At 38.8% G+C, this 106,085-nt stretch overlaps 1 protein-coding gene and 1 long non-coding RNA gene across 5 annotated transcripts; both read left to right on the forward strand.

Annotated features, from left to right (window-relative positions):
• Nucleotides 1-28,504: 28,504 nt before the first annotated feature.
• On the forward strand, nt 28,505-32,933 carry LOC119792099. The gene is made up of 3 exons (XR_005281938.1): nt 28,505-28,659; nt 28,767-28,848; nt 32,552-32,933. It is a non-coding gene; the product is annotated as an uncharacterized LOC119792099 (long non-coding RNA).
• Nucleotides 32,934-35,179: 2,246 nt separating this feature from the next.
• npas1 (neuronal PAS domain protein 1) lies at nt 35,180-103,973 on the forward strand. 4 transcript variants are annotated; one of them, XM_038298589.1, is made up of 12 exons: nt 35,180-35,884; nt 49,476-49,645; nt 54,072-54,310; nt 78,521-78,588; nt 80,744-80,833; nt 93,774-93,948; nt 94,082-94,194; nt 95,884-96,080; nt 96,312-96,418; nt 96,581-96,728; nt 100,009-100,121; nt 101,661-103,973. In XM_038298589.1, exons 2-12 carry the CDS (start codon nt 49,551-49,553, stop codon nt 102,752-102,754), a joined length of 2,439 nt encoding a protein of 812 aa, XP_038154517.1. In that variant the 5' UTR covers nt 35,180-35,884; nt 49,476-49,550; the 3' UTR covers nt 102,755-103,973. The 4 variants fall into 4 exon arrangements, with proteins under 4 accessions (XP_038154517.1, XP_038154519.1, XP_038154516.1 ...); XM_038298591.1 differs by having other exon boundaries at nt 93,774-93,933; XM_038298588.1 differs by having other exon boundaries at nt 35,181-35,884; nt 94,079-94,194.
• Nucleotides 103,974-106,085: the final 2,112 nt, after the last annotated feature.

A 106,085-nucleotide genomic window follows, 5' to 3' on the forward strand; every position in this document is an offset into this window, starting at 1 on the left:
TTATGGTCAATAATGATAATAATTGAGCCAGGTCACCTGCAACCAAGTATACTCTAGTTACCGAATGGCACTTGTTAAATGTTCAAAAGTCCTTTGGTTCGTTTGTAAATTATATTCACAATGAGAATAATAGTAAAAAATATTTGGCAAATAAACAACAAAAGTGCACCGTGAATGGACGTACTAAGTTGGCCAAAATTGTCGACTAAATGTTTTACAGACCAAACCTCTTTTCCATCTAGTTCTTATTAAATAAGCCAAAGGCTATTATATTTTAGATTTTAACTTATTTATTTTAAGAGTACCATTCACAACATCAAAATATATTATTTGAACTTCAGCACCAGCATGTATTTGTTTATATCTGTTTTCTTAATCAGCGATGGACTGGGGATCTGTCCAGGGTCAGCAGCCTTCATGACCCCACTTGAGGATAATTCATAAAAATTAATGGATGGATAAATGTGCTCTTAATGTAATGTACATTTGTCTCCAAAATATTGATTTTATTTCTCCATAATGATTCCTTATTGTTGCTTATTTTAGATTGTTTGTTACTAATATAATTTTAAATAAAGATTTCAAAATAAAAAAGGGACATACCACGTGACAGACATACCACGTGACATATCACGTTTTGTAGCCATTTCTTTACTGTTTAATTAGTATTTTTAATGTTGAAAGTGTTCTTGGGTGTTTTGAAAGGCGTTGTCAAATAAAAAACGTTTTTATTATTATAATTATTATGAAACGGTCGGTACAGGAAATAGTGTCACTAGCGCCCCGTCAGTTCCGGAATGAAATGGTCCCATTTCCATATAAGGTATGAGACTGACAGTGGTCCGTCCCCACCCCTTTCTGTTTGCTGCAGCGAAGTGTACTTCGCACGGGTTGCAAATTGTCGGAAACTGACGAAAATCAGGCAGATCTGCGGGAGTTTACGGGGGTTTACGGGGACGAAAATCTCACTTTTCATGCAGTGCCTGCCTGTGAAACACCATTGAAGCAGTCTGATACTTTTCCTTTGGTCTGCTGAGAAACCCTTGGTATACATGCCATCTATGCTTATGTTATCTTAATACCAACCATCTAACTACACACCATTTAAGAATATCTACATCCTTCCTTGGAAACAATATTTGCAAAAAATACCCTGAAAGGCTCTGGGAAGCACAACAATGACAGGTATTTATCTGGCCTCAAATTTCTACAGATATATGTCTAATCTAGCATCTATGGCAGAGGTCTGCAACTTTTAACAACCAAATAGCCATTTTGTCCTGAGTCAGGCTAAGTGAAAGTTGTTTAGAGCAGCAAAATACTACAACACAACCTATTATTTTTATTAAATATCTACGATAGGAAATCTGTTGCCATCTTAAAAACAAGTGTTGTTCATTTGTATTAGGTTTTAAGATAAGGAAACATAAAACAGTTAATAAAACTGAAACCTGGATGGTCTTGCATGGATGTTATTTGATGTGAAAAACAATGTGGATAATAAAAAAAAAAAATCCAAGCTAATAAAAAGAAAAATAGCTCTGAAAACATTAGTTCTTGTGCTTTTAATGTAAATCTGTTAGAATTATTTATACTTAAATATTATGTAAATATTCTTAATAAAAACCACTAAAGCTTCTAAGACTAATATTTGTTCATTTAGTAAATTGTTTAGTTTTTTTTATATAATTTTTGTACACTATTAGGAGCCGTTGTAGAGGACCAAAGAGCCGCAGGTTGCATGCCCCTTATCTATGGGATGTTAGAAAAACATGGACATCCAACCTTCCTGTTGACAGAACCTAAGGCTCTAGAACATCAGGCCTTGATGGTTGGTGTATTAAGCATTTTTGATTTATTCCTACCTGGCTCAATACAGTTAATCACTTTATGACATGATTTTAGCATCTTGAAGAATAGACACACCTTAAAGTTGCAGTCCCTTACGGACTAGCCTCTAAGGACTACCCTTAGAGGATACCATAGGGATGCTCAGGCAGCAAAAGAGTCTAGCCCATAATTTTAGGCAGGTGGTCATAATATTATGAGTGATTTGCACTTTCTTTACTCACTGGAATGTTTTATATATCTCAACAGTGGATGCTTCCGCACGTCCAAAGGAGCATAGTTCTACACCTGTGCCAAGTGTCTAATCCCTGTGAAGACCTTTGCACTGCTTTGTTATGCATCCCAAATCTCAGCACTTGTAGCATTTACAACCTCTGCTTTTCATCATAGCACAGAGAGTGATTGGGTATGTTTGCAGATGCACTCTGCGTTAAGACGTCTTGCATGAATGTCAATTTTGTTCTCTGTTATTGTTGTGGGTTTATTTGAGTGCTGGGCCATGTTCTCGGGTGTGTTCACCTGCAGCTAGGTGTTTGTGAATGTGCATGAGCCATCAGAAGCCACACATACCCACACACACCCACACACATCTCTATTAGCAGTATAGCAGTGTTAACAGTGTTATGCCATGCGTGAACTTCTCCACCTTTCCTTCATATCTATGCAAAGCTTGGGTCCTGTCAATCAGTCACCTTGGTGACACAGAGCCCCACCTCCCCAATTAGAGCTGACAGGGCAGGATTAGGAGGGGGGCGGGCCCCCTCCGACCTGCCTACGTGTCAATCACGCGCCGGGCATCCGCGCGCCTGTTTACTGTCAGATCCCATCTCTGTCTGTCAGGCTGCACTGCAACCGTCGCCCAGGGAGGGGGGGAGGACGGTGGTGGGAGATGGTAAGAAGGTGGCGGGGGGTGGAGGAGATCTGATCAGAATTAACTATGCTTCCCCCAACAGACCGGCCGTGCTTTTAATTCATGAAAGGGCTGAGAGCAAAGTGGGAAGAGAGAGGGAGTGATGGAGGGAGGAGAGCATTTAAAACCCAGAGCAGGGTCTCCTTTAGAAGTTTTCAGAGTGATGTTTCTTCTCTCGCTGACAATCACTATTCTTCTCCCGCTAACTTTCTTCTCCATCTTTCCATCCTACTTTGACTCCTTTTCGAAGGTGTGCCTTGTGGTTTTCGCCAACCTCCCTCTCCCCTGAAACAGTTTTTGACCTTTCTTTCGAAACTGTTTTTCAAAGCTGTGCACATTCATGTTTTTGTGTATTTTCAGTTCGAGCGTTAAGGTCAATTTATTTAGTTTTGCACATGCTCATGCAAATTTGTGTCTCTGTTCCAGTAGGTGTCTGGGGGTTCGGCTTCTGTCTGCGCACCTACAGTGTGTGAATGCATAATGCTGTTCTGACACTAAAGCTGCGTTCTGTGTTCACACAATCCTAATGGCTGTGCGATTCTGTGTGTTTCTTCTCTTCTCAGACTCCCAGGTGGTGGGCAAACTTTGACCTTGGTGCCCTCTCTCTAATCCTTCAGCAAATGAGGGCTGCATGGGGCTGAAAGGGTGGTGTTTGGGGGTCTGCACCGAGCCGCAGTTTTAGGATTAGAGGACCAGAGTGGAGGTCCAGGGGTTATGAGGGATGAAGAGGAGGCAAACAATGGATTGTAGGTAAAAAAAGGAGGGATATTGTCAGCATTGTCTCGGTCACCAGTGGTCTCATTACGACAGCAAAGGAGGTTATCTTGTTTGCTTCTTTGTCTTTACTTTGCAGGATCAAAGTGTTCATATTAACCATTATATGCTGAAGGTATACATTTTACCTTCTATAGCGCTTTGCAAAAGCATTAACATTCTTTAGATTATCCTCTTTTGGATAATAAACCTCAAACCACAATTTTTACTTTGATTTTATTTGATAAACCAGGTTAAGATTGGAGGTGCATGTCTTTGATTTCATGTCTCTCCCAGCTTTGCACTTCTTCAGTTCTGTCAGACTGCATGAAGAGCATATGTGAACATCTGCATTCAAGTCTTGCCACACATTCTTGATGGGTTATAAGGCTGGACTTTGAGTTGTTTTTTTTCTAAAAGACAAATATACTTGATCTGAACCACTCCAATGCAGTTTTGACTGTGTTTAGGGTTACGTTTTTGCTGGATGATCTAGCTCTGGCCAAGATTCAAGTAATATGTTGCTTTTAACAGATCTTCCTCTAAGAACATCATGTATTTAGCTCTATCCTTCCCTATCTAAGCTATCCAGTTTGCCTGGAAGAAAAACAGCCCCTAACCGTGTTTCTAGAATCATGTTTTAGTGCGGTGATGTTTTCAGCCTGATCTGTAGTTCTAATAAAAAAAATATATTAAAACAAAAAAATGGACTCTGTCTCCCAAGTTTGAAGATGTTTTGCTTCCCATCCAGGAAGCTTTCTCCATTCAAAATGTTTGGAGTAGTGTTGAGTTCCAAGTTTTATACAGTAGCCCAACAAAAGCCTTGTTATGGCTTAGAAAACATGCAAATTGAACCGTAAACAGGTCCACTCCTTAATAATGGGGAGTCGTTGAGGTCGATGTTGGCCTGGCTAAACGGACGTGATATTTTGATCACCTGACCTATTTCTAGGTGGGTGCTCTGTCCCCTAAGAATCCCATGGCACTTTGGAAAAGTGGCGATTTATGAAGTCAATTCAATCTGATAATAAAGTCAGATTCAAAGTCAAGTAAAAACTTTTCAATTGATCCTAGTTATGGATGAGAATATAGCAACAGAGGATGGTCACTTGCATTGCGTTGTTGACTTTGCAACAACTGCTGAATCAAAGCATGTCCAATCCAAGCAAAGTGGAGAGGAAATCTCCGCTTAAACAGGAAGAAACCTCCAGCAGAACCAGGTTTAGGCTAAGAACTGTAATACTGACCAATTGGCTGTGTTCCTTGGCCTTCGTGATACTTTTGATATATTAATCTTCTCCAATGAATCACTAAGGACTTCTAAGAACAGACGTATTTCTATAGTTTTAGATTAAACACATGAGACTGTGTTTATTATTTAGGCAGCTTCTGTAGACAATTGCTGCGGTTTAGGAGCATCGGTATAAAGTGTGGGGTTGATACCAACGTAAGCCAGAGTTTTATTTGTAAAAATATTAGTAATCGTGTAAATATAAAACTCTTTATGTGAGCGCTTAATTAAATCGGACAGAGTCTGTAATAATGCAGGGAAGCAGTAAACACCTTCCCCTCCGATTTCTAAACACATCTTTTACATTGTGTTTATATGATTGTCATGTTGAATTAATAAATGTCAGTTTTTCCGCCTCAAACTGTTTGTCAGCTTTCACCCAACAGGCCTCTGACAGATATACGTGTACCATGTCATTTCTGCTGATACCTGCGCCTTCCCTGCACTTGTCGGTACCAGACGTATGTGGGTTGAACATGCCTTGTGTTTGTGTTTGCATTAGCGATGCGTTGCAGGGCTGTGTCTCAGAAGCTGCTCAGGTGTCTGCCGAAACGACCTCGCTGCAGGGAACAGGCTATCAGGCTGAGAGGGAGGCTATCATGTTAATTACTTTACACACACCCTGCCAGCCAAGCGTGCAACACAACCGCTGAGCTCACTCACTCATCCTCTTGCGCGTGCACGCACAAACACACACCCATCCCTGCCGTCTTTCTTTCATTTTGTCGTCTCTCTGTCTTCCTGCTCTCTCTGTTTGAAGGCCTTGGACATCAATTCCCCTTTGCTTTCAAGAAAGATTGTTTTATATTCTAATAAATTCAACTCTGTCCTGTGAAATTAATTGACATTCATTCAATGCTTTTTAAATTCCACCGAGGCCGTTCTTTTGTTTCGGGCTGTCAGAGAGCTGCAAAGTGAGATTGGACTAAATGTTTTGTCATCTCACACTCCAGGGTACGCTGCTCCAAAGCGTCAGTGCCTGAGGTCAACTTAACCTCCTCTCTCATTCTCTGTAGAGCTCAGGAACCGACGGGGGTTTGAGGGAAGAATCATGATCAGAAACTTGGGTAAAGGAAATTCTTCTCCGGCAGCCTTCATATGTTTCATTTGGACCATTTTTTAATGTCAGAGTCAGGAGAAGTCCAGCGCTCAGAGGCCGGAGGAATAAGGGAGCCGTATTGGCTGGGGCAGGCTGTTCCCTGTAGTTAAATGATGCTGGCAAGCAGAGGGATTGCTTTGGGAAGTTGTCATCCATCATGATTTTTAGAACGACTCTAAGCAGCTCTCTGCGTTTGGGGTTATGGTCTGGGATCTTTGATTGATGTCTAAGACTTGTTGTGTGTGTTGGGAGGGAGGAGTGAAAAAGAGACAGCATGTGCGCTTCTTGGCTGAAAATAAGTAATGATCCCCCTGCAGTGAAGATCGATCCTCGCTAAGTTTGCAAAATTTTTGTTCTTCTTTGTTATGGGAGCTAAAGAACAATCTACAGGTTGAAGTTCATACCGTATGACTGACCGTTTGGTTTGTACTTATTTGTCTTTAAACCTGTGTTTCTAACAAATGACTGCTGCCTGTGCGCATCCATTTTATTTGATTTATCTTGCTGTTTCCCTTGATTATGCATGAACGCTCATGGAAAAGTCCATGAAAATCAATTTTAGAAGCAGCAGGATAGTTGCTGTTGCATCTTAAAAATGTGATTTTTTTCATAAAACTTTTGTCTCAAATTGGATAATATTTGAGTCAAGTATTTCTGAAAACTCTTTTTCACAAAGTTGGTACCTAAAACCTGCTCGATTAAATCCAAAACCTATTTTCAGCTGTCTGTAAAAGTCTCTAAATACTTCATGGTGGGATATTTTTTCTTTTATCCCTCTTATTCTATTTAATGTAGTTAAACTGGCAGTGATCTGACCTGATTGTGGTTAAATAATGTGTTGATTTACAATGTTTCACACAAAGCCAGTTTGTGTGAAACTGGCTTTGTGAAACTGGCATAGTCTTGTTATATCACCTTTCAAATTCATACACCAGTAGCTCATTTTGATTACATATAAAATTACCGCAGCCTGCTGGCATATTTTTTTATTTTTGTCTTTTGTCTTTACAAATTTTTTTTGTAAATAAACCCCTCTGTGTATATTTAGCAACACCACATGAGTGGAGGTACGATTTTGAGCATGAGAACAACTGATAAACAAGGAAGTAAAGGGGCTAAGCCAGTTAGAACCTCCCAGCAGAGGTTTTAAAGGAAAAAGGAAAAGTCCAAGAAACAGTATGAAAAAGCACAAACAAATATAGTGCTTGGAACACAACATAAACTTAGCTGTTCTCTGAAGCAGGAGAAATTCAGATGATGCTGTGGAGTTGATGGATTCGTTAGTAAAAGCTGCAGTTTTCTTTCACAGCTGCTAGAATCCAGATGACAAATGAAGAAAAGATTGAGTTTAGGTCTCATCAACAATGCACCTCCCAGATTGTAACCTTTTTATGCGTTTCAATTGTGTTATTTCCATTAAGATTTTAGAATATATGTGTTTTGTTTTATTTTTTTCACCGAAATATTTCTAACGTTGATGCTTTTACTTTGCGTTTGGTACGGAGGACCAATTTCTTTTCCCTTGATGCCCTGCTATGAGGCTTTGGGGTGGATTGACTAGAACATGGAGTTTCTGTAGAATGGGTTGTTCTCTCACCATGCGTTGGTTCACTGCTTTAATAGCTGATGACTTATTTCAGTGGATGTGGATGGACACTTTTTTTTACCAATCAGGATCCGAGTTTGTTTGCAGGCAGGTAGGCAGAATTTGGTACAATAGCTCAATCGCAACAGTAGTTGTGTTTCCATTCTAATTGTGTGAAAAACTATGTTGATATTCTACTAATTTTAAAAATGCAAAGTTTCTCAATTGCAGTATTTCCATCAAATAACATCTACTATAAAAATTGCACGTGATACAGTTTTTCATGCGATAACTCTAAAGACAACATGGCAGCGGCGGATGTAAACCCATGAGATCTGCCTATATTTCACGGCTCTAGGTGGCATCATCACCCTCCAACTACTTTTGATCTTCGTCTTACATAAGGTAATAATAAGGTAAATAAGGTGAAGTTACAGATCACGTGATTCGTATGATGTGTTTCCATTGCAGTTTTGAGAAATATAGGGATTTTGATACGACTGAAAAACAGCCTCATTGAACTTTTTCTTTTTTATCAATTACAGTTTGCACATTTTGATGGTTCATGGAAACGCAGCTGGTGACAGTACGGGTCACATGACGACAATAAACACAGTATACATTGTTATATACATTGTTAAATTTGCATGTTCATAAATGTTACAGTTATGTAAAATTTTACAATGTATATAAAAATATATGCAGAAGACGGACAACTCAAATGTTTTATTATTTTACAGCTGTAAGGAATTGCAGGACAGTCAAGCTATTTGAAGAAGCTGTGTCCTTTTCCTCCATCTAGTTTTTTGATAGTCTCGCTCTGATCATCTGTTTGTTGTCTGGTTAAGGTGTAGGAATTCTATTTAGACTCAAAATGGTTGTAAACAATATCAGAGAGGGTGCTTAGTGTATATTACCTTATTTTATCATAATCAAATCATTTTCTGTCTTTTTTTGTAGTCATATAGTACATTGGGGAGTGGTGGCCTAGTGGTTAGAGCATTGCACAGAGTTTCTGAGTTTAAGTCCCACTCATTTCCACATACTGCAAATCTGGGTCCCTGAGCAAGACCCTTAACCCAGACTGCCACACAATGGCAGCCCACTGCTCCCCAAGGGGATGGGTTAAATGCAGAGAGTAGATTTTCCCATAGTGGGACAATAAAGCGATTTATATATGTATATATTTTTTTCTTACAACATGACTATGTGCCTTTAAATGTGTCAAGAGAGCAGAAATCCAAGGTGCTTGCTTTTAACTGGATGTAGTATACGTCATACATCCTCTGGAAGAATCCAGCATTTTTAATGCAGTCTTAAAGAGTTAACATATGTCAATCATATCTATAATGCATATAAAACAGTTTTGCCTGGAAAAACTGTATTCGCATGATCACAACAGTCTTATCAAACATGCTTTTAAAAAAAGAGAGAGCCAGTTCCAAGGATTCGCTTGTTATAAACATACAATTACCAATTAACTTTTATAAACAACAGAATTTGAGCTCTTGCATTTCTTATATCGAGCTTTGAAGAGTTACAGCAAAGGATTGAATTTAAAAAGAAAAGGATCAAAGATGAAAATAAGGCACCAAGATGGTAAACAAGACCTGGAAGTAGGTGGAGGTGAGCGGGGAGCATCTTGGTCCAAGGAGGTGGGCTGATGGCGTTACATGCTCAATCAAGCTGTGTGAAGACGGTGTAATTAATCCATTGAAGATGTCTGATTGCGGATGACTTTGGGAATACTGGAGTGAGACGCTGGACCTGAGGGGAAAACGGTGGGGGAGGGCAGCAAGGAACAAGATGGATGCAAGGAAGCAAGGAGAAGCAAAAGCGGAAGGGCGAACGGAGGGAGAAAGTGAGATTAATTGAGACGAGGGAGATGCAGCAGCTTTTAAATGAGAAGGATGAATTTCAGTGACAATGTTGAAAGAAGCTAGAAAGTAAAAGAATTGATCATGTCCAGGTTAGGTCGCACAATCTCTCACAGGGGGATCAAGACCACCTCCAGAAGTTATAACATGATGCTGCTAAGTCATCCTCCTGGTTCTTATTGCTAAAACGCCTCCCTGTGAGATAAATGGATCTCTAAGCTGCTCTAATGCTAACATGCTTTTAAGGCTCTATTAGCTGGCAGAGGTTTGCTTTTATTTAATGGACTATTAATTTGTTTGAATGCACTTGCTCCTAGTAAAGCTTTAGCAGTGGCTCCACCTCAGTTTCAGGACCACATGCATTTTTTCATTTTGGAGGATAACAATTTAATATCTAATTAACCTTGATAAAGCTAATCACTCATCAGGGAATTAAAGTAAAAACTCATAATACTGATATGTTAATTTAGTTAAATGTGTTTTTCTTTTCTATTCATATTTATCGTTTTATTTACTTTTCACAGTTTGTGTTTTATGGCAAAGCAAGAGTTTGTATTTTTCGACTCAAAAGGAAAATGCAGGGAGCTTTTTCAAGATATCACCTCACACATGCAAGTGGAAAGTGCTGACAATAGTTTGACACCTTAAACACTTGGCTTCCTTCATGGTGAATAAAACAGAGGTGGTGAAGTAAAATACAAAAAAAGAAGCCTTCCATCTTTTTATAGCTCAATTCATATCGTTGAACATTCCCTTTGAAACGCTGCTGTTTTTGAATAGTTGCTTATTTAGCATATCGCTTCCTTGCTTTAAAATGAAGCAACTTCTGATGTTTGGGTTGAAAAAGACTGAATTACACGCACTTAATTTTGCAAAGAGGCTTCTAAATAGGAACAAATAAGATCTGATTAAACATGCTTTCAAGTTTAATTTAAGTGTTTACATTCATAATATATAAACCCTGTGACAATTACACCAATTATAATAAATACAACCCTACATATGAGCATGCTGAGGGACAGAAGGAGAAAAAAAAGCTACACTTCTTTGCAAATTGTTTTTTTAATAAAGAACTTTAATTATCTACTTGTAATCACTGTAGTGTTTGATGTTTCCCCTTGGTTTACAGCTTTGGAGATGAGGGGTGTGCAAACAGAAATACTTAAAGGAATCACAGTGTTTATGACGAGGATCGCAAAAGCTACACAACACTTCTGCTGCGTTGATACGAATGTTAAGCAAAAACGGATGACGTGATTTAAATTCTATTCAAAATAAAAGGCACATAAGCTAAATTTATTGTATTTATTAATAATAAAATGCTTATAAATTTATCTAAAACATTAATGTTGATAGTCGCAGTTTAAAGTAAGAGTAAGCATGACTGATAAAATCCTTGGATGTTAGTATTGTGATTGCGTGATTGATTTTTAAAAGTCTTGTCGTACTCAGTTATTTCCTCTGTGTTAATTATTTCGCATTCCCATATTAGCTTAGTTCTTTTTTGTGTGTTTTAGATTAAAGTGAATTTATTAACAAATGAATTCTAATTCTAAAATTATATGTGTATTTATAAAGAAATATGTTTTCTCAAAACGTATTTGTTGGAAAACTGATGTTCTTGACTCCTTGAACTGTGTTAGTGGAGGATTTGAAGACTAGGTACGACATTTTGGATGGGGTTTTGCTCACCAGGATTAATTAATTTATGATGTTCCTCCCTGGATATTAAAACTAGGGCTGCAACTAACAATTATTTTGCAAATCGATAAATCTGTCGATTATTTTTTCGATTAATTGATTAAGAATCAGATAGCCAAAGCTTCCTTAAATATGATTTTTAAGAAAAATAAACCAGATGAAGATAAAATATTTCCACTTGAGGAGTTCTGGATAGATCATATTGACAGATAAAAAAGTTTTTTTTTCTTTAATGAAAAATGCTTGTATTTTTAATACAATTTTGGTATAATTACTGCTCTAGATAGGTTGCTCTGTCAGCTTAAGTCATGTTTTACAATCTCTATACTCCAGTTAACGATTATTTCAAAAATTGATTAATCACGATTAATCCTATTAATTATTTCAGCACCAATTAAAAGTTAAAACTGCTTGTTATATGCATTGCTTACTCCATATCATGCTCTGGCGTTCTGTAAAGTAGTTTTAATAATGAGGATAGTATACTGGAAAAATTAAGGGAAAGAAGTAATAAGAAATAGGGAAACTGACAAAAGAAGAGCACAGAATGATCTATTAGATTTAAAGCTCATTAAAACAGAACAGAACAACTTGGAAAAACATAATACTAGACTAATGTAATCAGAATATGGAAAATATTTCACTGAAATAGAAACAACAAGAGATCAATGTTTTAGACAAAACTTAGGCAATTTACAAAAAAAGTACAATAACACAAAATACATGTGCATGTTCATGGTGTAATGTTTGTATAAAAAAAGACCTACTGTGTTCATCTCAAACACCCTTGAAAGCTCAGAGCTGAAGGTCAGCACTTGAACCTCATTTAAAATCCAATTTACAGAACAGATCCAAACCAATATAATCACTGTCTTATTACTTATGGACTGCACAGTACATTTGTCCACTTGCTGTCATCTTCCAGTAAAGATAAGACAGAGAATGAACATCTCCTCTTTCTAGTCTGATAAAAGTTAGAGTCTAATGTTCTGGTTTGCTGGGCGCCTCCATTTCCCTTCCTCTATTAATTTACATCATGAATTAGGATTAATAATTGATGCAAAAATGCAACCTTTAATACATTCAATGAATAATTGAAAATGAATATGATACGATTTAGTGAGTTGCCTTTTTATGCATCTGTATGCAGAAGACGATCAAGGTGTATTAAAATGATCATGAGGAGAGAGTGAAAAAGCTTAACTGTAAGGCAGACTTGTGTGGTAAAATGTACAGCTATTGACTTGCCTGAAAAGTCATCATCCTTAATGACATGATGGGAGATGACATGATGTGCACCCTAAAGCATTGGCGCCTACATCGGGCCTCAGTTCTGGAAAAATGTAGAGGACCACTACTAATTAAACTCCATCAAGTACTGGTAATACTCTCTAAGGAGCTTTGGACATGGTTTTGAAGAGCATGGATCACAGACAGAAAACGCCAGTCCTCAAGAGGCAGCGTGCTCCAAGTTTGAGATTTTCTCCTGCTCAAATACAACTAAATTATGTCTTCAGTATGTCATGAAATTTGCAACTAGTTCTAAAATCATTTGTTGGTAACGCTTTCTTTTACAGTACATCAGTAACGATGTAATAGGATGGTAATAACATAGCAAGTTACTCTATATTACCAGGTAACAAAAAAAACTTTATGGAAAATGTTGGTAAGTGCTGTTCTTCTAATTTTAGGCAGACAAGATAAACTCTGACTTCTCAGGTTTCTAATTTTTACTATCAGGTAGCTCAGTCATTTCATCTGCAGCAATAAATCAATGTGTTATTGTGTGGTAAAATGCAGTTTATTACTTACATATAACAGAAAACCAAACCTGGAAGACAGCAAACTAAACTTCATAAGTAAACTCTTATTTATATGTAACTTGAGTTCTGTTTTATGATGCTTTATTTACCTGATCATAAGTTACAATTTACTTTGTAATCTGGTAGTAGGTGGTGGCCAATGATAAAAACCGTTATGTTGTAACCTAATGGTACAGTAATTACCCACCAAATGTCTCCATTGTTACATAGTAACATACAATTGTAATAATTACATGCCAGTAATTACTTATATTTTGGGTAATTACCAAATAAGGTTTTTCTTGTTACCAAGTAAAATAGTGTGGCTTGCTATGTTATTACCATATTATTATATGGTTTTTGATGTACTGTAACAGAAAGCGTTACCCAATCGAGTTCTGTCCAATTAGAAGAATGTCTTAAACATGAAAAATACAGACTCTTGAGACGTGGAGTTGACCATCCCTTCCATAATATAGATGCTGTGGTTTAAATAAACTGTGATACTACTTTGTTTTTTTGTCAAAGCTTAAAGTAATCTAACATGTTTGTTTCACAATCTTTAGGCACTGACCAGACAATGTAACAAGTCACATGATCATATGCAATCATATCAGAGATGGGTGATCTCAAAAAGTCTTCTCTATGTCATGTATTTTTTCTGTCCAATCTGCATAGTGAAATAACCTGTGCAGATTGGACTTACCTGGTTCAGTGGCTGAGCAGAACAAATACCTGACAGAGAGATGACTTGTTGACTCCAGATCCCCCATCTCTGAGTCATATGTATACTTGATATCCGACCACCTAAAACTCGCAAAACCCATTTGCTTGCATGTTTTATGCTCTTAAAACACCACAGAATTTCTATTAACTCACATTGAAACCAGTGGGTCAAATTTCCCTAAAAAGGAGGTGCAGCTAGTGTGCCATGGCTGAAACTCCATTGACCTCTTGTAACGCATTGCTACATCTGTGTAGCCCTCTGGTGCTAGTATTTTACGTATCATCTTATGGTACATTTAGTCACATCAATGTTGCAGGGTAATAAGAAAAAATAAAATAAAATCCCATCATAACCCTAATTGCAGAAAAAAAAATCTGCAGCGTGAAACAAATACTAGCTTGTTAACATTGAATGGAAGTAAAACAAATTCTATGCATCTTTTAGCAGTTAGATCAAATGGTTTTGTTAACAAATATGTTTTTTAACTGTTACAAATTAAATATAACAACAAGAAGTTTAAGCAGAAATACATCAGAGGTAATTTAGCAATTAGAATCAAATGTGTTGAGCAGAGACACAACCTGCAAAACATTGGATCACAGCCCTTGTGGGCTAATGGTCAGAGTAGGAATAGACTATAGTATCCTGAAAAACATGGTGTAGACTTTGAAAAGAAGAAAGAAAATCTTTCAATTTTCTGGAAATAATCTGTATTTATTTGGACTCAAACAATCTGTAGCTCTCATTCTGCTAAAGAAGGTAGACTACTTTGGTTTTGCAAGAAAGAAATTTAATGTCTAACTCACATTATTCTGAAGAGGAACTAACTCTTAATTAACTTAATATGAACTTCATGGAAATATATTGAATGAATTTCTATTTAAATTACTTGACTTCTTTTAGGGTGGATCCAGTGTTTAGTTTGGCGCTCTCATTGTTTCCTTTTCTGGTTAAACTAAGCTGGTTGAGAACCTTAAAGTATATATCATTTCTTAGATATTTCCAATCTCTGAATTCTTTCTGTGATTACACTGCATGTCGTTGCACTGCATGTAGGGTTTTCTATATTAAATCTCTTCCTCCAGTAAACCAAAAGCAGATTAGGTGATTTTGTCACCATTAAGGTTCAGTTATAATAATGCTTCAGGGTGTTGCACAGAACTCAGCTGATGATGCAGGAACCAAACCAAAAATGGGTATGTGCCCTATGCAAACATTATTTCTTATCCACTTGTTTCTGTTTCGTTTAGATTAATAAGAGTAAAACCCTGAAAAGGAAACCACCTTTTGAGATATTTGTAAAAGATTTAAAATTGCACCTACATACAAGATTCTAACTAATGTTTTAAATTTGACTTTATAACTCACATCTGTGTCTCTCTTTCTCCTTACTTCTGTTCTTAAATGAGTGATTTATTAGTGGGTTAAAAATCAACATATTGTTCATTTTGAATGGAGTAGTGCCAGCGTGATTCGGGCCAAGTTACTGATGCCTGACCAGGCGCTGTGTCAGGATGGTGATGGTATGATTACCACACTGTTGTCCATGTTGATATATCAAGTTATAAACCTAGCGTTAGACCTGATATTAACCTAGTGTTATTATCAAGTGTGAACATATTTCTGCATGGTCATTTTACACCTTTACATGTGAATTCACAAAAAAGTGACTCTTTTGTTCTAGCATCCTGTCCAGGATCAAATCAGTTTTTTTTTTGGTATTGCCTAACATTATGTGCACACGTTCTTATCTGTTGCCCTTACTATGGTATGCAGTGCTTTCTAAAAATATTCGCTCTAGTTCTTTGTTTATAGCAATCAGTTGAATGTTTAAAGGTCATTCAACAAAATTTTTTTTTTTTTTTGCCCACTGCTCCCCAAGGGGATGGGTTTGCTAATTTCGTTGCTCTGTACTTGTGACAGTGTAATGACCATAAAGTTTAATTCTTCTTAATTCTTCTTCAATTGGTAATAAATCTAATGTTCATCCTGTTAAAGCTGTTAAGCTAACCCCCTATTTAAAAAAAGAACATTATACTGGTGGTGATATGATGGTCTGGGTCAGCTTTGCTCCTCATCTCAACTAAATCATGTTTCTTTAAATTCTCCAGGACAAAAACCTGAAGGAGAATTCTTGGCAATCAGTTTAAATTCAGACGTGCATGGATTATGCAGCAACACAGAGATCAAAAGCACACTAGCAAGTTCACCTCTGAATGGATCAAAAAAACAATATTAAGGATTTGGAGTGGCCTAGTCAAAGTCAGAAGTTAAAGCCTCTGAAAAGCGGTAGCTAGGTGTTCGATTAAGTAATTAACAGATACGAGACAGTTGTGATTCAAAACCAATCGCCTGTTAGAAAGATTAAGATAAAAAGCTAAATGTGGAAACATGTGGAGATGGGTTTGGGAAAAGAGGTCACTATCTAATAGACCGAAAACATGCTACTTATAAAGAAGACTGAAAGGTAAAATTTTATCAAAAGTTGCTTAGACAAAGTAATAAGATTAAAACAAATTTTATGGTGTGCACACCATGAGTGTACAAGGGATAAAATAACATAACAACTATTTTTCTTAATTTACTGGACATTCTAATCTTCAAAATGACCCAAATGTAAAAACATACAAATCTGTGATTGGGAATTTGACCTTTTCACTGGACACTGACTCAACGGACTTTGAAAACAGCATAAAACTAATATCTAAAAACGAAATGTTTAATTTTGCTATTTAAAAGACAACAGTAAACAGAAAGAGAAGCATTGATGAAACGAATGCAGCGTCCTTTCTTGCCACTCCGGTTTCATTTTAAGTTTTTGCAGAAACATTTTACACATTTCAATTAAAAATAGTTTCTTGACTCATGGAAAATGTGTAGATTTCGTGGAACGAATCAGATCAGCCGCATGGCTTTATGACTCAAAGCTTTCTATCAGTTTAAGTGGCAGGCCCCAATTGGCTGTGATAGCCTAATTTCCAGACAGGCAGAGATGTACAAACACAGGAAACAAAGGTGAACAGAAAGGGGGCAAAACAGAAATTAGGGGAGGGAGAAAGATAAACAGAAAGATGACAGACGGAGACTGAGTGATGGAGAGATACGAGAAGATTGTGGAGGAAATTGTTCAGAGAGGAGAAGAAACAGTGACAGGCGAGGAGCGGCGTGGAGTTAGAAATGTAACAGACAGACTCTGGGAGAGGCGGCGTAAAGCGAGACAGGTGGAGACAGACAGAGGGAGAGACAGACAGTGACAGAGGGAGAGATAGACGAGCTGTGTGAGGATGCAGAGAGTGTCCCCCTCTTCTCGGCTCCTGCCAGAGGCAAACAGACAGCCTCTCTGCTGGCAGAATGCTAATGCAACAAGCTGCTCCTCTCTTGTCTTCCCGCCCTTCTTTACCTTTCTTCTTCTTAAATCTCCTCTGTGCAAAAAAGTTTAGAGACTGCGTAAACCTTGATAATAGAGAACCCTGACTCCTTCATGTTATTTGCACTTTGCACTGTTCTGCAAATGGAGAGTATTCTCGTTGGACAATACAAAAAAAAAGACAATTCTTAGCGTTAGCTGTGTGCAGCTGTGAGTGTGTGTTTAGGGGAATCTGAAATGCAGCATCTGAACTCTCCTTTGCTCTTATCCAGTCTCTTCCCTGACATTATGCCTGTTTGTAGCTCAGCTGCATTAGATCTGAATTGTGTTAGTCACTCGACCTTACTCTGTGTGAGCTACAGTGGGCTAACCTCTGACCTCAAACTTTAAGCTTGCCCAAAGAAAATAAGTTGGTTTTAAAGTCCAGTCAGGCCTGCTCGTCCATCATTTAGGAGCATCACATGCAGAAATGCCAGCGGGTAAAGACAACGGCTATTCTTCCTGCTGCCGCTAAGCTCATCGCTCCAGAGCTTCAGGGGGCCCTGACACAACCTTGAACAGCATAAACACGCAATCCAACTCCTGCTTGTTTGTCTGTCTGTCTCCGTGCAACATGTCAGCTTCTGAGAAATCGCTCCACACTCCTGAGCTGCGATCCATTTAGATAGAAGCAAGGGTTTGCCTCTGCAACACGTTCATGCTCCCTGAGCCTAACACAACAAACAGGTGCAGGCGGGATTTTTTACGTGCGCTTGCGAAGACACAAGGCACCATGAGACGTAAACGGATCACTCTACCCTCTTCACACAAACACCCACACACATGAAGCTCCATCTCTTGGTGCGTACTTACTTGGTTGACAAGTCATCTCAGATAAGCCTGAGTGGCAGGTTGGGAGCGTTGACTACTAGTGTGTGGAAGATTCTCCCGGATATCACCACTTTATGATTATTGTATTGAATTTCTTTAATCGGATTTGTATTATTTACTTCAAGAAAACCCAGAATTGCTTCCTAACAGCTTTGGAGGATACTGTTTTTCCTCGTTGCTCTTTCTTTGAAGATCCTTTAATTTCAGGTCTTCTTATTAGACACTTCTTTCCTCTATATCGGCTTGGTTGTTAATTTTCCTGCCACTCTTTTCTATCTCTGCTCGAAATATATTGCAGCAGCTCTGTCATCTAGTGAGAATCTCATCAGCTTTTTGGCAGCAGATGTATGTTGAAGCTATATTTTTGAGGATTCAGGCCTTGTATACACACTCGTTCACACCCAGCTCCTCGCCTCTATATCCCCCAGGCCTCCCCGTACTCCATTTCTCTATTTTCTTATCTACTTTCTTCTCCTGCTTGCTCCTCCATGTCATTGCCAAATCTCTCCTGTCTGCTCTTTTTTCCCTGCCTTCTCCCCTATTTCTTTCACGCTCCCTCTTCTCTCTATCAGCCTCCCTATTCTGTGGCTGCGCTGGCTGCCATCCCCCCACCCCCCCCAGTGGCACACCGTGTCGTGTCCCTAATTTATTTATAATTAGTGCTCTTTGTCAGGATGCGCAGGGAATGTTAAAGAACAAGCCACCTCGCTCTGGGTACAAATGGGCTGGTGTTCCTTCATCCTTCCTGCTCGCCCCTACTGCCCGAACGACACGGCCGCTGGGATAGTCGGACCTTGCATCTCAAACTCAAGAGCTGAGAAAGCAGCTCGGTGAAGAAAAAAGCTGTAAATTAGAGAAGAATTTCTATCAAGCAAGTCATTTACAGCTCTTTGCAAAAAACATTAATAGTTATTGAATTTGGTTTACATTCTCTTAACATGTTATAAACCCAAATTTTTAATACTTTTGATGGAGTTTCATGTGACAGATTAACTCAAAGTGTTTTATAATTGTCAAGTGGTAGGAAAGGATAAAGGTTAACCAGATTTTATATATACAAAATGTTTGAAATGTGTGTTCATGGCAATATATATTAGTCTAAGGCAACAAATAAAACCCACTGTAACCAGTTTTATTTCTGAGAAGCCTCCTACTAAATAGTCCATCAAAGAAAAGTCGGATCTGACTTTGAATTTAGCTTTTCTTAAAAATGTTGAAAGAGAGCAACAAATGGGCATCATTATTAATAAAGTACACAACAGACAGGTCAGTGAAAAAGTTTTGACGAAGGGTAAAGCAGCGAGAGGACTAAAAACACTATCCAAAGCTTTAAAGCTAAATTCAATCTATCATCCAAATAAGGAAATTGTTTGGCACAGCTGCAAACCTAGCTAGAGGAACGCATTAAACAGATATAGCCAGGAGCACATGGCATATATCTGGGGGACCTGCAGAGATCTGCAGCTCATATGGGGAAATCTATTAGCTGCATGCTCCAAAACCAGTCTCCATGTGGGAGGGGTAAGAAGAAATATATTGTTAAAAAAAAAAAAACACACAAAAAGGGCTGGTTTAAGTTTACACACCATGTGGTGGAAAAGAGCAGGCATGTGGAAGTAGGTGATCAGGTCAAATGAGATCTGTGACCTGTAACACAACCATAAACACAGACATTTACAGTGATATACAGTTGGGACTGCAAATGACTGTGTTCTTAGTAAGATAGAAAAGATCTTATATGTAGATGTGTTAGATGATTTGTCTTGTTTTAAGACATAACCTCCAATTTTAGGTGAAATGTGTTTATTTCTACATTTCTTAAATCTTAAATGATAAAAAGTTATGGTGCTACATGGACAAATATTTCACTTGGTTTCAGTAGCTTTTCCCGTAGGATTGAGTTATTTTTTCCCCTGATTTTAGACACCCCTTTCTGCAGTGGAGAGGCTGCTCATAGTTTAAGAGAAAGACATGACAAAAATTAAGGAAAAAGTTTAAGTTTACCTTTAAAGCAGAACATGTACTCTTAACACAAAGCTCTAACCATTGCAAACATTTAAACCAAATTATATTTATGTTTGAAATACCCTGTCAATGAAAATAAAGTTTCAATTTGCTAAAGAGCTGTAAAATGTAAACATTAACAATATATTGGCCAATATTAAATCATGTAACCTGTCTTTTTGTTGCTGTTGTTTTTTTGTCTTGTTTCATGGTTCTGTCATCTATAACCTAGCACATTTGGAAAGAATAACAAAGCCTGGCACAAAGAAATTATTTCTCATAAGACTTATAAAATGATCTCCATTATTAAAATGTATTTAATTCCACAGATGTTTAGGGCGTCTAAAGACAAACTGCTATAACTCTGAAAGATAACTGCACAAAGTATTGACAGAATACAGGTGCAAACCCCACTTTCTGATTTTTAATGTGAAACATTTTTATAGGCATCTATTTTCCTCCCAATTCATAATCATACACAAACTAGTGTTTTTATAGCATGAAATTCAGAGAAAAAAAAGCTTTGTTTTTGGTTATAACCTAACAGAATGGGGAAAAAAGATAAAAATAAAAACAACTTATGATTATTCCGCAAGTTACTTTATTGGTATCACTGCTTTACAAATAAACCTATTTTAAAAATACACACTGTTCAAGTAGAAATGGTTTAACTTTAATTGAAAGACATTGAACATAAATAACTGCATCTGCTGAGATCCAGATCTCCACTTAGCCAATGTGCTGAAACACAACTAAAGTAACAGGATGGGACATGTAATCTAAAGCTGTGATTTATTTAACATACTGCTGAATTTTAATGCCCATCACTTATGACAAAGGGTTGTTTTCCAGTTGCAGTAGAAAATATATTTTATTTCTTATCACACTACATTAATGTCAGCGGCGTTGTCACACATATCGTACATGACCAGGAATGACGGCGTTGACAGAACTCGCAGCGAGAGAGATCAGCGAGGAAAAGCTTTTGTCCTTGGGCTGAGAGGGCACCTGGCTCCTCTTCCTGTCCTTGTGATCTCTCTGTTCCCCTCTCTCATGCCGCTCTATCCTACTCTATCCATCTCTTCCTCTCTTCTTCCAGCTCAGATCCCTTCATCCCTCCCATCCACCCCCACCACCTTCCCGCGCTCTCCCTCTTCTCTGCCCAAGGCGATGCCGTCCTGCAGGCTTTGATCAGGAGGCCAGGGAGGAGAGAGGAAGTGGGTCAGAAAGTTGTGTTGGAGACTGCAGGAGAACAAGGCTGGAATATCGAGTAGGTGAGGCTGGGAGAGGAGAAGGGGGGAGGTAACGGGAGAGACGGGGGTAATCTAAAGTGATAGAGTGAGGGAGGGTGAAATGGGGCAACGAGAACTAAACGAGTAGAGGGAGATAAAAAGAAAATGAAGAAAGCAACAGGAGGAGATAGAGGAGAAGGACGTGGGAAAGAAGAGGAATCTTCATTTACTGGGAGGAAAAAAAACAGACAACACATTTGTCTTGAACGTGACGCTCAGCATTTAAACAGCAGGTTGGAGGATAAGGCCCTGTTTTAACTAATCTACACAGAGCAGGACAGATAGTTCAGCTCTGTGAATGTGTGCATTTCTGCAAAAGTATGTGTGTATCAAGGTAGTATAGTCCTGGAGGTGGCTCTTTGTTTTTTCCCTCTTTTAATACATCATTAAGATGCACAGTTGATTAATATTCAGGCCAAACCATTAATATTCGCGGTGTGTTTTTGCTCTCCTTGTGTCGTCAGCTCACCTGGGACTGAGGAGGGCAGAGGGGGAAGAATGGAGTGGAAAAAAAAGGGGGGAAAAAGAGAAAGGGGGGCAGATGTTAGAGGCGAAGGGGAAGGGTGAGAGCAAAAAAAAAGAGTCAAAGGGATAAATGAAGGAGGGGAACGACAAGATCACTGCAGAGGAGGGACAAAGCGGAAGCGATGCTGATAATTGAGTGGGACGTTTGAAGACGAGGGGAGCAGAAGGTACAGTGGAGGTCTTGGAGAGGGGTTGGGGCCATTGTGACAATCTGGCAGTGCAGAGCTGTCCGGGGGTTGGGGGAGGGAGGGGGGCTGTGTTTGGGTTGTCCACCACTGGGACCGTGAGGTGAAAGGGGTGAGGGATTTTAGCAAAGAGACGGGGAGCTATGGGGTTTTGGTTCTTGAGTAATTGGGCCAATGGGAGAGAAACTAAAAACACACACACACCTAAATTTAAAGCATGAATCCCCCCTCTAGTTTATTTCGTTTATATTTTAACAAAAAATACAAGAACCTGTTTACATGCACAACGGCAGCAATTTTCCAAGAGACCATTTACACCTATAGAAACACTGTTTTTGGAGCCAAAAATAATAATTAAATATTCACTTATTTAAAAAAAAAAATGAACAATTTCATGTTACAAATGTCACAAATCCTTCTTCGTCAGCTTTTTTTAGGTGTTAGTTGTTTTTGTTGCTCAAGCACATTTGGATAAAAACAAAGAACACAAATAATCACAATCGTCATGCAAAAATCCAGGTCTGTACATTTATTTCTAGCTGATAAATTAACAATTAGTTAATTAGCTGTAATTAATTATGCAAATTAGTTCACATTATTATCGGCGCTATGCATACACGGACCCACGCACCTTACCAGCAATCCAGTCACATAAGCTGAGGCACAATAGCGGACAGCAAATTAAAGTGGTAATTACTTTTAAACCAAGAAAGGTGAGGGATTGTATGGCAGGGTGCAATGGGTCACTGTTGAATGGAGAATAGCAGAACAGGCAGACAGTCAGAGAGAAAGATATGCATCTCAATGAAATATGGAAGAGCACACTCAACAAAAGAGGAAATGGCTCCATAATGGCCACATGGCCTCAAAGAGTTATTGTCTGATAGATCTGGAATATAATCTACCACCAGTGGCAGTTATTGTTAAACATCCTTTTATGCTTATCACTCATGTGAGCCACTGTAGGGCTGGATGCAGAAAATGCAAGTTGATAATGTCTTTCTGGGCTAACAAATGCTTTTCAACTACAGGTCCTGGCTCTTTATAAGCACAATAGACAGGGATTTACTCCAACAATGATTTGGTTATCGCAAAATAATCCTCCAGGTTACATTTTCATGCGAAAATATTCAGACCAATTCAATTTTGTCACATTAAAACAAAAAATGTAAATGTATTTTATTGGATTTTTTTGGTGATAACACCAACTGAAATATGTAATTATGGAAATCCGATCTGAAAGGACCACAGTACTTCACATACATGTGATGGGGTCAACATGTTTATTCTGATGTGAGATCAAAGCCTATTAAGCTTCAAAGATGCATATTTTCAAAAGGAATCTGTGAATGTTTGGATATTCAGAAGAGCATGTGCTATTTCGAAAGAATTTCAAGGTTTATGGAAAGATAGTCAGAAACCAGTGTAACGGGGATGAAACAGTCATCGGCTGTATCAGGTTATCAATATGGCCCCAATTCAGTTATGATGAAGTCGGCATAATTTTATCATTTCAATTCCATTCATAACCATTTCTTCTGTACAGTATGTGTCTGTATCCATTAACAAATATTTTTCTTTTTGAGTATATAATGCTCAAACTGAATGTCTAATTATATTTTAGTTTAACTATGTTGTGTTAAATCTGTTTGATCTTCATTATGTACTGTTTTTTTGTTTGAAATATGACAGGTGTCAACCCCTGATCGAACCAAAATAACTCAGCAGAAGTATAGAAGTATATTTTATTATAGTGGACACCAGTATGAAGATAATTACCATGCATTATCGTGGATATACAAGGTTCACCTTTTCAATTTCAATAAATAAAACTTACAGAACTAAAGGAAGTGTTCTTCAGTCCAGAAAAAAAAATCTTTTAAGGGTAAAATTAATCTAAATTCTTCTTCCTTCTCTCTTCAGACTATTTCCTTTGATTATTGTTGATTCTTTCTAACTCTTTGGTTGAAAAGATCCCCAGCCTATCATTTCTACACCACAACATTGTATCTTGCAGTCAGGTTATCGTTCCATTTGCAATACTCCTATTAACTTAGATTGGGCAGCTAATACACTTTATGAGGTACATCAGCAGTAGGTTGACTTCAACCCCCTGAAATAAAAAAAAAAAAAATAATAATCACAACAACAAATATAGAAAAGTTCCTGCTTTTAAAGGTGTTGTAAATGGATCATTTACTCTCTCTGATCAAATAACATTTCACTTTAAATTGATCTCTTCTAGTTTTGACCAACATGTCTGAGTTTCTTTTAAAACTGGTAATTCCATCAGTTATATAGCTGGTGTGTCCAAGCCTCTGTAGGGATATTGTTTAACGTTCTGCCACCTGAAGTCATTAAAATTAAACATTCACTGCTGGATTTCAGTTTTCCTCTTTACTTCACCAACGTTATTATTATGAAAGTGTTTATAAATTGTTTAATCTTTTCAACCATTTGCTTTGGAGCCTTAAAGAAAGATCTTTTTCTTACACTTCAGGTTTAACAAAGATGCAACAGAAAATGATATCTTTGTGAAACTGCAGTCACTCAACATAAGCAATTTGCTCAGACGAAATGAAGGCGACCCATTACAAAACAACCCAGTGTTGTGCAGGCAGTAAAATGACAACAGCTGTGCTAGTTGGAAATGCTTTTGGACGCCACTCCTCTTTGTTCACACATTAATGCCAGTTCAGCTCTGGGATTACTTGTATTACTGCCTCAGACGCACATCAAATAGAGGTAAACTTTAATCTGTAATTTTGCCTCTAGACTCTCAGATGGTCTTTGCTATTTTTTTGCTTCTGACTTGTTGTCAATTAACCTTCCGAGTTATGAGCTATTTATGTTAATTTGCTGTGCTCACTAATGGTTTTCATTAAGTTGTCCACCTGGGTTATGATTTGAGTAAATACAGAAGCAGTTTTTAAATGATGCTTTAATTTATTAAGAGATAGAAAAACAAAAAAACAATTCTCATTGACCTGGCCTGATGTGGAAAAGCAATTGCCCCATAAACCTCATCTCTGGTTATGCCACATTTTTTGCAGCACAGCTGCCATCAGACATTTGCGGTGTCTGGCTTTTAAATCACTTTGTTGAAATTTTGGTAATCTCTTCTTTGCAGAATGGCTTCAATTCAGCATCAATGAAAATCTTCAAACATTAACACTTTTTTTAGGCAATGCCATAGCTTCACACTGGATGTAGGTCCAGACTTTAGATAGGCCACTTCAAGTTATTCAGAGGTGGAGTCACTGTAGTGCCTAGGAGCTTTGTCTTTCTCTGTTGGTTTCAGCATCTTCTATTACCTTAACATGTGATGGGGTGAAGGCTCTTAACACAAAGTTGCCTACATTGGTGAATGAATGTGTGGACTTTAGGGCAACTGAATGTGACTGTAATATGAAATACTTTGAGTGGCCATTATGGCTAGAAAGCACTTCATATCAATTCACTCTACTGTTTCCATCAATCACTGTATGTCATTGATGTCCTAAAGTAACAAAGTACACCCACACCATCATAAAACCAGGACTTTGTTTGACTTGTTGCATCCAAACTGCAAAATGTTTCTTTTAACTCATCAGTAATTTCCAAAAAAACTCTTTGACATCCAAAGGTATTTTTGGGGGGGAAGTGGCAGATCGACCACTGCCTTCTTTTTGGTCAGCAGTGAATGCAAGTTTGCCTCTTTCTTACTTGTAAATTCTGAGCATTTAGCTTAAGTACAGCAGTGTACAGTGTTTTAGATATTGTTCTGGGACTTTTGGGGAACTCCTAAATGGGTCCTTCATTTAACCTACCACATGTCAGGCACTTTTTTTCTTTATTTATGGCAATGTCTTTGTCATGCCTTTGTCATGAAACATACCAAAAACTGTGTAATTACAGTTAAATTATGATGTCATGATCTTGGAACTGAAGACTGGTTTGATAACTCATTCCATTCACCTGCTTAGCTCCACACAGCTATCATTACAATTCATCTGATCCACCTGAATCAGCCTCTATTTTAACCGCCTTCAACCAGTCATCAGTGCCAGATTATTTGAGCCGGTGGTAAGAGTTCTCTAGAATTACCACATTTCTGATTGACTGATCTTATCCCTTCTGCCTCTGTACCTCTGAGCCTGCTGAATTTCAGCCTGTGTACCGTACTGGGAACTGATTTCTGACACCATCCTGGATTTCCCTTTGGCACCTCTTTGTGCCTCTGATCTCCTGGCTCTGACTACCAATCACATCTTTGACATCGACTTTGGATTCACTCTCTGGATCATCTTGCCTTCCTTCATCTGCTTTTCACTGATCCCCTTCCTGTCCTCTGACCTCCAGGACGTCAGCTTCTGGGAATCTCTAGACGGCACCTTCAGCGTCTTGTTGGCAGCCCACTAGCTGGATCCATCCTCTGAACTATAAGACCAGGTTACTGACTCACAAATTCGCTATCATCCTCCGCCAGATAGATGTGGTCACTAACCTGTGTTCTCCTCCTTGCAGAGGTTCCGGCCTTATGCTACGTTCAGACCAAAAGCAGCCGAGGCAGCAGGAGCAGCTAGTTTACATGCAAAGTCAATGGTTGACGTGCATCAAGGCACAGCAAAAGGTCCCGCAGCGCATTTTGAGCAGCAGGAGTAGCGTGTCTGAGCAGCTGAAGCAGCGCATCGTGTGCTTTTGAGCATCTGACGCGCGTGACACGCTGCAAATGCAGCTGCTGCTGAATTTGGAAAATTTTATTTTTGCTGCTCAACGTGCCACATCAACCAATCAGAGAAGCTGATCAGGGAGCTGCAGGGAGAGAAACACATCGCTGCTGATGCAGAGCGCTATGATCACTCCTCTGAAACAGTTTATTAACGCCTAAATTAACTTAAAATGCTGAAATCTGCTGGCAAAACATGTTCACTTTTATTATCCTGGTGCCTGCAGTTTGGATTACGTACATGAAAACCAGCGTCTAGCCGCGAAGAGGCGACCAGGCCAGAGGCTGCTGCTGAATGGGATTTCAATGACAGAGCACCTCTGGTATGTGGGGGTCTGAGTGGCTCCGACAGCGAAATAATATTTGAATGCAGGATCGTAATCTTGATGAACTGACTGCACAGAGGAAGTTTTCATGTGGACTTTCTCACTTAAAAACATATTAAAACTACTTTATTCCCACTGATCCCAGCATATATAACTGCCATTTTTACAGGCAAAGAAAGGAGAGGGTAGCTCCGCCCAACGCTCATCAGACCCACTTTTCCACCTGCGCATCAGAACTAAACTTGTACAAGCATCAAAAATGAAGCAGCACACGCGTTTTTTATGCTCTTGCTGCTTTTGGTGTGAACGTAGCATTAGATGCCAATAGTATTCTCTGCGGTTCCATCATAAATACGCATTTGGTTAAATAAAACTGTCTTTCCCCCTTGAATACTGGGTCTTTTTTTCCTGGCCTGACATGATTAAGGGAGATTGAAGGTCGATTCCATATTAAAATGGGTTGATGAGACAAAACGAGAAAAAAACTAAGAACTTTATCAGGGAACAAATACTATTTTACAAAATTATGCTTCTTATGTTGTAGATATTATCTTTCCTCATTCATATTGCAACTTCATTTTTATTCACTGCACAAACTGTTTTAGCTCTAAAATTTGGCACTTTCATGGTGTTTACTTCCTACACGAGACGTGCAAGGTTAGAGGACACATTATAAATCTAATCAGGCTTTAACATAAAACTGCCACAGGTTTTTCTGCCTTTGTTTTGTGACTTGAGTCAAAATAGCTGCTATAAATTTTCTGCTCTTTTTGTCTTTGTGTAAATACTTGTCACCTATGATCTCTATGATGACTCCTTCCCCCCCCAAACTTCAAATGTATCTCTTATTTTTGTAATGCATGTAAATAGCTTTATTATAATATAATTCATGCAGGGAGTATTACAGACTTATGGACACTAAAATGTAAGTAGAACAGCAAAGGATAAACAGAAAAAAAGAGAAAAGATGAAAGTAAGAGGAGATAAAATGGATATAATGATAAAACTTTTTCAGTCTACTTCATCACTTGCAAAGAGGTGTAAAAAAACAGCACAACCAATGGATATAGTATAAGAGATACAATAAAGTAACACCTTGATACTATGGCTGAAGTATAAGTAGTATTATTTAATTTGACATGTATACTGTGGTAGCTGAAGATCAGAATATAGGCTTTCTTTTTTTTACTGCAATCAAGCATGGTCATCTTTGAGGTCCGGCTGTTGATCTCCCTCTTGACACCTCTATTGCGTCTGGTGCATGAACTGTTCACTCCGTCTGTCAGCCATGTGTTTCTCTTTGACTTGATGCCAAGACTTTGCATACCCCTTGTTTTATAAGGAGAGAAATGTTTTGAACAGAGTTTTGTTTTTGCAGTAAGATAAGTCCTTTTTTTAATTCAAAGAAACTTCTTAACTCTACTTGATACTAGTTGTAAACTGTTATTTTTTCAGTTTTGCTTATTGTAAACAGCTGCCTTAAGAGAATAGTGGCCAACAAGCTGCTTCAAAATTGCATATTTCTTTTGATGAAAGTTGCAAATGATTTGTATTGTATTTTCTTAATGGTTCTAGTCTCTAAAATAAAAAAAATTCTGTTTAAAATGTGGGTATTTTCTCTCCCTCAGGCTTGATTGTATTGCTTCTCAAGGAGTGTAATGTCCTCTCATGACTTCAGATTGATGTGACCACAGCCGATAGCATATGTAGACAGGCGGACAAACAAGGTCAGACAGGGGTGTGACTATCCTGCTGACTGTAACAGACACGAGCAAATTCAGGATAGTGGGTATGAACACAAATGCACACAGTGAAATAAACTGACTCATGATTTTATCTAAGCATTGGATTTAATTACATTACTTATTCATTAAGCTGGGTGAATTTTTTTTCCAGATTTGTGGTTTTTCGTTACTCGCTGAGCGCCGTGGCCTGTGAAGGGAAAACCTGTAGTACAGCTCCGCGAGGCAAGCCTCAGGTACTGAACTGAGACTGTGAGAGCTCAAACAATGTCTGAAACACACACACACACACAGAAGCACATACTGAGTCAAATATTCTCCGCAAGACTCCTTCAAGGACGCCTGGGGAAGACTTGGAGGACAAAATCACACACTCCCTATCCCAATGTCTCAGACGTGCTGCACTTTTGTTGTAGACAGAAAGACTCCTCCATAGCAACTATGGTCACACACACTTACTCACACTTAAATAGACAAAAAAAAAAAAAAAGGGCCCTGCCACTTTTTCATCTGTGTGAGAAAAGGGAGGCGCTTTTGCTTGTGTTGTTTCTCTTGTTTCCGCTTATTCCTGCTCTGAAACATTGCAGGGTTTATTCAGTGTGTGTGTGACTGTGTGGGTTTTTGTCAGTGTGTGTGTGAAGTAAAGGGGTCTCATTGGGATTCTTTGACAACCTCATTCACTTCTTTCTTACCCCCAACACCCCCTCCCTAATCTGTGCCAATGGCCAACAGCAACGCAGGAGGGTAGAAATCGTACCCCCCCCCCAAAAAAGGAGCAGTTAAAAAACTAAATGTGTCTTCATTTGCTTAAACTTTTCACAAGTCTTTCTTCTTTTTGTTGCCCGTTTTTGGTTCGCTACAGCGCTACAAGCACCTCGGCCAGTTTCCGCTGGCAAGACTTTTCCTCCTCCCTCCTCTGTCACCCACTCCCCCTTCCCTCCTTTCCACAATGTTAAGCCCATTTTTAGCTTGACATAATCTGAAATGGTACTTAAGTGAATTTATGTCCACCTCAGTGCATTAACTTCTGCTATTTCTTCCTTTTTGTTGCTGGGGATTTTTTTTTGTGTATAGTGAGTGTAGCGTCACAGGGAGCAAAGAGGGAGGGAGAAATTTGAAACTCAGACCACGGAGTAGACATCCTATCAGTATTCAGTAGAGAAAGTGAGTGATGGAGGGAGAGAGAGACGGAGACAGGAGAGAAAGGAGGAGGGGGTGATGTATCAATATTCTGAGTAGTGTTTCAGGGCAAGGGGAACGAATAGAGGAGAGGGGGAAGAGAGGGAGAGAGTACTTGAGTGAGTCTCTGAGTGTGATTATTTGTTCACGTATACACCAGCATGTGTGTGCTTCCCTGATCCCGTCCATGCGTTACATTTCATACTTTTCCTTTGCAAAATAACAAAGTACATACATTCAAGTATGCATAACCTGAGCGCATTAATAAACCAATTTAAAGTAGGAAGGCTGCAACTGCTGGAATGTTTCCACAAGAAATAACTTCATCTTATTATGCTGCATTCCAAATTCAATTTACACGACGCCAAATCTATCAGTTGCAGATTATCTGTCTAAAGCAAAGAAACTAGTAACTAGTAGACAGAATGGCAGGTGCAGGCTCAGTTGGATAGAGTCTTAGTGCAATCCCTTGGGTGGTTTGGGGAAAAATGCACACTTCACTCACTTCTTTACTTGTTTCAGAGAATGAAGGATAGCATCAGCTTGTATATGATGTAACAGGTATCAGCCACTATGAAATACGCTAGTGGTTTTAACCTAGTCCTCATAACTTGTCAATATTATTGCATCTGAAGCCTAATTGAAATATTTCCATTGAAATAACAGCCACACATCAGAGTCAGATCGCACCATCTCTCATTGTTTGAGCCAAAGACGACCAAGGAGGACAACGTTGTTAGAAAAACAAATCGTAAAAAAGCCAGACAGGAATTTCCCTAACTACATGTTAACGAGCTTAAGGGAGAAGGTCCTATGGACAGATGAGAAGAAAAATGGAGCTGATGGCAAAGGCACATCGGCTCTACTGTATGTTCACAAACAGAAAAATAAAGCATATCAAGAAAAGAACACTGTTCCTACTGTGAAACATGGAGGAGGCTCTGTTATGTTCTGGGGCTGCTTATCTTCATCAGACTCAAGGTGTCTTCAATATCTGCAGGATATAATTAAATCTCAAGACTATAGAGGGATTTTAGAGAGAAATGCGCCGCTCAGTGTCAAAAAGATTTGTCTTAGTCGCAGGTCATGGGTCTTCAGCAGGATAATGACCCAAAAGCCACAGATAGAAACATCCAAGAATGACTAAGAAGAAAACATTGGACTATTCTGAAATGGCCTTCTATGAGCTCTGAACTAAATCCAAATAAGCATCTTTGAAACATGCCATCTGGAACAGGGACCCTTCAAACCAAAGACAACTAGAGCAGTTTACTCATAAGGAGTGGGCCAAAATACCTGCTGAGAGGAACAGAAGTCTCATTGACAGTAACAGGAAGTGTTTGATTGCAGTTGTTGCCTCAAAAGGTTTTGATACAAATATTAAGTGTCCAGGCCAAAGTCTTTTTTTTAATTTTATTTTATTTTTTATCATTCTGCTAATGCATGATTGGGATAGAACGTCTGACACCCATTTGTTCCTTTGTAATAGAATTTTTATTTATTATTACTTTGGTTCCATTCAAGTTATTTCTGACAAATATTTTTTTTCCATGTGCCCCTTCTTGTGTATCACCATTTAATCAAAATATTATGTTTCGTTTTTTTTATAGGGAGAGTAAGGGGGGAGCTGTTTTTAAAGTGGGTTTCAGAGCTAAAACATTAAAGCTAAACATTAACAAGCATGCCTTTTTTCAAATATTTTTAGCTACCACAATCCAATAAAACTTAAGTCGAACTAAGGAGCCTCTGAAGATTTTCTCTCTACGGGGTTGTTTGGACCAAATTACTGAAATTTTTTTATAACATGGTTGCCATGTAAAAACTGGCCATAGAATAGAAAATTATGCATGTGGGCAATTCTTAGACAATTCTCTGGAAATCCTCAGCACCGATTTAAGTAGCAGGGAAAATTCAAATTTCAAAATACTTTAGGAATCCCAAAGAGAAACTAATGTAACTCAGATTATAGGCTTTACTTAAGTGGCTAACCATGCTGATGGTTGTAGGTTGGAGGCATCTTCTCTAATGGTTCGTCCCTGGCACATCAAGGATTTGGTGTAAAAGCACTAAAACACAGCAGCAGGGACGTATTGATAAGATCCAACAATAATAAAAACTACAATATAAAATATTTCTATACAGTGGATCTGGAGATACCTCTGGCTGGAGCTTCCTTAGGCAACAGTTTTCTAAGAGGATGCTTGTTGTCCGAATGGCTCTTTATATTATGAATAAATTCATCCATCCATTTTCCATCATGTTTATCCCAAGCGGGGTTGCAAGGGGTGCTGGTGCCTCCAGCTGTCTACTGGTGAGAGGCAGGGTACATCCTGGACAGGTCACCAATCAAGGGTGTACACACTCACACCTAAGGAGAATTTAAAGAAGCCAATTAACCTAACAGTCATGCTTTTGGACTGTTGGAGGAAGCTGGAGTACCCAGAGAGAACCCACGGATGCTCAGGGAGAACATGCAAACTCCATGCAGAAAGACCCCGGGCGAGGAATCGAAACCCTGAATTCATCTCTGTGAAATCATCTTCAGAGGTTCCAGAGGAGTTTCCAGGGAAGAACCATTCTTCTTTATCAGCCTGTTAAGCTTCTTCAAGTAATTTTTTCTGATGCTGCTTTCACATCAGATTATGATCATTATGATTATGATCGAAGAGATTGCACTCTGCAAAACACACTGATAGAAGATATGCAATAGAGAAAAGCCCTTCTAACATTAAAGAACCTTTTCTCTGTCATTTCTTTCAGGGAGGAAACAAGAAAGGAATGCTGCTTTTACTGGAAATATCAATAAAGAAAACAACACGTTTTTAGATTATGGATATGTTAAGTTACCTCTTATTTTACATTTGACTTTACTAAGGTTAAACATATTAGTATGTTGCTTACCAATTATGCCATTTGGGGAAAATATTTTCAGGTATTTTTTCTGCAGGATGTAATGAGAAATAACTAACGTTTCCAACCTTTGTTGCCCATACATGTGTTCTCTGTTACAGCTTAGAGTTGTTTCAGTTGCTTTTCTAACTGTAGGAGATTCGTTTTTAATAAAGACCTCTCCAAATCCTACTGAAATGTCATGAATAATTCAGTCAATTAAATTATCCCTCTCCTTATTTTTTTATATATTGCATTTGATTACTTCCGAATATTTCTGCAAAACCTATATTACACCTTGCAAAGATGTGCTCTCCAGGCTATACAGGTGTTCTCCGACATGGCATTTTAGAACCATTTAATTTCTGGCAGCTGAAGTTTGTCCAGCACTGAACAGCGCTTTAGTCGGACCACATGGTTATCCATTTTGGCCACAGTCCCCTGTCTGGGCATAGTTGGCTGGTCGCAGACTTTGGGTACGCAGATAGCTTGGAGCTATGGGCAATAATGTGATTGGCAGTGGTGGAGCAAAGTCAATTCCAAACAGCATAACCAATCAGCAGCGGCTACGTTACCTTTTTCTCCCTGCAGATGGTTTAATCAGGCAGGTACTCTGTCTACCTGAAAGAAAGAGGAAAAAACCAACTGGAATTTTTTTTAATATAAGGATTTAATACTGAAGGAAATCTACTGTGCCCTGTGAAATTACCATCACACATTGGTCATGTAAGAACCACAAATTCCCATGTGTTTTATTGGGATTTTGTATTGAAGCACCAGAATTATGAAGAAGAAGGGAAAGCATACAGCATGGATGTTTTTCTCACAAATACAAACTATAAAACAGCTTAAGTTTACTGAGATCAATGCAGAGTTTCTGTGAATATAATGTTTATATGTTTTGCTGCACATTCTGAAACTGGAATAAGGCCCAGTAATTGACTGGAGCCATTCTAACTGATGGAGACACTTTGGTCCAAAACATTCAGTGCTGCTCTGACTGTATGTTAGGATATTGTCTAGCTGGATAGTTGATCTCCCTCGGGAGGTTTGCAGCCTTCTAACCAAGTTTCTTCCAAGAATGAATTCACTCCATCAATCAACTGAGTCATTCCCTCATCATGATGCTGCCTGCACCGTGTTTCAAAGTGGGATGGTATGTAAGTTTAACTTTGTTAGTTTTCCAACAACAAAAAAGCACGTTGTACACACCAAAACATGTATTTTAGAGCACAGCACACTTTTATAATTTTTTTTTCTTTTTATAAATTTGAACGCTAAATGTCCTTTTCTTTTGCCTTCAAAACCACAACTTCTTAAAAATTGTGAAAAAAAATATATAATTCTAGCTGTGGAATGTTTGACATTGAAAAATATGTAGGAGGTATAACACCTTTACGCTGCATTGTATTTAGATACAACTTAAGTTCTCATTGTAGACTGTTAGTTTGATTGAATTTTTGTTTTTATTATTTCTGAACTTAAAAAGGTGGGGATTCAAAATTGTGTGTTTTTAGAAAACATTTGTTCTATTTCTACTTTTTGGTTTTGAATGTGGTCAAAAGTCTAAAAACAATATCGGATCTTGAACTGGATGTGGAATAGCATGTGGAATATAAAAACATTTTCATTTTGACTCTTTTAGAGCTTTAATATAAACATTCAGAGCTGCTCTGACTGTACGCTAGGATATTGTCTAGCTGGATAGTTAACCTCCCTTGGGACGCTTGCAGCCTTCTAACCAAGTTTCTTCCAAGAATGAATTTACTTCATCAATCAACTGAGTCATTCCCTCATCATGATGCTGCCTGCACCGTGTTTCAAAGTGGGATAGTATGTAAGTTTAACTTTGTTAGTTTTCCGACAAAAAAAAGCATCTTCGAGCACAGCACACTTTTTTATATGTCTTTGAAATAAACTTGAACACTAAATGTCCTTTTCTCTTGCCTTCAAAACCATAACTTCTAAAAATTGTGCAAAAATTGTGTGTTTTTAGAAAACATTTGTTCTATTTCTACTTTTTGGTTTTGAAAGTGGTCAAAAGTCTAAAAACAATATCTGATCTTGAACTGGAATATATAAACAGTCATTTTCATTTTGGCTCTTTTAGAGCTTTAATAGAAATCTTGGATAAAGATAAGTTGCCAACTAGATGGAATATATATTTTTTCAGAGTAAAATGTCTTGATTTATTTTGAGGCTTTAGAAAGTGCCCAGTCAGTGTGATAACCCCCTACAGTGACAAAAAAAAGTGTTTACAGAACGGCAGTCACATTGTGCAATCTGTTTGAATGTGATGGAATCTCCCACTTGTTTCAGGCATCCTCTCTCCTTCCTTCTGTGTCTCCCTCTCTCTTTTCTCTATGCTAATCAGCATTTGAAAGGCAGCTTTGACAGTGAGAAAGAAACTGAGTAAGAGGAAGGGGATGGGTGGGGGGGTAAACGAAAGCATGAGACACAGCGAGTTAGGGAGGGAGAGTCAGAGGGAAGCTGAGGCGAGGGGCTGTACAAGCATGCCTTTTATATTTACTAGTGACTGAGAGGGAGGGAGGCAGGGAGCAGCTGAAGGCAGAGACAACTGGTGTGCACGGCTTTCCCAAGAGGAAATGAAAAGAAAGAAGCTCAGCGAGGAGAGTGAATGAGTGAGCGGCAGAGAGAAAGGAGGGAGGGAGGGAGCGCGCCGGCTGGAAGCAGGGAGGAAGGGAGGGAGTTAGACAGAGAGAAAGAGATTCTCACACCGGCTGCGTCCTAATCCGAGTCCATCTCCAAGACGCAGCGGAGCAGAGTGTCAGTGAAGTGATTCCGAGAGCCAAGGAGAGCCGCAGCAGCTCGTCACACACACATCCACACTGTCTCCATCCTCCGCTGTCACAAACACACACTCCTGCAACAGGATGCGTCCGGCTGCGCGGCCACGGCTTTTGTGAAAGTGAGGGGATTGACGGTGCCCACCCCCTTCGCGATTGTCCCGGCCGGCCCCCCCTTTGGCTCACACACACCGTGTCTGTTTGCTGTGTCTAAGCTCGGGGCGCTGCTGCCGCTGCTGCTGCTGGAGGAGTAGGAGGAGGTGTTGGAGGTGGGGTGGGCACTGCCACGGCAGAGCAGGGGGGCACCTAAGAGGAGGAGGAGGAGGAGGAGGAGGAGGAAGAGGAAGACAACAAAGTGGATCAGATCAACCGCACGCGGACTGGAAATGCCCGTCAGGTGAGTAGATAATAGATCTAACAACTTACAGTCAATACACACATGCAGGCGTGCGCCCGCGCGCGCGCTGCTGGAGGATGGATGCGAACGCATGGACGCTCACTGGAAAAGTTATTCTCACCTTCAAACTTTTATTCTCACTTAGAAATTAGTTTTTACTAAACTAATTTGTTGTATTGCCCAACTTGATGATTTGCAAAAGTTGTTTTTTTTTCCTCAAACGAGGACAAAATAATTAAAATAGATTTTAGCAATTTTAACAAACAGGTATTATATGTTAGTTTGACTTTTTTTTCTTCATAGTTAAGTAAATACATTACTTTTTCTTCCTTGTTGAGTGCACATTTAGAAAAAATAATAGTTAAACGGATGAAAAAATATTGATACCTGTTATTTTATTATTGTTGTCCTTTTTGAGGAAAAAAAAGCTCTTTTTTTACACTAACTTCTTTGTATGTTTCATCAGTTAAAACTAGCAATTCAAATTCATTGCTTTAAGGATAAGCCAAATAATCGTGTAGGTTTATGTTGTTTGAACGCGTCTGCTGTTTGAAGATAGGAAGGCTGAGAGGGAGCCGCGAGCGCGCCTCGTCTCCACCTGCAAAAGGCTGAATTGGTCACAGCTTACTGGCTCGGTAGCATTCGCTGCCTTCGGGGTGTTTTTGCAGCAGGTGGTCTAAATTGGCAGAATGACTGTGACAAACAGGGAGCGTTTCACTGGTGTTGTAAAGTAAATACCAGCATCAAACCATCACATAGAAAAACCCATGTTTTCTTTTTTTGCTTTTCTTCTTCTTCCCTCAAAGTCAAAGTCGGACTTTATCGCATTTAGCAAACATTATGAGTCAGGCTATGTGTGTCTATCTAAATGTAAATATGTGCATGCCCAAATGAAAATTTATGTTGTGGATTTTTGTGTAAATTGTGCTCTGTTTCAAACCCCACTGACAAGATCATTTGCATCCACACCTGCTGAGGATGCAGCTGCCTGCAGATATATTCTCACATATAAACTCACTCAGATGGATGTGGAAAAAGTGTCAGAAATGTTTAGAAAAATAAAATGAATGTGTTCCTTTAATTATTATTATTATGTTATAACTAGTGGAAATGGTTATTAACATTCATTATACTATGGATATGTCCGCTTTGATGATTTCAATGAGCAAAGATTTGACAAATGCCTCCTAAAGGAGCTAGAGTCCAAAGTGAATCACTGGATGGTACAGTTTATACCCCAGCCTCCTGAGCTACTGAGCCTCTCCATCCTATTCAGAACCTGCATATGCAGGATGTTTTCCTTGCGACCTCTCTTTAGGCCCTTTTTATGAGAACCAGACACACGTTTATTCCCTTGGCTTTTTTCAATTTAAGGAGCTGCGGGTTTGTGCCAAAGGCAGAAGTGAACTCGGGTTAAGTTTGCAGAAGAGAAAATATATCCCTCCTAGGTATGGACCAGCATGAAAATCAGCTGTGATGAGACCCCCTGGATATCGACAGTTGACAATATTAACACCAACATTTTTAGAACTTCGATGTTTAACTGTATTTGTTCTAGGTATTGCTAAAAAAACATTGATTATTGTAGTTAAAATAATGCCTTCTATGTTATTCGGTGTGACGTTAATAAGAGTGACAGGTGGTGCTTCTTGGATTTCCCTATTAAGGCTGTTTTTCTTGTTAAATGAGAGGAAATTTGTTGCAGTATTCTTTTATCCAGCTGACCCCTAATCGTGCAGCAACAGGTAGGAGAGGGGAAGTACTATGTTTCTCTGCTCCACACACTTTTTATAGATCTAACTAAAAGGGATCTAAACTGAAAGAGGCGTATGATGAATAACTTTTTAAAACCTTGGTCAAACTTGTTTGGGTTATTGATCTTTAACCGATGCCTGCTGCAGATATAATAAAAGCTAAAGAAGATGGGATTGAATGTAATTTTTAAAGGTTTTTTTTCTTTTTTTGCTTCAGTTTTAATCACGGCCTCCATTTGGGCAGGTATACCTGCTGCACTATTTACGTTTCTTTTATCTCTTGATATTTTCCTCCTCTCTCTGTTGCTCTTTTAGAAACACACACTCTGAGGTAGTCAGGGTGTTGACAGACAGTCGCTCGCACACTTCTTCTCTCTTGCCGTGCGAGCGATAGTGTGTGCGTGAAGAATGCTGACAGACAGTGTGTGGGTCTGTGACAGAGGGTGTCAGCGCAGTGTCAGGGAGATGTGTTTAGTGTCACACTCTGCTGACCTGATCTCCGGTTGGACTGTCCACTCCGGCCCCGCTGTGGCTCCTTACATAACCCCCGCTGTCATTCACACGGACGCCTGAAGGGATCCGCCAGGGTTCTGTGCACGCTTAAACACACGCACGCCTTTAGAGAAGATCCAAAATGTAAAAGCATACAGATTTCCTTTCAAATTCAATAACATATTCGCAGTTTACTTTTGAGATTTTAATGATTTACTCCACAACATAAAAAAAATCTGCTTATATCTGAAGTGTTTGAACAAAGCAACAAGTTTTAGTTTCCTGCAAACCCTTTTTTTTTTATTGAAGATTCTGGATTCCAAAAAAAAAAAAGGAACACCCACGTAACTTGGGCTTTTCTTATGATCCTTTTCAACATGTTTACCATCCTCTCTGTATTGGCATCTGTGCTTCTTCATACTGTGCACTTTTAGTCCTGACTCAGTGACCCTGTGTGCCATTTGTTGGCCTGTGGTTATTTAGAGGTCAGCGCTGATACAGTGATGCTTGGCGAGAGTGGATTTACCATCCTCGGCCCTGGATAGAAGGCAGAATCCATTTTGCTGACTCCTCCACAGTCAGAAAGAAGATGCCTCTGTCCGCTTTCTTATTTTTTACATTTTTCTTAAATTATTTATAGTTACTTTCATGTGAAGCTCAAACATGGGGTATGAACCTAAACTATGCAAACTGGACATATGTATACTTCTTTTATGGCTTTTTTAGTGTTATGTTGGATTTTTTTACCTAATAAGTCCTATTCAAATATGTCCTAAATGAACATAAGAAAAGTCCGACTTAAAAAAACATATTTGCTCGGCCCCATTTTCAAAGGCATTCAGACATCAGGGGACATCTTTTTTAGTTTTTCAACCTTAACTTAAAAAAAAAAGGTACTGTATGTGGAGGAAAGGATAAAGTCACTTCTATGTCTAAGGAAACATTTAATCTTGGTTCCTCTGTTTTTTTAAGCAATGGGACCAGGGAGATCTTAGATGCCTCCTTAAATCGGAGTAGAATATTTAACTGAACAGCTTTTCTCACCAGAGTTTGTTTTAACACTTTCCAGCTTAAAGCTCTTCCTAAAAGGCAGTTTAAGACACTGCTCTGCAAAGAGAAGCAGATCCTTTTATCATAAATCACATTTAAGAACTAAATGTTACATCCTGGCCTGGTCTGCCTCCTTAGATGCAATTTTACAAAACAGAGTATTGTGATCTAAACTCCTTTAAAAAAATGAAAGAAAACCCTACTTCTTTGATATTATCAGAACACCTTAATATTAAGGGTAAATTATGTTGCTTTTACCTTTATTGATTGTCATTGTCATGTATATGCTAAACCTTAAAGATATAGAGTCAAAAGTCGTCACATTTAGTATGTTTACGTTTAATTTGAGCAATCTGTGATACTCCCTGAGGGTTTATACCATGGCTATCAACTATAACCCTGAACATCTGACTTCGGTTTTGTTTTGTTGTTCCTGTGAGCAAGGAAAGAAATTAGAAACTTTTTCAACTATCTACAGCAACATGTGGGGGAGGGACAGCATGCCGTCCCTCTAGTTTCCACATAACCCGACATAGTGACAAACGAAACTTTGTTCACTTTCTTGGTTTCTTTGGACCCACAGATATGACTTTAAACAGAAGGAACAGCATGACAGGTTTAAGCTATACATTTTTAAATTTAAATAAAATAAAGTAAATAAAGAAAACTGTTCTGCATGCTGATTATTGATATCTGAAGGTATAGCAGAGGATTTCTTGTGTGCATACGGTGGCTGAAGCAGGTGGTTATTATGACATTCTTTGTTGCTGCATATGAGCAGCAGACATCAAAGCATGCACACCAAAGCCCTCTGAAATAAAAGAAGAGGCGGGGAAAGATATTGATTACAGAAGGTGAACATTAGTGAATCTCTATCTCTCCTCTTTTTTGCCAGCCTCCTCATCTGTTTATCATTTCCTTTCCTCTGTTTCTTTTTTCTCGTTATGCTTCCTCCATCCCCCATGTGCTCTCCATCCACCCCTCTATCCCTCTTTAATCATTTATCTATTTGCTGATCTCTTTATTCTGTGTTCTTGTAGTTTTAGGGATGCAACTCGATGTAACTGTGCGAGCTGTTATCATTCCTTCACACCCAGCCATGACTCCTCCTTTGCTCATCACTGGAGAGATACCTGGGGGCGGGCAGGGTCACGCTGGTCAAATCTAACGGCGTATTGATTCCATTAGATAATTAATGACCCAAGCAAGGGCCGTGGAGGAGCAAAAAGAGGGTTAGAGGCGAAGGATTGTGGGGCGGGGTTGGGGATTGTAGATGATGTGAGGCAATGGGAATGCAGGATGTGCTTCTGGGGAGGGGGTGGCGGACGCCAGGGCCCCTGAGAGTTGAAGAGAACCTTGGGTTGGGAATGATCCAGAACCGTCAAGGTCAACAGCAGCCAGAGCTTCACTATGGAAGCGGAATGCCGATCGAGTTGAATAGCGAGAGCTAAGGTGGAAGGGGGGGTGGTCTTCATGTCCAGCAGCTGTCGATAGATCAGCGGCTGAAAAATTGTACATTAAAAAGTGTTTTGACTTCCAAATCCTCAGGTCCAACCGCGGCCGTAATGCATGATAAGTAGTTTTCAAGCCCTCCAACCAGAATACCAAACTTCTTCTCCCCGGACGCTCCAGACACTCATTTACAAGCACTCAACAACATGAAAGGCAAAGATAGAAAACTAACTACATCAAATATTCTGCTCATGTTACAGCCAATCATGTTTTCAACATCTTCCATGATATTGAGCGCTCTGTATTTGATAAGAAATTATTCAAAAGAATCTCTCACCCCGCTGTTTCATGTGTGCGCAGTTTTTACCTTTTGGTTTGATGTAATTAAAGAGGAGTGGGCTGCAGAGGACTGGGGGAGAGCTGTCTATGAAATGTTAGCTGAAAATGTTTCTGTAATGATGAGGGGAAAAAACAAACACTTTTTTAAAATTTATAGGTATATATTTGTTTTACTTTTCTCTCTTTTAGGTTGTTTTTTTATTTTCTGTGGAAAATTAAATGAGAAAAGTTCCAAATAAATAAAGAAATAAGGTTTGTATTATCAAGGATGTGTTACAGATTTCACACACTTTAAAGTCTAGTCTATAAATTAGCCCATCTTCACAATCTAGAGTAATAAGTACTGTTTTTTATTTTATTATGACAACTTCTTGTCCTTCCTGAGCAAACATTTCTGGCCTTTATTGTGAAAGTTGTATTTATTTTGTTCTTTCTTGTAGTTTTCTTATGGTCATACTGCAGTTATTACAGTTTATTTATCATCTTTTGTTCCAAATCTATCATTTTAAAGACTTAAAAACATTTTGTTTCTAAAAAAAAAAATGTGAAGGGTTAAATTATAAGAAATGTCTTGTTTAATTAACTGTTTGAACCAGTACAGCATTAATCTTGATCTGTTTATCTGAAAGTACGAATAAGTGGATTTATTGTGGGCTTTTTAGAAGTACAACTGCATCTATTATAAAGTGTGTTAAACTTGTAATGTCAAAAAGGTTCCAATGAGTTTTTACAAGCATCTTTTATCACCACTTTTATAATTGCAATAAATACATGTACGTTGCCTACCCCAACAGAAAATCATTTAAAACAGTTTTTAGAAGTTTTATTTATTTTTCTTCAAGAGATTAGAACAAATTCCTTAATATTTTAATAGAGTCAAAGCAGAACATTAATACTAAAATTAATAGAAATAGTATAAGCTAGCCGATCAATGCCAAAATAACAGAAAAACAATCAATAGAAAGTGTTTTTTAAGAGTCTTAAGTAATTAACAGTTTTGCCGTTAAGCTACGTTGTTCATAGACCAGTTGGAAAATTCCTAGACATTTGCGACATCATGTTCCTATCCTAGACCTTATTACTTCAGCTGTTAACTGTTTTTCCATTTTCACTGAACTGTAGAATAAAAATCAAAGTCCTTCATGCTGAGATCTGGAAACTTAACAAAGCAAATGACTATATGCAAAAACCCTAAAAGTAAGCATTTTTCTAAAGACGTTTTTTTTGTCTCTATTATTTTATCAATAAAAATTAAATATAGCTGTGATAAAAATCTAAAGCCCATATCCTTCATCACTATATAAAGTAAAGCGTATGAATGTATATGTTAAAATAGATTTTTGCAAAAACAATATCTCCATATAAGCAGTCTAAAATAAATAGCAAAAACCTTTAGAGGTGAAGTGCTTGTTATCTCTGCAAACTGCTGGAATAGCTTGCAGAGGTTTGCTTCTGCTTTTCACCTTCGCGTGACTGCAGTGTGCATGTAATCTCTGGTGGGCTATGAGAGCTCCTGTGCCTCTATATTCACAGTCTTGGCCAGGCTCTGTATTGGGCCCCAGGGGTTGTGGAGATGAGGCATAAAACAACCATGTCCCTACCTAGGGGAGCTGGTGGCAAGGCGGCGAGGCTGTTGTCTGTCGGCGTGCTGTTTGACTTAAATGTGTTCATTTGCCTTAGCTCCTGACTCCCTACGGGGAGGGGCAGCTTGGGGAAGAGGAGGGGCGCGCTAACGAACCTCTGACAGCTGGAGGCCCTAATTAAACGTCCCCGCTGAAAATAAACAGAGTGGGAGCCAAGCAAGCAGCAAAGTGTAGCTTACGAACGAGCGCTCGCTCGCAGTGCCCTCCTCTCTGCTGACCTGTTGTTGTTGACACTTTGCCAAGAGAGCATGACTTTATAGGGTGGAGGTCTCAAAGGCACCCTCACATATACACACACATACGTAACACTAACGAGTTTGTGGCACGGCAGCAATACATTGTGAGCACCTGCGGTCACACTTGATGGCAGTTGATCTCCACAGCTGTGAACACAGTATAATTTTACTCCTGGTGCTTTCAGGAGTCACACCTTGCTTTCCCTATATGCTTCCTGCTGCGCAGTGACAGAATAAAGAGGCTTGGTGCCAAGGAGGGGGTTTCACACTCTGTCTAGTTGACACGTCTGACATTCAGCCTGTTGTGCTGCTACTGCTAGCCTGAGCATTAGCAGTCAAAGTGGCGGGGTCCATTTGAGCGAGTGCATTAATGGGCCGCCCAACCTGCGACAAGGTTATGAGGCTGATTGAATAATTACTGTGGAAGCTCCTGTCCATTACGGCCCTGTGTCTGCTCAGATAGAGGGAGACTCACTGAGAGATGCAGAGATAGTTTGAGACAGAAAGATTGGGAGGGCAGATTAGATAAGCACAGATAGGGTCAATTAAGAGATAAACATACAGGTATGGGCTTGAGGCGAACTGTGTATGTGTGTGAAAATGGCTTCCTGTGTTTGTCTCCTTTTGATCCCTTCATCCAGCCCCACACAGCCTAATTTGGCATGAAGTGCATTTATCCAGGTGAAGCAGAGAAGGTGACAAAGGTGAAGTTGTTAGACAGAGGTGCACTGCCCTCTGCCCGACCCTGTCGACTCTTTACCTGGTTCTCCCAGGAGAGATCCGTCAGTGTTGCACTTATGGGACTAAAATATATAGGCTTCCTGTAAATGAATGAAGCCTAGAACCTTAACGCCTATGTGAAAATAAATTATTTAGATGAATATTTTAAAAGGGGCTTTACTTACTGAAAAAATAACCAGATTTATCAAACATTTGACCCAATGACACAGGCAAGGATGAGGTGCTCCCTGTACAAAAACATTGATTTGTAATAAAGTAATTAAGAGTTTTTAATACATGGCCTGTGTTTATATAGTGTTTGTTTATAAGTAAGGGGACTTAAAATACATTACATCCAGTCATTGACATACACTGTCCTAGCCACCGCTGCCCTGTGGCACATTGAGAGAAGCGAGGTGGCGGTTCAAATTGACCCTCTCTTACATATCATCAATACATTATGAAAAATAAATAAAGATATAAGAATAAATACCCACTAAGTTACATTTCTTGTGCTTAATTTGCAAGATAGCACTTTACTTTATATCTTAATGCTTCAAAGGTATAATAAACTGTTAATAACCTTCCTATCAAGCCTGGAGTCTCAAAAGAGATGCAGCAACTGCTTTGTTAATTGTATTTTTAGTTTTAAGTTTGGGCTGTATTGTTTTTTTTTTAATGATCATATATATTTTTTTTTTCAATACAGACAAATTGATATTTTATTATTAATCAAGTACTGTGTAAAGACTAGTGAGTAACTGATAGTAAACCTTGTTTGAATAACATGCTGACATTTATTTAGTAGTCATTAGTAGTGATGCTAATCATTAAACTAGTGTCTGATTTTCCATATATGATGGAGGGTTTTAAGTTGGATTAGACTCATTAATATCTAAACACAGGAAAACACAACAGTAAGAGAGCTGTTTTTACACTTTTAAATGTTTTTTGTTTTTTATATTAATGTACTAAGGGTTGTTAAACTGATTGTCTCTTCCTCTCTAAAATCTCATAAATACTTACCTTTTTTTTGGAAGATTGTATTTCATGTCCGATGTCAGTTTTTATTAATATTCTGCCATTTTAACCGACGTATTTAAGTAATTCTAGTGCTATATGAAGTGAGGACCACATGTTGTTTTCCATTTATTTTTTTTTTGTCATTTTAAACCCTTTCTATGCCCTGACCCTGACATTAACTCTATACCCATACCCATTACTAGTGCATACTTAACCTAAACTAAATTGTCACTTTATTCCAAAAAAAAAAAAAAAATTCTTAGTAAAACTTGAAATGTGGATTAGACATATGAGCCTATTTTGGTACAAACGGTCCTCAGTTTGATGCTGAAATTGGAAAAATGCTCCTCACTCTGATGCCAAAACAGGAGCCACCACACACTCACACACACACCCACCCACACACACACACACACACAGACTGCAGGTTATATACAGAGGAAGGGAGAAGCAGCACGCATTAGCTAAATTAAAGCTGATATATGGCTAACAGGATTTAAATCAGATCATTATGAAGGATGCCAGACACTGGCTGAGACATTTTAACACTGTCATGTCTTTTTTTATGAATTAAGACTTCATTTGTATAAAATATTACATTAATATTTATACACAAAAAAACATCATTGAAGACATTTTCAAAGAAGAAAGACAAAAGGAAAAAAAACTGCAAAGAAGGAAAGGAAAATATGATAGAACAAAAACACTCCAATCTTTTTCTTTTTTTCCTCATTTCTAGCTACTTTAGATTTACATGGGATTACATGACAATCTGTGTCAATAATTAATTGAATTTCTGTGAATTGACTAAAGTGAAGAAATTATCTATTTGCTTATGTTAATGTGTTTTGTTCTAATAAAAAGTAAAAAGTGCATGAGTATTCGTTTTAAAAAGCTGGTTATTAGAGATACAGAAAGAGCTATGGTTACCAGAGTTCACTGATGTGTCTATTTGCTGGTGTAAGCTGCTGGTACCGTGGGCTAAACAAACATTGCATGAATAAGTGAAGATATAAATGCCACATTTTACTTAGATTAATGAAAAGCTTCCTATTTAAGATTTTTATTTTGCATACTGTTTTTAAATGTTTCCCGGATTTTTGAAGGTTCATGCATGCTTTCTGCAACGGATAGAGTAGGTAAGGGAAGCACTGCATTTATTAAGCCTCAATAACTTTTTAAAACCATTCTATACCTTGATTTTTGAAACGGGCACAGTCTCACATTGTCTACAAAAAAAAAAACATCATACAAGATAAAAAATTTTCTATTGAAGCAGCTTATATCTACTTTTGTCACATATTGATTATAATGATATTATTTTAAGTATATCGATTTAATTAAAACTATTGTATAATGACCAGATAAATGTGCTAGTGTTTTTCAAGTTGCAGTAGCAGATAATATCATACCTGCTTTGCAGTTCTGGACATTATAAAGTAACTGATGTAAAGGAAGCAGTCATTAGCAGGCTAATCAGTTGAGCTGTGTGCTCTCTAGTTGGGTTGCAATCAACTGCACAAGGGTTGCAGCTTGCCAACTGTAGCTTTAAAACATCTTTAATAGGAGTAATGGGTGGTGAATCCAACATTATTTTAACAGAGTGAAACAGTTTATTCTAGGGAATTGCGTGATAGCTGTTGGATGGGTATCCTAAAGAACTCCAGCGACTTCAGGACTTTCTGTTATGTGATGTGGACATTTTTGGCATTGCTATTTTTAAGCTTTAATTAAGATTTTAACATGCAAAGATGTGACACATATGTCCTAGTTGATATAGTATATAAAACGTTCCAAACTGTTTGTTAATGGATGTCAAGCTGTCTCTGCATCGTGCAATATCAAAGTTAAACATGGAAAAGTAACTTGGCGTAGCTAATTCACTGTTCCTTATTTAGGTGCAGGGGTATTTAGCTCTATTACTGTAAGCTGTAAATATTTGGTAAAGTTTTAAATATTTAGACAGTTCTATACAACATCCGTGTCAGCAAAGGCCAGCTTTTACATGGCTGACCTCAGATCATGTGAGAAATAGAATCTTTTTGCACTTTTCCTTAAGCTGCCTAAAGACAGAATAAAACTATGAAAGATGACCCGATCTCTGTCTTTCTTCGGGAAACTGATTATTGACTTGACGGCCTTTGAAATCAGTCCAAGAAGATTTCTCGCTTGCATTTAATGTTGGCTGTTTAAGGGCAGATTTGTGAAATGATATCTGCCAAACCTGCCTGGCTTTAGCTGACCCCTCTTAGCCGAGGTCAGCACAGCCATGCTCAAACTCGAGACGTAATCCATTTTCTTTTGCCCTGGCAAAGCTGTACTGAGGTGATTGTGCTGACCCAGCCGGCCCGAAGGAATAGGGAGATAGAGATGGTGAAGCAGAGAGAGAGAGAGAGGGAGAGGGGGCATGTGAGGCTCAAGGGCATAACACAGAGGTGCTGGGGGCCACAGTAGCCCTTTAAATGTCAACAAAGCGTCGGGGGGTGGGGGGGCAAACTGTTGAGGAGCAAATCTCTGTTTGAGGACTGTGGAGAAAACTGGCAGCTTCGACACCAGGAATTTTAAAGTTGGCACAATACAGCGAATAGGGCAGATAAACAATGTTCATCTGCCCTATCTCTCTTAATGCCCATCTCTTAATGGGCATTAAGAGATGTCATTTGGTGCGTAATTTTGACTTTAAAGGACTATTTATGTTGTTTTATGTTGATTGTGATGGAAAAATACTCCTGAATGGGGGCATTTTCCAGAGTTTTCAGAACCTTTTAGCTTTGATCACTTTACAAAGAAAACTTGATTTAATTTTAATGTATGGACTTTATTTAATAGATAAACATAAAGTAGTGCTCAAATAAAAATCTGAAAAGGTTTGGATGTGGAAATCCATTTTGCAAGTAAAGCTACTACCAATATCCACTCAGATAATGTATTAAAAAACAATCAGATGAGAGTAAAACGATGCTTTATGCCTGACATGCAAAATAGTTTTAGTATCATAAAACCAACACAGCACCTTGATAATCCAATCACTGAGGTGAAACTGGGTGGTGACAGCAGCATGAGATTTTTTATTTTTTTTGCATAGACAGGACAGCTGTTCTTAGTGTATTAATTTAGAGAAATCCTGTAACAAAACTTATCTGGGTCTGTAAAGTGTTTGGAGATAAAAGCTAGCTTCTAGCAGAAAAACCACCGTAAACATGCAACCAGAGCTAAAGGGGAAGAGTTAGATATTTTGGAAACAACTAGAAAAAGCTAAAATCCTTGATGAAAGTGTTGTCACATTGGTTCATAAACATTTGCATAAATGTATTCATCCAGATTATCTGTCTTTATTTTGAAATTTCTTTATTTCATTTTTGGGAAAAATCTGTTTCTTTCTAAAGTTCATAGTAAAGATTATGTTGTCAAAAAGTGAACCACACATCGGCAAGATTTTAGAAATACAGAGGCAATAAAAGAGCTTTAACTGACCTTGCCTTTGGCTGCACTGTGATTTTTTTTGTAATGATTATGACATTTCTAATCTCTTTTGTTTCAATTTTAACCTGTTATCCTGCGTAAAATTAAAAATTTACAGGATTATCCCAATTGTATCACACAGCTATGATATGATTTGTCTACCAGCTGCGGATAAACTTTTATATGTGACAATGGATACCAGCTGAAAAGTCACTTATGTGTAATGTATTTGCTAAACCAAAGACCTACCCCTATTTTATGTCTTCCTATTTATATAAATATAACTTAGACTAAGACAAACTTTATTGTCATTTTTGTATACACCGAGTGTATATAAAATAAGATTTTGTTGCTTATAGCTTACAACAGTGAAATGAACAATACAATTTAAAGTGCAGCAGTGATCATCATACAAAAAATATAGCAGAAAAGGATAACCAGTTTAAAAAAAGCTTTAAAAAGTTATGTTGAAAATGGGCATTAATATGGAGAAGTTCAGTGCAGTACAGAATAAATATGGTGCAAAATGCAGTATAGCATTGAGTTTTGTCCTATTTAAAAGGATTATAAGCCATGTTGGTAGTGTAAAAGGATATACATGATATATTGGCTTATTTACTGAAAGAAGATCATATTTTCTTTGTGTATTTTCTTAAAATTGCAAGATTTTACTGTCATAATCTGATGTAGGACATGAACCACTGTTGCAGAGTAAAGCTCTTGTATATCTTAGAACTTTTAGAGCAAACCTGGCATACCTTGGCAGATATAGCTGCCAGTCCTGAGAAAAAAAAAAACTAAACAAAGGATAAAACAAACAAAAAAAAACTCAAGAAGCTGAAAAACATCAGGCCTAAAAAAAAACTGACTGCTGCAGAGAAACTGTATTTTAAAGAGATTTCCCTTAGGAATAGGGAAGAAAAATCCAGCAAAGACCTGACACAGGACCTAAGAGGTGCATCTGGCCCTTCACTTCATCCATCTACTGTATGCCAAGTTTCCAGCAAAGAATCCTTTGGGAATCATCTAGTTGGTGCAAAAATCCTAGCTCCATGTCTGTCAAAGTGTTATGGTTGGAATTTTTCTATAGATTCAGCAACAAAATTTGAATTAAGCGTATGTTTTTGGCATATTTTATTAGGAACATGCCAAATGATCAAATAAATTGTTAATTCTTCCCTAAATTGTTGGTTATTCAGAGTATTTTCTATCCTAGAGAAAATCTGAACTGAATTTCAATAAAGTTTCCAATGCATTTAGATCAAAGCAGGATTCCACACTACATATTCAATTTCAGGTGTGAACCACTCATAAACTTTAAATAGTTCATGATCAGTCTATGGCGAATATTGATGACTAAGTCAAGGTCACTTTGTTAATTTCCTGCTCCTCCTATCCCTATTTCATGTGAAATCTCCAGGTCTAAGTGTGTCGCAATCCGAACCAATCACAGCCTTCATTAAGGAGCAGGGTCGGGCACTGGACTGGAGCAAGCATGACGAGCATGCCGTTTGTCAGCGAGGGGAAATGTGTGAGTGTGGAGTGGGATTTCCTACAAGGACTTCTGGCCAAGCCTCCTACACTACCCTGGTGAGACCACACACACACACACACACACACACACGCACACACACACACACCAATACGCACACAGACCAATATAAGCCTGGGAGCATGCCCATGAATTAATCTCCACAAGGTGAAATCCATGGGTTGACATCCTTGCACATACTGACAGCCTGATAAAGAGTTCCCCTTCACTGAAACACAATACAGAAGACATAAGTCTGTTCTGCTCATAGCTACAATTCACCTGCGCCGAGCTCACCTGCCAGTCGTGTCAGACACGGGACCCCCTGCACCTCCCCTTAAAGGAGATTAAGTCAATTTGGCAGGAATTATTAATGGGCAGTCATTTACAGGCGGATATATAAACTAAGCAGAATCAATGTGCATGTATTGATTGTTCTCGGTGGCTGGGGTCGAGGCAGTATAATAATGAGATGTTACACGGGCTGGCAGCATGAGTCCACACACGCTCACAGGAAGACACACCGATTTCACTTGTTAGGGGGGGAAATACAGCAGCTGTGCCACCTGATTAAGATATAACCATATCTGCACACACTAATCTAACAAACATTTATTGCACGCATACACACGCTTGTGCACGGCTGGAAGTCTTGGTGTGAAAGCAACACAGACACAAGAGAATATCAGACCCATGACACACAAACACTTTATTCCAGCGCTGCACTGACACAAATTGTGAAGTGGCTGTGACAACATAATTCCACCACTCAGGCCCCATTGAGGAGAGTCAATACCCAATCACAGAGACAGGCTACCTGAGCCCCAGCTCCCTCCACTCCACCCCCCTCCTCTCTGTCACTCTGCCCCTCCCTCCACTATTGATCCCTCAATCATGGCTACAGCTCACTAGCCCGGGACCAGATGAGGGAGAAGCAGAGAGGATTTAGAGGGAAGGAGGGAGGAGAAAGAAGAAGGGAAAACAGAGATAGGTAGGGGAGAGATTGTGTGCACAGGTTCATGTATGGATTTTAGAGCAAATAGCATTATTAGGACTCTGGTTGAGTGGATAAAAGAAGAGGACAGTTTGTAATTGTGAGGCTCGTCTGCAGAAGATGGGACAGTGTGAAAATCAAACCGCAAAGATGCTGAATAGTTATTTGTCCTTGTTCATGAAAAAGCTGGTGGACTATGTAATGTAAGTCTGAGCAAAACATCCAAGGATCACAACAAAGTTCAGCCACCAACACTGGAAAACACACGGCAAATTTTGTTGGCTAAAGCAATTTTTTTAGATGAACGAAGAAGAAAAAAAGGAGTATCTAACCCTATCCTAACATAACTTATAACCCTAGAGATGTTGCTTAGGGATTAACATCAACCATATTATGTGTCAGATAACCACTGCTCCAAATAAACCCTGACACAGATTAGAAGACAGGGCGAAGATGAAAAATCCAATCTGTGTTATAGAAAACAGCACTTTTATCATTCAAGATATATTTGTTGAATAGAAAAAGAAAAATATTACAGAGACATAAATCATACTGGGGCTGTTTCAAATAAAATCTTATACTAACAAAAAAACTACACAACAATAGAAGCCATCTGAGCTGGGCAAACAACCATCTACAGCAATATAAAGTTAATCCTTCTTTTGTCAGATTAACAGCCAATAAGTAGCTTTCACAAACCTAAATAGCTTTAAAGTGAAATATCTAATCTAGGATTACTTTGAACTAAAAGTTTCCTTCCTAATCACCGTACCTTGATTAAGATCTGCCTTGTTCAACCAATACCTATTTGTCCATTAATTAAAACCAAGGACACTAACTCTGCCCTATAGTGTTCTTTACATTTCTTCTTTTTATTTAGTCTTATCTGGTAGCAATTTGTGTCCTGAAATGTTCTACGTGCATTAAAGGGTAGGTGAGTAACTGAGACTAATAAAATGCAGATAGACATTGGTTCTATAGTCAATATTTACCGTGAAGTCATTTTAGATGTTGCATGTTGCACAAACTGACACTGCAAATGTATTACCAGCTACCCCTGTTTGTAACCCTAAAGTTTTTGTCAGTTTGACTTTTAAGTAATGAAAAAGTGTTATATAGGTACAGGCCATTTATTTGTTCTGCCCAAAAAAAGAGAACCAGGAGAGTCCAATCTGCACAGGTTCATTCACTCTGCAGATTGGACTCACCTGGTTCAGCACATACAAAAGAGATGACTTGTTGGCTCCAGATCCTCTATCTCTGGCACCTTCCTCCACCCCTCTTTAATCTGATTCCCCTAAATAAAATCAATTGTAAATCCAGTGCTTTCTTTTATTAATAAGCAGAGTCGACCGATGCAGTAGTAGCCATTCAAAATTTCCCCACTTTCCTTGATCGGCTCTTGGCTGATCCCCTACAATTCCTTTTTAAACATCAATCTTTGTACTAAAATATTCTTTCTGTCATGATTTGTGGACATGAAGGTCTAAAGAGAAGCACCATTTCCCTGTAATTCTGTGAAAGGGTGGAGTCAGAGTAAAACAAAATTATGCACACTCAGGAGATGGAGGGGGTCACCCCAGTTGCTGAAAGTTGGAGGGGATTTTGCTGGGAGTTGCAGGGAAGTGGGCTGCCATTCGGCTGGCGTTTGACTGGGAAGAGCCATTTTGAATGGCTGCTACTGTATGTATTTCAACCTTGATTTAAATACACCTGCTGCTTAAAGACTTTACGACTTTGTTAAGGGAAATGGAAACCAAGGATACCACTGTTCAATTCAATTCAGTTTCCATTCAGTTTATTCATATAGTGCCAGTTTACAACACAAGTCATCTCAAGGCACTTTACAGTTCACCAGATCATACAGTCAAATTGATTCAAAGTTTTCTATCTAAGGAAAACCAGTCGATTGCATCGACTCATTGACTCGAATGCAATCCGTCACACTAAGCATACTTGTAGTGACAGTGGAGAGGAAAAACTCCCTTTTAACAGGAAGAAACCTCCAGCAGAACCAGACACTGTTAAACCTGTAGCTACAACCCAACAAAAACAAGATTATCTGACTAAAGTAACATAAGGGAAGGGTGGTTTTAAAATAATATTTCAAATTATGTTAAACAAAAGTATAACATTAACATAATATAGGATAAGATAGGTTTTTTACCAGTTAGTAAAATTTTAAGGTGGCACTTAAATGTAAAATGTAAATTATTATGACTAAACTTAAAAGGGGTTTTAAATCATGTTATGTAGTTTTATTTTATGTTTGTCACTGAAGAGTTAAGGACTGATGAACAAATAATTTTACTGAGGCATGCATATTGTGATATGTAGAAAAAAATTATGTTCTGTGTGTTTGAAAGTTGTTTTTGTAACTCAGAGAAACTATTTTTACTGCAGGTCATTTGGTGTGATTCGCTATATAAACTACCTTCACTCATCAAAGTATTCAATCACTCAGCAAGTTCTTAAAGTCCTTACACTGGTTCCCTGTAGCCTGCATAGTGGGGACATTTTAATGTGTTCAGCTATGAATGAATGCTAAATCATGATGCAGCAGATCCATCTAGAAACTCTCAGAGGGGATTTCTGCTGTTTATACCAGGGCCTAGACTTTTAACTCAAGCTGTAACTCAGGTGAAGTTGCTCATTGTTCTCATTAGAGTAAATCTCTGGTTTGTGTCTTGCTAAGTAATTAATAGCATAGCTGTGTCTTACAGTTAACTAATTCTGAGTCAGCTTTCTTGTTTACAGCTGTCTTCATTCTGGGTTTAATCCTCCTGTTGACTCGATGGCTGATCTTATGAGCTGTGTGTGTCTCCTACTGAAGCCCTGTTCTATTTAATTTCCGGGTAACGAATGAAGCAGGCAGATGAACCCGTACTGAACAGCTGTTTTAGACTCCTCCACACCATGTAACCACTGCTCAGCATAGATAAGATGTGAAAATTATCCTCTTTTGTCTTTTTTTATATTTACTTAATATAAGGTTAGGTGGAAAGGAAAGGGATTATATGCAGTATAGCAGAATCAAAACAAGACAATTTTTTAAGGAAACAAAAATTTGAAATTTAATGTAGTTCTTGACATTAATTCACCTTGCTAAGGGACATTTAGCCTTTGTCCAAATGTCTTCTTTTGTGAGATTCTGGGTTATTTAGAAAACATTCAGGGGTTAAATGGACAGCATGGGCAAAGCAAAGGTTTAGGTTCAAGTTCAATGTTCTAAGCACATTAAAACATTTAGCAAGAGCTGCAATGGCAGAATTTAGGTTTAAGCAAAGTTGTGCATTAGAATAGCTGCCAAACATCTAGACCTATGGTAAATCCACCAGAAAATCTGCAACAAGAATTTAAATCTAATATTTTTATAGCTGCGCTGCATCTAGTCACACCCAGTTTGAGCTGTTATTCTATAATTGTTTAATCTATTCGTTAGGTTCTCTTGCTCTTGGTTCATCTTTTAATACACTTTGTCTGTCTCTCAGTCTCCAGAACTTGCGTAAAGAGAAATCTCGCAATGCAGCTCGTTCACGGCGGGGAAAGGAGAACTTTGAGTTCTTCGAGCTGGCCAAGATGCTGCCTTTGCCAGGTGCCATCACAAGTCAGCTAGACAAAGCTTCTGTCATCCGGCTGACTATCAGCTATCTGCACATGCGCACCTTTGCAAGCCAAGGAGACCCACCGTGGAGCCCTCTGCTGGAGGGGGACAACAACTGCAACAAAGGTTAGTTGGAAACCAAACTACCAAGCTGCTGCGTTTAATTTATTTCCAAAAGGTGGAACTGAAGTCAACTTTGACCCCAACTCAGTTATGTTTCAGTTGCATGTTCTAAATCAATCGGGATTTTCTGACTTTTGCTTACTGAGGGGGCTACCTCCAATTAGCAATTGCAAATAACACTATACTTTTTGATGTAGTCAAACATTTGATGTAGTCAAAATTTGTAGCTACAAATTTACCTCCAGATGAAGCACAAGGTAATTAATTTTGAGGAATTCATTGACGTAAAATTGTCAAGAGTGTAAATCATGAAAGAAGTTCAGTGTTTATTACACGTGGTGCTGCCATATTGGATTGTAAGGTTTGAGGTTAGAGCAGTGTTGCCAACTCAGCAACTTTGTTGCTATATTTAGCAACTTTTCAGACCCCTCCAGCGACTCTTTTTCAAAATAGCGACTAACGACAAATCTACTGACTTTTTTGGTGTCACTGGGGGCTTTTGGAGATAGTTACGTGAAAGCACGTATCGTTCCTACTCTTGTCCTCCAGCGGCAGGTGCTGCTGGTGGGTGCCTCCCCCGTCCCAACCCCGTTCTCCCGCTTCCGCAGGAGTCCCTCTCAGCGCTGCCGTTAGAGCCACAGCATGTTTACCCTCAGCTTCCAGACTGCAAGTGAACCGCGCACATGCACCGGGATTGACGGCACAGGTTGATCACACTGGAGTCAGCGCCCTTAGTTGCTGAACCTGCCATTCCCTCCACACACAGCCTATGTGTTTGGAGGGAAATCTTATTAGTTTAAAAATAATATTAATTACCATTATTTGCTCACATTGTCATTGATTCTTTGTAGTCTTTTCTGTTCCATTTAGATTGGTAATGTAATGTCAAAAATATTATGGTTCAAAATGTTTATGTTCTACCATGATTTATAGGCTCCTTATAGGACCACAGGGGAAAAAAAGTAAAAAAAAAAAGTTGAAAAAAATGAAATAGTAACACACACACATACACTCACCGGCCACTTTATTAGGTACACCTGTCCAACTGCTCGTTAACACTTAATTTCTAAGCAGCCAATCCCATGGTGGCAACTCAGTGCATGTAGGCATGTAGACATGGTCAAGACAATCTCCTGCAGTTCAAAGCGAGCATCAGTATGGGGAAGAAAGGTGATTTGAGTGACTTTGAACGTGGCATGATTGTTGGTGCCAGAAGGGCTGGTCTGAGTATTTCAGAAACTGCTGATCTACTGGGATTTTCACGCACAACCATCTCTAGGGTTTACAGAGAATGGTCCGAAAAAGGAAAAACATCCAGTGAGCGGCAGTTCTGTGGGCGTAAATGCCTTGTTGATGCCAGAGGTCAGAGGAGAATGGCCAGACTGGTTGGAGCTGATAGAAGGGCAACAGTGACTCAAATAACCACCCGTTACAACCAAGGTGGGCAGAAGAGCATCTCTGAACGCACAGTACGTGGAACTTTGAGGCAGATGGGCTACAGCAGCAGAAGACCACACCGGGTGCCACTCCTTTCAGCTAAGAACAGGAAACTGAGGCTACAATTTGCACAAGCTCATGGAAATTGGACAATAGAAGATTGGAAAAACGTTGCCTGGTCTGATGAGTCTCGATTTCTGCTGCGACATTCGGATGGTAGGGTCAGAATTTGGCGTCTACAACATGAAAGCATGGATCCATCCTGCCTTGTATCAACGGTTCAGGCTGGTGGTGGTGGTGTCATGGTGTGGGGAATATTTTCTTGGCACTCTTTGGGCCCCTTGGTACCAATTGAGCATCGTTGCAACGCCATAGCCTACCTGAGTATTGTTGCTGACCATGTCCATCCCTTTATGACCACAATGTACCCAACTTCTGATGGCTACTTTCAGCAGGATAATGCGCCATGTCATAAAGCTGGAATCATCTCAGACTGGTTTCTTGAACATGACAATGAGTTCACTGTACTCAAATGGCCTCCACAGTCACCAGATCTCAATCCAATAGAGCTTATTTGGAATGTGGTGGAATGGGAGATTCGCATCATGGGTGTGCAGCCGACAAATCTGCGGCAACTGTGTGATGCCATCATGTCAATATGGACCAAACTCCCTGAGGAATGCTTCCAGCACCTTGTTGAATCTATGCCACCAAGAATTGAGGCAGTTCTGAAGGCAAAAGGGGGTCCAACCCGTTACTAGCATGGGGTACCTAATAATGTGGCCGGTGAGTGTATATAGATATATATATGTGTGTGTCTGTGTATACCTTGAATTTGTTGTCCATAAGTCAGTTATAAAAGAAGGTGTAAACAGTTCAACTTCACCTTTTTGATGGTTGGTCATTAATTTGCCTTAGCTGAGCAAACAGCTCTCACTCTTTTGTAAGGTTGTAAACTCATAATTATATTATTACAAAAATATACAAAAATAAATTGTAATGTCTTCATGGTTAATTTTCCCAAGCATGGGTAAAGAAGGAGGGTTAGTATTATAATAAAATAAACATTAATATAATATAATAATATTTGCTAAGCTCTTAAGACCCGGATATCAATCATTTAAAGATGCACTGAATAAAACACCAACTTAAATCAGAATCAAGTTTATTACCAAGTAGGTTTGCACTTACAAAGGATTTGGCTTTCTGTTGATGGTGCAGATAAATTAGATATATAAAAAAATATAGAATACAGAATCTATAGCTATTTAGCTATTCATCAGATGACTGATGAATGGGATCAGATGGAGACATGGAGACTTCTGGTTGGATTGTTTTTGCTGTATTTCCGTATTTTATGTGAGTGATTAAATCAACGTACCAGTAAGCAAAAACCAATATTGCTTTTTAAAATTGTAAAACTTTTCACATTTTTTTTTTAAATGGCAAAGCTGAGACAATTGTGCTGACAATGGATACAAACCCTTTTAATTTTCAATGGCATGAATCTCTCTCTCTCTCTCTCTCTCTCTCTCTCTCTCTCTCTCTCTCTCTCTCTCTCTCTCTCTCTCTCATCAAAACAATTTCTCTGTTTGCCCACCCACTGGGACGCTGTCCAGATTTGGAGCTGTTCCTATATTCAGTTTATCAATGTATTTGCCACAGAAATTGTAAAGCAAACACACACATGTTCTTATACACGCCTTTAAACATTTGCATGTAACTATGCATACTTTCCAAAGCAGTGTAAAAGTATCAATCACATTTATGGGATGTGTGTTTCAACGAGGAAAAAAAAAAGGAGAAGCAGATGACATCCAAACAGGGAGGACACGATTGGCGCAAATTGTAATTACAGAAATTAACTACATAACGAGGAAAGTGTAATTATACAGCCCAGTTAATTGCTACCATTACTGAGGGGAAATGATGTAGCTACAGTACATTTAGAAATGTGTGTTTGTGTGTGTTTGAGTGCGCGTCCATGCCTTGTCCAAATTAATTGGAGTATGGGAACAAAAGATATCCATGTTAGTGAAACATTTCCCGTGATCAAATGTAGGGTGTATTTAAACAACATACAGAGCGATGTTATGAGTGAAACAGCTGAACAAATATCTATCTATCTATCTATCTATCTATCTATCTATCTATCTATCTATCTATCTATCTATCTATCTATCTATCTATCTATCTATCTATCTATCTATCTATCTATCTATCTATCTATCTATCTATCTATCTATCTATCTATCTATCTATCTATCTATTTTTTTAAATAAATGTTATATTTATTCAATTTATTTATCAAATGTATTTATCAAGATGTCAAAGTTGTTTCACCTATAAAACATGCTTCCTGAATGACTGTGGCATTGGAGGAGTCGTTGCCTTGCAATCACAAAGTTGATGGTCTGATTCCAGTTACCTCCTCTGCCAAACATAGATGTGCCCCTGGGCGAGGCATGTAACCAACTTCCCCTTCTGGTCTGTAGATATGTATGATGCTTTTGTGCATAATATGGTGAAGCTGCGAAAGCCAATTAGAGATTCCTGCATGCATTGGCATGTCAGTATTTACTGTTTTTAAGATCAGCTTTAAATCTATCCACAACCGTTTCATAGAAATGTCCTTGATTGTTTGTTGACTTTAGTGACACTGCAGCTCTTCTGCCGCAGTAGAAGGATATGTGCAACATTTTGCACATATAAGTTCCAGCTCTTGGGTATTGGAATTTTAGAGGAGAATAGGAATTTTGTTTTCCACAAAGGTTCTGTTTGTGTTTTAGCTTTAGATATTTGACACATAAATTACCTGTAGATGACCAAGTGTGCAGCTTAGAAGTTTCAGTTAAGAAGATGCATTTCTTTAGAATGGTTTGTATTATTTTACTGTATACCAAATGCTTTCCACTTAATGGACTTAAAGTGTAGCCTAACTTCTGTCTAGAGTATTTGAAATACTTTTTTGGAAGAATTCCGAATTCTCTATACTGTTTAACCCTGCCTGTTTGAGTTATTTCTATATGCAGGCAACTTTAGAGTTAGCATTGGACCCAGCAATCTCTATCTTTATATACTAGTGTCCCAAAAAGACAAATGTGAGAGCAAGATCTCAATTTTTTTCCACTCATAAAACAAATACTGTCTTCTATCTACCACATAAGAGTGATAGGCTATGAGGCAACTTCTGTAAACAGGAAAAGACAACAAGATTACCACTTGGTCAAAATTTGATATCTGAAATATTTTTTTTATGTTCAATGAGTATTACAAGCCGCCTGTCCTCCCTCCATGAGGTCAGCACTAAAAATGGAAAGCTAATTCGGACATCAGTTCCAACAAGTCTACCCAGGATGCATTGGCAGGGTTTTAAGTGTGATGCATGACTTTAATTCCGTTAGTGGAATGTGGTCAGAGATGTGGCTGAAAGGGAAGGGAGGCCGGAGAGGAGGGGAAGGGACAAATGTAGAGGGAATAAAGACAGAAAGAGGCGAAGGAGGCTGAAGGAAAGGGGGGTATTGTGAGAATGGAAGAGGAGGAGTTGGGGGGGTTGCATTCCTCCACATTCCCTTTTGGATGGATTCTGGATGGACGAGGGCCAGTGGAGAGGAAAGAAAGGTGGAAGGCTGGAGGAGAAAAGAGGGATGGAGTGGGGAGGAGAGGAGGGGCCAGAGTGGCTTTTGTCTGCTTCCCACGTCTCAAAGCCAGTCTTGAAAAATGAATAGACAGAGGAAAATCAATTGCATGACCTTCACAGAGAGGAGAGACAGAAGTAGAGATTGAGAGAGCGACAGAGGGAGAAAGATGGAGGAGAGACAGAGTAAGGAAGGAGTAAACAAAAGGGAAAGGCTAAAGGCAGGAAAAGTATAATGACCCCTTGATGTACGTTCCTGTTTTACGTGCGTATGGGAGTCTGTGCGCGCATTCAAGGACTTGTTGAAATCATTTATGTTTCTGTAAGATTTTATTGAATAAATTTAGCTTTGGGGGACACTTTTCCTTTATTTCCTGTTTTTTGTAAATGTCCCATTTTAACGCTAAGTCAGATTTATTTCAACCAAAACCTTCTCAATGTTTTGAGGTTACTGAGAGCACAGAAAAGCCTTAGCATCAATAAACCATTTGTGATTAAAATGTTTGTAAGTTTTAGGTCACATTCATTTCTCATTTGACTTTATATTAAAAAAAAATAAAAAAAAAATTATCTGAAAGGAAAAAGAAACTGTCAATAACCAACAAGCAGTTTTTTTTTTTTATTATTATTATTTCTATTACATTTTGATGCCTACATGTACTCAAATTACTTTTTATACACTTTTGAAAACCTCAGGGCATATTGTCATAGCTTTGGGAGATTCTGACTTATTTTTCTAATCTTAACTAAATCGAAAATAAATCAATTGTAGATCTCCAGAATCTGTTCAATCAAGGGGCACAATTTCATCTGTTCTAGCAATTTTACGCAAGCATCAGCAGCATTGTCATGTCTTAGCATTGTAATGTTCAGAAACATGATAGGTTTTTGGACTGAGGGATTAATGTTTTTTTGTTCCAAATGTGCAATATAGCCTTTATAAAAAAAACAAAAGCATGTGTTAAGAGAGCTCCATTATCTATATTCAAAGTGACTTGGACTGAAATACCACTAACTAGTTTGCAAATGTCATCTGGAGGCATGTCCTTTGGTCTGATGGAACTAAAATCAAAGTTCTTGGCCATAACGGCAAATATGGGGATGGAGCAATTAATGAAATAGATTATTCCAGGAGGAAAGAGTCTTATGTGACAATAGAAGCTGCAACTCACATTTCAGGTTCATGGGCACCTACATCAGTAGAGACCTGACCTGGAAAACCATTTCCAACCATTTCCAACCTGCAGAAGGCAAAGCAAAGACTCCTTCCTGATGATTCCCAGGAAGAACACCAGGGAACTGAACTCTTGGTGTCCTTGTTGAGCCATGGCCTTTCACTGTGGGTCCCCAGCTGCACTGTAACATAGAGGAAGACATTTCAGAGGGTCGTAAACACAGAGATTGATGGGATGCCCTCTTTTTTTACCTTTCAAGCAAGATGAATTGTCGTGAGATTTGTAAATTCACAAACTCATGAATATACATCTTACCAGGAGCCAGCAGATGCGTTAGCTTTCATACAGAAATATTTTGGACCAATGAGATGCAGTGATGTGTGTGATCTCAACACCTCAACCAGAGGTGGAAGACTGTAGCAAAACAAACATGGCTGCGTTCCTTCCTACTGGATTTGCTAAGAGTTTGATTTATCAGTTGACACCGTGAAACAAATCAAGAATGTGTTACGTCTCAGCTGCTGCTACTACTGCTGTGATTGGCTAAAAACTCTACATGGGAGCCAGGTACCCAATCACCTCGAGTAATTGTACTGAATGTCCCTCCCTTTATGAACATGTTCTATGGGTGGCTTCCCACATTGATACTGTGTGGAATTCAAATTGAACTACATCAATCTGGCTTCTGCCAGGTTACCATCTTCCATCTCTGGAGGAAATCTACATGGGAGCCCAAAGCTTCAACAGGGACCCCTACCACCCCAACCATCACCTCTTCAAGCTCCTGCCATCAGAGAGGCATTTAAATCAAGAACTGACAGACAAAAAAAACTTTCCACCAAAAGGTGTTGTTGCCCTAAACAATGCAATCTGACCCAAACCCTGATCATCATTTATTTATTTATTATTCCTTCACCTTCCAGTTGTTTCTGTGTTATATGCTTATATATTATAATTATGATTAATAATGCCCTTGAAAGTTGCCTTTTCTTAATATGGTTTTACTTTTTTGAACAACAATAAAATGAATATATATTCTCATAATGTGGATAATGTCCACTCATATTTTAAGAATATTTACAGAATGACTTAGAAACAACAAATTCAAGGTTTTGGATGCTGAGCTCAAAGCTTTATTCTGTGTCACACTGAAATTTGACCCCATTACAGTTTTGTTAGGTGAAATGGGACAAAATTGAAGGAAACTAATGTGAGAAGTTTAAACCCAAAGAAATTTAAACCAAATCAAATAAATTTAAGGTAATTCTGCCAAATATCAAGCTTGACTGAAAAAGCAAAAGCGAAATCTCTTTCTCAAATTCTTTATATATATATATATATATATATATATATATATATATATATATATATATATATATATATATATATATATATATGTATATATATATGAATGCAATACCAAGTGACTGCAACATCAGGAAAAAAAAAACATGCAAAATATCATAACTGACCTAAAATAGAAAAAAAAAACACTAGCACATAAGGCTTGAAATCCTCTCATAATTACTTGCAGTTCTAGTTAATAATTTATCTGATAAGACACTTAATTGTATATTGTTTGGAAAAATGACATCTGCTTGTTCTTATAACTGCACTGAAATCGCTTTTTATTTTTGGTTTACCAGATTTAAATTTATTGAATCACATCAAAACTGAATTTTATGTAGAGTCTAAGCAAAGCTTTTAGTCTTGTAAACTTACATAAGATGTAAAGCAGTTCCATAATTTTAATGAGCTGTAGAACATTTTATTAGTTAGATCTTGGGTTGAATATAAATGTTCATAATTGCATGATTTTAAGTAGTTTAGTGAGTGTGTATGATGAAATATTTCAACGTTTGTTTGAAACCTTTAATTAAAAAGATAAAAAATTCTTCAGAGAAATCAAACTTATGCTTTAGGCTACATAGATATATCTGCAGGGACACGTCTAATTGAGATGCTTCCCAGGAAAATTAAAAGAAAATAATTTCGACTTTTAGGAGTTATCTTTCCCCTTCACTTCAACCACATACCTTTTATTTTTACATAAATAAAAAAAGTTTTTATTTTATTTACATAAATAAAAAAAAACTCTTCCTCACCCATCATGGGCGATCTTGGCCCTTTTTTTCCTCCAAGCTCGGGTCATCTACCAGAGGCCTGGGAGCTTGAGAGTTCTGCGCAGTGTCATTGATGTGCCTAGAACTGCACTCTTCTGGACCGAGATGTGTGTGATGTATTTCCAGGGATCTGCTGTAACCACTCTTCAAGTTTAGGGGGCACTGCCCCGAGTGCCCCAATGACCACGAGTACCACTGATGCCTTGACCTTCCAGCTTTTCTCCACCTCTTCTCTGAGCCCCTGGTATTTCTCTAGTTTTTCATATTCTTTTTTCCTGACATTGCAGCCACTTGGTATTGCATATATACCAATATATATATATATATATATATATATATATATATATATATATATATATATATATACAGGTGCTGGTCATAAAATTAGAATATCATGAAAAAGTAGATTGATTTCAGTAATTCCATTTAAAAAGTGAAACTTGTATATTATATTCATACATTACATACAAACTCATATATTTCAGATGTTTATTTTGTTTAATTTTGATGATTACAAATGACAACAAATGAAAATCTCAAATTCATCATATCAGAAAATTAGAATATTGTGAAAAGGTTCAAAATTGATGGCCCCTGGTGCCACACTCTAATCAGCTAATTAACTCAAACCACCTGCAAAAGCCTTTAAATGGTCTTTCAGTCTAGTTCTATAGGCTACACAATCATGGGGAAGACTGCTGACTTGACAGTTGTCCAAAAGACGACCATCGACACCTTGCACAAGGAGGGCAAGACACAAAAGGTCATCGCTAAAGAGGCTGGCTGTTCACAGAGCTCAGTGTCCAAGCACATTAATAGAGAGGCGAAGGGAAGGAAAAGATGTGGTCGAAAAAAGTGTACAAGCAAGAGAGATAACCGCACCCTGTAGAGGATTGTGAAACAAAACCCATTCAAAAATGTGGGGGAGATTCACAAAGAGTGGACTGCAGCTGGAGTGAGTGCTTCAAGAACCACCACACACAGACGTATGAAAGACATGGGTTTCTGCTGTCGCATTCCTTGTGTCAAGCCACTCTTGAACCACAGACAGCGTCAGAAGCGTCTTGCCTGGGCTAAAGAGAAACAGGACTGGACTGCTGGTGAGTGGTCCAAAGTCATGTTCTCTGATGAAAGTAAATTTTGCATTTCCTTTGGAAATCAAGGTCCCAGAGTCTGGAGGAAAAGAAGAGAGGCACTTCATCCACGTTGCTTGAAGTCCAGTGTAAAGTTTCCACAGTCAGTGATGGTTTGGGGTGCCATGTCATCTGCTGGTGTTGGTCCATTGTGTTTTCTGAGGTCCAGGGTCAACGCAGCCACATACCAGGAAGTTTTAGAGCACTTCATGCTTCCTGCAGCTGACCAACTTTTTGGAGATGCAGATATCATTTTCCAACAGGACTTGGCACCTGCACACAGTGCCAAAGCTACCAGTACCTGGTTGAAGGACCATGGTATCCCTTTTCTTAATTGGCCAGCAAACTCTCCTGACCTTAACCCCATAGAAAATCTATGGGGTATTGTGAAGAAGAAGATGCAATACACCAGACCCAACAATTCAGAAGAGCTAAAAGCCACTATTAGAGCAACCTGGGCTATCATAACACCTGAGCAGTGCCACAGACTGATCGACTCCATGCCACGCCGCATTGCTGCAGTAATACAGGCCAAAGGAGGCCCAACTAAATACTGAGTGCTGTACATGCTCATACTTTTCATGTTCATACTTTTCAGTTGGCCAACATTTCTATAAATCCTTTGTTTTTATTGGTCTTCAGTAATATTCTAATTTTCTGATATGATGAATTTGAGATTTTCATTTGTTGTCATTTGTAATCATCAAAATTAAACAAAATAAACATCTGAAATATATGAGTTTGTATGTAATGTATGAATATAATATACAAGTTTCACTTTTTAAATGGAATTACTGAAATCAATCTACTTTTTCATGATATTCTAATTTTATGACCAGCACCTGTATATATATATATATATATATATAATGTTTTCTCACCTTTCGTGGGGGGGTGGTATGTGTCATCCTCAAGCTCGGGTCCTTCTACCAGAGGCCTGGGAGTTTGAGGGTTCTGCGCAGTATCTTAGCTGTTCCTAGGACTGCACTCTTCTGGACAGAGACCTCTGATGTTTTACCTGGAATCTGCTGTAGCCACTCTCCCAGTTTGGGGGTCAGAGCCGCCAGTGCTCCAATTACCACTGGCACCACTGCTGCTCTTACTTTCCACATCTTTTCTAGCTCCTCTTTCAGCCCTTAGTATTTCTCAAGCTTCTCGTGTTCTTTCTTCTTGAGGTTGCTGTCGCTTGGGATTGCCACATCTATCACTACTGCCTTCTTTTGCTGTTTGTCGATCAACACGATGTCTGGTTGGTTAGCCATCACCAACCAGACATCGTGTGGTTGGTGATGGCTATACATACATATATATATATATGTGTGTGTGTGTATGTATACCTTGACTTTGTTGTCCCTAAGTCAGTTATAAAAAAAGGTGTAAACAGTTCACCTTCACCTTTATGGTGGTTGGTAATTAATTTGCCTTAGCTAAGCAAATAACTCTCACTCTTTAGTATGGTTGTTAACTCATAATTATATTATTACAAAAATATACAAAAATCAAAATGCCTTACTAAAAACAGATTTGAGGCAATCCAAGTCATCTAAATGAGACAAATGAAATCGATGTAACAATATAACTTTTTACAAAATTATACTTTGTAGTTGTTTGAATAATATTTCTATAAATGTATGTATCATTAGTAATAAATTAATAGCATGTATTAGCTTATATAGGCTAGTCTATAGAGGGAGATCTTGGTGAAAACCATTGTCTTTTAAAAAAACTCCAGAGTGAAGCACAGGTTTCCACAGTTTGCTCATCTTAAATGAGGCAGAAAAAGAAAACAACAGAGCAGCCGCTAGAGAATCCCCTGGTCTTTACAAGGTACAGTACAGTGACAACTTACTGGCAGCAACAGGACTGGCTCAAGTGCTTTACTGTCTCCACCAGTGAGGTCAAACACACCTCTCTGCTCCCAACACTGATGACATTGACTTTCATACTGCCTCCTCTTGCTCCCCTCTTCGTCTCCACCACCTTCCCTCCGTCTCCCCCCAGCCTCTTCAAGATGTCCCTGTGTCTGCCTCCCCTCTAATTCACAGTGTTTAAAGCAGCCGGGGCTTTTAAGGGAAGTTAATTGCACTCAAATTATGTTCGACCGCAAACGGAGCGAGGGAGTGATTGAGAAGGGACCGAGAGATAGAAGAGAAGGAGGGAGGTATGGATGCCGAAGTGAGAAGATAATTGTGCCATAGAAAGACGCCACGATTAGGGTCACTTTCTCTCCCTCGCTCTGTCAGGCAGTCTGAAACGTCATTTGGGTTGTGGTAAACAACGGGGAATGTGATCAGAACGACATAGCAGGAACTTAAGGGACAAAGATGGAAAGAAAGAAAACAGAGAAATACCGAAACAGCAGATCAGTGTTTGCTGTTATGCTTGGTTCCAAAGGAAACTTTTTATCCGGGTTATAAAGGCTTACAATGCAGTAGAAGGGAAGAAAATGTGCATACATGTGTTCAGGTTAGTCTTGTGTGCCTTTTGATGAGCAGGTGCTGCTGGTCCACGTGGACTAGAATGGGACTAAATTATGTATTAGACAGCGATCTAATGAAAATCCTTCAATTTTTTTTAATTCACTCATTCAAATCGTTTTTACTTGGGCAGCGCTGGGAAGACCCCGAAAATTGACCTGCGATTCAGACTATAATTAACGAGTGCAATCGCACCCCGACCCTTTCTGTCTCCTATTCCCACAATGAAATTAAACCTCAGAGCAGGGTCCTGTGGAGCTAATGAAAGGGGAGTGTGACAGAACGATCAAAGATCTCAGCTGCACTCGCAGGGCTACGTCCAAGTCTGCACAAAAAAGGTGTTCCCTGTGCATTCACATACACAGAAGAAAAGGTTTATAAAAGAAAAACCTCTTGAAAGGATATTTATTATGAGTTAACTTCTTATTTCAGTGCTGGGTTCTTCAGTTACTAACCAGTTTTGTTGCGCCGTTTCTCTCTCTGCAGGAACCTTTTTTAGTTTAATCAGGTAGTTGCAGTAGTTTCTTCCCCCCTCTGTGCTTACATTACAGGATCCAGGGCTAAATCAGACATCAGAGTGTAGAAAACTCACCTGAAAACAGCCCTATTAGGGAGATAGGAGTTTTTTAGATTGAGCTTAAATGAAAGGGGTAGCTTTGTTGCAGGAGAATACCAACCTTTGTCATTGGTTTAATGTACCCAGAAATTTTTTTCAATCTCATACTTTTCTATGATTCATATTTCCTGCAAAAACTTGTCCATAATATTTTTTCTCCTTTATTTATGTAGCTAAATCTTACCAAGACACAAGTTCTCATTTTCAACAGCAATTCTTTTTTGTAATTTCTATAGTAAGTAGCATCAGTTTGACTCTGGCTGGAGGAAAGCCTCTCGCCATTAAAACCCTCCAGCTAATTCCAAGGAATCTCAAGGTGCTCCTGGGCCTAAAGGGATTTACCATTTCACCGTTCAGCTGTGGGTCTGCCCTGACGACTCTTTATGTTAGAGTTAGGTGCCCAGGAGAAATCCTGATCGGATGCCTGGAGCCTCAAATTACTCCCTTTACTTTGAAAAAAGAAAAAGATGGTTCAATTCTGAGCTCCGTCTCAATGGTTGTGATCTTCATCCTATTTGTAATGCTGAGCGTAACCACCTATGAATACAGCTTTCTTTAGCTATTAATATAACCCTCTTCTTCTCTCCACCAGTGAGGGCCAATAAGAACATAGTTTGACCTGTAAACCCGTAGTCATATGTAGTGGATTCTGAACAGGTGCCTTTGCCATATTTAAAGTACCAATTAATAATAATAAAAACTTTTAACATTTCATTTAATTGAAAAAAATGTTTTTTTTTTGGTCTTATTAAGTAATATCTGAAATGTCATGTTTTCATAATGGCCATTTTCATTAAGCAGAAAAGGAAATAAAGCCTTGAAAGCATCAAGCTGGGTAATGAATCTACATTTGTGTATCTTTGCAAAAATACTATGGATAAATGAATCATGACTAGAGGCTTCAACAGACCTGTTCAGTACGACTATTACAGACAACCTGTAAAAACATTATACTGGTAAAATCAGACTTTTCAGTTTGAGCACATTTTTGCTTCCAGACAGTGGTACAGAATCCTAACATAACATTTTATATCCTAAATAGTACCTGTATTTCTCTTACTCTTAAGATTAATTACTCTTTCTTTATTATTTGAGCACAGCGCCACATTACAATTAATTGTTATTGAAAAGACCCTATGAAGGGAGACTGTGATGCATGCAATTTAATTCTGATTGTTAAAGTGCTATAGACAATTTGCATGTTAGTGACTGTGTCCAGCTATCACAGTCTTAGTGAAATTAGTAAAGATAATAAAGCTAAATATAACAATGCTGTCTGTGCTGTTTAGGCAACAAAAAAGACTGTTTGTTTTTTTTTTTTAGAGAAGTTACAAGCGGCCCTTTTATTGGCTTGCAAATCTTTTGCTTAGTTGCCTCCTGCATTTGAGATTCGGACATTTTTAGTGCAGGCGGGCGAGTCAGAGGACATGTATGGGCCTTTAATGGTCTGTGTTAAGTTGAACCAATATCTTTGATAAATGATGGTTAATGCACAAACATTAAAAGGCAACAACCTACAGTATGCAGGTGTGTGTCACAGCAGCTGACTTGCTTTGCTGGTTGGAAATAGTGAAGCTTATTTATCCAGTTCTGCTTATTCCTGATGTGTTATCAGGGACATCATTTTAGAGCCATATTTGGTTTGAGTTCCCAAGGTTGAAATAATAGCATGTACTATATCAAAGTTCTAAAGAAATAACAAAAGTCAATGAAACATCCGTTAGAATGGGTCTGTGTAGAACGACTCATGTAGAGTTCAAGGGTTATTTTCCAAAATCTTGGTTGCACCAAAAAACCAAGACTTGAAGCTTTATAGTCAGAGGTGGGTAGAGTACCAAAAAATTGTACTTAAGTAAAAGTTTTTTACTCAAGTATAAGTAAAAACTTACCTTCAAAGAAATTACTCAAGTAAGAGTAAATAAGTATTTTGGTAAAAAGGCTACTAAAGTACCGACTAACTGATTTACTTTCTACCCATTATCATAACAACTGATTTAATATGTCTGAGTTATAAACGCTCCAAAATCGGTAGTTACAGTATGTAGAATAAACTACACCGAACCTCCAAATTACACTGCAGACTCAGCAGATGGAAAATAACATTTAAATAATAAGCCCTGAGTCCAAAAATAGGAAAGTGTTTTTCTCAATGGTGCAAATTTGTTTAGAACAAGCTTTTTTTCATTAAATAAAGTCAATGACGTCAGATGGAGTAGCCAAAAATTTTACTCAAGTAGAGTAGGGATACGTTATCGGATTTTAACTCAAGGAATAGTAAAAAGCATAAATCTGTAAAGTTACTACAAGTACATTTTTCTTTCAGAAAATTACTGAAGTAAATGTACCTGATTAAATGTAACTAGTTACTACCCACCTCTGTTAATATTACATTTAATTTTTCTTCATCAATCTATAATGATTTGATATTTTAGTTGAAGGTAAAAAAAATCTTGTTCTATTAATACTTTAGCTGGCTGAAAAAAGTAAGTGAAAACAACCCTACATATCTTTGTCCTGACTTGGATAAGACATATGGATTAATAAATACTCTGAGTTTCTCTGTATTAGATTAGAATATAATCCTTTTAGAGAAAATAAGCTGTTGGCCATTTTACATGTTCTCATCTTTGTACCTGACGTTTTGGAAAAAAAAAAAAAAGGGGATGTGTCTTTCCTCAGTGCATAGTGCTCTACATCACTGCCCCCCACACTGTGTGAGAACAAGGGGCAGTGTCAGTGAGAGGCATGTCGGCAGTATGGGAAGCAGACAGGGAGCTGTGGTGACAATGATCCTGTTCACTCTCTAATTACAAAACAGCAAGGAGCTGGTGGTGGGTTTCTGCAGGCTCAAACCCACCACAATGACAGAACAGTCGGGGAACTTACATTGAGATTGTGGGCTCCTTAAATTGTCTGGATGTTCACCTGAAAAATAAAATGGAGTGGAGTCACAATAGTGATACTATTTACAGGCAGGGGGAGGCAGGCTCTACATGTAAAGATAAAAAAGGGCTCTTTAGAAGACACTGTAGGGGCATCGGTCAGTTTTATAGAGTGGCATGTTGGAGCAGCAGCTTATCATCAGCTGGGCCATCGGTTTCTTAAGACCCAGTGCAGTTGGTGTGAGACAGAAGGATGCGGACAAAGATGCCATCACTATTGTACAATGTCTCTTACCCCATGCACGAAGCTGCTGCAGATCTCCTTCAGTGGTAGACCACTGCACCCTTGGTACACTAAGAACTTTTCTCACTTCCATTAGCTGCTTTTTTTTTTTTGCCTTATTTGTAAATAGTATTCTATTGTGTTTTATGCACCAATACAGATCCAAGTGTTTTTTTTGGTTTTTTAAAACACCCTAACCAATTGTACTTTTTTTTTATATTTGACCCCTCTCTCCAGTCCCATATTCTTATATTTTGTTTTTATATGCTTCCTTAAGGATCCACATAATTCCAGTTGTCTGTGATTTTGCTGCAGGTACATCTGATTTTCCAAACTGGAACAATAAAGACTATTTCTATTATTCTCTATTATATTATATTCTGTCCTAGTCTTACAAGAAAGATGAAAATGTAATGATTACGGCTAAAACAATTAATCAGATTAAACGCGATTAATCGATTATTGAAATAATCGTTAACTCATTTAGTAATCGATTAATCGTTAACTGGAATACAGACTCTAAAACATGCCTTTAGCTGACAGAGCAACCCACTTAAAGCAGTAGTTATAGCAGATTGTAAAAAATATAAATATTTTACATTTAAGATAGAAAAAAAGGTCCATCAGTTTGCTCTATTCAGAACTCTTTCAAGTGGAAGAGTTTCAGTTTCCTCTGGTTGAATTTCGTAAAAAATCTTCTTCAAGGAACCTTTGGCTTATAAATTGATTAATTTAAAAATAATTGACAGATTAATCGATTTGCTAAATTATCATTAGCGCAGCACTTGTAATAATACAGTGCATGAAAGCAAGATTGTTTTTTTATGACTTAATACAATTTTGGAATGAAATGACAATGAATTAATAGTGAATATCCTTAAACTATAGCAGATATTTTTGACAACATTTGAAAGAATACATAAATAATCCAACAGATCCCCAGTGGTTCACACTAGCACTACAGAAGGATCTTTGTTCTGGAGGTGAGATACCAACACTGCACTCCACACATGTGTGCAACAACACACACACCAGGTCCAGTGTTTTGGTTTCCTGGCCAGCCCTTTTGTGCCGTGGCAGTCTGTAATAAATGGTCCTCTGTGTATTTGTCTGCAAGCGCTAGTGTGTGTATGGGTGTGACTCATCTGTCAGCCTTGCCGGCCTCTTGTCACATCCAGCATTTCCTTCTCCCCGCTGATGCTACTCAGCACAACTGATCACCCACCATCACCTTCACCCCTCCAGGGATCTGTGGCCTCAAAGTCAACACACTCACACATTCCAAGTATTTTATACACTCTAACTTAGATCAAGGAGTGTGCCTGTGTGATGCATTGTTCCAGTCTATTCTTGTTTAGTCATGATGGGGGTTGTTTCCTTCAGACGTTCCAGCACTGCAGCTCCAGAACTGTCCAGAGGGGACCCTGAAAGGCAGGAAAGAGGTTTCCATGGGCTCCCCTATCAACCCCCTCCTCCTTCTCTGTCCAGGCAGCAACTGACTAGGCTGAGGGGTCCCAACACCCAGACCCCCCTTTCACAGGCCTGAATGGACTTGCCTTATTTATATTCACACTCTGTCACACAGAGGGGACCCCAATCTCACAATGCCACAGTGGCTTTGTCCAGCAACTCTGTATTTATGTGTGTGAGAGAGTTTGTTTGTGTGTTTTTTGGTTGGGGGGGGGGGCTATTTGTGTTGCTTAATCGCATTGCAGATCATAATGTGTGTAGTACCGTGTGTGTGTGTGTGTTTTGTGGCAAATCTGTGTTTTTTTATGTGTTCTGAGTCTCCCTCTGTGTTTAGTTGTAACCCAGAGCAGTGCTTTCATTTTCCTGTCATAACGCTTATTGATTTCCCTCAGCCTTGCAGCAACACCCCCCAAAACACACACATATCTGATGATCCTTAAAATCCTGCACACACACAAACTCATACCCACACACACCCACAGTTTGTCTCTGCTACATAGGAGATGTTGTGTTCTAAAGCATCCCTTTTGGAGCGAGATTAGTTTTAACATATGGTCCCCGCCATGTGAAGACATGAGTGTGTGTTTACCTCCTCACAGGCGCTCGCGCAGATGCTCTTTTGGTCACACATTCTTTCTGACATAAAACAATAAAGATGCCTGATTGCTGAATTAATCTTCAACGTCACCGTAGTCTGCCCCGTCACCATGTTTGCTTTGGAGAAAGTGATCGCTCTTACCTCCTTTAGTGTTTTCTCATTTTCCCTCCCCTCTTACTGCTCTTCTCGCACCTATCCTCACCACCCCTCCTCCTCCTTCTCCACCTAACCACCTCCAACTCTATTTGTATTGTAATTACCTTGGTAAACAGCACCACTTTGGCATTGAAGCAGCTCTGATAGCTTGTGTTTGGGATGCATTAAGAGTTGTGATGCAGACACTATATATATGTATGTGTGTGGGGGTGTCTGTGTGTGTGTTTGGCAGTGATATGTGACTTGCATAGCACTACCACTTCACGGTTGATTCTTCTCTTATCAGATGTAAATCATTTAAAATTTGCATGCTATATATGACAGTCATCTGTAAGGGGATTCTTTAATACTCAAATGTAATTTTTTGTTGCAGGGGTTCAAATTTGCAACTTTTCTTGCTTTTACAAAATGCATAAGGCATTTCCTTTTAAACTTCTCTGAAATTTAATGGTTTCATGTGTGTGATGACAGAACAGAAATGACGAATAATGGATAAAAAGAAAATTAACTTTCCAGATACCCCCAAAATGGACAAATGCAATAAAGTAATTATAACAATTCTCAGTTGAGAATTATATTCAAGATATTTAATTAGGAAAATGCATTTAAGCAGAGTTCTAATTTCTGTTGTTTTACGGATATTTTAACAGTGTATGAAATTGTTGTTTTGTAGCAGAATCCTCTCATTTTAACATCATAACAAATGTTTGATCGTGATGGGTAATGGATCCCTGGCAAAAGAGATGAGATCAAAGAGCCTGTTTTTTTATTATAAGTGCACAAGGTCATCTGAAGGTGTGGTGGTGTAACATTATAAAAATTTGAAATCATATAACATTCTTAATTCAAAATCATAAAACGTTACTCCCATCACTCTCTTCTCTGTGTAATAAAAAAAGCAATCTTTTTATCTTTAGCATCACATTTTAAAATACTTTTTTGACAACAATACATATTTTAAGAGAGTTTTAAGACAAGAATGTATTCACCTATTCTTGTCATGCCTTCAAAAACTTATTTTATTTATGATACATTTATATCACATTTAAGCATCTGTAGATGAAGTCACCCTGCCTTTGAATGCTGCCCAATTCTCTTAGCACCGGTCCTACATATTTCCTCCTGCTGGAGGTGGAACCACTGCGTGATGACTTTATGTCAATCCTTTTTGGCTGGGTCCAGCTGGTTCCTGTGAGAAGGAACCCAATGACAAGGTGCTTACTGACAAACCTCAACCACAGGTGTGGCTGCAGGGTGATATCCCAGTTCCACTGAACCAAACAATGCCACATGCATCAATTTGCTAGTCATCAAAACAGCTTTTTTAACCTGTCTTTGTCTGACCTATTACCCAAAGCCTGTTTGCCTTGGGAGATCCTACAACGGGCATTTAAGCCCCCAGCAACATAAGCCACATTTACACTACCCTCTGAAAACTGATCCGTGCCAAGCTTGAATCAGTTAACCGCACCGAGCTTGGTTCCTGACAACCATTCGCACACCACGCGAGCACGGTTCCTCGCCTCCTAGTGATTATCTATCATACTACTGCTCTTTAGAGGTAAATAAGCAAATCAAATAAGCATAACATTCAGAAAATTAGCTTAGAGTCAAGCAAAGAAGTAGCCTCGTGAGACCATCCTGATCTTGCCAGCTTTCAAGGTTTCACTCGCAAATCAGTCTGGACACTGTCCGTTAAAGAAAATTTGGAGCCGTTCACCAAACGAACGTCCAATCAGCGTTGGCTTTGAGGCGGGTTGAGGTGTGACGCAATGAGAAGCACGACCGTTCAGTCTAAAGAACATGGCGTCTTCAGCCGATGAAACTAGCGTTAGCGTGGCTATCGAGCAAATGTTATCGGTATTACAGAGTATTTCTTCACTGAAAGAAGAGCAAAACACTGCTCTGGAGGCTTTTCTCAAAGGAAAATATGTTTTTGCTCTTCTCCCGACTGGTTTCGGCAAGAGTTTGATCTATCAATTGGCTTGTACCTGGCTTGTGGTTGTGTTTTCGTCGTCACTCTGTTAGTAAATCATATGCTTCGTTGATCTGATTGGTTTATTTGGCCCGTCTATCACCAACATAGGCCAATCAGATAACCAGTATTTTCGCCCCTTCCCAAAATTACTTCAACGGAAGGTTGAAGGTGGAGTCAGGTTAGCAAAGAAGGTGGCCTTTGGTGAATTTACGTGACATAGTCGGCTTTTGGGAAGTGGATACAACAAACGATACACTTTTATTTGTCGTATGTAGTTTGTTTGTTTGTTGTCATCTGAGAACCAAGCCAGAACTGAACCGTGCCAAGCCTTATTGAAGAACTAGTACAATGTAAGCGTGGTTCGGTTGTGTCTGGTGTGGTCCAGTTCAGTTGTGCCCGCCATTTACACTCAACAATTATCATGGTTACCGTTCTCTGATCGATCTTGTCACGGTTTCAAAAGGGTACTGTAAATAGGGCTAAAGTCTATGGGACCATGCAAGTTTAAAGGAGGGGGAACCGCCACCTTAACGACTGAAATCTGATTTATACTCAGAAACCAGGTCGTGGTATGTGCGTTGCAGTGAATGCAAATGTGCCCCCTGCCGCAGACACTCTGCTGCACCTCTCCAAAATTGTAGGTGACCACAGAAGGTGCAGCAGATAGGAGGCCTCTGATTGGTCAAATCTACATCCGCTCTACACTATGCTTATTTCCTGTTTGATAACTTACAGGCTTGTTTTGTTTGTATGACCGCCATTGTGGAAAATGACTCATGAAGTTGGACCAGGGAGAAGAGTGAGGTGGGCGAGAACTCTGGAACCCTTTTTCCACCTGGATCCGTGCTCTTTTTCGCCCTCATGTCCCTCCGTTGTCGAACAACTTGCCTCCACTTCCCACTGCCTCGGCCGTATCTAGACCCACAGCTAGTTCGTATTGACGCTCTTGCGTTGTTTCGTGGAATAACATAGCGCAGACCACGTTTCAAAATTGGGCATAAATCAAAAATATCTGCGACAAGCTCACTGCGACACACTGCTGCAGGAGTATAACCAGCCTTTAAGAGGCGAATGGAGTGGGAGATCGATAGATGTATTTGTGCAGCTGCTGCTATAGTGTGGAACCCACAATATTCTTTGCAGTGTAGAGAGCTGAGCAAAAAATCAAACCTTTACTAGTTTGTCTACGTTCTTACCCTAATCCAAAGAACAAGACTCCAGATGCAAGTGGCGGAAAGGAGCTTCCACCGCACAGCTGACTTGGCGAAATTTACCTGAGATAGGGGGAGGAGCCTGGTCAATCTGGAGAGGCTCGGACTAGATAAGATCTACATCTTTATTCCAGGACGCCCCCTAGACACCTCCCTTAAAAGGTGTTTCAGCCACGTCGCACTAGGAGGGATGACTAAGGACATGACAGAGGGACTTTCAGCTGTCTCTCAGCTGGTCATGGACAACCCTGTTGGGTTTCCCCTGCAGAGCTGCAGGAGGTGTCTGAGGAGAGGGAAGTCTGGAAGTCTCTGCTAAAGACTGTTGCCTCCATCACCCAGTATCGGGTAAAGCAGAAGATGACAAGTATGTTGATGTGTGTATCATATACCCCTTTCCCACTGGCCGAAACATGTGTTTAATTACAGGAATAATTGGCTTTTAGTGGCAGTGGGTACAGCACACTGATGTAAGCCTACCCGGATCAAACGACTCGGCAAGCGACATACATTAAAATCACCTCTGTGCTGATCGGCATGCTGTGGGAACACCAGACCGGGGTTGATCCGCTAAATTACGTGAAGCCATTGAACGCAACCTCTTTACTAGTGGGAAGGAGGCTATAGATCATAGTGTACGCTTAATTATGTACACTGATTCAGTTGCTTGTTAACAGAATCAGCCACATGCAACTCAATATACTAAGCATAATGGAGAAGATGAATTGTAAAAGCTCAGGTGACAATGAGAGATATGCATATAAGCACATATACATAAAACACTACAGGGTCCAATTAAGACAGTCCTGAATTTAGTAGGGGTCCAATCATTAGTAACAAGGCTTTATCTAAAAAGTGCTTGGTCTGAGTATGCTTTGTGTATTGTGTTGAAGGGTTTGACATTTACACTGTGCTATTGCATCTGGAGGGTGCCAGCTACTATGTGCCATGACTGCAGGATCTTTTTATCTTAATTGGCAAATGGTTGACTGACTGTTTTGGGATATACAGTAAATGCTCTAACACAGTCTATGAGTGCCCCTGAGTGGCCAAATAATCTCTGGTAAAATAGCAGGTGGACTTAAATTCAATCGTTCTTTTCTAGTCATAGCGGCTGCTTAACATTTTGCACTAACACTTTCAACCAGTTACACCGTCAAGCATGCAAATCCAATCAAACACCAGCACGCACATTAACGGGTACCTCAGACCTTCAAGTGCCTTGGTTAAATCCACCTGTGGCAGAAGGAAGCTGGAATTGAAAATGCAGCTCTCAGATACTACTACTCTAGAGAGCAAGATGGCTCTTATAAAGCTCACATCTTTTGTTATGGACTTACTTTTAGAATTCCTCTGATTATGTTTTATTATATTTGACATAATTTCAAGTGCACCGTCCAAAGTAAATAATTTTGGAAGTCTCGAGAGATTTAAACTCTAAGTTTAAAGTGTTGCAGCCTGGAGCCTGTTTGGGCTTCGATCAAACCAGTTTGCAAACACCTTTCCTTTGCATGCTTATACACTTTCTTAATGAAACACACACTGTTTAATGTTTTATCATGACCCCGATGAAGGCAACAAGCTGAAATGCTTCGGTCAGCAAACTGTTGTTTTTCAGTGCCTCAATTGCTTCTGGAGTCACCTGAGAAGATGGCTACTCTACCTATTAACACACAATCACCAATTAGCTAAAATAATCGGAACCTTTTTGCATGATGTACCACTTTAAGCATTAAGCATGCCGACATGAGTGAATCTTTTCAGTGCAACAAAAGTGTCTGCATATACTGTAGCAGATTTCTTTATGATGCGGCCATTGCGCCAACATTTTTTCTTAAGTACATTATATAGCAGTGGTAACCATTTATGTCAGAGATCTCTATGTTGAGTGTTTGAACTGTGACATTCACAGAATTGCTTTACATTTCCAAATTCTTTCTGGAAGTTTGATTTGCCAAATCTTACATCATGTATACTGCAGTATCACATGTCCTCAAAGGTCATACTAAAATGTTATTTACTTAAAGTGTGTATCTTCATATGCCTCAAAGAGCAATGCAGATATACTAGAATGTGAACGTAAACTCTGTAACTGACCATACATGGGATGAGTCTTTATGTTTGATCAATTGTGCACCTTCCTCTATATTTATGACCTTTCAACAATCCCTTCAGAAAGTTTGAGTTTCTGCTTGCGAATTCAAAGGTTTCTGGGTTATGTTTGAAGATTTAGAGCTGTTATAATTAACTCCATTTTTTAAAGTGTGAAAATATCTCATATATGTCACAAACATTGTATGGTATAACCTATGTTAGAGAGATGTTTAAACTTACACAACACACAGGGTTTTGTTTCTGTTACTTACAGTCGTGACTTTGGTAACCTGACAATAATTTGTAAATGACTGTGATTTTCTAGTTTACCTCTAAACTTAAAGAGAGCATGAAGAATTCATATCTAACTCCAGACTTTGAGGTAAATATATCCCAGCTTTACACTCTTTGAAGACTGTAGACCTCATATTATTTATTTTGTGTTCCCGGGATCAAAACCAAACAGGGTGAAACGATTTGATAGTTTGGAGGCTTTCAGACTGTGGGACAAACACTTGAGTGCAGCTGCAGCTGTCAGCTCATTAAATTCAGCACTCCAAACATCCCTATTTATTTTCCTATAAAATTGCTGCTCTATAGAAGTTCATATTAATGACAATTCAAACAGTATAAAAGTGATAATCTAACAGGATTTATCACTCATTGTCATTTAAAGCTTGATTTTGTTTTGTTCTTTATTCAGTAATGATGGGATATATTTTACCTTCTACAGCTGGACATCAGAAAATTATTAATGATTGGTTTCAGATTAAAAGAAAAAGTTTTCTACCATCCTGTATTTTCTTCCTTTTTTTACTTTAAGATTATTACATTTCAGAGAGATTATTAATATTAGTTAACAGATGTGCTTTTTTTTTTGTCGAATGTCACAACGACCATAGATGTTTTCCAATTTTTGAAAATGTTTTGCCTTTTTCTTTTGCAGTGAGACGATCATCTCATTCTCTGGCCACTGATATGTTCGAGCAGCACCTTGGGGCTCATCTCCTGCAGGTAAAAACCAAAGCCTCTAAATCCTTTAGTTTTTATGTTATTATAATGTCATGGCACATGAAATATATAAAACAAAAATCCTTGATGTGTCCATATATTTCCAAATATTTCATTAACATTCCCTAAGATGCCCTGTTTAATTTACTTACTTAATACACGTTTAATTAAGTTTTTTTTATTTAAAAGGCAAAATATCTCTTGTTTTTCAAGTGAAAGAAAAATGGCAAATGCATGGTTACAAATACTAATCTAAAATGGTTTTCATGCATTTGGCATTCATTACTTTGATATCCCCCTACATAAAATCCAATTGAATTGATTCCTTAATAAAAAGTGTGGAGCTGTGTGTGATTTTATGTTAGTATAAATCGAGAGGCCCTTTAATGAAGCAACAACAAGCCCCATGAAGATAGAGGAACACACCACATGGGTTCTGCAGCGTTTTAAAGCTGGGTTAGGTTGTAAAACAACATCTCAGTCTTTGAACATCAGACAACACTTCAATTAATCATCTGAAAATACAGCACTGATCCAAACCTAGTAATAGATAGCAAAAGGCTTTCATTATAGAAGCAGCGGGTCTTATTATTCAATCTTTCTGAGCTTGAACTGTTTTAGTAACTCTGAAGGTGTCTAACGGATTTACCATTGCGATGGACCAGCATCATGCTCTGGGAAAGCATTTCATCTGAAAGCACAGGAAAATGGTGAGATTGCGAGATAAATGGAACTAAAAACAAGACCAGGGGTATAAAAGATGCAAGAAACACTTGTAATTTTCACGCCTACTAACAAAAATCTTCCCCTTTAAAATTATGAATTACTTTGTGTTGGTTTATCAGGGAAATTCCCACTAAAGTCCATGCAGATTTATGGCTTTAATGTGACAAAATGTGGAAAAAACCCACAAGGCACGGTTTAGATGGCAGATTTCAATGCGTTCCTCAATTTTATATTTCCAGGCAGCCTCCCAAGTGAATTTGTATACACAGACGCAAACATCTGATAAAGCTCAGGCGCTCGGACACTGTTGTTGTCTGCCTCTCCTTTGGATCGACTGATGAATGGAGCCTGAGGGGCATTCTGGGGCAGGGGGAGTTGCAGGAGTGATGAAATGCAGAATGTACAAAGACTCGGAGGAAGTGCAAAGAAGATCGTCCTGCAGCTTTTGCTTTGGACCTGGAGGTGGGAATAAGTAGGAACAGATAAAGGGCTGATATTGGGAATTTAGAAGTGAGGAGGCAGTGTTAAAACAAAAAAAAGCATCACATGTGTTTCCCCTCCTCTGGCATTTTAAAGAGGTGGCTGAGGCTTAGGGAACGGCGCTGATAGGAATCAAATTAACGCTCAAGAAAAACTGTATGATTTTTTTCCCCCTATTTCCTCCTCCCAGCCGTCCTCCCTCCCGTAATAGCTTGATAATTGCACTTTAGTTCTCCGACAGTCAGACGGCTGGTTTCTCCTCGCTGCGACACATGACGCCCCACACCCCGGACAGTCATTTGCATACTGGATGTGTCAGTTGTGCATAAATTACCCGTGCCACTTTAAGCGCCTGGGCCGCCAAAACAAGCAATCTTTTTTTCATTTGTTTTTTTTCAACTCCAAGTGGCCCAGGCCTGTCGTATGCATCTGTGAGGCTACATCGACTCATTCCTGGACGCCTGTTATGACCATTAATATTATTCTCTGCAGAAGTAACCTCTAATGGCTGGCTGTATACCTTTCACTTCTTATTAGAATCACAGTAGCCTGTAATGACTCTGGTTCTGTCTGTGTCTGCTTTAGGATTACTAGGTGTGTGTGTTTGTGGCTGAAGATCAAGGATGAACCTTTGCCTCTGACTTTATTAGAGCTGATTTAACAGCCCTGGTGTATAAACTCCGTATCTCTGTGTGAAATGTGTTTATACGTGTGGTTGTGTGTGTTTGATAAAGCAGCGGATGCTCACAGCTGCTGTGTGTAGCTGCGTAGGGTGTGTGCGTTAGTGTGTGCACTTGTGCATTGAGAGAAGAGGCCGAAGGGTGATGTGCTGTTTGTTCTTTAGCTCATTGCAATTTGTTCGATACATGCTAATTGCTCTAATTTGTCTGTCTTGTTTCTGTTTACCTTTGTGTGTGTTTGTGTGGATGGATGGGTGTGTGTGTGTGCGCAGTCTCTAGATGGCTTTGTTTTCGTGGTCAGTCAAGAAGGACGCTTCCTCTACATCTCAGAGACAGTTTCCATCTATCTGGGGCTCTCGCAGGTAAGGTTACCTCGTCCTCCTCACTCTCTTAAACACATATGATTATAAAGAAACAACGTATTACCTAGTAGAACCCTATTTCTTTGAATACTTCCTGCCACAAATGGTGATTTATTGTTTTATATTAAGAGCAGAGGCTCTGTCACACTGTCTTAAGCTGAGCAGTTGTTGTGAAATAGTATTACTATTTTAAAACAATATAAAGAAAAGGAAAAAAAGTGATGCATTGATCTACTGAAGATTACCCGGCAATCATTTTCCTTTTTCTAATAGTTAAAAATATTTTATTGCAATTATGGTTTCAAATAACATAAATGTTTTTACATTGTCTCATGTTGTAAACTTTACATGAACAGTTTAAAGGGTTTTGAGCCTGTAGTCAAATGAAAAGGTGAAGTAACTGTGTTCCAAACACTAGATGGTGCAGTTTTTCCATTTAGTAATCTGCACAGACTATTTGGTCTGTAACAACTCTGCTGTATTTTTGGGCAAAAAAATGATAATCATACTTTATTACTGCCCCGTTATGCCTTTATGCCCCCCCCCCCAAACTGGCAAACTCCAGTGTTTGAGAGTCGCTATCTTACAGGAACCTCAATACACAAGTGAAAATCAACCAGATTTGGTTCCTTTGGTCAAATCATCATTAGATGGCATTGTCTGAGTCCAATAAGAAAGGAAAAACAAAAACACTTGTAATGTGTCAAATCTTGTTCCAAATCAAAATATGCTGCTGTTCTGAAAAACCTGCTAAAACCTGTGTTGCACAGGTAAACGGAGAAAGATATAAGCTACCTTATAATGTTGGCTTATGCCAAAACTATAACAAAGATTGTTGCAGAGAGTACTTTTTGAAAAGAGATTATCTTGAGTATTTAAATAAGTAAAAGTGTAATCAGTTCATCATTCAGAGTATTTTTCTAGGATTAGATGAAATTGTGAGAGAAAACATACAGTCTAATAGACACTGCTCGTTTTGAACATTGTTTTTCCAGATAACATTTCTTTGTCACCATTTTGGATTAAATTGTATTATTTAGCTTATATATATGGCAGCCGGAGGAGATTAAAAACAAAAAAGGGCGGTTTATTATTAAATCTAAACTTGGAAATATGTTGCAAGTGGTTTTTCCCTTCACAATGTCACTTTTGCTGTAATGGCCCCTTTTAGAAAGATAATTGCTCTTCTGTAATGTAGACCCTTACCTTTACACAGAGATGTTCAAAAGGCTGCGGATATTTCCTAACCCACCATGTTTCCCACTTGAGAGATGTCGAAAGCTTGAAGGATAAAACAGACCAACATTGGTTTAATACGCTGAGCTGATAAAAGTCTTTCTCATTCGAATAACGAATTATCATCAAGCATGTTTTGATCATCTCCTAGAACACTAGTTTTTCTTTTCTTTTTAATATGCTTTCTGTGACAACACTTAACTTATAATGGAAGCAGCTTGCAATGTGTTTTCCTCACTTAACTACTGATAGTGAGTTTCCGCACATTAGAGTGTTGCACTTTGGGGCGATTTGTTAATACTAAGGCAGTGGACTCCCTTAAATCCCAGAAGGCTGGTGTCTTGCTAATTTTAGATGTTCTACACATTTGAATGGGCTCTATGCACAACTAGACTACTTCCTGAACTTAAGACAGCTCTTTTTCACTATCTTTTATACTGGATGAGCTGATTAATACAGGTGTGTCTGGCCATGGTTACTGAGGTGAGGTACATCTGGATTAATCAGTTCCTCCAGTAGAAAAAGACAGAAAAAAAATTTCTGCCTTAAAGGGGAATACCATTTTTTTTTTACATTGGCCCCTTGATTTTAGGTAATAACATCATGTTCTACTCACCCATATGAGTTTTGTGTCATTTGGAGCTGTTCTGAAGATATTCCATTAGGTTATATCCAAGTGATATTATTCGGATAGGTCTTAAGCCCTGTAAAGCCCATAAGGACCTGTTTGCCTCACTACCTTGTTTTCCAATGCCACAAGTCAGGGAGATTCTGTCTCTCTTATATAATTTGCCTATGGGCAACGAGTTGAAGGCACAAACTAAACTGTTCATAATTTATCATTTATGGTACGCCAGCATTCATAACATGTAGGTAAAACACTACCCCAGACATCCACGGTTATATTTTTTATATTTATATATTTTTTTAAAACAAAGTGTGTAAGACAAGAGTGTGTATGACGTCATCCGCGCGTCGGACTGGAGTTGTGACAGGCAGCCCGGGCCACAGGCGGCTACGCTCTACCCATTCTATTCATTCAGCTAGCTAATCTGAATCGTTCAATTCCATTTCGAGAGCGAGATCATCTGTGGTAGTAGCACTAGACATCTTCCAGGCATGTGAGTAAAACTAGCAGCAGTTCAGCTGACAGGATGAATGAATGGTAGCCGGTGCGCGAATGACGTCATACACACTCCGCTTTGTTTTAAGAAATATAAATATAAAAAATTTCACCACGGATGTCTGGGGGACCGTGATTCGTCTACATGTTATGAATGCTGGCGTAAAATAAATGATAAATTATGAACAGTTTAGTTTGTGCCTTCAACTCGTTGCCCATAGGAAGACGTTACTTGGATATAACAAAGCTGAGTATCTTTGGAACAGCTCCAAATGACACAAAACTAATATATAGGTGAGTAGAACATTATGTAATAACGTAAAATCAAGGGCCCAATGTAAAAAAAAAAACAATGTTCCCCTTTAAGTTCAGGAAGTAGTTGAGTTGTGCATATATTAGAAACTATGTAGACCTCTCCGTTAAAGCCACCTGTTAAAGCGGAGACTCACCTTAATGTTGCAGGATTGCAAGCCCTTAAGGACTGGAGTTTGAGACCTATGCACTAATGTGTGTCAACTAATAAGACAAAATTAATATTTTTACGCATTTCTGTTTGGCTGGTCAGAGGTCATAGTCAATAAGGCCATATTTTGGCCAATTCAGGTTACCTGCATGTTTTTGTATTATGTATCTAAATTAATTTGGATGCATTTACCTATGTTCTAACTCCATTTCTAAATTGTGTCCCAGGAGTGTGTGTTTGTGTGAGTGTCTTTGACTAAACTCCTTCTGCTCATTCCCAGAGTGGCTCTCCTTTTTTTTGCTCCCTCCCAACTGCTCCAGGTGTTCACCTCTGTTGATTGCCTGTGGCCTCTTGTACTGTGAATGTTAAGTCCTGCCATTTTGCCCAGATGCATAAATAATAACAGTAATTACTGGCCCAGCAATCAAAGTGTCGCCCCAGCGCGCTGGGCCTGTCTAGGGGAACAAATCGATAGGCATCTTAAAAGCCACATTGATTGTAGGGAGGGGGGGAAAACACCAAGGGGGATGGGAAGATAGATAGAGACAGCAAGCGAGAGAAAGAGAGGGGTAGGAAAGGAGAGGAGGTGTGATAAGAGGAAGATGAAGAGGGATGGGTACAGCATGAGGGAGAAGGAGAAAAAAGTACAATTACAGGAGTAATTGAGTGTATTTCTACGTGAAAACTTGCAGTGATTTATTGCTATTGATGGCAATAAAAAGAATAATGTTGTTCTGTAGACCCTAGCTCTGTCCTATTACAGAGTTTAACATTCACATAGCAACTGTACAACGAAAAGCTATTGATCAGTGTTAATCATTCTTTTGTCTGTCGTAGCTCCAAAGTAAAACCTTTATAACCTGCCGAAGATGCAAGTGAAACTCGGTTTGCATAAAATGCTTTAATAAGGCACACCATTTAATTTTTCTTTTTTAACATGGGGCTAACTTTGTAACACAATAATGTAATATGCTACCCTTGCTAAAACCATTTTTCACTACTTTATACATCAGAAATCAAATTCATGTTTTAGGAAATCAGTATCCTGTGCAGATAAATAAAAAGTCTGACCACTTCATTGTACTTTTACCATCAAGAAAACCTTTCATTTGGGTAATATTTTTATGAATGTATAGATTACAGATATTGTTTGAGGTTTAGCAGCTCAGTTTTAAACATAAATTAAAGTTGGGCTTTTAACTTCGAGACAGGCCTCCAGCCGAGCAAACTTTATACTAATAGAGAAATTGCACAGATGTTTAAGATACAGTATCTTCCCAAACATTTTATGCAAACAGATCTTTGTGCCTCTGGTATTGTACAGATTAATATAGCTTTGATACTGCAATATAATATACTGAGTAGCTCTAATTAACACAGGTTTTAACCGGTCTTATTGTCTTATGCTAGAGCTTAGAACTATAAATGTTCAAAATCATTGCAACACTGGGATGCAGGAAACACCAAATTACACTGCTAAAACGATCTAGAAATAAGCAAACATGTCTTTAATAAAGTAATGGAATTAATAATTTTACTCTTAAAATAAGATAATGAGATCAAACGCACTTGAAATAAGACAATGCAATTGTTTTCTCATTCAAATGTAAATTGTCTCGTTCCATTGGCAAAGTGTCTCACTTACCTCCTCAATGTAAGAAAAATGCTCTTATTTTAAGAAAAAAAAGAACTTACGGTATTTAGATTTAAATTTTTTGCAGTGTAGCCCTTCAGTTTAGTGAAGAATATGAATCTTGACTTAGATGCTGACTTCAAACTGTTGTGTATGCTTCACTGGACAAATTTGACGTACAATTAAACAGCAATCTTCAGGCATCACTAACTTAAACTTTGTACTTTTTTTATCCTCTGTATGCCATGCTTCACAGAATGCTGCCCTTCGCATTGAGCGCTGAGACTAATATAAAGGTTTACATATCAAAGAAGTCGTTCTCCTTTTGTCTTCAGGTTATTATACACATTTTACCTCGAAATAAAACATTATTCTCCTTCAGCCATAATCTGTCTCCTACCAGACCAGTGTGATGGCTAAACTTGTTTGATGTTTTTACTTTCATATGACTAAACAGATTAATGTGGCAGGGAAATGTACCAAGTATTACAACCCAGGTCTCCTGTATTACACTCAAAGACTTAAACCACTTGACAATCAGGGACTTGATATGGGCCTTAATATATTTCCAATTACTTCTAACATTTTGTTAACTTATTTAAAGTTTCATAAGCCATAACACCATCAAGCTATCATTATTATGGCATTTAACAAATAGAAATTATTTTGTTAATCTTTAATGATTTAAAGCTCAAGTGTTTGACTTTTAGGGAAAATGTGTTGATGAAAGTTGCTTGAAGCTGTGGTGGAACTTTTTTTTAACCTTTTCAGTTTAAACAGATGTTAAAAAATGCACATCTGCATGTTCACTTGCAATAATGAACTATGTTAGGCCAGAAAGATGATGCAGTGACAGGAGGGAAGAAATGACGGGAAAGGGAGAACCAGACAGACAATTAACACACAGAAAGGAAATAAAGCAGGGGAATAAGGGAGGAAAAGAGTGAGACAGTGAGTGTGTAAATAGAGCTTAAATGTGCAGTAGGAATGAAATTCGCTCTGGGATTGCCTAGGTAAACAAGGCAGCCGAGGCTTCTGTGGAGACGCTAATAAAACAGAGCTGTTCTTATCAGGTGAGCAGATGGCCTAACCCATCACATCTACTCAAACAGGGCCTAAGCCATCAGCATTCTAATGAAATTATTTATGATCGAAGATTACATTCGAAACCTTGAACACACAACCACCACACAACACACAGCCGCTACTACCTGCCTAAAAGGATGTGAGCGGGCGAGGTTTATGATCGGAAAGAGACGACCAAGAGAGAAAATATGTCAGAGGGAGCGTATCGAGTGTTTACGGGTGCAAACAAGGTTGGAGGGGAAAAAAATATACAAAACAAGAAACATGGAAAGAAAGGAGTGAGGGGGAGGACAAAACCACTTTGGTATGCTTTGTTGGCGAGTGGAGGTGGTCACCAGGGAGAGAGAAGGACAGACAAACAAACGAGGCTCTGAGTAGAAAAGTATAACTGGTGGTTTGTTTTAGAGGGCATATAGCCCCCGTGGAACGGCCCCCCTGCCTTGCGTCTCACGTCCCCGTCCCCCCATCCATCTGACCCCTCTGCCCCAGCTTACAACCCGGGCTGCTCCCCTGACAGTGGGGTTGCTTAGCTGACTTAGCTTAGGTCAGGCACCTTGAACAAGGGCACAGCCCGTCGCCCAACCCCCTGACACCTCTACAGGTATTTATTTATTCGCTTTATTTTCCAGCAAATCTTGGGTATAAACCTCCTAACATCTTGAAGTGGACAGGAGGGACAAAAAAATGGGGTGGAATCAGGAGGAGACAGAGATGAAGGAGTAAGAGTAATGTCCAGCGGAAGGGGGGGGGGGAAAGGATAAATAGGCTAAAGAGAAAGGAGGAAGGATGGGAGATTGAGGGAGGGGAGAATTGATCTGCGAATGGTTAGTATGCAGCCCCCCCCCCTCACCCCCTCCCTCCCTACTTCCACCCTCTCCCATCACTCAGTGAAGGCTTCTAGTGTGTTGTGGACCACTGCCCGGATGCCTCATACATATTAAAGCCCCCTGCTATTATTTATATCATGTCTCTCCTCCTCCCCCCACCTTGCACGCTGCCCCTCATCCCCTCCACACCACCATACATACATGCACGTGGGTCTCACTCTGCGCACACACACAGATGTTCTGATGGACACACAGACAATGACAGAAAAAAAAAAAGAAAACAGACAGTCTGGTCACATACGCAGGGAAACAGAGGCGCGCTGTTGGCTCGTATATGCACCCCACCCGTGCACACTCTCAAAGAGATTTGAATGATCTCGATGTCTCCTCACGTCTCTTTTGCTCTCCATCCCATACCTGTTTTTGTGTCTGAGCCTTGCTCATCCTCTCGATTGCACCGTCTTTTTCTCATCTTCTAATTTCTGTCTGATCGTTTTTCAATCCCTCCCTCCCGCCTGTGATGGAGTGATATTATTCGGATAGGTCTTAAGCCCCGTAAAGCCCATAAGGACCTGTTTGCCTCACTACCTTGTTTTCCAATGCCACAAGACAGGGAGATTCTGTCTCTTTTATATCATTTGCCCATCTAGACTGGCAGATTATTTGAATTTTCTTTAAATAGGAATAGAACTTGAGTTCATAAGAGTGCAATCTAAGCTTAATCCAAAGAAAGGCGAAACACAGCAAATGTTTTAAAGTTTTAATGCTGATATGAAAAAAAAACAATAACGTCAGAATTAAGATAATGGTGCTGCACAAAAATGATTGCGATAAAAATATACATACATATACATACAGAGAGAAAGAGGAATCAGGAAAAAAAACTGATGTTACCATGTTAAAATGCAAGAAATTGACTTATTACTTCTTTTAACATTAAAGACATTGTTGGCATCTTAAAGGTTGCTGACTTTCCAAACCCACTCCTTCCATTCTTTCTTTTATGAAAGCGTATGTGTCTGTTTCTCCAGACAGTATATTGACAACAGGGCAAAATAAACACATCCAAATTAAAAAAACAATGTTGTTATGCTAAAATGATAAGTTTGCTTTTTTTTCCACTATGACAACCAAAATGTGACATACTCTATCCCCTCACCGCTCTCCCCTTAATAAAGTGTTGCATGTTTATCACAGTAACTTCATCATACGATTAGTTTTATATTTTTTAATAAATAAAAAAAAAACCTATCTTTTTATGGGAAGTAGGGGTGTTCTGATACAACGTTTCCATTTCCAATACGATACTGACACCGATGCCTTAATGAAGGTGTCTATGAGCCTCTCAAATAGTAGAACATTTAAAATCTAATTCTTCAAGTGTCTTTCCATCTTTCAATGCACCATACACTCCTAAAACAAATGGATAAACTCCCTCACTAGGATTCAGCCAGCCTCTGCTAATGAGCATATATCGGCGTCAGGTGTAATGAAGCAGAGATGTATTTAAACCAGCACACTAGAACGAACAGTTTGAGACTACAGTCCTAGATTTAGAGGCTTAGGAAACCAATGCAGGTGTTTTAAGTTAATTATCTTTTTTTTAAATAAAATAACTTTCTGGGACTGTGAAGTTTGGGGGTTTTCTTATCTCTAAGCCAGATTTTATAGAAATACTAGAATTGATGGCTGTGTGTTTGATGATATGATATTTAACCAGCCTTTTCTGAAATGAGGGACAGAAACTAATGAACTTTTTCCTGGTTTTACATGTAGTCCAAGTCTTACAGTGTGTATTACTTTATTAAACAACAAATATAAAGGCAAAAATAAATTGTATTTATAAAAATGGGCATAATATAGCTACAAGCTATATGTTAAAGCAATGTAATGTAAAAGTGCATTCTACTGTATATTCAGTTTATGATTACACTTTGTTGTGGCGTTTGCAGAATGGTCAACCTTATCGTCTGTCTGGAATTTCAATGTATAAAGAATTGTGGGAGATCTGTTTTGAGAAAAAAAAAACGGAAGATTATTCAAAGTCATGATAAAGTAGTGGTACGTTTTTAAACCTAACAAAAGATATTATTTGCAAAGTGATGAAAGTAAATAACTGATTCAGAAAGGGAACTACAATCTTGAACCCTTAAACTTCGATGGAAACTGTCTGGAATATTAAAACTTGTTTTGTCTGTCACAGTAGGAAAGAAAACATTCTCCCTGTGGGATCTGCATTCACAGCTTGAAATGCTTAAGGTTTGCCAGAGAAGAAGACGCAACATGATGCAAACAGCATGCTAAGAGAATAAGAGTGTTTTATTTAAAGCCCACTGAGGATGTTGGATGCGACTACCACGTTAGTAATGATGATTTATGCTAATATGTGTACTACTTGTGTGAGAGTAGCATGCAAACCAGCCGAAAGGAGGATACAACAACTGTTATCAGTTAGGATTGTTGATCCCAATACTGGATGGTGACTGAAGGAGCAGCAGAAATTCGCAATCAGGTGGAGAATTTGTTGCTAGGATATCTGTAAATCACACACTTCACAAATCAGATCTTTAGATAAAAAAATAACAAAACCAAACAAGAAAGAAACTAGTAAAAAGTCTGATATACAGTTTGTGACAAATTGTGTGATCGACACAGTCAATAAGGTCCTTTTGCAAGAGAAAAGCACATCTGAATGTGTGTGTGATGGGAAACTAACAGTTTCTAACACGCACATCAACACATAGGCTTAAGGTGGTAGCAACATCTTGATATGGGCAGTTTGGGTTAGTTAGAAATAACCGGCAGGTTGATGGATGTAAACAGAAGTTTCCAAATACATTAGGCTGAAGAGACTATTATACAGATACAGTCAAAGCCAAATTGAAATGATTTTAGAGGTATTGTGAATTATTTTTTGCACATTTTTAAAAAGACCCGTGCTCTCCACTTTAAATAAAAATGCACATGCACAACCCTGTACCCGCTCCCAAGATAGCACGCCTATTAAGCGCGTGCGAGGGCATGCACAGATCAATTTCTCCTCATGCACGCTCTGTTTAAAAGTTGCTGTTTGCATCGCTCATACAAGCTTACTTTCCAAAAGAATATTTGCAATTCTCCACTATGTCAGACGAAAATGGGGACGAGCACATAGGGCAGTCTTACGTAAACATGTCACCAGAATGATTGACAATTACCTAGACCACTTATTTTGACTATCCACCCGGAAAAAGAACATCCTCCACTATACCTTTAAATCTGATATATTATTGTTTTAAAATGGCCCCCATCTAAGATCTGCACAGGACTGATTTATGAAATTCTCCTCCCTCTGAATTTCTGATCATTACCAGCCAAACTCACAGCTACCTCTTTCATTCATTCACTGTATAATTTAATAAAGATATACCTACTGAATGTTTTATTGCAGGTGAACAAGAGCAGAAAAAAATCAAATATATTGACCAAAATTCTATCTGTCTGTCTGTTTGCCTGCCCCTCTGAATGATATATCTAAGAATGTTTATATTTTTAAAGCAGAATTTGGTTGCTGAACTTGTGGCATGGTTAAAAACACAGATATATGAAAGTATAACAGTGAAATAAAGGAACACCTGTCTTACTTGGCATCATGATGCAGAGAGATTATATAGCTGAGAGACGTTAGGGTTAGTCTACTGCAGGTGTCTTCTAAAATACATAGACAGTCAATGCTTGCTCTGATGACCCACTTAACTCACATTTGAAATGAATCTCGTAAGCTTTGAAAGGGTAGAACGACATTTATGTGAATTTCACATCCTTTTTAGGACTTGATTGTCTATTAATCAGGTATTTTGGTGTTTTTTCAGCTCTGATATCAATGGACTTTTGATTGGACTTTGAGTTGAATAATGAATCTTTTTCCCACTTACTGTAGAAAAACATGTGGCTTTTTGTCAAGTGGTGTTCAATTAGTTAAATTTACACCAAAGATCATGGTCTGAATTTGCTTCTTTGAATAAAACCTGCTGTATTTTGATTTATAAGGAGATTTAATTATGAAAGATATTTCTTTGTAATGTTGTCTTCATTGAACAGTCTAAGTTCTTTCCAATTTCCAACATCATGTGACCAAATGTCTATTTTAAACCAACTGTTTCCGCCTGCAGTGACCTAATACCTGTCTGACTGCTCTTGTAAGATTAGTGTTTTGTTCCATGGGATCCAAATCCCAATACAGGCCACTAGACCAGACCTAAATCTGATCAAGAGTCTGCAGATAAATATCCTTTTTTCACTCTGACTGAGCTTTAGCTATTTTGCAAAGAAGAATGGACAAAGTAGACTCAGGTGAAATAAATTTGCACCGCATTTTCCAGGTTTTCTGATTCTGATTGATTCTTAATCAAGAATAAACGATTTCTATGACCTTGTATATTTTTCCTCCCATAACACAATCATGTTTTGTTTTATTTAATACAATGACAATTAAACAAAATGAGGTTTGACGTTGTAGTTGTATTATTTCTGAATACAAAACGGAACGTTAGTCAGAAAAATTTTGACATCTTTAATTTTATTGGGAATAAAAGTGAAACGGAACAAACACTTTATGGAAAAGGCTGCTAGATTTGAAATGGTTTTGTATTTTACACTTTAAGAATTAAAGATTTGCTGTGTATCGTGGTTGGAAATAGTTATGGGGTGGCAGAGAAGAGCTTGTTGAAGACACAACATGATGTTAGCAGTATGCTATGGGAATTAGAGTGTTTTATTACAAGCCCACTGAGAATGCTGGATGAGACTACCCAGATAGTTTAATGATTTATGCTAATATCTGCACCACATGTGTAAGTAAGCATAGGCAATAGAAATAAACAAGTTGAGATCAGCCAGGACCTAAAATGGACATTGCAGAAGTATTGATACTCCATATATGTTTTGTTGATGAACATGTAGCATAACAAATACCAAGAAACAAAGTAGAAAGGTCAGGAATAAAGGTGTGGGGGACATTTAAGGTGGTAGAAACATTGAAGCTAGTTAGAGATTGATTGAAAGATGGGTGAAGCTGGATAGAGGGAGAACCTGGAAAGAAACCATGTTAGAGGCAGCAAAGGTCTTAGGAGAGATTAAAGAATCACATTTCACCATGGAAACCATCTAAACATTAAGCTAGACTTAAAATAGGATTTATCTGTCATATTGGTGTAGTTATTTCCAAACCTAAATCCAAATCAGGTTTTGTGGCAAGACTTGGAAACGGATGTTCACAGATGCTCTCCAAAGGTTGAATTGTCATCTGACGACTCGAACCTTGAAGACTTATTATTCAGATTTTGTCAAATGTAAAGTGGAATTCCTGAACATTTACAGGAAAGGGTCATGGAAGAGATCATATGCAGTAACAAATGTTGCAGAGTTTTCTAGACTTACATGTCGGCAAGTTTAAACTATTCATTGTGTGGTTTTTAGACTTTACTCTGGAGCCAAAGGCGATACACCTTCTGTAATGCAAACGGACGGGAGGATGTACTTCCTCTTCTTCAACCACCTGAAGCATCATCACCCTCCATATCCTTCCATTTTCCACAGTGTTGTGTTAAAAAAATCACATTTCTGAACAGTGTTCTTTGAAGTTCCAGTGGGACTCCTGTGGGCTCTTCCAAGTTGAAACAGGTAGAACCTACGGTTCTCTTATGGGGTTTTCCCTCTTGCATCCTTTGGGCTCATTCCTCCACTCCCTCCTTCTTTGCTCTTCTCTTCCTCTTCCCCGACTGTGATGTCCTTGAGGACCAGCTGAGCTCCCATAAAGCCAGCAGTAAATGGCTCTAATCCGGTAATAAATGGCTGTGTCCTACAGACAAGGGTGTGAGGCTGCTGTGGCCGTGGGTTTTATCAGATGGGATGGTTTGGCCACACAAACACACACACATTGGGGAAATACACAAACATTCACAGATGTAACAGAAGCTGCATTCCATAATAGTAGGCCTATACACCCCAACCTCCACCTCGATATTGTTTCCTTCTCTCAGGCACACATGCAGACTCATTTATATACCTTCAGATGGAATCACACCATCTCAGATTGTGCAGCTTTTATAGATGCTATGCAACAGCAGCACCATTATTACCTTTAAATGATTAGAGATGCGACTGTGATGCATTATGATGATAGCATCGTATAGAGCTGTTCCACCTCTCTTTATACCGGCTGGGGAAGACTGTAACAGAAAGGAGCAGGGAGAGACACAATTGGAAGAATAGTAATGTGACCTTTTGAGATAGTTGGGGTTCAGCTGTTTTTAATCAACAAATACAATTGATTTTTATCTCTCCTGGTTTTATTTGTGTACCACTGTAGTGACATAGCCCTCTGAGGCTGGATTGGGTATGTGTGTGAGTGTGGAAGATGGGTGGGGGCGCCTTACAACTTCCTCACTCCTTGTTGAGTAGTAACCCTGAGCAGGGCTTTCATTTTCCTGTCATAACATATATTGATTTTTTCCCCCCTGTGTGAGATGTAGCTGCACACGTGTAGCTGTTTGTGCTCCTAGCGTTGGAATTTTGGCTGTGTCTCCCTTCAGGTGGAGCTGACCGGCAGCAGTGTGTTTGACTACATCCACCCGGCGGACCACGTGGAGATGGCCGAGCGGCTGGGGATCAAACCTCATCTGCGGGCTGAAGCTGGCTGCCACACGGCCCCTGACAGCGCTTCCAGCACCGCCTCCACCTCTTCACTTGCCGGTACCCCTGAACCTGGTACTTTTTGTCTTGTAATAAGCCCTTAATTTCTATTTTCAAGGTCTGCCCAAACAGAATCAGCAGAGATAGTAGTTTTGTTTTGTTTTATTCTCATTACTTATTTGAATCTTTATTATTATCTTGACAGCAGGTCCCTCTAGTCCTCATTTTACTGCTGACGATCCTCCAGAACGTGGGTTTTTCATCCGCATGAAGTCCACACTCACCAAAAGAGGCCTGCATGTCAAGTCCTCAGGATACAAGGTATTTAAAAGTAGCTTTCCATAAACTAAAAATATATCTTAAACAGCATCAGGCAGAAGTTACATTGATTTTTTTTTTTTTTTTTATAATACTCCTATGCCTTTAAGTTATATTAATTATGTCATAGAAAGTGCTCCAGGGTAGAGAGTTTTCCAAAGATCAGGCTTTCAGTGGCTAATAGTGATTATTTCAGTTTTGCTGCTGTCTGACAATTCCAGTTTGTACCTTTTCCAAAGTTATTAAATAATTCTATAATTTATGTTTTTAATTGACTGTAACTTTTACTTATTAAAGCATAATGCATTAAAGAAGACCGGAACTAAACATAACTCTCAACTTTATCTATTGTGTAAGAAACTAAAATGAATTAATCAAAGCACATTTCATTGGTTAATGTTTGGTTTTAGTGTAAATCTGTAAAAAAAAAAAAAGATCTGACCTCTCACTGTTTCAACCTGCTGATTAAAGGAAAAATATGCAGATTTTAATCTCTGGATATTTCTTTCTTTCGTTCAATATAATTTTATTCAGCTATGACAAAGAAAAGTGGCTCTGGATATTTTTTTTTACTCGCCAATCTGCTCCAATATTTCTACCTGTTATTTTATCCCTTCATATTCGCTGATTGTTCACATGGACAAATAATTTCTCACCCAGCTACTTAAGCGTTGTAAAAAATGCAATGGCAGTCATAAAATAAGGGAACATATCATGCATGATTTGAATTTTCAGAAACCTGTGTTTGTTTCAAGCCACAAAATAACCAGGAATTAGATATAAAGCCCTGTATTATGAACACAAATAAAATCCTTCTTGTTGGAATCCATGGTTGGTTGCACGTATCTTGCCACAGTTCGAATTCAGCAATGACAAAGTTAATATTAGAACGTTCTAAAAAGATAAAGGGAGAGTAACGCAATGCTGCCCCCCCCCCCACATATTGCTTCACATAGCAGATCTGCTGGCTAATGTAAGGTTAGGTTTAAACTTTTTCCCAGCATATAAGAATTGCAAATTCAGCCATTTGGAAATATCTACAGTGGCAAAATAAATAAATAAAATAGAATACTAACAGTCATTAAGTGAAAAAAAAATATAAAAGCAGCACTTATCAACCTTATTAAGATGACACTGGTTTTAAAACTGCTAGCTGCCAACTCTAGGCTCATTACACAAATAATCAACTTTTCATTAAATATGTAACTCTAACGATCAGTAAGTCCCAATATCTTAACATCAGTAAGAATAATAATTGTGTTGTTTTTTGTATTACATCAATATCATGAGATAATCTTGCACATTTTGAAGTATTTGTGCACATGTTGCGAAACTGTGAACTAGTTGTACTATATAGTACTCATTACAGTATTGCATCACTAAACACTGACATGCATTTTTATGTTTTTCTGTTTTCGGTGGAGTAGGGCATGAAGTGTGTAGAGTTCTTTTTGTGTTTTACTGCAGTTTTGTTGTATGGCTGTGACCTTATCATGCACTGAGCTGCCTTATGTCACAAAGATTGCTGCTCTTAGTGCTGTGATGTTAGAGTAGCTCTAATCTTGTTTTGTTATTTTGTTTACTGTACTCACCCTGTTCCATTACTCGGTTCAAGTTCCGCCTGGATGTATTGATGCATTAGTTTGCTGTCCTGTCTAGCTTCGTATTTAGGGTACCTACTTTACTTGTCAGGTAATCCACGTAACGGGACGAATACGTTGCCGCCCTGCTCTTGTCCCCGGCTCTACACGCTCTGTCCGTCGTCCAATGGGGTTGGTTGCTCTCGCCCACACGCTCCCGCCCTCCACGCTTAACGAAGTCCGTATGGAAAGCAACATGTTTGTCTTCCGAGTGAACATGGACCTGCAGGTCACATATTGTGAAAACAGGTGACTTATTTTACTATTATCATTTTGTACCGACAATAAGTTGTCAGCACACATTTCCTTTTTTCACCATGTAAATATTTGTTTTTGTGGTTTTTCTGGAGTGCTCCCACATTCATGTTTTTTCATGAGCAGCTGGCAGAATCCCAGGCCAGCTGGTGGTTTTTGGAAAATGCATCTGCTTCTGTTTAGTTGACAAATTACTTTTTCCCCCCCCCTTGCATTGCTTCACAGAATCTCAGAGTATATGGATCTGACTCCTGCGGAAGTGGTGGGACATACATGCTATCATTTTGTACATGTGGAAGACCTGGAAAATATCCGGCAGAGCCATGAGGACCGTGAGTTGCACACAAATCCATATGTTGACAGTCTCATTGTGGGATATAAGGAATACTGCATAGTATGTTATAGGCGTGAGTTGTCTTGTTGTGCTAGGCGCCCTCTGCTGCCATAATCCTAAACTGCTAAATTAACCAACTTCTCTGCTTTCTCGCTGTCAGTGCTGAGAAAAGGCCAAGTGGTGACAGGCTACTATCGTTGGCTGCAGAGGAGAGGAGGTTACTTGTGGATCCAGTCCACTGCCACTGTCTCCATCAATCACAAAGCCCCCCATGAGCGCAATGTCATCTGGGTGAACTACGTCCTGAGGTCAGTCCAGCAGCTGCACATCCGCAGGCTGTTCTCAAATAAACCTGTTTTAATATGCGGACTGGATTCTGCCTGTGTGCAGAAATCTTTGCATGGGGACAGGTGATGCAACATGGAGGGATTATTGGTGGAGATTTGGACGTTACTGAGAAAGTACAGACTTCAAAGTATTCACAGCATTTTGAGCTTGTTAATTCTGACAGCCTTGACACAAACTATTATAACTCACCGTAACTTAGATATATGAGCGCTTTCATTTTTAAAGATACCTGACAAGGAGAAGGAGAAAGGGCAAAGAGTGGGGGAAACCAGAATAACAGCCATCAGGGAGAGGAAAAAAAGTTTCCTTTATTTTCTCTTTAGTCCAGAGAATATTTTCCAAAGAATCTCGGGAATTATTAAGATGATACTTAATGTGAGAGTATCCCTTTTTTGCTTGTTCTAGTTTTTACCTTGGACCTCCTAACTTCTCTGTCCAGGCTGTCATTCTTGTTGTTTAACCATGAACACAGGCCTCCAGTGGCAGGTTATTGGTTCCTTTTAACTGTCAAGAGAAGGTTCACCATTGTTCCATATTTTCTCTAGGGGCTCTTGCTCGAGTCCAAACGCCTTAGAAAGGCCTTTTTAATCCTTCTTAAACTGCTAAATGTCATCGATTTTGTTTCACATTAGTTCTAGATTTCATTTGTCTTTAGGTTGGGGCATATTGGGTTGGGGCATGTTGGATTGGGGCATGTTGGGTTGGGGCATGTTGGATTGGGGCATGTTGGGTTGGGGCATGTCGGATTGGGGCATGTCGGGTTGGGGCATGTTGGGTTGGGGCATGTTGAATTGTGGCATGTTGGGTTGGGGCATGTTGAATTGTGGCATGTCGGATTGGGGCATGTCGGGTTGGGGCATGTCGGATTGGGGCATGTTGGGTTGGGGCATGTTGAATTGTGGCATGTCGGATTGGGGCATGTCGGGTTGGGGCATGTCGGATTGGGGCATGTTGGGTTGGGGCATGTTGGGTTTGGGCATGTTGAATTGTGGCATGTTGGATTGGGGCATGTTGGATTGGGGCATGTTGGGTTGGGGCATGTTGGATTGTGGCATGTTGGGTTGGGGCATGTTGGGTTGGGGCATGTCGGATTGGGGCATGTCGGGTTGGGGCATGTTGGGTTGGGGCATGTTGAATTGTGGCATGTCGGATTGGGGCATGTCGGGTTGGGGCATGTTGGGTTGGGGCATGTTGGGTTGGGGCATGTTGGATTGGGGCATGTTGAATTGTGGCATGTTGGATTGGGGCATGTTGGATTGTGGCATGTTGGGTTGGGGCATGTTGGATTGGGGCATGTTGAATTGTGGCATGTTGGATTGGGGCATGTTGGATTGTGGCATGTTGGATTGTGGCATGTTGGGTTGGGGCATGTCGGATTGGGGCATGTCGGGTTGGGGCATGTTGGGTTGGGGCATGTTGAATTGTGGCATGTCGGATTGGGGCATGTCGGGTTGGGGCATGTCGGATTGGGGCATGTTGGGTTGGGGCATGTTGGGTTGGGGCATGTTGGGTTTGGGCATGTTGAATTGTGGCATGTTGGGTTTGGGCATGTTGGATTGCTTTTTGAGAACTTTTAGCCAACATTGTCTTGTTTGATAAGTTCTGTTTGAGTAATATCTGTTTGTAAGTAATATATGTTGTGAGTAATATATGTTTGATTCTACATCTGTCATTATTCATTTTAGATGTCAAATTGAACTGAACTTTTTTTTTTTTTAAAGTGGTTGATCATAGGGTAAATATAAGAATGAGGACAATTAAACTTTCATATATGGTCAGTTTGTTTGCAGCCTTTCGTCTTTTTAATAAACCTCTAAATGATAAAAAGCATTATTTATGTGAAGGATTTCTCAACTTAAAGGGTGGAGGTGGTAAAATGTTGACAACCCATTTGAAAACTTTCCTTTACTTACAACCTTTCTACCTGCCTGAGCAAATTATTTGTAGTCCAGGTCATGGCAACCAGAAAAATCTGTTTGTCCACCTTTTGTGTCTGACTTGGAATGAGCTTAGGAGGATGGGCCTCCAGGTTGTTGAAAGCATCAGCTCTTTAACCTTCAGGTTGCTCTAGTGGGAGCCAGCAGAATTGGCTAAAGATTTGTGGATTGGTCTTGACATGCTTTTTTTAATGTTGAAATAACTACCTAAAATATTTACTTTTAATTTTTTCTTTTTGTCAGTAAAGTATGAATTGAATTGAATTCCAAAATACTTTATTTAAATTCAACGTTGCAGTAACTCATAGGGTTTCTTTTTAACCACTTGTTATAGGTGTTGATAGCTGTTGGCAGAAAGGATCTTCTGTAGAGGTCTGTCTTGCACCAGATCTGGAAAGGCCTCTGACTGAAAAAGCTCTTTTGTTGTGAAGCAATCTTCTGAAGAGGATGCTCACTGTTTTCCATAATCTTCTTCTTTGTAAAATAATCTCAAGAAATAGAAAACTTGTATTTTCAAAGATCTTTACCCAGCAAATGATGAAAGAGATCAAACTTTCCCCAACAGACTTATAGAAGATACCCAGCATAGTTTCTGTGGTGTGATATAATATTAGTATTCAGGAAAATAACAAAAGCCTTCTTGTTATTCAGCCCTGTTGCTCTAAATTAGCAGATATGATCCTATTGAAAAGCTTTTAGGCTGTAACGCAACATTTCAAATGTCTCCACCTTTGTTTTTAAATATAAATTGCCTTTTAAATGTTGTATTACTCTTGTTTATGTCTTAATGTATTTTATACATACCCACAAACGCATCTCCAGAATAGCTAATGCTGGCTGTACAAGAGAGCAGACAAAAGCAAGAGTAGTAGGCTGAATTTCAATGCTAATTACACTGAAGCTATATAATTAGTACAAATGGATGTCAGAATTTTAGGTTTGAATGGTGTTTTAGTTAATTAGTGTTGTAATTACAAGAGCTCATTAACTTCTCTAACAGCCTCCTCTTCTTGTCGGAGCTTAACTTTGTATAGGTGGGCTGCTGAATGGGACAAAGTGTGTGTTTTTGTGTGTGTTAATGACTATGTTTGTTTATTAGGGACTGTTTAAGGGGTTGGGAGTGTGTTAGGCAGAGGTTAGAAGCAACTGAGGGAGTTTGGCTATTGGAGGTTGTTATTTGCTTGATTATATGTTGTTTCGGTCTCTTAGTATTCATTGTAACTAGTGGTGCTGGATTTTTTTATTCCTGTAAGTGGATTCAAGTGGTTGAGCATTTGTTCATATCTCTTCTCTGTCCATCCAGTCGAACTGAGATGCCTGACACCCCCCTGGATCTGCTGCAGCTACCTGAGAGCATAAGAGCAGAGCGACTCCGAGTTAGCTCGTCCCCCACTGATGGCTCTCCACAGGCCAGAGGTAGTGCACATTACCAGTCATCCCTGTAGAAAATACCTCCATGAATAGTTCCGTACAAAAGCATTCATACTTTTTTTTTACTTTCTTGCAATTTGTCACGTTACCACCACAGAATTTTATGTGATAGACCAGCAAAGTTTGGTGCATCTTTGTGAAGTAGATGGTAAAAATGATTTTTTGTTTAAAAATGTTTTTGGTAAAGTCTTAAAGGTGGGCAAGCATTTCAATTCAGCTTGTTGTTATTCTAATTTCCCTAAACAAAACAGTGAATTGTTTTCAGAAACAACCTAGATAAGGGAGCCCCTTTGTTTATGAATACAGTGCATTTAATGGATGAAAATCTCAAAGTAAAGATAATAGCGAAACATCGAGCAACGAGAGAAAGAGAGTGGAAGGAAGTTTTAGAGCCTAATAGGCCACTGTCTTATAACTCGATCTTAACTGATCTAAAATGAGGCTGGGAAGAAGACGGGGGTTGCAATTTGTCCACAATATTTGGGGCTTGACCATGGACTGCACCAACATTTTGAGTCTAGAATCTGAAACTGAATTCTAAAATTAATGTGGAGTCATTGCAATGAGGAAAGGACAGGGGTTAAATAGTCCCTCTTCTCAGCATCACTTAAAACTCTGCTTATGCATTTTTGCACAGTCTGAAGGCGATCCAGATAAACCCAGTTCCAGGAAGACACCACTACTCAAAATAACTTTTCTGTAAAAGGCCCAGAGAGACAGTCTAGGGGTAAAAAAGGTGAAGAAACTTAAAGCAGACTAAGGTTTTAAAGGAATATTCTATGCAATGAATATATGAACTACAACTTTTCAGTTCATGACATTTCATGGCTTTCCTTTGGATATGACAAGCTGAGCAAGGAGAGTGTTACTAAAAGATGTACATGGTGAGAGATCCAAAGCTCAGGGAAATAATGTCCGAATAGGAAAACCTCTATTCATGAAAGAGGTGAACTGAAAGGAAATCATACACAGTTTGCTTTTTCTTTTTTTTTCTTTTTACTTTTTCTCCAAGAAATGAAGATTTTTGCCAATTTCTAAAAGGGTGGAATGAGCAATATTATTAAGAAATCACAATCACAAGAGACTTGTAGGTGAAGGCATCGTTATGTGAGAATGGGTTTCTTAAGCAGTGTCAGGGAATACATGCACAGAAAAAATGTGATGGAAGCTGCAAAACACTTAAGACAAGAACAGAGGTTTCACTTTCCAGCCGGACGGCAACCAAAACATGCCCCCAAAAGTACAGCTGTATGTTTTGGAGCCATTTGTTTGAATGGATCAATCAAGGTCCAAACATTAATCTAACTTTTAATCCCTGTGAATATTTTAACAAGACGTTCCTTATTCTCCATATAATCTGAATTAGTTTGGGTTATTTTGCATTAAACAATGATATTAGGTGTTTCTTCAAAGTCCAATTTTGGTAGATCCTCAAAAAGTACACAGAAGTTATTGGCTGTGACTTGACAAATATGGAGAGTAAACAGTATCTCCTCTCCTCATTTGAATTCTTTTCCTTCTCAGGTCAAACATCTGTGAAGAGCTCAGCGGGAAAGAGTGACTCTGATAGCAAAGGTAGAGAGAAATTTGCTGCTCCTGCCGTCCAATCAGAGGACAGGAGGAAGCGCCTGCTGAGGTCTGACCATGAGGGAGCACCTCCTGAAAGTCGTCGTCGCCTGGAGGAACTTAGACACTCTGAGGAGGCTGTGTCTGCCTCCTCAGACTTAGCAAGTGAAAGCGAGGGGGATGAGGAGGAAGAACCAGACTGGGACCAGGGGGGAGACAGTGACAGACTGAAGCAGGAAGACAGCGGGGGAGGAGGTAAACAGAGCAGAGGAGGGGACACCCCAACCAGAGGAGACAGAGCAGGCAGGGTGCACAACGGGCGGGCTGTGATCCAGCAACTAAAGAGTGTGGTGACCCCGTCTACTATGCCAGGCAGTCCCACCATCAAAACTGAACATGAAGTCCTGACCACTGGAGGGCGCTGGGGGTCCCACACGCAAACCTCAACCCCTCACACGCACACCTCTCAGCCCCAGCTGTCACATGCACACACACCGTCTAGTAGCTTAAACGGCGACAGCCCCACCACCCCAATCCCTGACTCCTCATCCAGCAGCGAAGCCCCGTCTAAAGGCTTGTTCACCCCTCCCTCTCCAGCCCTGTCCCCCGCCATGTCCGTGTCCTCCCCTCAGCCCCGTGAGGACAGGGCTGTTTCTGGGGTGGTCAGTCGCAGCGCGTCCGGTGGGGGAACGGGTAATGGCCCCGACTTCGAACTGCTCCAGAGACTGGCAGGCGGTGCAGCTGGACGGGTCCTCTTTCATCCCCTTGCTCTCGGCCCACAGGGCCCTCAGAGCCTATACGCCCCGAGCACTATCCGCTATGCTCCACCAGAGCTGCCCCCCTCCCACCACCACGGCACGGGGCACGGCGACGGCCTGCAGCTACGATCAGACCACCACAAGGGACCACCACCGACCTTCTTCCCACACTTACAGCGGCTGGCCGGGCTACCACCCTTCAGTGGTTTCTCTCCCTCTGACAGCCCTTTCTCCTCTGGCCTGCCTTTCTGTATGAATGGATTGAGGGGAGCTGCAGGCACCGAGGAAGACTGAACCTCAATGGGATGTAGGAGAGGGGAGAAAATGAAAAATGCAGTGACATGACAGACTGAGAGACACTGAAAAGGGCATGAAGGACAGAAATGGCAGGGCACTAAGCCTCTAAGGACGTTACTAATTGGACAATGAGTTGAATAACTGCAATCTGAAAAATATGACATAAGAAATTTCCTCTGAACTAGTGACAGCAGCCTTCAAAGAAAACAGGACATGGACACATTTGACTGGTTGTCCCTAAAGACTCAAATCTCCGCAACAATAATTAACTCCGCTGTCTTTCTCTAGACAACCGCGTTGCTTTCTGTGTCTCTTCCACTTGGAGAAGCCATACTGTACATAGCTACAAACGAAACCACGAGGACCCTCAGCTTAAATCCATGTCACTTTTACTCCAGATAACCCAGCGGAACCAGTACAAGGAAGTGGAAAATGTGTCTGAAAGGTTGAAAGAGACTTTTGGAGTACAAAGTTTTTATCATTGCAGTATAATAAAAAAAGAAATGTCTTTCACTCGGGATGAGAGTATCACTGTAAGTTTTCCCTTAATATAGATAGAGATGACCTTTTGATGTTTTCTATTTGATCTCTGAAAGATATTACAGAAGTGTTCATCAGTCAGCCGTACTTAAAGCACAGTGTTGGGACAAAACCATGATTAATGTGGTCCCAGACATTCCAGTATATATCAAAGAGAGGAAAATGCATCAGACAGTTGTTAATTGAATATAAGATGGTAAATCGTTTGACTAAGTGTTAATTATAGTATATTCTTTATGAAGCAGGGGCTGTGTTTGTGTATGAAAGCCATATTTTTTTTTCTTTATTTTCTTTTTATTTTAAACATTAATACATTGACATAGGATCTTTGAGTCCTAACAGACAAACTAGAATAGTTTTTTGGAGCATCTTCCAAGTATTTTCTTTCTTTTTATTTTGGGAGGAGTAAACTGAGGATGTTTCGGGGAGAAAATGGTACAGGACAGAATTGTTTTTGTCACCTGGACCTCTTGTGATTTTTAATGAGCACTTATTGAAAATTGTTCCGGTGTGAACTCAATGCACTTGGTGACTCGGATGTTTGATCCTGTTAAAACAGAAAGCAACAGAAGTGGTCGTTAATATTATAGACTGACCACAGAGCACTGAAGGAGGAGGGTTGGTGGTATTTGTGTAAAAAAAAAAAGGGAAAAAAAGACAGGTCGATAAATAGACCCTCTGTGGTCATTAAAATATGACAATTTGAGGTCAATAAAAGGAAACAGTGAACTTGAGATAAGGATTTAAATCAAAGTAGAGGGCTCTCAACATTTATTAGCATCTCTGGTAAAGATGTGTAAATTAATTAATCTTTTAAATGTAACACACTAGCACAATAAACATCTACTTTTAATTTAAATGCTAATATTCATTTAGTTGTTTAGCAACAAAAGCATCCTGCTTTATTTAGGTTCTTGTCTAAGAGCCAGGAATTGGCCTATGTGCGGTACTAAGATACACCAAGGTTTAAACATTTCAACTATTTCAAAAACACAAAGTGACTGTAATGTTATTTAGGCTTTTTTTGTTTTATGATCTGATGATATAAATGTTATCTCACACCACTGCTGGCCAGCATACTAAGGGAAGGTTACTATAACTTAATCTCACTTTTAATTTAAAAAAGGCATATATATATATATATATATATATATATATATATATATATATATATATATATATATATATATATATATATATATATATATATATATATATATATATATATATATAGCGAATACCATGTTAAATTGAATAAAAACATTAAAGATGCCATTTTTTACCAAAATAAAACTTTAAAATATAGAATAATACAAGAATATTTACACATATTTAAAAATACGGTTCAGAGAAATGATTGACGAGCACTTTGTAGAAAGTAAAAAAGCAACAAAATGATTAGAAAACTGTAATAAAACTGGACTTCTAAGCCATAAAAGGCAAAACACACAATTAATATTAAAATTAATTTGTATTTTGCTTACATTTTTGCATTGAAGAGTAAGAAACAAAAATGTCAAAGATGACACTAAAATGTCAAGTTGAAATGCTTTCCATCTCTCTTTAAAAAAAAAGAAATAGTTTTTGTGTAAATGACCACAGGATTTTAAAGCAATATCACACACTGCAATATGTGCAATTGATTTACGTAAATAAGTGAAATATTAAAATATATCAGTTCCCTCTTTTACTGTAAGGGGTCTGGGGATGAACCAAAACCACAGTGAGAGTATCTGTTAAATAAATGTTAATCTGATTGTTTTCTCTCATCAGGGTATAAATACAATGAAAAAAAGAGACAATTTGAGGGAACAGATTTAACCTAATGTCAGAATCATTTATTTTAAGGCTTTTAACACATCTTTATCAGAGGTTTCAATAAATGTGGAGGTGCTCAATATGAAAATTAAATGTCTGTTTAATACTAACTTAAGAATTTTCATAATTAATAAAACAGGCATTTTCTACTTTTCAATTTGTGCTTCTATTAGATAAGACACACAAGATCTGACATTATTCAGAGTCCACTAAAATCCTAAAATCTGAACCTTTTCACTAAATTCTGCAATAAGGCTGCAGGGTTATTAAGTTCTCCGTAAATAATAAACAAGATATAGAAACAAATAAAAAAATGTTTTATAGCACTTTGGAATGAGGACTTTTTGCACCGGTCTTTAAAACACAGAAAATTTTCATTTTTTTTAAAGTTTGGGGGCTTTTTTTTTTGCTTCCAAAATGAGATTATAGTTTCTCTCCGTTGAGAATTTAGCTCACACACAAGCTGATGTTCCAAGTTCAACGTTTGGAAAGAAAACAAACCGTTCAATCTGCTGTGTGCAATACACGCATATGTTGTAACCGTCACAAATGCAGAGTGTGGGAGCGCACTCGTTCTCGGGTGTTTAGCCGTGTAGAGATGAGTGGGGATGCAGTTCTGAGTGTGTTTGCTTTTGTCTGGGTCGTTTTTGTCTTTTGTTCTTGTTGTTGCTAAATAAAAAAAAAGCTAACCCCTTATGCCCATCACTGTGAATCTAACATTATTCTCCTCACATGTTTGTGAATATGTCAGCCACCCGTCAAAGAAAATGAACAAATGTAAAGATAATAAAAAAAAAATGATGCAGATGATGATGATAATAAAATATCCCAGTAGAGGAGCACAATTCAAGATTTTGTCGTATTTTCTTCACTTGCATAATTCAATATATCTTTTTTATTGGTCCACAGCATTTAGAGGTTTAGATTTCCAAAGTTCCTTTAGTTCCAACTCTGAGGAAAGCATTCTTGA

This window comes from Cyprinodon tularosa, unplaced genomic scaffold, assembly GCF_016077235.1.
Source record: "Cyprinodon tularosa strain WSP-4 unplaced genomic scaffold, ASM1607723v1 ctg41, whole genome shotgun sequence".
NCBI classification, from domain to species: Eukaryota; Metazoa; Chordata; class Actinopteri; order Cyprinodontiformes; family Cyprinodontidae; genus Cyprinodon; species Cyprinodon tularosa.

What these genes read in the sequence shown, in the direction of transcription:
- npas1 (XM_038298588.1), top strand. Translation starts at nt 49,551, where the DNA reads ATGACGAGCATGCCGTTTGTCAGCGAGGGGAAATGTGTGAGTGTGGAG. An exon ending in AAGCCTCCTACACTACCCTG is followed by an intron (nt 49,646 to 54,071) that starts GTGAGACCACAC and finishes TCTGTCTCTCAG; the next exon opens with TCTCCAGAACTTGCGTAAAG. An exon ending in TTGGGGCTCATCTCCTGCAG is followed by an intron (nt 78,589 to 80,743) that starts GTAAAAACCAAA and finishes GTGTGTGCGCAG; the next exon opens with TCTCTAGATGGCTTTGTTTT.